Genomic DNA, 103,364 nt, shown 5'->3' with positions numbered 1-103,364 from the left:
CATCTGCTCTGCGAGCAATATGACCTGCCCATTGCCACTTCAACTTGCTAATCCGGTGGGCTATATCGGTGACTTTGGTTCGTCTACGGATCTCCTCGTTTCGGATTCGATCACGTAGAGAAACTCCGAGCATAGCCCTCTCCATAGCTCGTTGAGCGACTTTGAGCTTTGAGATGAGGCCGATAGTGAGAGACCACGTTTCGGTGCCGTAAGTCATCACTGGTAACACACATTGGTTGAAGACTTTCGTCTTGAGGCACTGAGGTATATCGGACGAAAAGACATTGCGTAGTTTCCCGAACGCTGCCCAGCCGAGTTGGATTCGGCGGTTGACCTCTTTCTCGAAGTTGGACCTACCTAATTGGACTACTTGTCCTAGGTAGATATATGAGTCAACAACTTCGAGTACCGAGCTTCCAACAGAGACTGGGGTGGGCTGAACATGGACATTTGACATAATTTTCGTCTTGTCCATGTTCATTTTCAGGCCCACCCGTTGTGAAACTCGGTCGAGGCCATCGAGCATCATACTGAGTTCCTCCATCGACTTTGCCATGACTACGATGTCGTCGGCAAACCGAAGGTGAGTGATGTATTCGCCGTTGATGTTGATGCCAAGTCCTTGCCATTCCAGGAGCTTGAAGGCGTCTTCCATTGCGGCGGTAAACAGTTTCGGGGAGATAACGTCCCCCTGTCTTACGCCTCTTCTCAATGGAATCGGCTTCGTGCTATGCTCCTGTACTCGGACCGACATGGTGGCATCGAAACTTTATATAGATTGTATTGCGAACACGTTGATCTAATTAGCGTTTATTAGTGATTTGTACAAAATAGGAGCATCATATTACGATGAAAATATCTTATACATACATCTGGTGGGAGGTACCTTGATTTCTTATTATTATTTTATTAAAGGTCTATTAATCTTGATCCAAAGGTATGGCCCGAAAAACTAAAATACGGGTCATATTATTTGACATTTCCGATGTCATTTGTCACCAAACATTATAAATCGAGTCCCTTCGCGCCTTCATGAGTATGTTAAGCAATCAGTCTCGGTCGTCAGACGATGGATGACAGTCGTTGCAGGCAATCAGAAGATTGACGTTATAAGCATTTTATGATTTGCAGTACTTGAGCAGTAGGTATTGTACGTACCTACTACTATCTGTAACTACCTAAGTGCAGATGATGAATGTCATGATAACGGTGCTTGTCTTTTCTGGGGTCAATTAGGTAATCCTAGAAATATACAGTCTGTTATAAAACTTTTATCTCATGAAAGCTGAAAGCCATACTTATGTAAATGTACATGCATTTTTTCATTGTATGCGAAAACTTAGGAGCGCTCAGTACTTTGCTCGTTTGGTCTGCTTATGAGGCTGAAATTTCCACAGTCATGAGCTGTGTATCTAGTGGTATCTTCCAAAGAAACATGAGCATGCTAACGTGTATTACAAACACTAGTCTAGGCTCAATAAGTAATTTAACTTTATGAAGATAAACTGTGAACTTTCTGTGGTAATCGACCGATCACATTAGCGATTACAATAGTGCACAAAAACTGACACATTGGTCGTTACCATCGGTAATGAAGCAACAAGTTTTTTTCTGAAGATGCCTCTCGCAACGCACCCGGTGAAGATTGATTGATACATTCAATCACACGATTGATATTGCTTATAGTTTGCATGACAGTATTTACTAAGAAACATATTGTGAACGGGACTGAGGTCCTAAAGAAAGCCTTTTACATTATACTACTTATGTGTGATAAGTAGATATTTTGCTTAAGCGGACGCTTAGCTTGTTGATAGGAATTAGACTGAGATGTTTTGATTTCAAGTATATTTAGTCTTAACTCACCTATGAATCTGTATAATGACTTACCTATCAGTAAACATCATTATGGCGGAGAAATTAACTTCTAGTAGATTGGTACTAAGGAAATACTTTAGTTTACAGCATCTTTGACTGTGTTTTGTGATCTAATTGAATTCATTGATCTGTGATTGTTACATGGACAGTCGCTCACGGAACCGATTCTTGTAATTGTAATATTATACTGCTAATTGAACCGACAATTGAGACGCACGAAAGCTTCAATAATGTATTAGGGGTTAAAGTATGAAATTGCCGTTTTATTCTAGTAGGTTTTTGAATTGCCATAGAGTCTTCATGGTTTGAGGTTTTCGAATGGAACTTTTTTCACGTGGTTTCTGTGATGTTCTTCTTTTAAAAAATGTGAAACATTTGATTATCGATGTTCAATTGTTTTTGTTATTCAACTTAAACAAGAAAGATGGATACTGCGAAAATTTGAGTAATTTTTGAATATGAGTTCCGACGCGGGATTGAACGGCAGAAACAGCCCGCAATATCAATGCTGAGTTTGAAGAGGTGTCTGCTAAAGAACGCGCCGTGCGATTTTGGATTAAACGCTTTCGTGGTGGAAACTTCGACTTGAAGAACGAGCCATGAGAAAGACCGCCTGACAGGTGATTAACGAGAAATTAAGAGAGACGGTGAACGCCGATCCTAGTCAAACTACCCAGATACCCAGCCGAACACCGAATAATGTTGAAAAAATTTGCAGTAAAACAGCCACGACTCATGAATCGACCTTCACCGCTATTGCTCCATGACAACGCGAGGCCTCATACAGCAAAATAAACCGTTTTAACTCTTCAGGAACTGCAGTTGGAAACTATTCGTCTTCCTCCATATTCGCCAGACCTTGCTCTAACGGACGACCATTTTTTTTTTTTGTGATTTGGACAATTATCTACGTCACAAGAAGTTTCTTCCCAGGAGGCAGAACAAAATTCTTTCACACTGTTTGTGCAGTCTAGATCCTCAGAGTTCTATCGTAAAGGCATAAATGACCTTCTTATTAGATGACCGCAATGTATAGATAATAATGGCAACTATTTTGATTAAATAAGTTTGTTAAAAATTAAAAAAAAATACAATTTAGGTTTTCAGTACAAATCGGCAATTTCATACTTTAACCCCTATTATAATGTTTGTCAAACCGTTAATAAGTCACAAGTGACGTTTTGTTATAGATCTAGGTACTCTAATTAATAGTACATGTCATAATAATTTATTTACTGTTACGTATTCAATTTCACTGCAGTATTTCAATGAATTAATAAAAAAAACATTCTTATGATAGATAGAAGGTTAATTATGCAACCGTTTTGGAGGATTATCAAAAAATAATGTAGGTATAATTGTAGACCCTTTCGCCCTTTAAACATTTCTTGTCATAAATGTTGAGGTAGGTGCTGTAGAACGTAAAATAGGTAACCAACACTTCGTTAATACTTCAAAATAATTGGAAAACTGTTTACATTATCATCATATATTTATTGGTCAAAGCTAAGCTATTTACAATGTTGCCCACACCGGTCAGAAAAACTACATAGTTACTTGCAGATTACATACAACTATGACAGGCCATTCATGAGATAGATTTAGCTCTACGTACGCTTAATATTATTTACACAAGATATTACACTCTTGATCTATCTACTTGATCGGAGTATTTTAATTAATAAATTTAATCAAGGAGACAGATTTATGACCAAGTTCCAGCAGTCCTATCGTCTTTGACACTACAAAACACAATGTTTCTCCATACATTCACATAGAAGTCGTTGTCATAGATAATGTTCTATTGCATATTACTAAATATCATTAATGAGAACAGATGGAAGGCTACACAATCGACTACAAGAACACATTAACACTAATATCACAGATTGGGTAAATATTGTTCTAATGGTGGTGGATCACGGGCGGTGAGTTGTGCACGACCGCGTTGAAACTGTAAAACAAACATTACGTTTATGATAATGGCGTTTATAGAGATGTTGAGTGTTAAGCATAAGATATCCTATTTACATGGTCTGTATCACGTGAGGAAATAGCTCAGGTGTAAACAATAGAAAATGGTTCAAGTTATTTTACTCCTTGTATCAAACAGCTAGTGTCATGCATTACAACCAAATTATATTATTTTCTTACCCATTGTGGTGGTCAGCGGTGTATGTGACCTTGCGGAAAGAGCCATCAGGCTGCAGCAGAGAGTATTCTCCCTTCACGACGTCACCATCACGAGTCTCATGCTGGGACTTGTGGTCACCAGTGTGGGGGTCCTCCACGGAGTACGAGTAACCGTATTTAGGATGAGCCTGCAGTTTGTAACATAATCCATTATATTGAGGTGATTGACTAGCACGCAAAAAACGGTAGCGATCAATCAATTTTATGATAAGTTGCAGGCTCGATATAATTTCTCATAGGTCAATTGAAAGGGGCATCGTTTTTTATTAGGATTTCCTCGTTTATATAGGAGACTTACGTATTCGTCGACGTAGTGGTCCTCGTGGGCGGGGGCGGCATGTACGGCGTGGATGGCAGGGGCGGCGTGCACGGCGTGGATGGCAGGAGCCGCGTGCACGATGGGGGCAGCGTGCACGATGGGCGCAGCATGAGCGATGGGCGCAGCGTGGACAACGGGAGCGGAGTAGTGGATGGGAGTCTCATGGTGCACGGTCTGGTCGTGACGAGTGATGCTCTGAGATGACACAGCTGGAGCGTGGTGCACGTAACCAGCCTGGCACACCGCCACCAGGGCGCACGCGAGCACGATCTGATAGAGAACAATCATTTTAATCAGTTTTTTTTCCAAACTTTTAGGATATATTGTTTGTTGGCTAGGCTTCGCGAAAGTTCGCTAACTTCTATTATTGCTTTTGTTTATAAATCAAAACCCTTATTCGGAGCAGTGTAATCATTGTAAGACCACAGAATTTTCAAAGTGCTGCTAAGCTCGAAACTGGCAAATGGACAATGTAATCATAAATTGCGTCGAGCGCAATTGTCCTAAATATTATATAAGTAGCACTTAGCCTTTGAATGAAATAAAGCTTACTTTGGAGAACATTTTGCTTTAGACACAAATGCCTTGACTGGTATCGGTATGATAGTGCACTCTTTTTATATAACAAACAAAACATAAGCGGTAGCATGGAGGGGGTCTATTCCCGACGATATTCGATCGGATCACAGTAATTGCCGCATTGCCAATCTGCTCGCTTTATCGAGTGTCGCAACGTTCGATATCGCTACAATATGTAGAGAAAATGGACGATAAGTGAGAGGCTCATTGTTATCATTTTTTGCGATTGTTTTAACTAATGGGACTAGGCTACACGATCAAATTTGTTTCAGATAATTACATGGCAAATGTAGAACATGTGTTTAGATGATCCAAAATAAATTAAGTGGCTCTAATCGAAGTTGTATAACATCGCATCCACTGTTTCAACTTCATATACATTCAATATTGTGTATGCAATATTTGACTTTATGTTCTAAGTTTGAGTCACATAACTAATCCTAGAAAAAAGGTTAAATCGGAAGTTACGGGCGATGATGAAACTCGTACTTCTAATTTCGTTCATGATTGCTTCCATCCCATTGTTTTCAAGGTATTACGTTCTAACGTCTCTCACTCTCATTATTTGGTCGCAAAAAGTCTCATTTTGATCATAGGATGTTCGGTTAAGTTGACGTAATTATCGATTGTTAGAAATACATTGTTTGCATAAAGTCTCAAGACTTATGATGTAGTGTACTGGGAATATATAGTTATTAGCTATAGAAAAACACGATTTGAATAGGATCGGATGCTTCCGCAGGTTTTACGGTGCGAAGCATTGTACGCTGCGTGTGGTAAAGAGATTTTTATCGATTTATCAGAAAATTGATTTCTATAATTTTCATTGAATCAGTTGTCATGGCATGAATTTGATATAGGTCGATGTTCAAAATATCATAATTTTTTTGAATGCAGCTTCAGCTGCTTTGTCTGCTGCGGTCGGCGTTTGTATTCGTTTGTGTCATACGATATGTAACTCTTTGCTGTCCATGCTTCTATTGGTTAAGTGTGATCAAGTATATGATGGTCATGATAGGGTAAATAATAGTTTTTTTGTACCTTTAGGTTTTCGAAAGTCCATTTTCTGAATCATATCATTGAAGAAACCTTTATAAACGGGCCTATTAACCGTTTCCTACATCATACATTTATGCCCGTTCATTTCTAGATCAAAGAGACTGTTAATAAGGAAGTAGCGATTCTATTAAGGGTTCAGTGAGCACCAATAGCGTTGCTTTGTAAATAACTGCCAACATTTATCAGCGAAGGCTTCAACAGCGAAAGTGCGGTTCCTTCGCTTGTTCTACTTTATACTAATTATTCCGAGATAAAGCTTGTTATACAAATATTTTACGAGCTTTGAGTTATAAGGCAGTTACATAAAGACTGAGGGCGTTTGAAAATTGGGAATAATTCTATCCAATCCAGTTGGTATCACTTCCTGACGTGGAAACTAGGGCTTCGATCGGTGACTATGAATAATGTGTAGGTACTCGGTTTTGTCAGCGGCTAACTGGTTCGACGCTGCAATTTACAGGCTGCACTTAAGAATTTCCTTAATAGACTATCAGTATTTAAAGTTGGAGAGTGTAAAGGAATGTACGTGTTCGTAACCGTAATTAGAAGTTGGCTGCTAATCCAGTTCTGCTAGATACACATTAAGATTTACATTGATACCATTTACAAGTGTTTGAAGTATCCTGTTTTAGCAAAATATGACGGATTGTAGATTGCCGTTTGCTGTTTTCTTTATATAAATTATCGCAAGCAGTCCAATTTAAGAGAATGTTTCATTATGCACCAAATGTACTATTTTAATATAATTAGAGTAATAAAACCACTGCCATTAAAGTAACATTATTATGAAGTTAAATCTTTTATCTTAGTACAATGAACGAAAACGGTGTTACGAAAATCCCCAACATAGTCCAAAAAGGAATGAAATAACAAGCCAAGCAGACAGATACAGTATCTCATAAATGTGAAGGGCATAAGACGATGACGATCTCGATCGATAGAAATTAAAATATCGTATTTAAGAAATACTCGATCCGTTTTAGATAACAAAGGTAGATGACCGAATAAAATTAAATATTAATGTTAGCTGATTTACTGACCATCATAATCATTTGTTTATAAATTAATCAGTTCCTACGACACCACTTATTGTATTCATCGTAGAACTTAAGCAACTATGTATATACTAAAATCTAACGAAATCTTCAATGATAAAGTAATTTGATGTTCCATTAGATCTAGCTACAACGTCGAATTCACTACCTAGGTATACTAAAGATGTCATAAAAATTGCTGTGTGAATAAAAAATACTATTGTCTTAATCAAAAAGAGCAAACAAAATGCTAATACTCTTTGCGAGTGCCTCAAATATTTACAAATAATTACTTTTGTGAAACAGTCATTATAACATGCAAAGCATTGTCAGCCTCATGCGTAAGTAGTCTGTGCAACGTCTTGCATAAACTCAAATCTGGGACTCCAAATTAAAAGAGAATTCATTTTAAGGTCTTATAAAGTAGGCAGAATCACATTCATACTGTGAGATAAATGATGCATCTCTTCATTCCTTGCGAGTCTCGTTTTTTAAAGATTCAATGGCTGTCCGAAAGATTTCGATGTCGCAATTTTAATTTATAGCTTCACTTCGACGGCTTTTTGTCAGAGTCGATGTGGTGGGAATTAAGTGTTTGGTTTTTTGAGTTCTGCATAATATCTACAATGTACAACTGTACATATGTATAAGAATGTACATAGGTGTACGAGGGATATCTTACATTCTAGTTAAGTAACAACTGCTGTAGCAGGGCTTCTTTATTTTTGAAGCATTAGATTGTTCACTAGTCTCAGAGTAAATTGGACTATATTTGTCACACCAGTAAAGTTTCTTTCTCTTCATATAGAAAAATATACAAAAGACATATTTATTAATTAATTATAACAAACAACATATTTTCCCTGGAGTTTGAATCAGGGTAAAAGTAGCGCAGGCCAATTAACCTTTGGGTCACCGTAGGTCTTTTATTTATTATTACTAAAATTAACATTAATATGAAACTATGCATTTATAAAATGTTCTTTAATATTCATATAACAAAATTGATTAAATATTGATTTCCTTGATAGAACGTAGAGCCATCTGTGGGAGGTGGTAAACAACTAATGTCACGTAGTTGGTGCTGCCATCTTATAGTATATCCAAGAAACTTTACGTATATCTCTTAGATAGAAAGTTCTTCGAAGAAAAAGGTGGTGTTGGTGTCGCAGAAATAAGACACATACATTTACATTAATAACATTTTATTAAAGTTTACTTCATGGGGTCAAACAGGAATAATAACATTAAATCAACAGTCTGTTGCTTATGACTTAAAAGCTTACTAAACTAATTAACAAGAAGAGTTACAATGTAGTGCATTAATTAGTAACTTACATAATATATTTTGGAATGGTAATAAGAGGATGCTACTTCAGAATCTAAGTGTTGGTCGTTTTTCTCCGCAGTTTGGTCGGCAGGCTTCGAAGGCAGTTCTTTTGACGGCTCGATATCTTTATTTTCATCAATTACTGGTAATGCGACCTCATTATTGACTTGTTCAGTGACCGATTTTTCTGGAACAACTGAAACTATGGCTGGAACTACTTGCACTGCTTCGACTGCTTCAGGTTTCGTCAATTCAACTATTTCTGCTTTTGGTTCTGGTTCCACCATAACAACTTTATCTCCTGAGTCAATTACAAGCATTTTTGGTTCTTCATTTGTTTTACCAGCTGTAGCGTCTTTCTCTTCATTAACCAGTTTGCTCTCGTCACTTTCATTTTGTTCGCTTTTTTGATAATGATAGTTATTGCCAGGGAAGTAATGATTGATTTTAATTCCGTGTCCAATAGGGTAGAAGAATCTGGTGTGATCAGTAATCGAAACGGCGTGATCACCATGCTTGTTCACAGTTTTGCTCACTACAGCGTTGAATCTGAAAAACATAAATAAATTAGATAGTATTCAGCATTATGAGCTTGTATTCTTTAGAAGTGATTTTAGATTGCGAGATGAACTTTCGTTAAAATTCCTCATCGAATTCGTTTAGTCGAACTTAATTTAATTACGTGAAACGACATTAAATATTCATATTTTTAGCAAAATCATTGCAAAAATTTTATAAATGAGATAAAAAACGTGTTGAACAATTATGCTCACGGTCGACACCAGGGTCATGGTAAGCAGGTAGATTGTTTAATTACCCGTTGTGATCATCGGCCTGGTACTGCACCTTCCGCAGCGAGCCGTCTGACTCCACAAGGCTGTACTCGCCACGAACTCGGTCCCCATCACGTGTCTCATGATGATGCTTGTGATCACCAGTCTTCTTGTCCGACACGGAATATTCAAACTCATATTTAGGGTACGTCTGCAAATTAACATAATTGTCAACAGTCACAATTTCATTAATTAATCAAGTGTTAACAACGTTGCTAAGCACTGTGCTGTCAATATGACATTCCGTTAAGTAACTCGAGATCGATATTGGTTGGGTAATTACAAATTCTAATGAGTACAAGTACATGCATGAGCAGAAATATGAAACCGTATCAATGTCCCTTTCTCTGCATATTTCAAGTAATTTGGTCCTTGAGAAAGAAGTTTTACTTACGTAAGGCTCGTATTTGTATCCGAATGCCTGGGAGTTAGGCGGGTAGTACACTTTTACTGTTTGCCATCCATGAGGAGTTTGTAAATTGTAGTCATTCTTGTGACCATCAGAATCGTGAATTAGCACTGCTTGGCTGAATCCCATGAAGCAAATCGATAATAAAACCTGAAAGTTTTATTTTAAACGTTATTAAGGAATTAAAATAATAGATTTTACATTTACTTATAGTTCATTAATTGTAGTTATACAATCAAAGAATTTTAATTTAAATTATATTGGCTAACGTCACAATTATCATATTTTAGAGCACACTGTTATATCGAGCGGTTTTGTTACTAATACATGTTATATTTTTAGGATCACGCATTAACACTCGCGTTAATTAGACATTTAACGAAAAACGCACAATTTAAAATTATAGAAAATTTTAGATTTTTTTTTACCTTCCCGAACATATTGTGGCACTTAATTGGAACTGCCGCTAACAAAATGTAATAGCCGACTGTTGATTAGAAAGAGAAATATAAACCATTTTATACTATTCCAATACTTATTACATAAATTCGGTAAAATTGTATTATTGACATACTATTGTTTGGGTACCTTAACGTTAGAATAGAGAGGAACTGTCTCTTGACAAACAAAGTTGATCATTTTCTCCGAGCTAAAATTATATTCGATTTTTAAACGGAATTATTGCCAGCCAACTATAATTCACATCTGAATACTGGTTGAATGTAACCTGAAGATCACATGATTGTCTTTCAATATGTTTGGTGAGTGTATTTTCTCAGCGTGTCCATGTTAGTCTAGCCCGAAACTTTGCAGCTGTTATCGTATCATCACAATCTGTGAGATCAATGGAGGCATTGAGTACATATTTCTCGGTAGGTATATTTTAGTGGAGGAGAGTCGGATCATTCGATATGAATGTACCAAGTTAATTTTATTCCTATCTATGGTTACAATTCCATTTATTTTATCTTACTGTCACATCGTCACAACTTTGCAATATTCTTAGTTTTATTTCGTCCCATTTCAAGTTTATCTAACTTTCCATGCCAAATATGGCTATGGTATAAAACAAGTCTTACATTCTTTCCATTCTTAATACTTGCTTGTTTTGAGTTCCATACTTATAATACGCTGAAGTGCGCAATCTGCAAGGGATGCTGGCATAGTTGAGAGAATCGGTAGGTATATAATTCATTTTGATAATCTTTAATGACTAAGGCGATTATCACACTGCCCCGCATGATGCAGCGTGGTGCGTGGATGCGTTTTTTCCGTTGTATGGAAATATCTCCGTTTGTATGGAAAACACGCATAGTCCAACACACTGAAAATGCATCCACGCGCGTTCATGCGGAGCACGCACATACATGCGGAGAAAAACGCACCCCCGCGCGTAGGTGCGGGGCGAGCCGCAAGGTATGGCACACTGAATCCCGCAGTGCCGCGCGTGATTTTGAATGGGCGTGACGTGTATATTTGAAAATGGAACTCGATGAGAGCCGCTGTGCGTGTATTTACAAAACGCACCTACGCGCGTGAGTGCGCGAAAAACCCGCACGATGATGCAGATCTGCACTCCCGCAAGAACGCGCGTAGGTGCGTCGACACGCAAGACGCAGCGTGATGCGGGGCAGTGTGAAGATCACGAAAGAAAGACCCCAGTTGAAGTGTTTATAGGATGCTAATTTTTTGTTGTCGGTGCAAATGGGGCTAAATAACTTAATATTTAACAATCCCCAATTACTAGGTACTTATCAGTGTTTCTACCATAAATTCTTTGCTTATTGACTGTTAATTTCTACTTAGCAGGAACTATAACATTTCAGTGTTAGGTATAATTATGTATCTATAAAGTTCATGTTAAAAGTCAGCCTGTTACCTGCGCTAGCCTAAAATTAGCTCGAACATATTGCGTAGTTGACTGGCCACATAAGATACAAAAGAGCCGGGGGGCAAATTCTTGGCTCTCTGCAATGACATGGCCTTAATATTTTCTCCTTGCACTTAAAGTTAATCCTTGACCCATACGGTTGCTGCAAGCTTCTGGCCTCTTTGAGGAGACAGTTTTAAGGCTGGCTGTTTTGTTATAATAACAATGTAAATGTTTGGCCTAATTAAGTATATCCTTAACACTTGGTTTCCGTGACTTTTATTTATTTAGTGGTCATTATTAGTAGTAAGGGTGTTCCAAAAAGCCTACGTTGACTCTAAAAACATATAAAATTTCACAAAAGAGAGAGGATTTCTACGCTAGTACTATCTCACGACATCTATAAAATTCAATAGACGCGAGTAATCTTTTGTTCGGTTAAACGTAGCGACATATTATATTTGCCAGCTGATTAATAAAAAGACTAAAACGAAATTTAATGAAGATTGTGTGATATAAATCAGTTAAAATGAGTTTTGCGAGTTTTTTTTTATGTGTATAGCATTTGTATTACTACGGTTTGTAATACTCTAGGTCACACCAACTTTACAGTTGATTCATGAAAAATAACAATACCAAATTATCAACGAACTTATTCGTATATTTCTTTAAATAAATAGTTCAACATTCATTTTGGTCAACATTGCTTAGTTGGTAAGTGATTACATCTTAGTGGTGGTAGTAGTGGGCGGGAGCAGCCTTGACTACGACGGGGGCGGCAGTGGGGGCGGTGTTGTGCACGACCGCGTTGAATCCATTGTGGTCATCAGCGGAGTACTCCACGGTCCTGATGGAACCGTCAGCTTCGTGGAAGGAGTAAGAGCCCTTCACAACATCACCGTCGCGGGACTCCTGCTGGGACTTGTTGTCACCGGAGTGGCCGTCAGCAACCGAGTATGTGTACTCATACTTGGGGTAGGCGATCTCTTCCTGGTGAGCGGCGACAACCTTGGCAACAGGGGCTGCGTGGTAGGCTACGGCGGGAGCGGCGTGGTAGGCGATGGGGGCAGGAGCAGCGTGGTAGGCGACGTGGGCGGGGGCGGCGTGGTAGGCTACGGGGGCGGCGTGTACGGCGGGCTGGTCGTGACGCACGATGTTCTGGGAGGACACAGCGGCGGCAGAGGAGTAATGGGCAGGGGCGGAGTGGTAGGCGACGGCGGGAGCAGCATGGTAGGCAACGGGAGCGGCGACGGCAAGTTTAGCCACGGGAGCGGCAATGGCTAGTTTAGCCACAGGAGCCGACTCATCGTGACGCACGATGCTCTGGGAGGACACCGCGGCAGCGGAGGAGTAGTGAGCGGGAGCCGCCAGAAGACCAGCCTGGGCCACAGCCACGAAGGCGCACAGAGCTACAATCTGAAAAGTAATAAAATAGATTAGCAAAATGATTGTTTTTAATCTGTTATTACTCGAATATGCCAACTCAGTGCTAAACTTACTTTGGAGAACATTTTGGTTTATTCACTGATGTGATCAGGTTGAATGATGCCTGTAGTGACACTGGTCTACTTTTTATACTGATAAATGCTAGTATGATCAGCTGATTGTAGTAAGTAGTGGAAGTTGTCAGTCGAGTTCACGGCGACCTTGCCTTGTATGACACACATAGTTTGGCGAATCAGTCCATTCACTAAAACGTCGCGTCGCAAAGTTTAATGCTCCATAGTAGTATGCAAATAGTATAATTAATGGGACCATTATTTAATGTAATTGCATGTATTGCATGTATTGAGCGATTAATATCGTTTTTCATAATTATATTTCAAAACCGCGAATCGACCGAATAATAAAAATAAAATTACGTAGCGAAACAAAATTCGATAAACATTACTTGATCTCCTATCTGTACGTAAATATACATATTTAACTGAACCTTGATTTAGCGACAAATCTTTGATATATAGTTTTTGTGCATATCGATATTTTTTTGAATATCAATAGACTGAAAAGCTTTAAAACAATATGTCTAGTTTATTGTTGAAGTTGATTGTTGTTTATTTCTCTTAGCCAGTTCTGAAATAGATCAGAGAACGTTGTGCGTCGCGTAACTCTTTGACCTGACATAAGGTCGCCTGTAAGACTGCTTTGCAACAAATATGTGTATGTGTGTGCGGCTACAAGCTAGTGACTAGTATATAATCTAGACCTGTCAGATGAAATCTATCATTCATTCTAAGATCTCGTTCGTGAAACAACCAATCATCAAAATGTTCGCTAAAGTAAGGACATCACATTGTATTGTCCTTAAATTAAATTCCCATGTCTCAAATATTGTAACAGATATTAATGGGGAAATATGATTTACAGGTGTTAGCTCTCTGCGGTTTGGTGGCGGTGTGCCAGGCAGGTCTGCTGCCCGCCCCCGTGCACTACTCCTCCGCCGCCGCTGTCTCCTCGCAGAATATCGTGCGTCACGACCAGCCTGCCCAGCACGTGGCCGTCGCCGCCCCCGTCGCCTACCATGGTGCTCCTGCCGTCGCCTACAATGCTGCTCCTGCTCGTTACTCTTCAGCTGCTGCTGTTTCATCTCAAAACATCGTGCGTCACGACCAACCTGCCCAACAAGTAGCCGTCGCTGCCCCCGTCGCGTACCAGGCTGCTCCTGCTGTAGCTTACCATGCTGCCCCCGCTGCTGTTGCCTACCACGCCGCTCCTGTCGCCCGCGTCGAAGAGTTCAACGTAAGATAATTGGTTTTTCGGTAATGTTTATCTAATTTCTTACTTACAAACAAACTAACTTTTTGATTGTTTTCTCCAGGCTCACCCTCAGTACGAGTACAACTACTCAGTAGCTGACGGGCACACCGGCGACAACAAGTCCCAGCAGGAGTCCCGCGACGGCGACGTCGTGCGCGGCTCGTACTCCTTCCACGAGGCCGACGGCTCCGTCAGGACCGTGCAGTACTCCGCGGACGACCACAGCGGCTTCAACGCGGTGGTGCACAACTCGGCGCCCACAGCCGCGCCTGCGCACTCCGCGCCCGCTCACTACTACCACCACTGAAGCATCTCACTAGTCATGTATCGCGCTCACCAAAACCATGTTCATTAACTATTATTTATTGCAATATACGAATAAGTTCGAAATATAATATTGGTTATCTTATTTTTCTGAGTCTAATATTTTGGTAAAGACAATACTTGATTCAGTAAAATTATTTCCGACTTGCAAGCTCAAGGGGCATCCTGAGAAAATAAAAACCATTTAATCTTATCCCATCAATAAATAAAATATTATAATGAACTTAGAGCCAAGTTATAAATAGATTCAAAATTTAAACAGATGGCAGGTTTTGTATAAAAAATAAAAGTGTGTCAGATATCATACCAAACGAAATAGGTCTCAAACAAATAATTATAAATTATAGGATTGTTGTTGTGTTTATAGCGATAAGTTCTTTTGTCCATAAAAATAATTGTGAGATGCATAAGTTGGTACCTATCTACTTGGCATTAATTTGCACATGTTCAAGATAAAAAGCACCTACTTTTTTGTCCTTTTAGAAGTGTACAAGTGTGACACTAGAGTTCACTAAACGCGCTCACCATACTCAGGTCAGCTTGAAACCTTATATTGTTTTGAATTGTTTTCAGATATATACGTGTTACATTTTTACCATGCATGTCTACAACTTTCAAAAGCTGTCCCCAATTTTTCAGGGTTTCCATCAGATCACCAGATTACCACCAGATCGTGACCAGACAGATATGGGATTACCAGAGAAGTATGTTCTGTCAAATAAAATAGAATTTTGCTACTTGGTCCAAGCGAATTTCAGTAATCTGTGAACGTAGGTAGGTATATAAAAAAGATTCTAATGAATTGAGAACCTTCTCCTTTTGAGAAGTCGGTTTATTACGGCTTGAATATCAATATATTAAAAAAATAAGAGATCGATATTGTTATTTCTGTGGTGTTAAGGCAAAAGGGGATGAGTCAAAAAACACAACTTTTCACCAGGGGCTAATCAAAAAAACGCGTGTTTGTTTTGTAGTGAAAATGCAGTTTAATCAAAAGTGTATAGAAATAATTAACACAACTCTGTTTTAATTTTCATTTATTAATTTAGTCGTCTTTTATATGTACCCGAAAAATATTTTTATTTCTTAATTATTAAAATAACTGACATATCCCCTTTTTCCATAACACGGTACAAATTAAAAAAAAATCCTAGAACGACTCGTCTCTTTATTTGCTATTATTATTTACGTATATACCTCTTTTTTTGGCAGGGGGGAAATCCTCATGGACTTCCCTCCACCTGGGGTCGGTGGAGGGGGTGTGCCGAACTCTTACCGGCTAAAAACCCACCCAGTGTTGCCTTCAATTACCTATTGTCGAGGGCACGGGTATCGCCAAAGCATTCTTCCGCACCCCCGACAGGTATTGGCCCCCCAGATGTTCAAAGGCGGGCCCCGTCATCCGCTGTGGCCGTCACCCAGCGGCCACAGCAAGCTCCACTAAAAGAGGCGCTCGCAGCACAACGCCACCGTTTCGAGGCCTGTTTCTGATCGGACGACAGACGCCCCTAGTCTGTCGACCGCAGGCCGCGCCCTATGGTGGCCGGAGATCAGTCAGCCTGCGACGTCCTCCACGTCTGCTGCGGGCGGGGAGAGAGGAAGCAGCTTCTCTCTCCCTTTCCGCCGCCTCCTTTAAAACCATCACATCCTCACAAAAGGAGGCGACGGCGTTCCATCCATCTTCGCTGGTGACCATGCAGGACACGACAGCCGGCAGCGAAAGACTTCCCGCAGCGTCTACTGCTGCCGCTAGGTCACGGCACTGCGTTGCCCCAGATGCCACAGTAGTGGCATTCGGGCGTGGGCTTCCGACCGATGCGAGACAGGAACTTTCCGAAACACCCATGTCCGGTAAGGACCTGTGTCAGCCGGAAGCTGAGGGCGCCGTGGCGTCCCTCCAGCCACTCCTTCAGTATGGGCCTTACCTATTTTTTTCTTTGAACTTTACCTGCACAGCATTTCTACACTTCTAGTCATCGTTGTGGTGTACCGTCTGTTCGTAGCATAGTAATTTCGAATAAATTGTAAATTTAAAAAAACCCCCGACCCAAAAAAAGTACGCAATAATTATGACAAACGGTTAAAAACGCTAAACCCTATAAAAAGCAAAAAATAACTTTTAACACTACGTAAACTAAATTTTGTCGTGTCGGGGGACCGCTCTAATTCATTACTTTAGATACGTGTTTTTTTTTTTGACGAATGTTGTAATTAGGTAGGTATCATTTGATTTAAATGTAAGTATTTATTATGAAGGTAAAAAGCGGTCCCCCGACACGTCAAAATTTAGTTTACGTAGTGTTAAAAGTTATTTTTTGCTTTTTATAGGGTTTAGCGTTTTTAACCGTTTGTCATAATTATTGCGTACTTTTTTTGGGTCGGGGGTTTTTTTAAATTTACAATTTAATTTTATTTCATGCTTTTTAAAGGAGCTCCTTAATTTTTCCTTCTTTCATTTAATTTATTTTATCTTAAGAAGGGGTCGCTATATGCGATCTCGGCCAAAGAAAGCTGTTTAACAATCCTCATGACAAACTGGCTCTGGGAGAATTGCACAGATTGAGAAACAATAAAGATTAACCTTTGGACATTCTAGATTTTCAGCAAAAATATAAATCGGTTTATCCGTTTCATTCCGGCATTCCAGGGTTTCATCCCCCACATCCCATTTCCAGCATCAGGTTCTCGTCAATCAGAAACTTGAAGAGAACTCGTCAAGACAAATTCAACGAGCCCAAACTCGATGGGTTTACTAAAAGGCAGTTCAGGGTTACGTCTCCTACCTTCGTGCCCTAACAGCAGACCAGCTCAGTGGTTCCAAAAGACATTAGTGTTTCAAATTTTAGATCCCACATATACTTGCAAGTAAACTGAGCGTGTAACATTCCTATCACATCTAGCAAACGAGCTGATGACCTTGAAGACCTGAACCGATTTCCACCAAACATAGCTAAGAACACTCCCGACTGACATACCTTTTAAACAAAAAAAACCGCATTACAATCGGATCATCCGTTTGGGAGCTACGATGCCACATACACACACACACACACACACACACACACACAGACACGTCAAACTTATAACACCCCGTCGTTTTTGCGTCGGGGGTTAAAAATTAACTCAAGGCCAGTGCTAAGTGTCTTGGTGGTGTACTTACTTACTTAGGTATCTAAGAAAACACGCTTTTGATTGTTTTGTCTTTTTCACAAGACTAGAAGTAATACTCATACTTGGAATATTCATTAAGTAATTTTTTATCACACTCATAATCTTAACATTTCATTTTTTATCTAATAAATATTTACTGACGAATTTATTTCAAAAAAGAGTATTTTATCAATTTCTTAGTCATTTATTTTTAAGAACTCTAAAGAACGTTTCCGGATATCGCTTGTCAATCCCTCCTGATACGTGATAGCCTTCACCATCTCAAAGTTGACTAATACACTCGTAGCTATAGGTACCTCTAATGGGCCCTTTCCTTTTTACTGTCTACCTACCTCCCTTCCATGGAGGTCGTTACGTGTCTTCAAATTATTCGAATTGTAAGGGAGAAAAAATTAAAATTTTAAATATTTATCGAACTTATTCGTATATTGCATTAATAAATAATAGTTAATGAACATGGTTTTGGTGAGCGCGATACATGACTAGTGAGATGCTTCAGTGGTGGTAGTAGTGAGCGGGCGCGGAGTGCGCAGGCGCGGCTGTGGGCGCCGAGTTGTGCACCACCGCGTTGAAGCCGCTGTGGTCGTCCGCGGAGTACTGCACGGTCCTGACGGAGCCGTCGGCCTCGTGGAAGGAGTACGAGCCGCGCACGACGTCGCCGTCGCGGGACTCCTGCTGGGACTTGTTGTCGCCGGTGTGCCCGTCAGCTACTGAGTAGTTGTACTCGTACTGAGGGTGAGCCTGCAGTCAACAATCAAAAATTTAGTTTGTTTTATAAGTAAGAAATTAGATAAACATTACTGAAAGCCCAATTATCTTACGTTGAAGTCTTCAACACGGGCGACGGGAGCGGCGTGGTAGGCAATAGGAGCAGGGGCAGCATGGTAAGCGACCGCGGCGGGGGCAGCGTGGTATGCCACGTGCTGAGCAGGCTGGTCGTGACGCACGATGTTCTGCGAGGAGACAGCGGCGGCGGAGGAGTAGTGCACGGGGGCGGGCAGCAGGCCTGCCTGGCACACCGCCACCAAACCGCAGACAGCTAACACCTGTAAAACAACATTTTTTAATTTACCTGTTCTTCTTCTTATGGGATTACTCCCTTTTCTACGTTATATTAATTAAATGCACCAAATATTGCTTGTACTAATTATTAAAATAACTTTATTTATTCTTAAGTAAATAATTATTGTTTTACCTTAGCGAACATTTTGTAAAATTGTTTGTTACACTACTGTGATCAGACAATGAATGATAGAATTTATGTGTTAGATTTCGATTTTATACTATTCGCCAATTCGCATATGCATTACTCGTAGAACAGGCTTCACCGTCGGCGACCTTACGTGATAACATATAGCTACGTAAAGCTAAACATTCACCAAATATTTCATAACGTATCTTGGGTAAAGCCTAACACTGATCAAGTTACATATGACCTATGTGACAATTTGTATTAGTACCTGAGTTTCTGCGATCCCCGGTGCAGTCAATTTTTCACAATTAATTAAAAGTTAGAATATCTGTAATTTACCGTCAATAGCTGATGTGTGCATTTAATTAAATAATAATATTCTTAGTAATAGTATGTTAGAACTTAATAGAAAGAAAGAAAGAAAGAAAAGAAAAGAAAATAATTTTTATTGCGCAACAATAGACGCATACACACACTTAAAATTAGGCACATTATACAGAAATAATGATAGAAGGGGAAAATATGTATCTTAAAGCGCGTCTTAATATTATACATGTTAAATAACACTAATCGGATATTCCCTAATTTTGGACTACGTATGGTTGTCAAAGGATGATGAGCCTTGAGTAAAGGATCCCACAAAGTTCGTCGAACAATATCGACCCTCAACGAGCAATTCAAACAGTTGGAAGCAGTTTCCATATATTTATTTTCGGAGACGTTTTATACTGATATCTCAAAATAATTAATTATAGGTTTCAATTTCAATTATATGAGAGTGATATGCACTTCATTTTATTAAGGGCTACAGTACAATCATTTATATGGAAAAATGCTCATCAAACACAATTACCACCCATCGATTATTGTTCATTTGGTTACGAAAAGCTCAACGGTGCCTTACGTCCACGACAAATGACGAAGCCGTTTTTACCCGAGTCATTAATTTTAAAATTTGGCGGCGTGCAAAAATGTATCAGGACTGTTGTAAAATATTATTACCAGCTCATTTGTATACCTACATTCGGAAAATAAATAATTCTTATTCTTAATTCCAACATCTAAATGTACCGCAAATTGTCACACAATGTCTTGTAATTGCAAAAAATCTGATTTGTTTTGTTTTCATTATGTAAATGCATCAATAAAAAATGTCAAGATAAAAATGTGTAATTGTTTACCTTAAACAAGTACATTTATGCTTCAATAAGCTGATTTTCAAGTACTAACTTCCATTTTTTTTTTCATAAAAAATATTACTGTATTTTTTTATTATTATTATTTAAAAATTAAATTCCTACTGTTACCATTACAAAAAACTATCAAGTTATTACGAAAACAATCATTCAAGTGATTTTTTATCATGTACTAAATACATTCCCGCTACGAATATAAGAAGTGGGGTAAAAATTTGACCAAAAATTGACCGGCAAGATCCACATTATTATTCATTGACCTTTTCTTCAGTTCCTTCACTCACTTCAAATCCGTCGGCGAAATTCGGTGCTCACATTTTGCATACTCAAATACCTCTATCGCCTGGAAATATTTGGCAAACAATTGAATGAAAGAATACCTATTTGAATCGAAACAAAACACACGTCAATGACGTCATGCACGAAATGAAAGACATAGACGATACGTAAGAAAGAGTAAACAAATGTTAATCGAAACAAAAGACACGTCAATGACGTCACGCACGAAATGAAAGAGATAGATGATAGGTACGAAAGAGTAAACAAATCAAATGTTTAATAAAACAAAAGACACGCCAGTGACGTCACGTACGAAATGAAAGGGATAGATATGTAAATAAGACAGAGATAAATAGATATCTAAAGCAATTTTCAGGAATGACATACGTCCAATTTCTTTTTATAAGAAACTGATTCTAAGTTTGAAAACAATAAGTTTGATATTTTCCAGAAAGGCCCTTAAAGGCAGCAGTAGTTTGGATAGTCAAAGCTGCATACGTGTGTGAAGAGAGCTTTTGAATTTATTATTCTGCGTTTTTTTAATGAATAAAATTGACATAATTAAAAATAAAAATACGTGTGGCACTCGGGGACTGCCGCGGTAAAGCTATTGCATAGCATTCTGTATCAACTTATGCAATTATAATTATTTATTATTATTTTTTATTTTATTCATACAGTATTTCTTTTTCTTTGATATTAATTCAAGTTACACTTTTTGAGCGTGGTGACCGATAGGAAAACAAATTTTTCTTTTATTAAATAAATAAAAAGTTAATATTGTTTAAAATATTTTTTATTATTATACAATAAACTACAACTAAATAAACAAAAGTGTACATAAAGAAGAAAAGTTACATCGGTACTCAAGAATCGAACGCACACCCGTAGATATTTTAGAGGCTAGCGAATTTCATTAATTCTTTGCGTTTACTAGCGCATTCCAAGTAGCTATCTACCTAATACTAGTAGTGTCGGAATAGCTAATAGGGCGGAAAAAATGAAAATCCAAAATATTTATCGAACTTATTCGTATATTGCAATAAATAATAGTTAATGAACATGGTTTTGGTGAGCGCGATACATGACTAGTGAGATGCTTCAGTGGTGGTAGTAGTGAGCGGGCGCGGAGTGCGCAGGCGCGGCTGTGGGCGCCGAGTTGTGCACCACCGCGTTGAAGCCGCTGTGGTCGTCCGCGGAGTACTGCACGGTCCTGACGGAGCCGTCGGCCTCGTGGAAGGAGTACGAGCCGCGCACGACGTCGCCGTCGCGGGACTCCTGCTGGGACTTGTTGTCGCCGGTGTGCCCGTCAGCTACTGAGTAGTTGTACTCGTACTGAGGGTGAGCCTAGAGTCAACAATCAAAAAGTTAGTTTGTTTTATAAGTAAGAAATTAGATAAACATTACTGAAAGCCCAATTATCTTACGTTGAACTCTTCAACACGGGCGACGGGAGCGGCGTGGTAGGCAATAGGAGCAGGGGCAGCATGGTAAGCGACCGCGGCGGGGGCAGCGTGGTATGCCACGTGCTGAGCAGGCTGGTCGTGACGCACGATGTTCTGCGAGGAGACAGCGGCGGCGGAGGAGTAGTGCACTGGGGCGGGCAGCAGACCTGCCTGGCACAACGCCACCAAACCACAGAGAGCCAATACCTGCAAAACAACATTTTTTAATTTACCTTCTTCATTTTATGGGATAGCTCCCTTTTCTGTTTTATATTAATTAAATTCAACAAATATTGCTTGTACTAATTAATAAAATAACTTCATTTGAATTAATTAATTAATTTTATACCTTAGCGAACATTTTGTAAAATTGGTTGTTTCACTACTGTGATCAAACAATGAATGATAGAATTTATGTGTTAGATTTAGATTTTATACTATTCGCCAATTCGCATATGCATTACTCGTAGAACAGGCTTACCCGCCGGCGACCTTACGTGATAACATATAGCTACGTAAAGCTAAACATTCACCAAATATTTCATAACGTATCTTAGGTAAAACCTAACACTGATCAAGTTACATATGACCTATGTGACAATTTGTATTAGTACCTGAGTTTCTGCGATCCCCGGTGCAGTCAATTTTTCACAATTAATTAAAAGTCAGAATATCTGTAATTTACCGTCAATAGCTGATGTGTGCAATACAATTTAATTACGTAATAATCTTAATAATGGTAGCATGAATAGGTAGTATGATAGAACTGCATCCTCCGAGCCTTTTCCCAACTATGTTGGGGTCGGCTTCCAGTCTAACCGGATTCAGCTGAGTACCAGTGCTTTACAAGAAGCGACTGCCTATCTGACCTCCTCAACCCAGTTAAACCTGGGCAACCCGATACCTCTTGGTTAGACTGGTGTCAGACTTACTGGCTTCTGACTACCCGTAACGACTGCCCAGGATGTTCAATGACAGCCTGGACCTACAGTTTAACGTGCCATCCGAAACACACTCATTGGTGTCTAAGATATACTTAGAAAGTACATACAAACTTAGAAACGTTGCATTGGTAGTTGCCTGACATGGAATCGAACCCGCGCCCTCATACTCGAGAGGTTGGTTCTTTACCCACTAGGCCACCACGACTTTTTTCTTTATTTTTTTATACTAGTAAGTTCTCAGTATGATAGAACTTACTAGTATAAAAAAATGTATGATTAAGTGTAAAAGTATGAATTGTCAAAGGATTATGAGCCTTGAGTAAAGGATCCCACAATTTAAAAGTTCGTCGAACGATATCAACCCTCAACGAGCGATTCAAACAATTTAAGAATTAATCCTCACTGTTACCATTACAAAAAAATATTTGTTACGAAAATGATCGTTAAAGTGATTTTATGTCACTAAACACATTCCCTTTACAAAAAAATGCGGGAAAAATGGATAAAAAAAAACGGCAAGATCCACATTATTATTCTTTGACCTTTTCTTCACTTAAATCCGTTGGCGAAATTCGGTGCTCACATTTTACATACTCAACTACCTCTCGCGTCTGGAAATATTTGGAAAACAATTCAATGAAAGAATACCTATTTGAATCGAAACAAAAGACACGTCAGTGACGGCATGCAAGAAATGAAAGAGATAGATGATACGTAAGAAAGAGTAAACAAATGTTTTATGAAACAAAAGACACGTCAGTGACGTCATGCACGAAATGAAAGAGATAGATGATATGTACGAAAGAGTAAATAAATGTTCAATGAAACAAAAGACACGTCAGTGACGTCACGCACGAAATGAAAGGGATAGATATGTAAATAAGACAGAGATAAATAGATATCTAAAGCCATTTTCAGGAATGACATAAGTCCAGTTTCTTTTTACACGAAACTGATTCTAATTTTGAAGTTCTTAAAGTTGATATTTTCTAGAAAGGCTCTTAAAGGCAGCAGTAGTTTGGATAGTCCAAGCTGCATACGTGTGTGAAGAGAGCTTTTGAGTTTATTATCGTTCGTCTTTTTGTAATTAATAAAATTGACATAATTAAAAAAAAAAAAAACATATACCGTAGAGTATGCTTACAATAATGTTCACAAAAATAATTGCATTGATTGATTGGTGGGGATCGAACTCGCAACCTCTCGATTGCCAAACCTTACCTATTATTATCATTCGCAGCCTTTTCACTATCCAACATGCGTGCTGCAGCCTCTTCTCATACACAGAAGGAATAAGCTTTAATCACCGGGTTCTATGTGGATTTCAGAGTTTAAAGTCCAGGTTTCTTCAAGATGTTTTCCTGTACCTTTACTTAGTCAAAAGTGTATATACAAGAAGAAAAATTTCATCGGTATTTATCTGACTAAGAATTGAACGCACACCCGTAGGTATTTTAGAGGCTAGCGAATTTCATTAATTCATACATTCTTCAAGAGGACAGTAATCCGAAGTAATTTTGTAAAGGGATGAATAAATGTCAATAATTTTCAGGAGCAAAAAATTAAATTGTTATCATCTCTATCAATTAGGTAAGCCTGATACGACTATTCAACACTAGGTATGTGTGAAGTTAATCAAAATTGCGGAGGCTTTTACTAGCGTATTCCAAGTAGCTATCTACCTAATACTAGTAGTGTCGGAATACCTAATAGGGCGGAAAAAATGAAAATCTAAAATATTTATCGAACTTATTCGTATATTGCATTAATAAATAATATTTCATGAACATGGTTTTGGTGAGCGCGATACATGACTAGTGAGATGCTTCAGTGGTGGTAGTAGTGAGCGGGCGCGGAGTGCGCAGGCGCGGCTGTGGGCGCCGAGTTGTGCACCACCGCGTTGAAGCCGCTGTGGTCGTCCGCGGAGTACTGCACGGTCCTGACGGAGCCGTCGGCCTCGTGGAAGGAGTACGAGCCGCGCACGACGTCGCCGTCGCGGGACTCCTGCTGGGACTTGTTGTCACCGGTATGCCCGTCAGCTACTGAGTAGTTGTACTCGTACTGAGGGTGAGCCTGGAGGCAACAATCAAAAAGTTAGTTGATTAACCAGTAATTAACCAAACATTTTCTTAAAGCGAATTTCACTCACATTGACTTCTTCAGTCCGAACGATTACAGGGGCTGCATGGTATGCGACGGGAGCAGCGACGTTTATTTGTTGGGCAGGCAGACGGACGACATTTTGTGTTGACACAGTAGGGGCAGAAGAGTAACTAGCGGGAGCAGCATTGTAGGTCACAGCGGTGGGAGCTGCTTGGTAGGCTACGGGGGCAGCAACGGCTATTTGCTGAGAAGGTCGTTCATGACGGACGATGCTTTGAGATGAAATAGCAGCAGAAGCAGAAGAGTAACGGGCAGGAGCAGCGTTGTAGGTAGTACTGGTGGGGTAGGCAACAGGGGCTGCAATTGTAATTTGTTGGGCAGGCTGGTCTTGACGCACGATATTTTGGGAGGACACAGCTCCAGCAGATGAGTAACCGACAGGAGCAGCGTTATAGGTGGCAGAGGTAGGAATCGCGGCGTAGGCGATGGGAGTAGCAACAGTTATTTGTTGAATAGGCTGATCTTGACGCACAATATTCTGAGAGGAGACAGCTGCTGCAGAAGAATAACGAGTAGGAGCAGCTTGGAAGGTAATGGGAGCGGACTGGTAGGCCAAGGGAGCGGCGACGGCTACGTGTTGCGTAGACTGGTCCTGTCGTACGATGTTCTGTGAGGAAACCGCGGCACTCGAAGCGTAGTGCAGAGGAACGCGCTGCAAACCGGCTTGGCACGCTGCTACAATCCCGCAAAAGGCAAAAATCTGCAAAAATAAATTTTCGGTTGTAATATTCACCACTATTCCTATTGATTTACAAAATATCTAAAAATACAAGTATTTTTACTTTTGTGAACATGTTGATTAGATAGTTCTAGTAATGTTGCTAAGAACTGAATGATGCATGTGTCGTCTAGAAATTGGTTTATATACTTATTTGTTGACTGTAAAGTGATATCTAGGAATGTGTAAGAACTTGCAGAACGACCTCTCCGTAACATTATACTCTGTGACTTAGTTTTACACATAACACCATTCACTCTGGATTTGTTGATATCCCATCAAATGCCTACAATATGCGTTGAATAAACGACGGCCATTTTTTTGTATACTTCCTTTTATTACTTTACAAGGCCCAACCGTTAGCCTTCATAATTTTGTACGTTCCTGTTAATGGAAATCGATTATGGTATCGATAAACAGAACACTTATCTTCATCACTTCAGCAACTCATCAGTTTTGTATGCAGGTTTAATTATAGATCTTGGAAAGGGCTTTCCCACCCATGAATATTGGTATGAGAAAAGTTGTGCATTGTTTAAATTAGCATAATGAAGTTATGGGGTACGCAAAATGACAAAACTTTTGATTGGAATTCGTGTATTGCTATTACATAGTAAGTTATTATCACAGTTCTTAATGACTGTCATAGATGACTAGTGAGATTTTTTAATCGTGGTAGTAGTGGGCGGGCGCGACGTAGGCGGGAGCGGCCTTCACGAGCACAGGGGCGGCGGTAGGGGCGGTGTTGTGCACCACAGCGTTGAAACCGTGGTGGTCGTCAGCGGAGTACTCCACGGTCCTGATGGAGCCGTCAGCTTCGTGGAAGGAGTAAGAGCCCTTCACAACATCTCCATCGCGGACCTCCTGCTGGGACTTGTTGTCACCGGTGTGACCGTCAGCAACAGAGTAGTTGTACTCGTATTTGGGGTGAGCCTGTGACGAAAAGAAAGTAGTGTAAGATAAAGAATAATTTGTAAGTGCAGCTCAGTAATTCAAAATTTATGGGTGTATCGACTTACGTCAAACTCTTCATGAGCAACGACCGGAGCGGCGTGGTAGGAGACGGTAGGGGCGGCGTGGTAAGCGACAGCGGGGGCTGCGTGGTAGGCGACGTGGGCGGGGGCGGCGTGGTAGGCTACGGGGGCGGCGTGTACGGCGGGCTGGTCGTGACGCACGATGTTCTGGGAGGACACAGCGGAGCAGCATGGTAGGCGACGGGGGCGGCGACGGCCACGTGCTGGGCAGGCTGGTCGTGACGCACGATGTTCTGCGAGGAGACAGCGGCGGCGGAGGAGTAGTGCACGGGGGCGGGCAGCAGACCTGCCTGGCACACCGCCACCAAACCACAGAGAGCTACGATCTGAAATAAAAATAAAAGCTTAATAACACTGAACTTTAAAAAGTCATTCTATTTTCATTTTTTTCCGGCGAAATATATTTTGATTATTAGAACTTACTTTGGAGAACATATTGTTTTTCTTGTACGATCAAACAATGAGTGATAGATTTCGACTAAATTATTAGGCTTATATACTAGTCGACAGTTGATCAAGTTCATGTAATACTAGTTGTAGAGCGAGTTTACGGTGACCTTACTCTGGGTCACATAGTAACCATTCACTAAATTGGCGAAAGATTTTGCGTAGTAAAAGTTTTTTTCTATTATCATAGGCTCAGTCACTCAGAAGGTAAGGTAATGTGGTATGTGTAAGTTATATTGTATTTAGAACTTACAATGTAATTTAAACTGTAAACCAATATAATTTTATCTTTTATGATAGGAATAAGAATGGAATCCATTGGACGTGCATTTTTTGTTAAATACTTCTACCATACATCTCTGGAAGTCGTGGTGGCCGAGTGGGCAAAGAACCAACCTCTTGAGTATGAGAGCGCGGGTTCGATTCCAGGTCAGGCAAGTACCAATGCAACTTTTCTAAGTTTGTATGTACTTTCTAAGTATGTATATCTTAGACACCAATGACTGTGTTTCGGATGGCACGTGAAACTGTAGGTCCCGGCTGTCATATAACATCCATGACAGTCGTTACGGGTAGTCAGGAGCCAGTAAGTCTGACACCAGTCTAACCAAGGGGTATCGGGTTGTCAGATAGGCAGTCGCTTCTTGTAAAGCACTGGTACTCAGATGAATCCGGTTAGACTGGAAGCCGACCCCAACATAGTTGGGAAAAAGGCTCGGAGGATGACTTCTACCATACATGGACTTATTGAAAATAAATTCAGAATAATTAGGTTTTATGCTACTTATATTATAAATGCGAAAGTTTGTGAGAATATATTTTTATAATGTGTATATATCTTTTCCACACATAAACTAGAAGATGGGTTTTGATGAAGCTTGGAAGTGGTATAGCTTCTATCAGACCAAAAACATATATGATACTTGGTTACCTCAGAAATTGGAGAAAACCACGCATGGTACCTAATGTAACATACACCGAATTTCTAACTTTTAGATTTGATTGAACATTTAATCCGGGTTAATAGGAAAATTCATTATCACCTGCAGTGGACGGAAAATTTATTTTAAATATTTTCTGCTTTGGAAAACCTTTATCATTATCTCAATAGACTTTTCGGGTAAAAAAGCTTCAAAGTCTGTTGCAGAAGATATGGTAAAACTTAAAGTTATTAAGTTACATTCCATTAGATTGTAAACATGAGCAGAAATTAAGATTCATTTTTTTATCCCACGATATGTAGTCAGTACGACGACAGATTTTAGTAAAAAATCGGTTTCACAATCTTGTTTTTTTTTTTTTTTTAACACTGAAGAGTCCAAGTAGTGTAGGTTGTAAATACCGATATTGTTTCCATACTGCACCTGAGCGGAAAAAAGTAAAATTGGTGTTATATGTAAAGATTGGGATGTAATATAATACTTTTTTTTCTGTGAGATATTTTTTTAATGATGGCAGAAATCGCGTTGAGGGAGTGACAGACTTTTACTGACTACGTAATAAAGAAGAAAGTTGCAATGAAAATTGATGAAGCAACCTTGTGCAATAAATTGAAATTACATGAGAAACATTACTGTGTTGTTGTTTATGTTTGCTGATAACACTTAAAACTTAATTTCCAAATAGTGCAGTTAATAGTTGGGTCTTTGCTTTCGGTTCTGGTAAGGGTGGATCCAACCCTTAATGATGGTTGTTGATACATCCTTAAAATACGGTCGAAAACTCACATACATATACATTCCATTAAATTCATGTATTTGAGGGAGTATATAATAAAGTACATGGAGCTGTCTATAAGTTTTATAAGTGGGTAACATAAGTAGGGAAAGTACCTAAAGAAGTACATAGAAGTAGTAAAAAAATAATGTGGTCGTTACAGTAAAGTGGGATGTCACAATAAAGTGGGTTGTGGGATTGTCTACAATATCTATACGGTAGATCAACTTACCTACTGCTGGGTTCTGGATGCACATGCTTAGTTTGTCTTCCACGCTAATTAATGTTCGAGATTATGTAAAATGTATCTCATGTCTATGATCTTCCAAGCGTAGTGGGATATAATTATCAGCCTACAGCCATGGTGTTAAAAATACTTTGAAACTATTTAGAAATAACTTAATATTTATTTCTTCTGTGTTTTGTATTACCGTCATAAATGCTTTGATACAAGTGTGTGACAAACGCAATAGTAATTTGTTAGATGAAAGGACAGTAAAAGGCAAACATTTTGAGGATTTTCATATTTTTAAATAAATAAATATTTATTTAGTTCTAGTGGTGGTAGTAGTGGGCGGGCGCGACGTAGGCGGGAGCGGCCTTCACGAGCACAGGGGCGGCGGTAGGGGCGGTGTTGTGCACCACAGCGTTGAAACCGTGGTGGTCGTCAGCGGAGTACTCCACGGTCCTGATGGAGCCGTCAGCTTCGTGGAAGGAGTAAGAGCCCTTCACAACATCTCCGTCGCGGACCTCCTGCTGGGACTTGTTGTCACCGGTGTGACCGTCAGCAACAGAGTAGTTGTACTCGTATTTGGGGTGAGCCTGTGATGAAAAGAAAGTAGATTTAAATAAAGAATCATTTTTAAGTGAAGTAATTCAACATTTATGGATGTGTCGACTTACGTTGAACTCTTCATGGGCAACGACGGGAGCGGCGTGGTAGGAGACGGTAGGGGCGGCGTGGTAAGCGACAGCGGGGGCTGCGTGGTAGGCGACGTGGGCGGGGGCGGCGTGGTAGGCTACGGGGGCGGCGTGTACGGCGGGCTGGTCGTGACGCACGATGTTCTGGGAGGACACAGCGGCGGCAGAGGAGTAATGGGCAGGGGCGGCGTGGTAGGCGACGGCGGGAGCAGCATGGTAGGCGACGGGGGCGGCGACGGCCACGTGCTGGGCAGGCTGGTCGTGACGCACGATGTTCTGCGAGGAGACAGCGGCGGCGGAGGAGTAGTGCACGGGGGCGGGCAGCAGACCTGCCTGGCACGCCGCCACCAAACCACAGAGAGCTACGATCTGAAACAAATATAAAAACTTAATTAAAACACTGAACGTCTTGGACGCAAATGACTTTTCCGGCAAAAAAAATCTTTGACTATTCATAAGAATGTTATTGTTATAAAAACGAATATTATATATGTCGAAAATATATAAACTTACTTTGGAGAACATATTGTTTTTCTTGTACGATCAAACAATGAGTGATAGATTTCGACTAAATTATTAGGCTTATATACTAGTCAACAGTTGATCAAGTTCATGTAATACTAGTTGTAGAGCGAGTTTACGGTGACCTTACTCTGGGTCACATAGTTTGGCGAGTTTAAACCATTCACTGAATATGCGAAAGATTTTAATTAGTAAAAGTTTTTTATAGGCTCAGCCAACCGGAAGCTAAATGTACAAGTTATGCGGTGTTTAAAGTGGATAACAAAAATAATTTTCTTCTTTAAATTACGATAGGAATTTTGGATTGATGTCATCGGTAGTGAAATATAAAATAGTTATACAAAGGTACATAAAGTCATCCAAATTAAGAAGTAGTACACTTACTACCTATTTAACGCTCAATCCTTCTCCGTGTGAGAGGAGGTCTGTGCGCAGTAGTGGGACGACAAAAAGGCTGTAACTAACATTTACTATCCTACAACTTATTATAAATGCGAAAAATTGTAAGGATGCGTCTAGTTTGTGCTTAAGTGTGTTGGCTACTTTTGGACACAAAAACTACTGGACGGATTTTGTACCCGCAGCGTTGTCCTACATGCAATATTTTATCCCATGCTCCTCAAAACACAAGCACGACAAGAAGCATCGTGCACTAAACTAATAAAGAATATACAGTCTTTGACTAAACCGCACCTTTGACCAGCGAGACACAGTATTATTTAGATATTGGTTTTGAGATAAATTGAAGCAAAAAACATGAAATTCAAAAAAAATCAATGATGGTGTTCCGGTGAGCGATGCGTTTTGCAGTACAGTGCACCGTGGCAGTGTAATTGTGTATATCATGATAGCACTCAGGTGCCCAACATTTGTGATTAGCGAGGCTGGACCAGTGCAGTTGCTACAGAGATGTACTGCCGTATATTGTTACTATAATTTGATAAAGAAGAATGATGGCTTAATGTTGTGCACATTGTGAGCAAATCCATCAGATACAGTTAAAAATTCCCATACATTCACATTCATTAAATTCTGGTAGGTACTGAGGGTAGGTACTGATAATCAAGTACATTAAGTAAGTTTGTAAGGGGATAACAGAACTGCCGGGGCTGCGGGTTGTTCGAAAGAGTTACCGCGGCCGTGGCACATGAAAGGCCTACGACAGAACACGACGGTTTTTAGTCAGTAAGAGTCTGACACTCCCTCGCCGCTGCTAACCCTCAGAGGGAGGGGTCATTTGATGATTTTTGACGTCGTTGAAAAAAAGGGGGATAACATAAGAAGGTAAATAAGGGAGTTTAAAAAGGAGTACTTAGATGTAGTACATAAGTGGGACGTCACATGCAAATTGAAGTAGTAGGTACGCACATAACCACACAAAGCTGCGAATTCGCATCTCATCGCAAACGTCCAATCTAATTCATATTGCACATTTACTGCTATATTACGTCATACTTGGTGACGCCGCTTTTAAAACAAAAAAAAAACACGTTTGTTGGGTATGGGAGCCCCCTAAAATATTTATTTTATTCTAGTAGTAGAAATACTGAAATATTTGTTGTTATAGCGGCAACAGAACTACATCATCTGTGAAAATTTTGACTCTCTATCACGGTTCATAAAATACGGCCGGTGACAGACGGACGGCTTAAAATACTTTTAGTGATAAAAAACTCAAAAGCTCTTCAAATGAAGATCTCTTCATGCTCAATCAAATTAATCAAAAAATTTATCTTTTGCAGTTCTTGACCAAAATTTGAGAAGTGTACTTTCGAGTAAAATAGTTCCCACGAAAATTCATAATAGCAACAAATGGGTGAACCCAGAATCTAACAGCAGTGTAATAATGTTTTTGCGATACATGCAACACGTCAAATACGGCTGACTACGCCTGAAGGTATATTGAAGGTTGCATTATAAGATTGTATGGGATACCAAACGGTTTGCCGTTCAAAATCTTATCGCAGAAATTCGCATCCTGTGGGAGCCCTAAATTCATGATTTTCTAAAATATACATTTCCAAATAGCGGGTCAACTGTCGACTGACTGTTTAGACTGCAGTGTGCAGGTTTTCTAAAGCAATGGCTTTGTGAAAAATAAATAAGTTGAAACTATATAGGAACTTCAATTTAAAATATTCATTTTTGTTATCATCATGAACGACATATAAGTTTGTTACAAACACAACAGTAACTTTTTAGATGAGAGCGATTTTTTAATTTTTTAGATGAGTAAAAGGCAAACATTTTGAGAAATTTTATATTTTTAAATAAATAAATATTTATTTAGTTCTAGTGGTGGTAGTAGTGGGCGGGTGCGACGTAGGCGGGAGCGGCCTTCACGAGCACAGGGGCGGCGGTAGGGGCGGTGTTGTGCACCACAGCGTTGAAACCGTGGTGGTCGTCAGCGGAGTACTCCACGGTCCTGATGGAGCCGTCAGCTTCGTGGAAGGAGTAAGAGCCCTTCACAACATCTCCGTCGCGGACCTCCTGCTGGGACTTGTTGTCACCGGTGTGACCGTCAGCAACAGAGTAGTTGTACTCGTATTTGGGGTGAGCCTGTGATGAAAAGAAAGTAGATTTAAATAAAGAATCATTTTTAAGTGAAGTAGTTCAACATTTATGGATGTATCGACTTACGTTGAACTCTTCATGGGCAACGACGGGAGCGGCGTGGTAGGAGACGGTAGGAGCGGCGTGGTAAGCGACAGCGGGGGCTGCGTGGTAGGCGACGTGGGCGGGAGCGGCGTGGTAGGCTACGGGGGCGGCGTGTACGGCGGGCTGGTCGTGACGCACGATGTTCTGGGAGGACACAGCGGAGCAGCATGGTAGGCGACGGGGGCGGCGACGGCCACGTGCTGGGCAGGCTGGTCGTGACGCACGATGTTCTGCGAGGAGACAGCGGCGGCGGAGGAGTAGTGCACGGGGGCGGGCAGCAGACCTGCCTGGCACACCGCCACCAAACCACAGAGAGCTACGATCTGAAACAAAAATAAAAACTTAATTAAAACACTGAACGTCTTGAACAATATGACGCAAATGACATTTCCGGCAAAAAAAAATCTTTGATTATTCATAATAATGTTATTGTTATAAAAACGAATAGGTATTATATATGTCGAATACATATAAACTTACTTTGGAGAACATATTGTTTTTCTTGTACGATCAAACAATGAGTGATAGATTTCGACTAAATTATTAGGCTTATATACTAGTCAACAGTTGATCAAGTTCATGTAACACTAGTTGTAGAGCAAGTTTACGGTGACCTTACTCTGGGTCACATAGTTTGGCGAGTTTAAACCATTCACTAAATTGGCGAAAGATTTTAATTAGTAAAAGTGTTTTATAGGCTCAGCAAGTTTTTTATAGGAAGCTAAATGTAAGAGTTATGCGGTGTTTATAGTGTATAACAAAAATAATTTTCTTCTTTAAATTACGTTAGGAATTTGGGATTGATTCCATCGGAAGTGTATTATATTGAATAGTTATACGTAGGTATAGGTACATAACGTAATACAAATAAAAAATTTGTACATTTACTATGTATTTATCGCTCTATACTACTCCGTGTGAGAGGAAGCCTGTGCCCAGCAGTGGGATCACAAAAAGGCTGTAACTAACATTTACTATTCTACAATTTATTATAAATGCAAAAATTTGTAAGGATGCGTCTAGTTTGTGCTTTTAAGTGTGTTGGCTGCTTTTGCATACAAAAACTACTGGACGGATTTTGCGCCCGCAGCGTTATCCTACATGCAATATTTTATAACATGCTCCTCATAACGTTGGGCCTGTGAGGCCGTCCCAAGGCGACAAGCAACGTGGTGCACTAAATCAATAAAGAATATACAGTCTTTGACTGAATCGTACATTTTCCTAGCGAGAGACAGCATTATTTAGATGTTGTTTTGGAGATAAATTGATGGCAAAAAACATGGAATTCTAAAAACATAAATAATGGTGTTTCGGTGAGGCCACACGATGCATTTTGCAGTAAAGTGCACCGTGGCAGTGTAATTGTGTATATCATGATAGCACTCAGGTGCCCAACATTTGTGATTAGCGAGGCTGGACCAGTGCAGTTGCTACAGAGATGTACTACCGTATATTGATACTAATTTGAAAAGGAAGAATGATGAAATTAAAATTTATGAAGCTGTATAAGGCTTAATATTGTGTACATTGTGGACAAATCCATTAGATACAGTTAAAAATTCCCATACATTCACATTCATTAAATTCAGGTAGGTACTGAGTGTAGGTACTGAGTGTAGGTACTGATAATCAAGTACGTTAAGTAAGTTTGTAAGGGGATAACAGAATTGCCGGGGCTGCGGGTTGTTCGAAAGAGATACCGCGGCCCTGGCACATGAAAGGCCTACGACGGAACACGACGGTTTTTAGTCAGTAAGAGTCTGACACTCCCTCGCCGCTGCTAACCCACAGAGGGAGGGGTCATTTGATGATTTTTGACGTCGTTAAAAAAAAGGGGGATAACATAAGAAGGTAAATAAGGGAGTTTAAAGGAGTACTTCGATGTAGTACATAAGTGGGACGTCACATGCAAATTGAAGTAGTAGGTACGCACATAACCACACAAAGCTGCGAATTCGCATCGCATCGCAAACGTCCAATCTAATTCATATTGCACATTTACTGCTATATTACGTCATACTTGGTGACGTCGCTTTTAAAACCAAAAAAAAACACGTTTGTTAGGTATGGGAGCCCCCCAAAATATTTATTTTATTGTAGTAGTAGAAATACTGAAATATTTGTTGTTATAGCGGCAACAGAAATACATCATCTGTGAAAATTTTGACTCTCTATCACGGTTCATAAGATACGGCCGGTGACAGACGGACGGCTTAAAATACTTTTAGTGATAAAAAACTCAAAAGCTCTTCAAATGAAGACATGCTCAATCAAATTAATCAAAAAGTTATCTTTTGCAGTTCTTGACCTAAAATTTGAGAAGTGTACTTTCGAGTAAAATAGTTCCCACGAAAATTCATAATAGCAACAAATGGGTGAACCCAGAATTTAACAGCAGTGCAATAATCTTTTTGCGATACATGCAACACGTCAAATACGGCTGACTACACCTGAAGGTATATTGAAGGTTGCATTACAAGATTGCATGGGATACCAAACGGTTTGCCGTTCAAAATCTTATCGCAGAAATTCGCGTCCTGTGGGAGCCCTAAATTCATGATTTTCTAAAATATACATTTCCAAATAGCGGGTCAACTGTCGGCTGACTGTTTAGACTGCAGTGTGCAGGTTTTCTAAAGCAATGGCTTTGTGAAAAATAAATATGTTGAAACTGTATAGGAACTTCAGTTTAAAATATTCATTTTTGTTATCATCATGAACGGAATATAAGTTTGTTACAAACACAACAGTAATTTTTTAGATGAGAGCGATTTTATAATTTTTTAGATGAGTAAAATGCAAACATTTTGAGATTTTTTTTATTTTTAAATAAATAAATATTTATTTAGTTCTAGTGGTGGTAGTAGTGGGCGGGCGCGACGTAGGCGGGAGCGGCCTTCACGAGCACAGGGGCGGCGGTAGGGGCGGTGTTGTGCACCACAGCGTTGAAACCGTGGTGGTCGTCAGCGGAGTACTCCACGGTCCTGATGGAGCCGTCAGCTTCGTGGAAGGAGTAAGAGCCCTTCACAACATCTCCGTCGCGGACCTCCTGCTGGGACTTGTTGTCACCGGTGTGACCGTCAGCAACAGAGTAGTTGTACTCGTATTTGGGGTGAGCCTGTGATGAAAAGAAAGTAGATTTAAATAACGAATAATTTTTAAGTGCAGCTCAGTAATTCAAAATTTATGGATGTATCGACTTACGTTGAACTCTTCATGGGCAACGACGGGAGCAGCGTGGTAGGAGACGGTAGGAGCGGTGTGGTAAGCTACAGCGGGGGCTGCGTGGTAGGCGACGTGGGCGGGGGCGGCGTGGTAGGCTACGGGGGCAGCGTGTACGGCGGGCTGGTCGTGACGCACGATGTTCTGGGAGGACACAGCGGCGGCAGAGGAGTAATGGGCAGGGGCGGAGTGGTAGGCGACGGCGGGAGCAGCATGGTAGGCGACGGGGGCGGCGACGGCCACGTGCTGGGCAGGCTGGTCGTGACGCACGATGTTCTGCGAGGAGACAGCGGCGGCGGAGGAGTAGTGCACGGGGGCGGGCAGCAGACCTGCCTGGCACACCGCCACCAAACCACAGAGAGCTACGATCTGGAAAAACAAAAGAATACTTTTTGTAGTAATGCCAATTTAAGATTAATTGCAACTAAAATATTAATAATAAAATAATATATTTAATTATGAATGAAGTTAATATCAACTTACTTTAGAGAACATATTGTTTCACTTGTGTGATCAGACAATGAGTGATAAATTTGAACTAATAGATTTAGTTTATATACTAGTCGACAGTTGATCAAGTTCATGTAATACAAGTCGTAGAACGAGCTTTACGCTGACCTTACTCTGGGTCAAAAATTTCGCGACTCGGACCATTCACTAATTGGCAAACTATTCTTGTTAGAAGTAAAAGCTATTCTCATAAGTAAAATATTAACAATTGTTTATGACCCAAAGGCTAGCAGTGTGGAGGTCTCTATGTAGGAAATAATATTTTAAGCTTGGCTAAATATCATCATAATTATGATGTCCAGGGAGTTATGGCTGGATCACAATACATATTACATTTGAGTTTATGTTTTTGGAGTTTGGACTAATCGGAGCAGGCTTTCTAACCTAGGGATTCTAATTAACACATTAAATTAATAGGAACTTTGTGTTGTAGGAGATAAAGGTGTGATTAGTTATTTTGGTTCTCCGTTCAATCTCAAAGACGAGTTTTTGAGGAAGAAATTACACTCATTATTATAGTTTAACTAGTAATATTATGTTATACAACATTTTTGTAAGGTTATTCTAATCTAACCTATAGACAGACATGTGTTGTTGGGGACTTTATTGCGCCACTTGTTTTTTAATTTATGTTCATAATGTGCTGTTCTGCAGCCAAGTTTCAATAAATAATTATAAGTGGACTTTAAGTGAGTTGAGTTCAAGTCTGCCTAAAGGAATGAACTCAAAATGGTTTAAAAAAGTGTTTAATTTTAGAAAAGACGTACTTGGTATCCCGCGGTATTAGAGCGGAGCCAACCTCCGTCACCCTCAATTTGTTTTAGCGATTGTGGTGGTGATGCAATGGTGGTATTTGTATAGCAGTTATTTCCCGACCTCTCCTATCTACTGATCGTTGTACTAAGTTCAGTAGTTATGCGTAAAACAGTCAGAAACATCCATCTACATGTCTATCAACACATACATCCAATTTATTTATCATAAGTGTGATGTGATTGTGTAACTCATTTCTTTTTTTTTTAAGAATAACTGCATATCTCTATATTAAGTTTGACATTATTTTTATGGAATTATGGTACGTATCTCAAGGAGCCGAGCAAAGAGACATACGTTTTCCTATGTTCTGCGGTGTGAAACACAATATTCATTTTACCTGGAAACGTAGATTGAAAGTAAACATAACACTTTTAATACAAATAAGTTTTAACCATTTGTCACCAATGATTATTAACGAATTATTGAAAATAAGAATTAATTAATTGACTAAGATTATTATCTAATCTCTATGTATACTAGACGTTTTCCCGCGGTTTCACCCGCGTCCCGTGGTAACTACTGCCCGTACCGGGATAAAATATAGCCTATGTTACTCGTGGATAATGTAGCTTTCGAATGGTGAAAGATTTTTTAAAACTGTCCAGTAGTTTTTGAGCCTATTCATTACAACCAAACAAAGAAACAAACAAAGTTTTCCTCTTTATAATATTAGTATAGAAAAATGAAACCCGCTTTCCGTTGTCACGACATAACATGAAAACGGCTTGACCGATTTGGCTGAAAATTAGAGGGTAGGTAACATAGACCCGCGAGAAGGTTTTAGGATATTATGAAGGTTTTATATTTTTATCACCATCCGGCTACGGGACGCGGGTGAAACCGCGGGCGAAAGCTAGTAATTTATAAAGTTGCTGTTATAACTGTACCTATATACAATAACTTTTAGACGCTTTTTATCTCTGGGTTTTTAGAGAAAAGTCTCAACAACCTTCTCAACAGTAGTAACAGTTCATTCTTCTTATTCGGTGCATTCTTCATTTGTCTTGTTTGTTATCGAAATCTGTCAGAAAAAAACCTTTTTTTTTTCATGAGATTCTTCTGGCAATTAGGGTTATAATTGAAATGTTCTACTATAATCGTTGTATGTACACCAGGTTTTTATAAAAAAAAGATGCAAATAAGAACTATAGTTTAATTTGCTAAGGAAAATTTTTGGTCTCGTTTAGTGTTGGTAGTAGTGGACGGGTGCGACGTAGGCGGGAGCGGCCTTCACGAGCACAGGGGCGGCGGAAGGGGCGGTGTTGTGCACCACAGCGTTGAAACCGTGGTGGTCGTCAGCGGAGTACTCCACGGTCCTGATGGAGCCGTCAGCTTCGTGGAAGGAGTAAGAGCCCTTCACAACATCTCCGTCGCGGACCTCCTGCTGGGACTTGTTGTCACCGGTGTGACCGTCAGCAACAGAGTAGTTGTACTCGTATTTGGGGTGAGCCTGTGATGAAAAACAATTGAGATATAAGTTCATGACAAAATGTGGAGGATTAAATTGTGTTATGTTCCTTGAGTACTTTTAACTTACGTCGAACTCCTCAGCATGGGCTACGACGGGGGCAGCATGGTAGGCAACTGGGGCAGGAGCGCCATGGTAGGCAACGGCAGGGGCGGCGTGGTAGGCGACGGCGGGAGCAGCATGGTAGGCGACGGGAGCGGCGACGGCCACGCGCTGGGCAGGCTGGTCGTGACGCACGATGTTCTGGGAGGACACAGCGGCGGCGGAGGAGTAGTGCACGGGGGCGGGCAGCAGACCTGCCTGGCACACCGCCACCAAACCACAGAGAGCTACGATCTAGAAAAATAATCATGTTATGATAATTCCTGTCTTTAATCCTTATACCATGCGTGTTTGCTAGGTGTAGTACTTACTTTGGAGAACATTTTGAGATATCTACTTGAGTGATCAAATGCTTAATGATAGATTTCGATTTGTGCATTTGGTTTTTATACTAGTTGACACTTGATTCAGTGTAGGCCGTAGAGGTCGTCAAACTAGATTTTTGCAACCTTACGCAGCGTTGGTTTTGCGAGTCACCCTTTCACTTCAAGGTTCCATCCAAAAAATTAGGGTGAATTACAGTGAATTACAATTAAAGTTGAAAAAGAAAAAAAAGTGTTTCATGTCCGTGGTCCGGTAAGCCCTGATGCTAAGCATTGTTAGAAGATCAAGATCTATTGTGAATGAAAAGTAAATGTTTACTTTCGTGAAGGCATTTCATTCTTATTAACTTGACACGGATGCAGCTTAAATCATCTTTTATCGATTTAAAAGGCCGATGACAGTTCTGATGTTAGTTATGTATATAAATCAATATTTATTTCGTTAAAACAATTTATTGTACTTTAACAGCCTTACTTATAAAAATCAGCTAATCATCTTCTAATCATTGTTTTAACAAATTACTACTTAAAGCTTTAAGTAGTGATTAAATTATTTTGACCTATAAACGTTGCTTAAGCATGTCTTAAGTAATGAACAGATAATGTCATAAAAACATACTAATTTCTCAACACTACCGGAATGTTGGTAGCTTAAAAAAATATTTGTCGTGAAAACGTTGTGTAATGGCAACAATGGCATCCGTAAAATATAAAATTAAAAAGTTGAGCTGTCAATAAACCGGAAATGAAAAATCAGCTGGTAAGAATCCAGCCATTTTGCTAATTAGTGGGTTAAACAAGGGTGTGAGGCTACTTAATTTGACAGCTAATTTAAGACATTGCTAAGAAAATGATTTAGTTCAGCCACGTTTATAAGTAAGATTTTTTCTTAAACACCCCTTAAGTATAACTTATTAGTTTATAAGTAAGACTGTATATAATTTAAATATGGAGATATCTATAGTTTTTTTAATCAATCTGATTGTTCCTCTTGTTATATCGGGTGTGTCGTTCACAATCACATTAAATCATATCACATATACTTTATGATATTCTATGGCGAATTGTAAAAAAAATAACCTAATCCATTCAGTGGTTTAACCACAGGAGTCATTTTTCGTTTTTATAATTTACAACATCATGTGTAAAGCAGAGATAAAGTTAGGAGTATCGTATATTTTGATCAGTTGACAGCTGTCAGTTTTCAAGGGAGAATTTCAGTTGTTTGTAATGACTGACTTTTATATGGTGTTCTAATTTTTGCACATTTTTATTCCATTTACTTTGCTTGAAAAAAACATTTTTTTATTTTTACGTATTTTTCTTTTAACTTTGTGTAAATCGACATATATTAACCAGTATATTAACGCATTTCATTTAATGTGAATATGAACGACACACCCGATATAAAACAAATAAAAAACGCAATAATTTAAAACAAAACTTTGTAGTGTGATATAAAACTGATATCAGACGCTTCATTTTCACTTCATTTTACAGCTTTCGCTTTAATTGAAATTCATATATCTAAGCATACAATAAAACACCAATGCGGAATTAATTAATTTAAGAAAACGATTATGGATATTAGCGTCCTATATTTCGACATGAGTGAATGCCACGTGAAAAAAAAAATTAACGGTCTGAATACAAAAATCACTGTTCAGACACATTTAGCCATTAAACTAGTCTATTTTTAAGACATTACACAGGAAAAGCCGGTTAAGCAGTTGATAACCTCCTTGGTCTTATACACAACGTCAGAGATTTGTGAACCTATGCATTTTACTGTTTAATTGGAGTTTATTCTGTTTAATGGATAAACAGGTAGGTCAGGCGCCTTCTTGTTAGCTAAATAACGTATGACAGGTGATTCTAGGCTAGCGATTCCTTTTGAAAAAAAAAATCTTAATTTTGCAGAAAGACCAAGAACGAAAAGTCCATAAATAAATACATCATCATAAAATTCTATTTATCTGGCTACCCATTTTGCTACATAAAGTTATCATATAAGCTTTTACAAACAATTGGAAGGAAATTGAGAAGTAATCAGTGAGAATAATCGTAAAGGTTTAAAAATATGCATAACTGACTTTTTTATACTTACTTTATCTTGATTATAAGTAATTGTATGAGTTGATGATATAAAAGGTGTGTGTCATAGTTCAATCAAAGTTCAGGTGGGTATCACGTAAATAGTCTAAGATCCAATTGGAAACAACTTTGACCCATATGTTATTGGATGAAAAGTATTTTATGTCTGTAATATATTAAATAAATTATATATCGCTGGTGGGTTGGCTAAAAATCTGGCCAACTATTTTAGTAAAAAAATATATAATGTACTCATAAGGTCATTTCTAATCATATCGACAAGTAAATTATGCAATTTCTAAACTAATCTTTCCTATTAAAGCCATGTTGTATATCACCTTGAGTGGAATGCCTAAACATTGAACGGAATATTAATAAGGCAATTAAGACATTGACATAAAATTATAAATTAATTCTTATATGACATCTTTTTCGTCAACTGTTACAATAGCTCAAATATAAATATCGGATCGGATTCTCAAAGGGTAAATTAAATGCTGTAGTTTAAGTATCGAATTTCTTCTGTATTTAGCACATAGTTAACAACAATATTATACACCTAGAACAACTTTGGCTTTTTAATGATGGTAGTACTGGATGGCGGGAGCAGCCTTCAGGAGAAGGGGGGCAGCTTTGACATGTACCGGGGCGGCAGTGGGAGCGCTGTTGTGCACCACCGCGTTGAATCCGTTGTGGTCATCAGCAGTGTACTCGACAGTCCTGACGGAGCCATCAGCTTCGAGGAAGGAGTAAGAGCCCTTCACAACATCTCCGTCGCGGGACTCCTGCTGGGACTTGTTGTCACCGGTGTGGCTGTCAGCAACCGAGTATGTGTACTCATACTTGGGGTGAGCGATTTCCTCTGGTTGGGCGGCGAGAACCTTGGCGACGGGGGCTGCGTGGTAGGCGATGTGGGCGGGGGCGGCTTGGTAGGCAACGGGGGCCGGGGCGGAATGGTAGGCGATGGAGGCAGGAGCGGCGTGGTAGGCGACAGGGGCAGGGGCAGCGTGGTAGGCGACGGGGGCAGGGGCAGCGTGGTAGGCGACGGGAGCAGCCAGGATCTTAGCCACGGGAGCAGCTACGGCGATCTTAGCCAGGGGAGCGGCCTGGGCATGAGCCTCATCGTGACGCACGATGCTCTGGGAGGACACCGCGGCGGCGGAGGAGTAGTGGGCGGGAGCCGCGAGGAGACCAGCCTGGGCCACGGCCACGAAGGCGCACAGAGCTACGATCTGAAAATTAAAAAAACACCGATTATAAAATATCACTTTAACACTTTTAAATGCGTCAAATATATTTTCAATAATACAATTTTCAACTTACTTTGGAGAACATGTTGATACTTTTGTGATCAAAAGGTGAAGTGATAATCTATATTTTGGAGCTTATCTATTTATAACGGCATGTTGCGTATTAACTTATTCTAGTATAAGTAGTGGAAGTTGTCAAACAAGCTTTAGGCGACCTTGCTTCAGGTTATATGGTCACACTATCAATACGTTCACTGAAGGTACATCGTTGATTGCAAGAAGTTTCATAAGTGGAATGTCATTTAACTATAACATAGAATTAATATTAGACAGATTTCGATTAATATGTAGGATAAGAAGTCCAGGTTCGTTAATTTGAAACCAGAATAAGACCAATATTTTTATACTTTACGATTTATTTAAAACTAGTCCTGATGGGAACAACAAGGAGGTTACAATTATTTATTTGTTTTTTCTAAGGGATATTAACTCCGCTTCGCTTCGCCTGCACACTAACCTATCCAAATCGCAATGCTCTCAATAGGGGTGTTTTCTTAATGTTTTTTTACATAATTTTTTCCGTTGAAGTCTTCATTGGATTTGATTTGGTTAAACGATCTTATTTCACCATCTTAGTTATAATTTTGTACAAGTAAAATGGTATATTTTTTGTGAGCTATTTATTTCACGCATATCTCAGCCATTTTAGGCATTGCATTGCATACCTACTTAGGATTAATAGACATAGACGAATTTCATAGATTGCCGTTACTCTGCAGATAACTATACTGATGTAACTGGGACGAAATATTTTTTATTTGTCAGTACACTAAAGGTTCCATTTTACTCTGGTAGATATGTACACTATCCTCGAATAACATATACTTCAGGGCCGGGAAGAAATTGCCCTGGGACGCTAATGAAACTGCGGACACCAAGTGCCGCAAAATATACAAATAATATTGGCTGGGATCGGCATGAGCATTTAAAAATTAACGAAGCCTCTTTCAATTGCCGGGTAAAATATTGGACGTCACGAAATCTTCTCCAACAATGAATATCTACGACTAAACATACATAAATGTGAACAGTTTCTGTAGCCTACAAAGATTTTACAAATCAAACGAGCAATCCATATTTGCAGAGTATATTAAATTCATAAAGTGGTTCAGAACATCAACATCAACAATTTTCTATTGTATAAGATTTTCCTATTTGGTGCAGTCTTTTAGAACATTACTTACATTATGTGCCTACAAGTTTCATTGCGAAAAATGGCTTTATCATTTAACGGTTGCTGATATTGAATTGATAACGCCTGTAGTCGAATTCAACCAATCTATCAACGGACCAAAAAATGGACATCAAAATAGAACGTATTATACTTTACGATATTATTAATATTTAACGAGTATTTTCTAACTTTTGAGGCGTATAACTAAAAAAACCCTGAAAAGCAAAAAAAAACTTTTCTTAGTTAGTAAGTCAGTGTCTAATAGATGTTCCTGAGTTTATACGCCACCGACTTCTAGGCCGATGCACTTAAGAAAAGTTTTTTTTTGCTTATCAGGGTTTTTAGGAGTCGGTTTTATGTTTTTGTAAAAAGTTTTTTATTTTTGGCTTTTCAGTGACAAACATGGTTGTCACTACGCGCATTTGTGGAAAGTTCTCGTCAAAGCGAATAATATAAGCCCAAACACGAGGTAGTTTACATATTCAGTTGTCGAGTTCCCTCGTCCTTCTCCGGTCTCCATCATCAGGTCAGCTCCAAACCTTCACAGTTGCAAAGGTCTCGTCAATACAAATAATATAAGCCCAAACACAAGGTAGTTTACATATTCAGTTGCCGAGTTTCCTCGACCTTCTCTCGTCTCCATCATCAGGTCAGCTCCAAACCTTCACTGTTGCATAGTGTTATCAGAAGTACACCTCATTGTCAAGTTTTTAACCTATGCACGCCTACAATTTTCGAAAGCTTCCCTCGATTTCTCAGGGTTTCCATCATCAGATCCTGACCTGGCGATTATGGGACCACCGGGAAGATATACCCTATCAAACAAAAAAGCAAATCGGTCCAGGCGACTTCGAGTAATCGGTGAATATACATAAAAAAAGATCCCGACGAATTGAGAACCTCCTCCTTTTTGGGAAGTCGGTTAAAAATAAGTAAGAATCTGCATCATGCGATCATGAAGTTTCTTTTTCCCTTAACTGTCGGTATGAAATTAAGTCCGCTGGTTCAATTATAGGGAAATTAGTTCCCTAGAAATTAGGACTGGGTTGATTCAATATTTTTATTGTTTTGTTCTGTTTCAACAATGAATTGTGGCAATAAACTGACCCATTTCTCTTCTAAGATTATTCAAAGACTATATTACTTTCTTTAATTCGTCGTGCCTAAGTTCAAATTCCTTTAGACGCAGGTATCTGTTTGCAATAGCAGCCAAGAAGGCTCTTGCCCTACCTTCTTTATGACATCTTCGCACATTTTCCTTCCTCCATGAAAGTTACCTACCAATTTGGGATATTAGGTTATGATGAATTGATATAACAACATGTTTATGGAACTTATTCGTATATTGCAATAAATAGTAACTTATTTACACTATCAACATAGTTTTGTAGAAAACAATATTAATGCGTATTTTCAGTCAGGTATCTTAATGGTGGTAGTAGGGGGCGGGCGCGACGTAGGCGGGAGCGGCCTTCACGAGCACAGGGGCGGCGGTAGGGGCGGTGTTGTGCACCACAGCGTTGAAACCGTGGTGGTCGTCAGCGGAGTACTCCACGGTCCTGATGGAGCCGTCAGCTTCGTGGAAGGAGTAAGAGCCCTTCACAACATCTCCGTCGCGGACCTCCTGCTGGGACTTGTTGTCACCGGTGTGACCGTCAGAAACAGAGTAGTTGTACTCGTATTTGGGGTGAGCCTGTAATAAAAACGATATTTTATTTTACAATGTATCTTTAAATAACAAAAAAATATGTAATAGAAATAAGCAGTAATGCAAACTTACGTTGAACTCTTCAGCACGGGCTACGACGGGGGCAGCATGGTAGGAAACGGCAGGGGCGGCGTGGTAGGCGACGGCGGGAGAAGCATGGTAGGCGACGGCGGGAGCAGCTTGATAGGCGACGGGGGCGGCGACGGCCACGTGCTGGGCAGGCTGGTCGTGACGCACGATGTTCTGCGAGGAGACAGCGGCGGCGGAGGAGTAGTGCACAGGGGCGGGCAGCAGACCTGCCTGGCACACCGCCACCAAACCACAGAGAGCTACGATCTGGAAAAATAATCATGTTATTATTATTCCTGTTTTTATCCCAACTTATACCATGCACCGCTTCCAGCTGTAGTACTTACTTTAGAAAACATTTTGTTGATTTGTCTTCTGTGTACAATCAGTGACTGATACTCAGGACACACGTCCAATATTTTTATATCATTTTGCCGTCCAACTAGAGCAACTAAACGACCTTGTCTAGGTCATAATATTTAGATAGGTTTGACATAACAGACATTCGCTATTACTTTCATGAGTTAGAATAAGTATGAACAAATGTAAATATCATACACAAATAGAAATTAATATCGTGATGATAATAAATAAATAAATACGTAAAAATCGAAAATACAGCCGCCATGACTAGTAACTAAACTGACTAAGGAGAACAGAAAAGACAGAAACCTATTGAGCAATCGCGGTATGAGGACCTCCTACATAGGTACACTAACGAGACATAGAATATCATGACGAGACATGAATCGCAGCCGGCTTTTTTATAAAAAGTATGTTTTATCTATTAAAAATAAAATATAGACTAAAGAGGCATTTTTAACTTGATTACCTATTCCTAAAAAACATTATAATATCTTCTAAATAAAAACACGCTCAGCAAATATTTCTGGTGGTCAATTTTCACGTGGATTAACGATTGGACATGATGAATAACATCGGTGTGAAGTCGGTCTCAATACATATTTTTGTTCATGTTGTTTATTATGATTTCTATTGTCTCACGGAAGGGCATTGTAATTTTATCTGTGCAGCTATTGTTCTTACTCTTGTTTAGATATTTTTGTTTTGATACTCAATTGTTTAGCAGCAACAAGCGCTGTGTCTCAGTGAGACAGCCTCATCGTACTTCATGACTTTTGAGAAATATTTAAGAAAAGCGAAACGTACCTTTAAAGAAATTTAATTATACCGATTACAATGTAAAACAACATGTATTCTTTTTGGTTGGTTATTATTTTGGTACTCGTAAAACATAACAAAACTTTAACCCAATCCTTAAAAAGCAACAACGCAATTCAATTATTAAAGCATGAATCAGAAAACACAGTAACTTAGTACGTGTGTTTTGAGTCAATGTGCATAAAAAATATATTTGGAAATTTCTTAAAAAAACTATTTCAGGTGACTTATTTACAAACCCATAAATTATTATCTTAAAATATCTGAAACCTTATATACTAAAAGTAATTAAGTACATTATTATTGTCTAGCCAAGTTCATAAAATATTCACTAGAAAACTCCGCTGCCTAACAGAAAATATTAAACTGACATCAGAATAGTGTTCTGTATAATATTTTCATATTTCAATTATAAACTATACACCCTCCCAATCCACTTTAATTATTTACATACCCATTTCTGTGCAGAATAGAAATATTATTACCCTATTTACAAACAAGGAGTAATGGGGAACGCACATCTATCGTAGCCGAACGCGCCTAAGATTTTATTTTTATATTTCAACATAATAATGGCGTCCACGGTCGATTTCGACCACGGCGGCAGTTCTCATATAACGAGATCAGCCAGCTGCGCAGGACAAATTATAGTGCACGAGCATTTGCGCAAACACAAGTGCACTCACTATTCCTTTATTCTCATAGCCCGATGGGATCGGAGAGAGATCAGGCGCAGGACCGACATTAACGTGCTCTCCGATGCACGGGTGAATCAATCACCAACTTCCAACTACGGGCTTCTTTGTGAATGTTTTAGAAACCCCACAAAGCGATTTCGACCCGACCCGGGATTTCAACATACACTACATCTAAATACATAAATCGGCAACTGTAGGTAAGCCAACGTTGAATCTGACATCATTCGAATTACGAGTGTACCCAATATTCTATCTGTCGATTTGATGTCTGAGATTGAGATTTGGCATTAAGTTATTTCAAATTTCAATCTCCAATCGCAATACAACGGAGAGATTGATGTGAGGTTGTGAGGTTTTACCAGTTTGCGAGATTTCCCAAGATTTCACTGTTCATTTGGCGCGCACGATTCCAATAGATGTTTGTTCATCACAAGTATCAACATCAATCACATTAGTTGATAATAATCAAACTCCAGCCAACAATACAGGTTTGCATCATCAAATGACGTCGGTCATCAGTCGATGATAGAAACCGAATCTAAAGCCGAATCTAAACTGATATAATTAGTCATCACAAAAAATATGTAAAATGAAATACAAAAGTTCCTTTAAATAGAAAGTAATATTAAAAAAATATCTACTTATTAAACTTTGTACAAACGATGTATAAAAATATTAAATCACAACTTTGTTGTAGTGTCTGTCGTTGTAATGCAAATAAATAAATCGTACGATACACTAGACTATTTTTTTAGGCTGGAAATGTGGCCTGGCAGGCTAAATTAAAATATCGATTCCGCAATTCTAATGATCACCAAACATATCTCAGCTTTCATCAGCAATGATGATCGATATAATTATATAAATAACAGTAACTCATAATATATAAGTAACAGATACTCGTATTATACATAATACATATTTACAATCTTGTCTATGGAATGTTTTCTGCCATTCGGACATGAAAGATTTTTTGGTTGTTCTTGATTGGAAATAGCAAAGTTTTCTGAACTGGTAAAGCTTGAAAAACTGGTGGGATGTATGCTTGTGAATGGACCGGTAGTCTGCCAAAGTTAAGTGAGTAAGTGTCAGCAAATGCTGGAGACTTGGGAGGTGTTTGTCCAGGACTGTACACTCTGGCAATGTTAAGGTGTAATCTGTGAAGCTTTGCGAACGGTGAATATTGACGCTTTATTTTTTCTACTTCTGACCCTGTATCCAATCTGTAATAATAATAAAAAAACATGTTCAAGCTTTTCGGAGTTATGGAAAAATTAAAAATAAAACATTGGTGATAAAAATAAGTATGAATAACTTACATATTTGGATTTAGAACGTAATGCTGGCTGGGTATACTGAAGGGCTTGGCCACAGTCTCAGGGAGATCAAAAGGCATCATTGTCGTAGTCAAAGGATAAGCATTTGGGTATCCGAAAGGTTTGGGTATCAGATAGTCCTCCTGAAATAATTCATAGTTCTGTAAGTATTTCTTATCGCTGTATTTACTGAAAGAGCATACGCAACCACGTTATTTGATTCAACTTATATTAAAATAGTTATATTGTACCCACTCAAATTATATTGCTTACCTTGAATTTGTCGCTCGGAATTATTCCTGTCAAGTCTCTATATACAGCATTGTGGCCTGGACTTCGGCTGACAGAAGAAAATATATCCATATTATATCCTGGATTGTAGCATTTCATTGTATCCGAAAGTTGACCTGATACAATACGTGGCTCCAAATGGGCCTTAGCATACGAACTTCTGACGTTTGATTGAAATGGTTCAGTTGGTCCCAAGGGTGCGGCACTCAGAGTAGGCGTAACTTTTGTATATTCCGCGGCTGCATTTTTATTTCTATGATTGAGTCGTCCATGAAGAGGTGCGTACTGCAGATTCTGGTAAGGGCTCGCTACAAGTTCTGCCGGTTCTATCGGACTAACAGTACTGGGATAATTATGGCCTCGTTTAAAGTTCATAGGAATATCGTGTCTAATAAATCTTGGTTCACCTCGTTCCTGTTTAGGCTTTAGCATTTTCTTATTCGTTGCACATACCGTAAGTAATGAAAATGTGATTATTGTTAAAACCTGAAAATGTATACTTCATTAAGTCCAAACTAAAGTCATGATTAGGATTTCTAATTAGTTTTAAGTAAATGTTACCTTGTAAGTCTTCATGTTAGGATCAGCCTGTATTGATATCCAGAACAAACACTTATTGAATTCTTCTGTTGAACACTTGGATCAAATTAAACTGTTTGCAAGTAATTATTTGTTGTTAAAAAACAAGTTTTCTTTCACTTTTATTAAACACTATTTGAAGACAAACGGTATTGTCTCGGTTCAGCGCGCGCGCAGTGTGTCTGCTGACTGGTTCGGAAATACAACTGGCCACATACATTTAGAACAATGTTTTCATTCACATCCAATGATGTCAAAGAATACGCTATTATTCTATTTCCACCTATTGTTTGCATACGCTCAAAGGGATGTCATTACGTCACTAAAGCATAGCTTCATCTGAAGAATTTCAAATGAAAACAGTTTTATGGATAAACGATTGAAATACTCGTATGTTATTGCGATCAAATGTTATTATAATACTGCGTATTTTTACGATTAACATGTTACGGACTTCAGAATTGACAAAATATTCAAGGGATTGGTATACCTATGTTTATCTTTACAAAGTAAGTTTTATAAAGTTGTGAAATATAAAAGCATACTTCATGTTTGCAATATGTGAAGTTCTCATATTTTTTTTTAGTATTATGTAACGGTTGTCTTAAGTGTGTTTGTTTGGAGTTTTAGTTGTGTGGACACATAATAGTGTGTAATAATTTATCATGAGTCATTACTATGCAGATGACAATGAGTATAAACATTACAAAGATCAGGTACTTAGCCCGTATCAGACCGACTGAAGTATTTACTAAATAATAAAATATTTACATGTTGTGCCTTTGTTATTTGGCCGGAAAATATGCTTACGTCAATCTTATGCTAAACAATTATGATAGTTACGCCAATTGTCTTATATTACACTGCATTGTTTACATATGGAGTAATTTTACGTTTTGTTTTGTAATGATATGTTTACTCTATTTGAGACATGGAACTAAAAATCGTAGTTATTTGATGTCCAATGATTTCAATTCCGAAGGAGCTACTTGTTATGACTGTGGTCGTGTTTTAAAAATATATTTTGTATGTACTGGTAATAAAGTAAGAATATACAATTTCATAAGAAGGTTTTAGCAACTTACTGCATTAAAAATATAGTTCTAGTGTCGGCTCAACCTCCTACATTAAAATATAAATCATAATTTAATTAAATAAATTGTGTTTGTTGCGAAAACGAATTAGCTTACAGACTTACTACCATAAATATTAGAAGATAAGTTGTTGACACGGCTGCGTGGGTTGAGTGCTCGAGGCAAAAATAATGGATTCAAGACATGAAGGCAAGCGATATATTTTTTTTATAATTATAATTTTTCATTTCATAAATTTTAAATTTTCGTTTCATGACAAGTTATTATTATTTACATATTAATAAAATCTTTTCTAGTAAAAACTAAAAAATCCGATGTTTTTTTTATTATATACATAGGTAATCTTCGAGTAAAATCAACTTTTTTCAATCAAAATAACAGAACAACTGAACCGAAATTAAAACGTAATAAGTATTAATTTTGTGAATTTAGTTTCTTACCGCTTTCTGTAACAACTTTTATTGTTAATATTCTACGGTTTCTATTGCATATATAAAAAAAAACTCTATTTCAAAGTAAAGATTTGCAGGATCAATGTACCGAATAATGTAAAATCGCTATCTCCTCTTGCTTGACCCATACAAACAAGTCCATTCGCCCGAATGCATTGTAACATATTCAAAATGAGTACTATAATATAATCAGTGACGTGGGACCCTGACCTTAAAAGTAGGTCACAAAACCTTTCAATATTAATATAGTTATTGATAAGCTCTAAAGTTCTTTTGTATGTAAAACAATATGGGACGTATGTTATCTTATAGAGTTTTTACACACATAGGCCCTTCTTTTTTATGTGAAATCATGAAGTTGCAGCCCTTTTTGTGGGCAGTACCCTCAAAAAGAGATGTTAGTAATCATGATCCATGCAATTAGAAGGAAATAAAGAGTCAATTCAAGTTATTAAAAGTAAGTTTGTAAGATTCAAAGGGTGAAAATCGTTACAAGTTGAGTAATAGAAAGGATTCATATTTACCTGTTCTAAAAATAATTGATTTTTAAACGGTTTTATTTAGCTCACCCCGTTTGTTTTATTATTTATTCATTCTTTCTTGGGTCAAATTTAGTAATTCAAATTTCACCCTCTTCCTGTCAACCGATTAATCTGAAATTTTGTATACACCTTTAATTCCGATGACAATACAATATAGTAATATCAATAACATTGTAGATCCAATATGGCCGCCGGCACAAAATGGCGGATAACGTAGATTTTATCAATCCCATCAATATGGGTATCAAATGAAAGGGCTCAACAAGCAGAATACAATATACTATAAAAAATTGAAATCCAAGATGGCGGCCGCTACAAAATGGCGGACGACGTAGGTTTTATCAATCCCATCAATATGGGTATCAAATGAAAGTTCTCAACCAGTAGAATACAATGTACTATATAAAATTAAAATCCAAGATGGCGGCCTCTACAAAATGGCGGATAACTTAGGTTTTATAAATCATCGTATCAAATGAAAGGGCTTCACAAGTAGAAAACTGTCAGTAACTCCAGCGGGGCCCAACAGGGCCAAGGCCTGCCTGGGCTGCGAGATTGTTCGAAAGAGTTACCGCGGCCCTGGTACATAAAAGGCCTACGACGGAACAAAACGGTTTTTAGTCAACAGTCTGGCACTCCCTCACCGATGCTGACCCACAGCAGGAGAGGTCATGTGATGATTTTTGGGGTTGTTACAAAAAAAAGTATCTGGAAGGGCTATATATTGAGGAATTAGATTGTAATAAATTGTCAGGTAAGAGACCGTGTAATAATGATGCACTAAATGAATTAGATAGAATGAGGAATATTCGGTAGGCATTTTCATTAAATACTAAAAACTAGAAAATAAAAAATCGGTAAAAAAACTTTTAAGTTAAACGGTTTTATCTTATGTGTACTGAAAACTAGAAAATAAAAAAAATAGTTACTTACCTGTCAACCTACGTAGGTGGTCCCGGTCATATTAAACTAAAATAAAAACGTGGGGCCCCTGTGAAATCCTACCTATGGCAAAGCATATCGTTATACTTTGGTAAATCATGAGCTCGGCGTTCGCTGGTGAAGCCGCTACGGCTGATTATTTATTGTCAAAATCTCCAGTTACGATTATAGTAAGTCGATCCAATCGAAAGTACTACAGCAATAGTTAATAGGCCCCACGTTTTTATTTTAGTCTAATATGACCGGGACCACCTACGTAGGTTGACAGGTAAGTAACTATTTTTTTTATTTTCTAGTTTTCAGTACACATAAGATAAAACCGTTTAACTTAAAAGTTTTTTTACCGATTTTTTTTAAATCAAATATTGACCCAGACAACATAACAGGTGTAACTTCTATATATACATTTAATATGTACGGTTTATGAATGAATGACTCATCCTCATTGATATTGCAATGAAGACGAGTTAAGTTCATAGACCGTATTTTGAGGTCAAGATGAGATCCATGACATTAAACCGCGCATAAATGTGCACGGAAGATTATATCAACAACACGATAGTATTAATATTGCGATTTTAAAGGATTTTCAAAATAAATACATTATGAAAAAGGTTCAAAAAATCATTCTTGAAAAACAGGACAAATGCAAGACAAAAACCCATTGTGTGTTTAGTCCGCGTGGCCAAAATCACACAAAAAAAATTGTCTATGCAATAAAATATAATAATATGGGATTCTTCTAATAATTAGATTAATCAAGGGAAAACATCGATAGTGCAACTCTGGCATCATTTTTAGGGTTCCTATTGTTCTCGCTCCTCTGTCCGTCCCTCCGTCTGTCACCAGGCTGTATTTCATGAGCCGTGATGGTTAGAGAGCTGAAATTTTCACAGATGATGTATTTTTGTTGCCGCTATATACTGAAAACTAGAATTAAATACATATTTTGGGGGGCTCCCATACAACAAACGTGATTTTTCCCCGTTTTATAAATAATGGTCAGGCTCGCGCACGAAGGGTTCCTTCTTCGTGCGCGAGCCTGACTCACACTTGGCCGTTTTTTCTTTGATGCGGTAAAAGCGCTTAGTCTCCACTTATAACAATATTCAGCTTAGCTGCTCACAATAACGAATACATTATTTGATTGCTTAGTTATTATAGAAAGCGTTTAAAATAAAATCTTTGCAGTCGCTCCGTGACCCGTCGACCTTGTCTCGCCCAAATGCAAACTCAAGGTATATAAACCGATCCTAACGTATGCAACGTATCAGTTGTTCATTTGATAATCTAAACAACATGTTCTCCAAAGTGAGTCTTTAATTACACTAAGTTTAAATACAGATATATCTAATCATTTATTGGTTCGGTACTAAGCAAGATTTTTGTTCTATTATAGATTGTTGCCTTGAGCGCGGTGTTCGCGGTGTCAGCGGCTGGTCTGCTGCCCGCAGCCCACTACTCCCCCGCCGGCGCCGTCTCCTCCCAGAGCATCGTGCGCCACGATGAGGCTCAGCCCTCCGCCCACCTGGCTCACCTGGCTGCCCCCATCGCCCACGTCGCTCACGTCGCCGCCCCCGTCGCCTACGCCGCTCCCGCTCACTACGCCACCCCCGTCCACTACGCCGCTCCCGTCGCCAAGGTGATCGCGCCCGCCCAGAAGGTGCTCGTCTCCGCTCACGCCGAAGAATACGTAAGTATTAGTACATCAGATGGTCAGCTATCGTGCCTATACAGATGTGCATATCTAACCTGTGATGTATTGTTTAGGCTCACCCCAAATACGACTTCTCGTACTCCGTGGCTGACGGACACACCGGCGACAACAAGTCCCAGCAGGAGTCCCGCGACGGCGACGCCGTGCACGGCGAGTACTCGCTGGTGGAGGCTGACGGCTCCGTGCGCCGCGTGCAGTACACCGCTGACGACCACAACGGCTTCAACGCGGTGGTGTCCAACTCCGCGCCTGCGCACCACGCGCCCGCCCCCGTCGCGCACGCCGTGCATGCCCCAGTCCTCCTCGCTCACCATCATTGAGTTAATTATCTAGTCATAGCGAAATAGTGCTGTAAATAGTTTAGTATTTATTCATACTGAAATAAAACAAGCAAAACATAAATACCTTTTTATTTTCTGAAAGACGATTGTTATTATGAGATAAAGATTGTTATGATCAAGTATAGCGCAGTTCTGTGTTTGCCTTCCATCAATCATCAAGCATACTAATTTTTTAACTCATCTAGCATGCCAGGTACAAGACAAATGGTGTTCTTATACGATTGCAAGCTTTTATGCATTTACCTTGCTAATAAATCAAATCATCATCAATAAAATGATTGCCAAAGTTTGTTAAAGACATTATGAAATTTTTGTCATATCATCATATGCGATGTTTCTGATAATATAATCACCCGAGCCTTCACCAACTATGTTGGGGTCGGCTTCCAGTCTAATCGGATGCAGATGAGTACCAGTGTTTGACAAGGAGCGACTGCCCTATCTGACCTCCTCAACCCAGTTTCCCAGGCAACCTAATACTCCTTGGTTAGACTGGTGTCAGACTTACTGGCTTGACTACCCGTAACGACGACCAAGGATGTTCAATGACAGCCGGGACCTACAATTTCACGTGCCATCCGAAACACAGCTGCGATGTTCCTAGTGTTACTTATATTTCCGATGACCTCGACGTTCCTGATGCACCCCAAACTTTCCCCATAATCCAAATAAGCCCCACGTCCCCTGGTACTTATCTATTCTTGCTCAACTACAGTTCCTTTTTTGGATTTTTGTTTGGCTAATGGCTGGTCTAACTAAATGACTACGCTCTTTTTTTAATAAAATAATTTATCGTGTATAGTGAATTTATTTATACATTCTTAAACTATAAAAAGAGGAACGGGAAAAACACTCCATGATGATTCACACGAATATGCAAAGTTCGTGTAAAATACAGAGTTAAAAACAAAGTTTGGTAAAAACTGCTGGTACCTAGGTATTCATTCAAATTTACAAGTGATGAAACAGTGAAAAGAAACAAATAAGTTTTTAAGGCAAATATCGTTTTTTTCACGTCTTTAACCTTTAAAATAGGCTATTTGATAATCTCATGATTGTCAGCATTCATAGATGGGAGGATTCATAGAAGAGCATGATCAGATTTCTTATTTTGAAAGTAGTCATCATAAATGTAAATAAATTACAACTCTGTCTAACCTATGTCATGATGAAAGATTTTACAGAGCACTTTATTCCATTATAATGCAAAATTATAAATGGCAGTCAAGTTCTATTGAACAACGAATTTGGAAACTCTAGATTAAATTATTCGTCAAAAATGGCGCAACGTGCAACTTACAATTACAGTGCTAACACCTAAGTAAACTAAATTAAAGCTCTTGAAGAGTATGTACTAAGTTACTACACAAATTACATAATATATTCGATTCCAACATATTTGCCCTGGAACTAAAAATTACTTTTGAGGTCAGCACGTCAAATAAAAGTAAATAGAAGACCATTTTATAGCAAGTTATGTCAGTTCATGGAAAGAATAATGCGAAAAAGTATTTGTTACGTTCCTCTCGTGTATACTCGGCCATCATACTGTGTACATATATTTTGTTCTTACAAATAAATTATTCAACTCCAATACAATTATTGCTATTATTCAACTTTAAATGCACGTGCTCATCATTGGGTTCAGTGATCTCATGAAGCACATAATAACTTCGTTACTGGCAGACAGCGTGTCGCAATATGACGCTGCCATCTTCACGTTTATGTATCGCAAACTTATGAATGAGTGACTCATCTCCGTTATGTAAAGATGAGTTCGAAGACCGCATCTTGCGGTCACGGTGATGCATCTATAAATACTAAGCTAGACAGATAACAAACCAGATTCCTAGCATTACAGAACCAAAACCAGTTTTGTTTTCATTATTTTGATCATATTTTATTAAGATAAGGTATATTCCTAAGATCTTGATCTTTACTATGCAAATTACTAATTTAGCAAGGCAAAAATTACGAAATGCGAACAAGCAATATCTGTCACAATTCATCACTACAACAACTAGACTAAAATAAATTGTGCAACAAATTACCTAATGGTTTCCTACGGTTAATGTTTCTTATTAATACAACATGTTTGGTAGGTACGTACCGAGAAAGCTTCCAAATGATCTATGAAGTCACATCGTGACCCGTCGACCTTGTCGCGCCCAAAATATTGAGCGCAACATATATAAGCTGATCTTAACACATGTTGTGCATCAGTTGTGTGTCAGATAATCATAACAACATGTTCTCTAAAGTGAGTTACAAACAGAATTAATAAAAAAAATAAGGAATATGTTACTGCTAGTTCAAGCCAGTGCTAAACATTATGTGAATTGCAGATCGTTGCCTTGAGCGCGGTGTTCGCGGTGTCAGCGGCTGGTCTGCTGCCCGCAGCCCACTACTCCTCCGCCGGCGCTGTGTCCTCCCAGAGCATCGTGCGCCACGATGAGGCTCAGCCCTCCGCGCACCTGGCTCACCTGGCTGCCCCCGTCGCTCACGTCGCCCACGTCGCCGCCCCCGTCGCCTACGCCGCTCCCGCTCACTACGCCACCCCCGTCCACTACGCCGCCCCCGTCGCCAAGGTGATCGCGCCCGCCCAGAAGGTGCTCGTCTCCGCTCACGCCGAAGAATACGTAAGTATTAGTACATCAGATGGTCAGCTATCGTGCCTATACAGTTGTGCATATCTAACCTGTGATGTATTGTTCAGGCTCACCCCAAATACGACTTCTCATACTCCGTGGCTGACGGACACACCGGCGACAACAAGTCCCAGCAGGAGTCCCGCGACGGCGACGCCGTGCACGGCGAGTACTCGCTGGTGGAGGCTGACGGCTCCGTGCGCCGCGTGCAGTACACCGCTGACGACCACAACGGCTTCAACGCGGTGGTGTCCAACTCCGCGCCTGCGCACCACGCGCCCGCCCCCGTCGCGCACGCCGTGCATGCCCCAGTCCTCCTCGCACACCATCATTAAGTTCATCACTAGTCCTACGATACCTGAGAGTTCGATATGAACATGAATCGTTGTAAATAGTCTTTATTTATTTATATTAAAACTAGCAAATGAAAGTTATGCCGTTTTTGATTTCCTTCAGTCTACCCTTAAAATTATCATGCAGACTGTGACAGCCCTGAATTTAGATTCAAATCGTTGCGTAAATATGCATACTAAATTATTGCCTGCAAGAAATATTTGGCAATTCATCATATCCTATCAGACTTGTATTAGAGCAACTCATATTTTCGACATAAGGCTATGCTTTTGATAAGTTTTTTGTAATCGCGTCTCTTATTTATTTATTTGATGCACAATTTTGTATAATGGCGGACTTTTGTAAAACGCCTTAGGCGTTTTCTTCCAGTCTACCTTTGGGTATTGGAGAAATAGCAGTGGTAGGTGCAATTTTTTTAGAAACACAAAAAAATCTCTCTTCTGGTGAATTCATTTCACTCAACTAGTTTAAAGAAAATCAACTTATTGATACCTTTACGGTTGGGAGAACCAAAACTGTGATATGTATGAACCTAGACTATTTTTACACTATCGTAGTACTCCATCGGACGTTGCACTCCGTCTGTGGTCGTATAGACGTGGGTAGGTACTAAAATCTTATTTAGCTGCTTTTTTATTGTTCTACTTTTACCTTGAACGGTCCCCTCTTCCTAACTGTGCGGCCCTACCTTTAGCTGAAAGCTATCCGTAACGACGGAGAATCTGATCTTTAGTTTAGTTTTTAAAGCACGAATATGATCCCAATATTTAAATGATTTCCCATTCAAAGATTATAAATAGGAGTAATGTAGAACAGTAGTAAGCTAGTTGATCCCTTATTTCTCGCACTGTTTTTGTGCCATATATATTTATTAATGTTTGTAGTACGTTCTACACAATATTGTTATTATAACTTTTGATTGAAAATTGTCATGCAAAATTGTGTAAACCATCTATTAAGCACATATTTATTAAGTCTCATTACCAAGACGCGAATACGAAGCGTTAGAAAACTGTCGCCTGTATCTATCTTCTCATCTTGAGTCCGATTCTTCTGAAAATAATACTGCAATTAGGTTATTATATTTACATGCATACTATAAAAAACTACATATTATTTTTTCTGTAAGTAAATAATTTTATATTTTTTTACAATAAAAGTCGTGTATCCTCATCAAAAGGAATAAAATAATCGGAAATAAAAAATGCGAACGTTTGAATTGGGAACCTCCTCCTATTTGGGGAAGACGGTCAACAATAATAATTCAACCCTATGCTTTCAAGTCAGATACTGTTTCAGTTTTCAGCTATTAAGATACCCAAGAGTTAGAGTTACGGGTAGTCAGAAGCCAGTAAATCTGACACCAGTCTAACTAAGGGGTATCGGGTTGCCCGCGCGTAACTGGGTTGAGGAAGTCAGATAGGCAGTCGCTTCTTGTAAAGCACTGGTACTCAGCCGAATCCGGTTAGACTGGAAGCCGACCAAAACATAGTTTGGGAAAAAGGATCGGAGGATGATGATCTTGATTCCCATCAAAGTTTTCAATCGGTCTGATACAGGCCAGATCTTTATACTGATTAATGAGCCCAAACAAACTATTGGACGACTAAAAGTTAGCGGCTTTCTTAACTTTTAACACGCTCATTTTGAAAAATAAAGTTTAAATTGATCAGTGATCAGTTACAACTTTGTACGACATATTAAGATGATAAATAGTTCAAAGTGTATAATTACACAAACAGTACATTGAGGACATCATAAAAAAGGTTAAGTGAACAAAAAACGGTTACTATTTTTAATTAATCTTTATTTTAGGTAATAAATAATGAAATAAAACTGTAGTTTTCAGTACTAATTCTCAGGTATCATTTTGATAGGACAAAGACATAAGTTAATGATGGTGAGCGAGGAGGACTGGGGCATGCACGGCATGCGCGACGGGGGCGGGCGCGTGGTGCGCAGGCGCGGAGTTGGACACCACCGCGTTGAAGCCGTTGTGGTCGTCAGCGGTGTACTGCACGCGGCGCACGGAGCCGTCAGCCTCCACCAGCGAGTACTCGCCGTGCACGGCGTCGCCGTCGCGGGACTCCTGCTGGGACTTGTTGTCGCCGGTGTGTCCGTCAGCCACGGAGTACGAGAAGTCGTATTTGGGGTGAGCCTGAACAATACATCTCAGGTTAGATATGCACAACTGTATAGGCACGATAGCTGACCAAATGTACATATACTTACGTATTCTTCGGCGTGAGCGGAGACGAGCACCTTCTGGGCGGGCGCGATCACCTTGGCGACGGGGGCGGCGTAGTGGACGGGGGTGGCGTAGTGAGCGGGAGCGGCGTAGGCGACGGGGGCGGCGACGTGGGCGACGTGAGCGACGGGGGCAGCCAGGTGAGCCAGGTGCGCGGAGGGCTGAGCCTCATCGTGGCGCACGATGCTCTGGGAGGAGACAGCGCCGGCGGGGGAGTAGTGGGCTGCGGGCAGCAGACCAGCCGCTGACACCGCGAACACCGCGCTCAAGGCAACGATCTACAACACAAGTTTAATATACGTATAACCAACATAGCCACTTCACTTTGATTTGCACATGTTCAGCAACAGGTTTTTAGGGTTCCGTAGCCAAAATGGCAAAAACGGAACCCTTATAGTTTCGTCATGTCCGTCTGTCCGTCTGTCCGTCTGTCCGTCTGTCCGTCTGTCACAGCCGATTTACTCGGAAACTATAAGTACTACAGTGATGAAATTTGATGGGAATATGTGTTGTATGAACCGCTACAAAAATATGACACTAAATAGTAAAAAAAAGAATTGGGGGTGGGGCCCCCCATACATGTAACTGAGGGATGAAATTTTTTTTTTCGATGTACATACCCGTGTGGGGTATCAATGGAAAGGTCTTTTAAAATGATATAAAGTTTTCTAAAAAACATTTTTCTTAAAGTGAACGGTTTTTGAGATATCAGCTCTCAAAGTCGTAAAAAGTATGTCCCCCCCCCTCTATTTTTATAACTACGGGGTATAAAATTCTAAAAAAAATAGAGGTGATGCATGCTAATTAACTCTTTCAACGATTTTTGGTTTGATCAAAGTATCTCTTATAGTTTTTGAGATAGGTTGATTTAACTGTAATTTACGGAACCCTTCGTGCACGAGTCCGACTCGCACTTGGCCGGTTTTTTGTTATTAATTTGACGTTTTTCGAACACTTACTTTAGAGAACATATTGATGTGATTATGTGAGGTGCACAACTGATGCATTATATGAGTTAAAATCGGCTTATATACTAGTGGCAGATTGGGCGTAACAAGGTCGACAGGCCAAAGTTGTTTTAAAGTTTAAAGCTCCTCGACGTTCATGAGTCGTGATGTCTAATCGATTCAATGATTGTTTCTAATTCATACAACATGATTATTTGTTCTTTGAAGCAGTTATATACATCTTTTAAATATTTGTAAAATATATGAGAATCTTTTAAGTATATATAAATAATGTTAAGATAATTGAGAGATTTCATAAAAAAATATTGGTCCAATAAACTGCAAAGTTTATCACGGGTTCTATAACGGGTCGCTAAGGGTCATGTCATTTCAGTTTATTTATCGTGCAAGAAAATTCACCAGCAAATATATTACTTTCCTAAAGAGACAATGTTATGGCTAAAATTGTCAAATAGGTATATGTAAAGTTAACAGAATCAGTTAATTATATTGTGTCTTAATTGCCAACAATGCAAGCCGATTCTTTCATCTACTACTACCTACTGAAAAATTCTTTCTAGATTGAAAAGGTTAAAAAATAAACGCAACAGGTTCATTGAGAATAAATAGTACTTTATTTAAGTTATGAGCATTTTGTCAACAAGTCCCTAACAATGGCAATATAGGAATGTAAATAAATAGTTCTTTAACGTCTTCTATGGGAAATTAATGGTGATGTTTGTGCTCTTCCACGTGTTTGGTCGTTTGCTTCACGGCCGCAGAGAATCTGAAAGAATAGTTTAGTATAATAAAATAAATGTTATTTTAAAACTTTTCAATAACAGATACATAATTGTGCTGTAATAAGCTTGAACTTAGTTCTATCTTTTTTACGTCTTGAACTTGGTATTTACAATGTAGATCTTGAGTCAAAGGAACCTTAGCTCAAAGCAAGTAATATGTATTTAAATCAAAAGCACCGCGAAGTGTGTCCTACTTCTTCTTAAACTTTAAAGCACATTAATTACCCTGCTTCGCTTTACATGAATAACTGAAAAACTATTGGCTGTTATTTTTCAGTATTTAATTGATTGAATGCGCATTCTCAGCTTATAGCACATTTCATTTAATTGTTTATATTATTTCTCATTATAAAATGGTTTCTTACCCAACATGTTTATCAGCAGCGTATTCAACAGTGCGGACGGAGCCATCAGCCTCGTGAAGACTGTACACGCCCTTCACCTTGTGACCGTCACGGGCTTCATGCTGGTACTTGTGGTCACCGGTGTGAGGGTCCTTCACTTGGTACTGGAACTCGTATTTGGCGGGGCCCTGGAGATACAAATAGTTAAACGTTAACGAAATGTTCATCATAGTTTTGAAACAAAGTTCTTGCTACTGTCCTAAATGGGAATAGTTTTTTCAACATGTTATCAAAACTAGGTATTTTGGTAGTTGACAACGAGTCAATTTCAATACTTTTAACGAACTGTCATAAAATGGTTAGCCTCAATGCAATTTGTACGAAAATGTGAAATATGACGTCACAGATTTTTCACATCAGTCTGTGTACTTATTTTCCTTAAGACAACGATAAAAATTAATATACATGTTTTCCATCAAAACGATAAATGTAAGTGTTATTATTTTAAGACGCTTTGTCAAATGAATATGATAATGATTTTTATTTGGACCTAGTCGAATACCCAATTGGTTAAGTAAGTTATACTTGCAGATTGGCTATCGAAATCCTTGGGGGGGTGAGCAGGTACGTCGTGGCGGGCAATGTGCTGTGAAGAGATGGCGTGCTTATGATCGTCGTGGTGAGATTCCTCTTTATGGGCGCTCTGCACGTATTGCACAATGGGCACAACTTTCACTGGCGCTATAACTTTAGTAACAACGGGAACTTCCTCGTGTTTCTCAACCACCGGGATGATTCTGACATGGTGTTCGTGGGTCTGTTCGACTTTCTTTGGCTCGTATTTGTATTCCTTTTTGGGCTCAACTTTGTGTTCAACCTTATGTTCCACTTTATGTTCTACTTTGTGCTCAACTTTGGGCTCGGATTTGTGCTCAGCTTTGTGCTCAACTTTGTGTTCGCTCTCTTTGTGGTCGTGATGCTCTTCTTTTCCGTGGTGTGCTTCATATCCGTGGTGAACTTGATGTTCATGGTGCACTTGGTGCTCGTGGTGTACCTCGTGTCCGTGATGTTCTTCTTGTCCTTTGTGTTCCTCGTGGCCATGGTAATCACTTAATCCATGATGTTCTTCATGTTCCTTATGTTCCTCGTGTCCATGGTAGTCTCCTAGCCCGTGGTGCTCATCATGTCCTTTGTGATCGTGGTGGTCGTCGTGATGGTTGTCGAAACGAACGATGCTTTGAGAAGAGTAAGCATGTTCTACGGCCTGGCAGGCGCCTATGAAGGCGATCAGAGCAACGAACTGTAAATAAAACAATAGAAAACGTTAGACTGTTGTTAGTTGCTGATATAAAACTTGGTAAGTAATAACTTCGGTTGTCTCATTTAAATTGTATGTTTTAATTTGGAAAAATATGATATTATAGCAATTGAATATGATTATTATCTTACTTTAAGAAACATTTTTGCAATTAATGTTCGAAATGTCTCTGAAATCCCTTGGTTGACTGATGTTGAAGTAAAATTGATTGTCCAATTTATACTGTTTAATGTGCAACCTGATCGTATCAAAGGCTTTGCGAATCCGGTTTTCTTTATAATTTGCTCCAAAAAATGACATTTCGGTGAATGAAGGACAGTAACTTTCGTGTTGTAGATAATTTTGGAAATTCGAGACTTACGTGTCACGTAGGTCGTCGGAATCGGCATCGAGTTATTCAATAAATTACGTTGAATCGTGGTTGACCGCATAAGTAACCGGTTCCAATTTTCGGTCAGTGTGTACAATGTCAGCGCCGATTATACGTCAGGCGCTTTGAGTCACGATCATGAATATTAATGAACTATACTTGTTCGGCATTAAATGAAATGCAGACAAATTGAACTGGAAATGTTAATTGTTAGATAATACTTTGAGTAAATTTAAATCCAATCAAATAATTGTTGTAAGAAGTTGTACAACCAAGTAAACAGTAGCGGTAGCTATATCTTAGTGCTTTAGTACCTACATTAAAAAAAATATCCTGGCCTATTTTTACTTATTCTGCTGCGAAAAATGGACTGTAACTCTCTGTAACTATAGGTTGTATAAAGAAATCACCCGGAACACGGTAAGACCGCCTATTACTATCATTGCAATTGGATCTTGTATGTATCTAAGACTTCTGTTTCATCAGGCAAGGATAGAAAACACAATTTGCAATGTAATGATGGTTTTTTTTTCTTTTAGCACCATTGTTTATGTTTGAGATAGTTTTTTCCCCTGAATATCACCTCAGTGAAACATGCTGTACCTATGATAACTATAACGGGCAAACTATAGCACTGTCACTTTGCTTACTACTTAGAGTTAGGCGCAAAGTTGGTACCTTAGACAAGAGACAGGAGCATTGTTTTGTGTTATCATTGTTTCTACAAGACTGTAGTACAATCATAGGCTATTATGATATACAGGATTGTTAGAAGCACCTATAACTTTTGATGTATCAACCCATTCTTTAAAGTCGAATTTTGCAACAACTTTCACCACATATAATTGCTACTGTATAATTTTGATATTTACCTGTCATAATGCGCCTTACGTGCATTTTTTCTTGGAAGCAAGTTCATAACCTTGCGAAAACTGTATCAAGCTCTTTTTTGTATAAAAGGTATATTCATTTGGGAATTAAACATACTTCTCGTACGCATTCCACATTAAGCATACGTCTACATTAAACTTTAAAAAATGATATTTAAGGTAAATGTTTGTTTTTCGTTGACTTTGATTCTTATATTTTCTATCTTAAGTATTCTCTATCCACTGATTTCTAAAGAAACTACTAATTTCTTTAATACATTTTAGGTGTTCTGCATTGCTATTGCCCTCGCTGCAGTGAGCGCGCGGCCGCAACACGGCCACGACTACCACCACGGTCACGGTCACGCTGTGTCATCGCAGAGCATCGTACTGCACCAAACTCACGAGAGCAAGCACGAGCCCGTACACCACGAGGAACATCATGAGGAGCAGCACGAGCAGCACCAGGAGGAGCATCACCACGGACACCACGAGGAACACCACGGCCACGCCTCCTCCTCACAGAGCATCAAGCAGCACCACGGCAAAGCCACTGAGAAACACGTCGAGTACTATGTATGAGAACTGTTAATTTGCATTACATCCACTCATCATATTTTCAGAAACTAACTGATACCTTTTTTAATAGTCTCACCCTAAGTACGAGTTCACGTACAAAGTGGAGGACCCTCACACCGGCGACAAGAAGTCGCAGCACGAGGCGCGCGACGGCGACGTCGTGAAGGGCGTGTACAGTCTGCACGAGCCTGACGGTACCATCAGGATTGTCGAGTACTACGCTGACAAGAAGACCGGGTGAGTGCAAATGTCTATTAAACTTCCCCTTTCGTACTATTTTCCCTTAACATGTTTACTTCAAATATTAAGCATTTAGTATTTCAATTCTTTTCATATTTTAGGACTAAACTTCTTGAGTGATTTATCAGACATGACAGCGCCCATAGTAGGTATCCAATTTATTCGAATATCTTGTGCTTTTGCTTTAATCATACTACTCATTATTTAACAGATTTCAAGCCAATGTGAAACGTGTGGGTCACGCCAAGCACGTTGTACCTGAACATCATCAGCATCATTGATCAATCTTATCGGTTACTTCTACCTCTATTTGAATATTGTTTAATCAACTGTTATTTAATTGTTATGCATGAGTCATGTGATATTTTGTTTACTTATTAAGCCGTTGTAATAATTTTGTTACAATTATTATTTTTAATATGCCATTAAATTACTTTCATTGAATTTCTTCTTTACTCTTAATTTCCTTTTATACCTAAAAAGACGCTAGAATAATTTTGCAGAAAAGAATCGTTATAAAAACGTCACTTTGATTACTATAAATAGTAAAGCTAACTTCTTGCAATATCCTTATAGAGAAGCTGTTTTTTTCTTCATATTCCCATTAATAAGTCTTGTGATGAACTGCTGATTTTATGAAGGTAGTTTGTCAAAAAAACCTTTTGACTGGAAGAGGATTTGTTTGGAATAATGGATAATGTGTTCTATTAACTTTTTATTTTTCAAACATTATAAAAGGTACTATGAAGTTATCTCATCAGTTATCAAAGTATCTGTTTCAGTCTACGGAATTAGAGAAAGATCCTTCAGTAATGATGATGAGGCACGATGTGGTGTGTGCTGTACTTCACGTCCGCGTGGAATCTGCAAATAATACCATTTCATCAATATGTAATTCTACGAGTTTGTGAAATTGCGCTTAATTAGTAAAAGTGAATAAAAATCTCACCCGGTGTGGTGGTCGCCGTGGTAGTGGACGTCTCTGACGGAGCCGTCGGGCTGATGCAGCGAGTAGTGTCCCTTGACGACGTCACCGTCGCGGTGCTCGTGCTGCGACTTGTGGTCGCCCGTGTGAGAGTCCTCCACCTTGTACTCGAACTCGTACTTGGGGTGAGTCTGCACAAACAGACCAATCAGTATTGCGAACTAGTTGCGTGTGTGAGTGAGCTGCTAGTGTTACTCACGTAGTAGTCGTGGTGATCATGTCCGTGATGCACTGGCTCGTGGTGACCGTCGTACTTGTGGACGTATTGAGATGAGTATCCGTGCGCGGATACCACCGCGACGGCGATAGACAGCACACAAAGTACCTGAAGACGATCCAAAAAATATTACAAACAGGATAAACTTAATGCTATGATTGAGGCGGGTTCTATTCTTCAACACTTTTAGCAATTTTTCTTATACGAGTACACACCTTGAAAAACATTTTCTTGGTGATTTTGGTTGACAATGTTTTGAAGCTAAGTCTTAGCTTGAACTGATGCAGAACTTCTAAGCATCACGTCTTTTATATGAATTTAAATTACGCCGTCAAGGTAGCATTGTTTTCTCTCGATTTTACGATATGGGTGTTACGCTTTGATAATTATTTCGTAAAGCTATTAGAGTGTAAAAATAGTTCTAACTACTTGCATAAACGGCTTTTGGAATGTGTTATGAATATTTTTCGTGATAATTTCGATCTTTATCGCGCATGAAGAGGTAAGTCTTATGACATAATTGTTATTATTGCTTAGGTACTTATGCTTAAAAATATCTTAAAATTCTACCAGTAAGGGGAAGTAAAATAGTGACTAGGAAGAATTTTTAATGATTTGTTGCTTTGTACACGGAACCGTCATCATAAATCTATTTATTGATTGATTGATTCGAGTAATTTTATATCTGTGACAAAAGCTCAGGTAGAAATAATAATATTATTAATTGTAATAAAAGAATTGCTAAAGAAGGAGGCACTTACATATCTACACATATATATTTACCAAAGAGTACGTAGAATCAATTATTACGTCAACTTTGCATCTGCATGCTTTTTAGTTTGATAGAAATTTATAAAACCCTAGACATTTCCTAGAAAATGTGTGTAATTATCATCCATTTAAATTTTTTGTCATTCCTCAAATGGGTCAGAAAATTGTATAAGGCACATTTCTAACGAAATCCAAAAGTAGCTACATTAACAATTAATATCCTAATAGAAAGCAAACGGAAGTATAAAAATTTAAGAGTACATACGGCAATGCTCACATCGTAATTAAAAACTCCTCAATACAAAGCATTATTACTCGGGTTTATTCGGTTGGAAGGTTTAGGTTTTGGTAAAGACAACGAGATTATTACTTGCGACTATTATTGTTTTGACTATCCTCGTGTACGGGTTATTATCTGAGGGCACGGCAGTGCCCCAGCCAAGACTCGAGCAAAGCGGGCACGGCCGTACCATCTTTTCTCGAAGCGTTTCACGGCTATTTCAGCCCCCTGTATCTTCCATGTGAACAAAGCTAGGAGTTTAGGTTTTCGATGACCAAGAGTAAGTATTAGAACAAGCTCAGTCCCAAAATTACAAGAAATTTGAATAAATAGTTTACGAGTTATGAGCGATCAAAGTTACACCATTTTGTCACTGACTCACTCACTGACCGATCATCAAAAGTCTAAAGTACTTCTAGCAAACTTAGAACCTTCAAATTTGGCACCAAGATAGGTTATTGGCTACATATAAAGGAAAAATTATAAAAACCTTAAAACTTAATAAAAAAATAGGAAACAAATTTATATTTGCGGTTTTTCAAGAACATTGTGTATGAATTTTGACTGCATTGATAACTTTGTTATTTATTTATGTACAAAATGTTATTATTTGTTTTATTGTTACGTAGTGTGGTATATTGTTATTATGTATTAAATATACATACATATGAATAAAAAAGCTAGGTTAAAATAAAATGAATAATGATAAAATCTTTCATATTAATGCAGTGCGATAAATACTGCATGCTCGCTCGATAGATGGCGTTGTCCTGGTCTAAATCGCGCTACGGTTTTTAGTAAATAAAAAAAAAACAAATATTTTCATGTGATAGCGCCATCTACCTCTGAAATAAATCTCTTTTATTCTAAAAGATATTCGATTAAAAAATTCGACAATTTCGAAATTGTTTAATTTATTTTAAAAAAATGTTGTTTACGTGCTAGTTTAGGTCTACATATTTAGTTTGTTATATATTTAGTTAGTTGCATGTAAGTTAATTTAATTTGTTATATACTTAGAGAAGAAGGAGACCTGCAAAAAATAAATTAGATCCCACCAAAAACATTAAATGTAAAAAAAGCCAATCCTCTACGCAATTCCTCCACCGTAAAAAGTTTTGAGATCGCATAGAAGCCAAGTCCTGTTCAACTTTATTTGTAATAATAAATCAATATTTTGTGACTATATCAATAGTTTCGTTCACTTTACAATTATATTGACTTGGCCATGAGCACAATAAACTACAAATATAATACAGCATATCTTGGACAGGTGAAAGTCAATCATGAAGTTTAATATCACAGAATTAAATACTTTTAGTTTATTAAAGTGTGATGTTAAAATTGTATTAATTTTCTACTTGCAATGTTATGTAGAAGGCACTTGCATGAAACGTCTAATTGATAGTATAAACTTGAAAGTTATCGAAGTTTACATATTGAAAATCATTACTTTCTTCAAAATTATGCTTGTGGGATATAACTGTAGTCCGTTAGGTACATTAACGACACTAAAGTTTGATTATAATTATTTTTATTTCAGAGTCATAACAATCGTATTTACTATTTAACAATTAGTAGGCTATTAATAACAATTGATATCACAGAATCAGTGGTGGTGATGGTGTTCAGGAACAATGTGCACGGCATGACCCTCGATCTTAACGTTGGCGTTGAATCTGTAAAGGCAGAAGAGATATTGAGCAAAGCAATCCTAAAAAAAATACGGTTTTAGATTTATCTACGCTTTATATTGTCACTTACCCAGTCTTCTTGTCAGCATGGTACTCGACGATCCTGACGGTGCCGTCGGGTTGATGCAGACTGTACACGCCCTTCACGACGTGACCGTCACGAGACTCGTGCTGAGATTTCTTGTCGCCGGTGTGAGGGTCCACCACTTTGTACGCGAACTCATACTTAGGGTGAGACTGCAACACACGGTACAGTTAGCTATAATTCTAAAGTACTGGCAAAAAGCAGAATAACATAATATTGCAAATTTACAGTTTTCATACATAGTACTCGACGTGTTTCTCAGTGGCTTTGCCGTGGTGCTGCTTGATGCTCTGTGAGGAAGAGGCGTGGCCGTGGTGTTCCTCGTGGTGTCCGTGGTGATGCTCCTCCTGGTGCTGCTCGTGCTGCTCCTCATGATGTTCCTCGTGGTGTACGGGCTCGAGCTTGCTCTCGTGAGTTTGGTGCAGTACGATGCTCTGCGATGACACAGCGTGACCGTGACCGTGCTGGTAGTCGTGACCGTGTTGTGGCCGCGCGCTCACTGCGGCTACGAGAGCGATGACTAGACAAACCTGTAGGAAATTGTAAATTAAATACTGTAGATTCTTCAAAATATTATATTTAACCTTTTTAATAATTTTACTTTTTATTCATAGTAAAAGAAAGTAAGTATATGTGATATACCTTGTACAACATAATTAGGCTTTAGTACAAATGTACTGCTTTCAATGGCTTAACAGTAAATGTTGATTGTAGGGACCAAGTAAAACGCTTTTATATGAAACGTATTGAGACACTGTAATCACATTTTTATTAAAAACTTGATTTACAGAGATAAATAAACCTGTTTTGTGTACAAACGTACTTTAATTGATATGTGTAACCTTCAAAACCCTTATTTCACAGGACACCTTTCACCGAAATATCCAAGAAAGTAATAAAAGACTAAGAAACTACACTCAAAAGTCGTTCATTGACATTAGATAATACGTTTTATTTTGTATGGCTGATAATAAGTTGTGTTTTCGGTAGAAATCCTGTTAAACCGTATTTTTTCATAAAATAACTGTGTTGCTTACAATGCTCAAGTTGATATTTAAGTCACTTGTTACAATGACCATTTCTCACAGCGTTCTCTTTCTCTCAAAAAATCATAGTTCCTTTGCTACTAATCTATCTAACCTTTTCCGAAACTTTAACACAATTACAGTCAAAATCTCTTGTAGCGACATCGAAGGGACTACTCATATTTAGTCGTAAAAACCGATAGTTGTAACAACCAGTGACAGGAATAGTATATAGCATTCAGCCACCTTTGATTTTGGTAATTTTAACCGGTTTGTTGTTCTAAACGCTGTCATCATAAACGGTTTTGACCCCCTATCCGCAGGGGGTTTTAGAAGTTTTTTTTTGTAATTTATCTTCGGAAACATTTCTTTAATGGAATTTCTCCTAGTCTTATGAATTATGTTGATAATACATATATGTATATGTAGTTGGTTCTTATTTTAAATGAAACAAATGAGTATGGGAGATATTCTTTTTATTTATGTATTTAACGATATCAGTTCTTTCAGCTAAAATACAACATTATGGCTGACTACACGACGCTTCAGTAATGATGATGATGATGAGGGACCTCGTGGTGAGTGCTGAACTTTACGTCGGCATGGAAGCTGAAAGAAAAACAAAGCAATTAAGTAAGGTAAGCAAATCCCAGGAGTTTCATTCGCCGAACTGCTCTCTTATCAAAAATGTATTTTAGGAAAGTAATCTCACCCGGTGTGGTGGTCGCCGTGGTAGTGGACGTCCCTGACGGAGCCGTCGGGCTGATGCAGCGAGTAGTGTCCCTTGACGACGTCACCGTCGCGGTGCTCGTGCTGCGACTTGTGGTCGCCCGTGTGAGAGTCCTCCACCTTGTACTCGAACTCGTACTTGGGGTGAGTCTGCACAAACAGACCAATCAGTATTGCGAACTAGTTGCGTGTGTGAGTGAGCTGCTAGTGTTACTCACGTAGTAGTCGTGGTGATCATGTCCGTGGTGCACTGGCTCGTGGTGACCGTCGTACTTGTGCACGTACTGGGAGGAGTAGCCGTGAGCGGAGACCACCGCGACGGCGATAGATAGCACGCAAAGTACCTGAAAGTCAAAGATTAAGATAATAAGTAGATCTTTCGATTAAAGAAATGAGAAAAGTGGAATCCTCTTTTACCTTGAAAAACATGTTGTTCTGTTACGATTTTGCTATTGATATTGCTAGGTATTGCTGCAAACAAAGTTCAGTAGCCAACTGATAAAAAAATTTAAGTTCCATGTTCTTTTATATGAAATTAAATAGTATTGTCAAGGTATCTATTGTTTTCTGTTTTTAACACGAACTATTACGTCCACATTAATTGCGTACAACTTACTAAACAATTGTTAAGCGTATATGATTTAACTGCCAACATAATTGGGAGAAATCAATAGATACCTTGAAGATATTATTTCAATTAGTATATAAGAACATGATGTTAAAACTTTTATTATCAGTTCACAATTGGATTTAGATCTGAACAGCATCGGAAATTAAATTAGAACAACATGTTTTTAAAGGTAGGTAAAAGAAGATACCTATCAATGTTAACATAACGTAAATCCTTTTTTTTTTCTCAATAATATACCTACTTATCTTATAATAACAACATTATCATCCGCAGGTAATCTGTGTGCTGTCTGTGGGTATGGCAATGGTTGCCGGCCACGGCTACTCCTCCCAGTACGTGCACAAGTACGACGGCCACCACGAGCCAGTGCACCACGGACATGATCACCACGACTACTACGTGAGTAACACTAGCAGCTCACTCACACACGCAACTAGTTCGCAATACTGATTGGTCTGTTTGTGCAGACTCACCCCAAGTACGAGTTCGAGTACAAGGTGGAGGACTCTCACACGGGCGACCACAAGTCGCAGCACGAGCACCGCGACGGTGACGTCGTCAAGGGACACTACTCGCTGCATCAGCCCGACGGCTCCGTCAGGGACGTCCACTACCACGGCGACCATCACACCGGGTGAGTCTACTTCTTATGGCTTATTTGAAAAATAGATTTTGGATAAGATACCAATTTCGGCGAGGAGAACAGAATCCTTCTGGGATCTACTTGTTTGACTATATTGTTCTTTGTTTTGCTTTCAGCTTCCATGCCGACGTAAAGTTCAGCACTCACCACGAGATCCCTCACCATCATCATCATTACTGAAGCATCGTGTAATCAGTCATAACGTTGTTTCCTAACTGAGAGAACTGATATTGTTACCATTCTCTATTAGATTTTAAACTAAATAATAAAAGTGCCTGCCATAAACTTTCTTTTCTTTAAATTCCTTTCAAATATGAAGCAGCTTTGAAACCATGTTTAATCAGAAATCCCAGGTATCATAATTTATAGATCACGTTCGTGCGAAATAATATTCCATTACATAGCTAACAAAAATGTTGCCAAAAACGTATGAATGTACATATGTGCATATACTTTGGGAAGATACAAACGCATATTTCAAGCCACGTACGAACTTATACAATGAATTACGACTTATATAATTTTATGGATGATCACAGTAAAATTCGTCATTCTCTGCATACAACCATTTCGAAAACTTCCTTAAAACTTGATAAAGTTCCTAATGAATGGAACAGGTGTGTCGATGACATTTTATTTAGAAAGAGCCTCACACAAACTGAGTTTCCTACGTTTAGTAGCAGCCGTACATGGTAATTGATGTAATACTGTAAGTACATAGGTATATAGTAAACAAAAATAAATTACTTCCATTTCGAAGCTTGTTTCATGTAGAGTTTAAGGGAGATTAATTTTGTATATAATTTGGAGAAAGGGCCATTGTCCTGAATATAAAATTTTACTCAAGGTTGCAATTATTTCTTCAAAATTCAGCTTAAACTTGACGGCGAAAACCAGTTATCAACATTTGTTATAATTCGTGTATTTATCAGAAACTGGATTACAATGATTTCGTATACATTAATTGTATATAAAGACATTTCTTTCTCATATTCCACATCATTTACGATTGGATTATCGTAGGAGTAACACAAGAAACTAACATGTCCCTTAAGGTAACAAAGGAAATCATTTAATATAAAACAGACATACATAAATATTGCTGTTTAAAAACCCATTATTTTAACAAGATCGTTGTAGTGCCAGTCATTCCCAGCTCGGCCATATTTTTCATTCAGGTTATCCTAGTCGCTGCTGTCATCGCTGTGGTGAGCGCGCGGCCGCAGCACGGTCACGACTACCACCACGGTCACGGTCACGCTGTGTCATCGCAGAGCATCGTACTGCACCAAACTCACGAGAGCAAGCACGAGCCCGTACACCACGAGGAACATCATGAGGAGCAGCACGAGCAGCACCAGGAGGAGCATCACCACGGACACCACGAGGAACACCACGGCCACGCCTCCTCCTCACAGAGCATCAAGCAGCACCACGGCAAAGCCACTGAGAAACACGTCGAGTACTATGTATGAGAACTGTTCATTTGCAATACCTACTCTTCGTATTCATAGTAACATAACTAACTAAGACATTTCCTACAGTCTCACCCTAAGTACGAGTTCGCGTACAAAGTGGTGGACCCTCACACCGGCGACAAGAAATCTCAGCACGAGTCTCGTGACGATCACGTCGTGAAGGGCGTGTACAGTCTGCATCAACCCGACGGCACCGTCAGGATCGTCGAGTACCATGCTGACAAGAAGACTGGGTGAGTGACAATATACATGTAGATGAATCTTTTCTCTATCAAAGTCTTTTCATTATTTTAACGAATTGCTCAATATTTTCTTCTGTTTCTACAGATTCAACGCCAACGTTAAGATCGAGGGTCATGCCGTGCACATTGTTCCTGAACACCACCACCACCACTGATTCTAATTCACCATTGATTCTGTGATATTATTAATAACTTGTTATACTTGTAAATATACTGTTACTATTCTGAAATAAATTTGTGTAAAAGTAATGCAATATTTCCATTATTTCCCTTTACACCTTCTGCTTAATTTAAAATGCCGGACTCGCAAACAATCGCAATAGTCCTAAAATATTTTAGAAAAATAATAACATAGACAGACTTTGTTCAACCTCTTTTTCAAAAGAAGATGAAGTTTGAAAGTTATTGTAACAAGTTTTTTTTAACCGTGTTTATGGAGTTTCTTGCCGGTTATTCTTCATAAGAACTACTCTTTGGAACCATGTAACTAGCTTCACATTTGGAAGAAAGAAGCTGTTATAGGCCCATTTAAAAAGAAAGATAAATTAATTGGGGAACTGCAACTTTCGTCCTCCTCGTATATATACTTTGTGAGCGAAAATATATTTTAGTATGAGGTGAAAAAGATGGGTGGGTTCATGTTGTCCGGAAGTGGGACTTCGAAGGAAATAATGAAACAAATAAATATTGAAGACATTTTGTAATTTGGATGGAAAAAAATAATTTATTTTAAGACGACATAGTTACGATTTCAGTTCTTTCAGCTGAGGTATGAAATTAGATAACGACTATTCAGTAATGATGATGATGATGAGGGATCTCGTGGTGAGTGCTGAACTTTACATCGGCATGGAAGCTGAGAAATAGAAAAACAATTAATTAAGATAAGACTCAATAAAATAATCACAAGATACATGGTAGGTAACAATGTTTATCTTTTTGTAAACATTTGTGGAAATAATCACTACATGATTAGAATTTTCTTTCTTCAAAAATAAACAATGGTCAAAGAAAAGGGAAGTTAACTCACCCGGTGTGATGGTCGCCGTGGTAGTGGACGTCCCTGACGGAGCCGTCGGGCTGATGCAGCGAGTAGTGTCCCTTGACGACGTCACCGTCGCGGTGCTCGTGCTGCGACTTGTGGTCGCCCGTGTGAGAGTCCTCCACCTTGTACTCGAACTCGTACTTGGGGTGAGTCTGCACAAACAGACCAATCAGTATTGCGAACTAGTTGCGTGTGTGAGTGAGCTGCTAGTGTTACTCACGTAGTAGTCGTGGTGATCATGTCCGTGGTGCACTGGCTCGTGGTGACCGTCGTACTTGTGGACGTACTGGGAGGAGTAGCCGTGAGCGGAGACCACCGCGACGGCAACTGATAGCGCGCAAAGTACCTGTAGGATCATTTTTATAAATAAAATTAAACCATAACAAAAAAAAAGATTATCAATTGAGGAAGTAAGAAAATTAATATCCTCTCTTACCTTGAAAAACATGTTGTTCTATTACGATTTTTGCTATTACAGCAAACTAAGTTCAGTGGTCAACTGATAGAAAACATTAAGCTCCGTGCTGTTTTATAAGAATTTAAATGACATTGTCAAGGTATCTATTGATTTCTCCCAATTATGTTGGCAGTTAAATCATATACGCAAAACGATATTGTTTCGTAAGTTGTACGCAATTAGTGTGGACGTAATAAAATAAGATAAAAAAATATTCGTGAGTACAAGCTAACAGTAAACTGCGAGGTGTTAGACCCTAAAAGCCTATATAACAAGAAGAAAAGTTATTTTGTATCGGTCCACTAATTTCACGTTGCTTCTTCAATAGTTCAATGTTAATTTCAAGCGCAGCTTGGCAATCTGTTTATTTACCAAAAATGAAATAAGTAGAAATTGAAAGTGATTGCACTGAATTTTTTATCCCACAGATGGACCCAAAACAGTGTAAATTATACTGCTGTGTAAGACATTATATTGTAATACAAATAAATTATTTTTATCTACTTTCTAAGACAACTCCAATCTGACGACCGTATTGCATTTATGAAAACCAAAAAAATGCATAATCATTTGAATATTTTATTGCTGATAAAAATCCAGTAACGTGTAAATCTACGAACGTTAGACAGTTTCTGTTGTCCATAATTAAAACGAACATTGCGCATTACTTACGAAACAATTGTCAAAGCGTGTATGATTTTACTGTCAACGTAGTTGAGAGAAATCTATAGATACCTTGACAATGTTATTTAAATTCGTATAAAAGTATATGGAGTTAAAAGTTGTGTATCAGTTCACTACTGGACTTTGCTTAGGCCTCTAACAATTATAGAACCCAACATGTTCTTCAAGGTATATTAATATAAAATCATTTGACAACCTGTTTATTACTGTATATTGCTGAAAATTATAATTTATAGGTAGACATACTTTAAAGCTAAATCCTCAGGGCCTTTGCACGTAATCTGATCGTTCAACTGGATAGCCGTTCTTGAAGCAGAAAATCGTTATTTGATGAGTTCTTTTAAAAACAATTAAATTCGTTTTAGGTACTCTGTGTGCTATCTATCGCCGTCGCGGTGGTCTCCGCTCACGGCTACTCCTCCCAGTACGTGCACAAGTACGACGGTCACCACGAGCCAGTGCACCACGGACATGATCACCACGACTACTACGTGAGTAACACTAGCAGCTCACTCACACACGCAACTAGTTCGCAATACTGATTGGTCTGTTTGTGCAGACTCACCCCAAGTACGAGTTCGAGTACAAGGTGGAGGACTCTCACACGGGCGACCACAAGTCGCAGCACGAGCACCGCGACGGTGACGTCGTCAAGGGACACTACTCGCTGCATCAGCCCGACGGCTCCGTCAGGGACGTCCACTACCACGGCGACCACCACACCGGGTGAGATATCTTATACATTTATACTTTCTAAGCAAAAAATACGGACTTAAAATATTCTTGTAGAATTGCATATTAATGAAATCGTATTTTTTCAGCTTCCACGCCGATGTGAAATACAGCACACACCACATCGTGCCTCACCATCATTACTAAAGGAACTTTTTGTAGTCGCTAGACAGAACTGAATTATGAAAAATAAAAGAAAGTTAAACTTAACCTGTCTCCAATTATTTCCACCGAATAAATCTTCTTGTCCATACTAGATATCCCCAAGAAAGTATACTCTCAAAGAATCGAAATTGCAAGGGGTATCAAAGAGTAATTTAGCTCGTCGGAATTCTGTAGCTATGGAACATATTCCTCTAGAGCAGTAAATAACGGTATCAAAATTGACTTTATGTATTAAAGTGGAGCTCGTACACTAAATAATTTTGGCCGCTTTATTGATTTATAAACCATTATCTATAGTTTGCTCGAGATTTGAACTCACACTTAAGGGCTTATTATACTTGACTAAATTCAGTAGCCTAATTAGTTTTGTCTAATTAGGCTTCTATATGATTTAATGAAATTCTTTCCTTGCTAAATGCGATAACATTTGTTTGAATTTAGTAACTGAATCATTTAGACGACTGGATTAAGTCAAGTGTAATAAGCCCTTCCGTCAGATTTATTTCATTTCAACGTAATTCAAATTCAAAATCAATAGATCAAAAATGTTTTGTTTGGAATCAGCGGCGGCCCTAGCCATTGCGAGGCTACGTGCGGCAGGTCTATGCGAGGCCCTTTGTCCTACGTGAAAAGTCTGTTGTGAGCTAGGAGTTATTTTCTTGTTAATAAAAGGACTTACAAGCGGCGCTACCTTCTAGGTTCGGCTAAAAAAGGATGAAAAAAATAAAAGAAGTGGAAAATAAAGCACCCGCGAGCGTAGCGAGCGCAAAAATTTTTGAGCTTTGGGTCACTAAAGCACCTAAACTTGTATATTAAAGAACGGTGAAAGGTGAAGCAGCGAGCGCGAAAATTGTTGAGTTTTGGGACATAAAAGTACTCTAATCATGTTAGAATGAACGGTACTGCCAAGCGAACAGCCGCGAGCGTAGCGAGCGCGAAAATTGTTGAGTTTTGGGACATAAAAGTACTCTAATCATGTTAGAATGAACGGTACTGACAAGCGAACAGCCGCGAGCGTAGCGAGCGCGAAAATTTTTGAGTTTTGGCACATAAAAGTACTCTAATCATGTTAGAAAGAACGGTACTGACAAGCGAACAGCCGCGAGCGTAGCGAGCGCGAAAATTTTAGAGTTTTGGGACATAAAAGTACTCTAATCATGTTAGAATGAACTGTACTGACAAGTGAACAGCCGCGAGCGTAGCGAGCGCGAATTTTTTAAAATTGATTGTTTAAGGACTCTCAAATTAAACTCGGAATTAAGCACAAATAAAAAGAATCCGTGACTGGATCGAGAGCCATCGAGTTGTTTTTGTTACGTTGGTGTTCCAATTTTTTTGTTAAATTGAGAACTCAAAAAGTAAACGCAGAATGAATAAGAAATAAATAAAGAAAAATGTTTTTTTTCTTGGACCAGATATATATGTATTTTTAGTTATATTTTTTTTATATTAGTGTGGGTTGTAGCGCGAGGCCCTGTGCGAAGGCACAGTTCGCACACCCCTAGGGCCGCCACTGTTTGGAATAAAAATAGATCCTGGGAGCACCAACTGTTGGGTTAGATATTTTTTTTTGTATATCGGTGCTGATGAATATTGTTGTAATAGATCGTTCCTCTTTTGAACTCAGTTTAAAAAAAAAATCTATGAAGTTAATTAAACTTTCCTTTTTTTGGAGAAAGGGCTAAGTACTGACAACATATTTTACTCAAGGTTGCAATCATTCATTCAACATTCGACAAAAAACTTGTTGGTGAGAACAAGTTTTAAGGTTTTGTTTTAATTTATATTATTTGTAAGAAACTGGATCACTCAGATTTCGTGCGTATGTGTATTTTTTTGTATAAAAAGTCAATTGTTTTACTTATTCCACATCATTTACGATTGGACTTTGAAAGCAGCAACATAAACAAAAGACTAAAATGTCCCTTAAGGTAACAAATGGAATCAATGTTAATTAATAGTTTTTTATACAATAAAAAAATCATTATATTAGTGATAACTATTTTACACGCTTTTTTTTAAACCATATTTTTCATTCAGGTTATCCTAGTCGCAACCCTCCTCGCTGCGGTGAGCGCGCGGCCGCAGCACGGTCACGACTACCAGCACGGTCACGGTCACGCTGTGTCATCGCAGAGCATCGTACTGCACCAAACTCACGAGAGCAAGCACGAGCCCGTACACCACGAGGAACATCATGAGGAGCAGCACGAGCAGCACCAGGAGGAGCATCACCACGGACACCACGAGGAACACCACGGCCACGCCTCCTCCTCACAGAGCATCAAGCAGCACCACGGCAAAGCCACTGAGAAACACGTCGAGTACTATGTATGAAAACTGTTAATGTGCATTACATCTACTCATCATTAATTTTACCGTTCGGTACTATGAATTTCATTTTTGTAGCAATATAGGTACCTACTTTTGTAATAACTGATACTTTTCCCACAGTCTCACCCTAAGTACGAGTTCGCGTACAAAGTGGTGGACCCTCACACCGGCGACAAGAAATCTCAGCACGAGTCTCGTGACGGTCACGTCGTGAAGGGCGTGTACAGTCTGCATCAACCCGACGGCACCGTCAGGATCGTCGAGTACCACGCTGACAAGAAGACTGGGTGAGTAGTGGAAAAAGTACAAATAAAAAGTAAGAAGTTGAAGTCATTATTTACTGTTGTTTGTTTCTATATTATTTTCTTCTCTCCAGATTCAACGCCAACGTTAAGATCGAGGGTCATGCCGTGCACATTGTTCCTGAACACCACCACCACCACTGATTCTGTGATATTATTTGTTAAAGGACTTGTTGAATTGTAAATATATTGTTATGCTACTCAAATATAAAATGCAAAAATATTTATCTCTTTATTTTATTTTAAATACCTATATCAAATCTAAAAATTGATTATCCTCCCGTCTAGAACAGTGTCATAATGCTATAATGTGCTTGTTAACATGGCATCACAAATATGACACTCTACGTTCACGATCAATGATTCAGAGTAACTCGGTAGGTAAAAAAGATAAAACAAAAGATACTGAACGTTATTAAATATTTTTATTTTGTTGACTGAGAATAAATATTGAGTTTATTTATAACATAACATAGTAACAATATCAGTTCTTTCAGTTGAGGTAAGACATTACATAACGACTCTTCAGTGGTGGTGATGATGGTGAGGGATCTCGTGGTGGGTGCTGTACTTCACGTCAGCATGGAAGCTGGAAAAAAAAATATAATTAATACAGCACAGTATTCTCATAATTAAGGAATTATTTTTTCACATCAATTCGTTCGATGATAGTTTGTGGTTCTTTGAATTTACCTCTGAATAAGACTTGATATTCAGAACCGACTGGCTTAATATGAAGTAGACTCACCCTGTGTGATCGTCGCTGCTGTAGTGGACGTCCCTGACGGAGCCGTCGGGCTGATGCAGCGAGTAGTGTCCCTTGACGACGTCACCGTCGCGGTGCTCGTGCTGCGACTTGTGGTCGCCCGTGTGAGAGTCCTCCACCTTGTACTCGAACTCGTACTTGGGGTGAGTCTGCACAAACAGACCAATCAGTATTGCGAACTAGTTGCGTGTGTGAGTGAGCTGCTAGTGTTACTCACGTAGTAGTCGTGGTGATCATGTCCGTGGTGCACTGGCTCGTGGTGGCCGTCGTGTTTGTTGACATATTGAGATGAGTAGCCATGAGCGGAGACCACCGCTATGGCAACAGATAGCGCACAAAGTACCTGAGAACAAGTCACAATTGTTTTAGAATTTGAAAAGTAATAAAACTTACAATCACTGGGCTTTGCCCAACAGTGGTACAGTAGAGGCATTGAAATTAAGGCCCATAGCACACGGCGTTTTTTAAACGCGCTGACGACGCGCAGAGAACGCGCGTATACACGATTCAAACGAGATTGGATCGCAACCTTGTAACTTAAGCACACGGGGCGATTATAAAACCTGCCTCTTCTGCGCGTATACGCGCAGGTACAGCGGTAAGACGCGCTGTAGTCGCTCGTACCTTTTGCGTTTTGATCAGAGACTCCTCTTCTTCAGTTGTACAATGGCGTCGGTTGAGACAACACTGCTTACTTTGGCTTTAGTACTTCTTTTAAAAAGTAAAAAACGTAAAAAAAAGCGAATTTATTGGATAGATCCATTTACGAGTGAAAAAAGATTGAGTGGTCATTATCATACAACTTTTAAAAAATTGGTAATACATAGAAGATGGAAGAAATTTTATAATTGTTATCGAATGTCATATTCGTCATTCCAAGAACTTCTTTTGATTCTAAAACCTGAGTTAACTCGTCAAAATACAGCAATGAGATCATGTATATCGGCAGAAGAACGTTTGCTCATCACATTGAGGTAAGAAAACAACTAGTATTTATTTATTTATTTATTGTTCTGTTACATTTTTAAATCAATCGTAAAATGTTATAAGTGCACTTAGATTATGAATAAGAGAAAAAGATTTATTCAATATCATCATACATGTCAGATATGATATCGGAGTCATTTGTAACCGATTCATTGCTATCTAAATTTTGAAGTGAACTGACAGATTCGTTTCTTGGCGCTGATTGATTACTTGGATATTGTGGTTGAAATTCAGACTGATATCCAGATTCAGACTGATATCCAGACTGGTATCCATACTGATGTTCATATTGAAATGCACCTTGGTATCTATTTTCATTCAATATTCTCGATGAGTGTCCCATATTTTTATATTTACGAATTAAATTTATCATATCAGCTTTGGCCTCTAACTTAAATTCCTCTTTGATAGCAGAAAAATCTTTAGCTAACGAAATTAAGAACAGTATGTCGGGATTTTCAGATAAAATTGTATTATTCGCTTCCTTAGACTGTTTGAGATTTGCTGTCAGTGCTTCATACAATTTGTCTTGTGGGTCTTCATGTTTTGGAGTCTTTTTAGACTTCTTTGGTGAATGTGGTTTTTGAAAATCACAGTCTTGGTTATTCCCCAGTGCTGCATCATCATTTTGACTTGGAGATCTTATTTCGTAAAGCGGGTCTAAAAAAGTTAGCAAATTGGAATATATGTAGGGTCTTCTAGGTTTAGCTCCAGATCCACTGGAACAGTTATTGTTCTTCGCCTTGTCTCTTTTATAAGCGTCCTTAATGCTCTTCCATTTTCTTTGAAGTTCAATGACTGAAAACAATAATAATGTAAATAGTTTAGTTATTTATTAGGTTAATTTTAATTCATTTGAAATAAGTAGTTGTAGGTTAATTTTAATTAAATATGTAAAATTTACGATAACAAGAGAAGCTTTAAAAATGTTATTCTTTTCAGGTATTTAGCTACGGGTTGCTATTTCTCAGATATTCACTATGACTTTAAGTGTGGACAAACGACGGCAGGCATCATAGTCCGTGAAACAGTGAAAATAATATGGGATAAATTAAAAAACATCTGTATGCCAGAACCAACCGAGGAATCACATCTAAAAACTGCTGAAGGATTTATGAAATACGCAAATTTTCCCAATCTACTTGGGGCTATCGATGGGAAACATATCAGAGTTATAAAACCTCAACATAGTGGATCAGAGTATTTTAATTATAAAAAATATTTTTCCATCGTATTGCTTGCAATATGTGACGCAAATTACAGATTTATCGATATAGATGTCGGATGCTATGGAAAGGCTGCAGACTCAACAATAAATGAATGTAGTGAATGGACCAAAAAGATAAGGCAAGGAAATTATAATATACCAAATGCGAGACCAATATCTAATAATGGAGTGCCAATACCATTTACGTTTGTTGGAGATGAAGGCTTTGCATTATCTCAACATTTACAGAGACCTTACGCTGGAAAAATCTTGCCACGAGAGAAAAGAATATATAATTACCGCTTGACACGTGCCAGACGATACATTGAATGTACATTTGGTATATTAAGCAACAAATTTAAAATCTTTAATCGGCCACTGAACGTTAGCGTGGACTTCAGTGTGGCTATTGTGAAAGCCTGTTGTGTACTGCATAATTTCATACGTGAACGTGACGGTTATAATTTTCATAATTCTTTGAGTATAGTTGGTTTAGAAGATCCTCCTGAAGATGCAAGTTTGATTTCGATTGGTGCAAGACGGTCACAGGGACAATTAAGCGGAACTATGATACGAAATATGTACGCTGATTATTTTATTAGTGATGAAGGTGCAGTACCATGGCAAGATTCTAAAATTTAGGGTACCTACCAGTAGCGTAGGGTGAAAAAAAAGAAAAGTAAAGCCAGCACAAAAAAAAGTTTACCGCGTCAATAAACAAGACGTCATTAAATTACTTACATAAAAGTTCTCATCAAGACGAATCAAACGAGCCCAAACTTGATGGAATTACTTTGTTTTATTCGTGCGTCGAAGGGTTCCATTTTAAACGAGATACACGCGCAGCACACAATAAACCATTATTGCAACTGAGGCGCGGGCGCAGTGGTGGACCCCCACCCCCTCTGCCCTACTCCGCTCCTTTGTACGCGCGTTTGTACCGCTTCAAATGCGCGTATACGCGCTTCATGCGCGCGTTTCTATTATCAATGCAAACGCAACAATTAGCGTTTACAGCGCCGAAGAAGCGCGTTCCTGAAACGCGCGTTATCAGCGCATTTAAAAAACGCCGTGTGCTATGGGCCTAAGGGTTGTTGTTGGTTAATTCATTAAGTGAGATGTAAACGGGTTAAAACTTAAAAAATCACATATTTTCACTTTTCCCTTCCCACAATAGGACGCACTTTATAATGTTTCACTATTCACAAATTATCACTTTTTAAAGATACCTTGAAGAACATGTTGGTCCGAGTTTGTTCCTGAGTTGTTGTTATGAGATTTGTCCAAAAGAGAACTGATACCAAAATCCTAAACCTCACGTCTTTTATATGATTTTAATATCAACCAGCCAAGGTAGTTCTGATTTCACTCGAAATCATATCAGCTGTTATTATTTATGGCCGTTGCGTTTTGATAATTACGAATCAATTTCGCAAAATTAAGTTATTTGAAATCGATTTTGCTCGCATAACAGGAAGGTCGTTAATTTAAGTGTTTATTGTCCGGAAGATTATTTAGATAACCACAACAATAAACAATACCTAATCTAATGGTTATTCCGCTGTGTAAAGTTTTTTGTAGTAGTTTTAGTACTGCCAAGACCTAGTCCTAGTAGACTGCTAGCATGTATGGGCTTATAAATTAGTTTAAGTTAAATTATAATTGTGAACACTGATTGATTTATTTAGGTACATTACCACATATTCTTTTAATATTTTTGTCTTACTTAATTATGATTAATTATTGTATTACTTAATTATGTTGATAGTTCCCCTACCCATAGGCAGTAGGAACGGCTTGGCGATGATCTTTCCTTCAGTCTGGTGTGACAAACTGTGATTGATTACTTTAAATACAGGAAAAATAAGATCCAATGAGAAAAAAAAACCGTAGTTTCTGTTAAATATTTTATTCTTATAATTAGATTAACAATTAGTCAACGAGGCATTTCTAACAAGTAATATCACAGATTTAATGGTGGTGGTGGTGTTCAGGAACAATGTGCTTGGCGTGACCCTCACGCCTCACGTTAGCGTTGAATCTGTGGGACAAATAGAGGAATTAGTAAATCTTTACAAAATAGCAAGCTATTTTGGTTTCTATTCGAGATATTGTTTGAGTGTCCTCTCTTACCCGGTCTTCTTGTCAGCGTGGTACTCTACGATCCTGATAGTACCGTCAGGCTCATGCAGACTGTACACGCCCTTCACGACGTCGCCGTCGCGCGCCTCGTGCTGCGACTTCTTGTCGCCGGTGTGAGGGTCCTCCACTTTGTACGCGAACTCGTACTTAGGGTGAGCCTGCAGCACAAGACACAGTTAGCTACCGGACTCATTATACGCACAAAATCTGAGGTAAATGAGACATTTTCATACATAGTACTCGACGTGTTTCTCAGTGGCGTGTCCGTGGTGCTGCTTGATGCTCTGTGAGGAGGAGGCGTGGCCGTGGTGATGATGCTCGTGTTGTGCCGAAACGCTTATGGCGCAGAAAACGGCGGCGGCTAGGCAGATCTGTACAAATTGGGAGTAGTTATTAGTAGGTATTTAGAAATCTAAAATTTGTCGTTAGCAAAGTGAAACTTACCTTTGTAAACATTTTGGATTTATAATTTTTGCTGTTGATCGTATTAACTACTGAAGGGATCTGATAATCTGAACAGTTGTATTCGGGCTTTTATACAATCACTTAAAGGATCGTTGACAATTTTTGATTAAAAAGAACCAGTTGTACCAGATTTATCGAGCTACAATGCTTAAGCCATATTAGACCTTGGTTAATTACGGTATAGGTACTTTTCTGATTTCGTAAATGGAAACAATTGTTGGTATTAATAGAATGAAGAAAGTAAAAATAAATACATGCTTCAATGTTAAAAAAATTTAGAATAAAATAAACAGGAATTTCTTCCCGTTCAAAAAACTGAAAGCACATCAATGAGGTAGATATAACACTATGTACAACATACTTGTATTAATTCGAGACGGTTTTGTGTCATGACGTAAGCATATCAATTTCATTCATTTATTACCATAACTTATTGTAACAACGCGTGTCACTTGACTCGCTAGCTTGTTTCAAACTTCAAGCGTAAGCGGAAAATATATTCTAAATTCACTATCAATAAAATAATGGAGCATTTGTTGCAAATAAACTAACTTAAAGGAAAACAACGTCGACTTGCACAGTAGTGAGTTAACCGCTGTCATAACACTATATTGACATAATTATATGGCTACAAGATGTCTAACCGTTCCCAAGAAAACAGTTCATTCTCCGACTTCAGTCAAATTGGAGAAAACGAAAGCCCATATATTACATACTCATGGATCACTGGGATTGCCATATCAATACTATGTTTAATACTACAATGTGTGCTCTTCAAAATGAAGCCGGAGATCAGAAAATTGGACCAGAAGATACTCACACAGCTGACTATAGCAAGATTGACGAACACGGTGTTCGAATACGCAATAGTACATTTCTTTATAAGTTCGTTTGGTAGCAGTGTTACGTTCGCTTTGTATCAACAGACTGATGCTGTTCTTGTGTGCTGGATGTTCGTGTATGCCAGGAATATTTACAACAAAATCGTATGTGTGTTTGTGGTGACGGCGAATTTCGTAACCTTATCAGTGCTCATTTGGCTGTTGACGATTCCCATAGGAGTTTTGTGCCCAGTTTTCCTCGCGTTAGGACAGTACTCAGAGTTCTACAAGTCTTATGTATGGTTAAAATTAATAATTCTATCAATTAACTTGTCTTTTTTCTGTAGAATATTCTTCGTAGTTATTAATAAAAACTATAATTCAAATAGAAACTTTGTTGACATATTGAAATCTTGTGTCATTTCATTTATTTTGGTTTGTATCACCAGTTTGCAAGCTTTAGTGCAAGTTGTGATGACTGATATGGTGCAATTCTTTACACATGGGTATGTTTTCTTTATTCTTAATTCATTTCAAGTAGTTGCTGATACTATAATATTTCTTATTCTCTCTAAAAACTGCTGTTGACAACTGTATGTTATTATCTAGCTCTAGCGTAGTTTTCCTTGTAACTGGAAGTATCGTTTATTACTTTTAGGTCATAAAAATATTTTAGCTGTTAATAAAATGTATAGGTAATTAAGTGATCGTAATTCTTAAGATTTATTTATTTGTATACATAAGAAATAAAGCCAACTTGGTAACGGGTGTATATGTTTTATTAAACACTTTCAATAGGCATATTATACAATGTGTCCCGGGGATAAGTGACCGCCCGAAAATTTTTGAATATTTGTACAAAATTAAGGATAATTTCCTTTATATTTGGGACTTACCGTCTTTGTTTTTTTTTTAATGATTTTTAGAAAATACTGTGACGTGCTGCAGTTTTTTTAAGATATTTCCTAAGTTTTTACATATTTTTAAATTCTTTTTTCTTTATTGACTAGCCGACATCATAGTTTATCAATTAAAATTATCAAACATAACAAAAATGTAATAAAACATTTATTAGAAAAAAAAGAAAATAAAAATTCAAAGAAAATAACGCCTTTTTTTCAGTTTTTCCAAAATAAGTCCAATAAATGCCCCCTTAATATCACTTTCTTTTAATTTATTAATAAACTACATGATATTTCCTACAATAGCTCAGAACAATGTTTGCTGCTATTTCAAACAAATGCAAAAATACAGTCAGTTGAAATTGACTCCTACTCGGTAAAAAAAGAGCAAAGCCTGTTATTAACAGGCCTGACAATAATTTTTTTTTAATGATTTTTTTCAAAAATATAAAAGAAATTATCCTTAATTTTGTACAAATATTCAAAAAATTTCGGGCGGTCACTTATGCCCGGGACACATTGTATACATACAACACAAACAATAACGTCATCTATGTTTATTACTTACACTATAAAACAACAATTAACAAATAAAACAATAATGAAATAAACAAACAGGACATTTTATCCATGATGGTGATGATGAAGAAGGTGCACGTGAGGAACGTGATGATGATGATGACGTTGGTGACGAGTACTACTGTGCTTCATGTCCGCGTGGAATCTATAAATACATAAACAAAGCATGAAATTATTTACATTACATACACCAGTTGTGGTGTCTAGACTAACCTATAGTCTCTTATTTCTCAAAAAAGATTATGAAGAAACCGCTCATTAATATTAGTTTCGAAATCAAAATTCGTTTATTCAAACTTGGCTGCAAAACAGAACTTTTCAAACGTCAGAAATTTACAAAAGACAGCCCCCAAAACGCCCACCCTTCACCACTTCCTGTGTGTTTTTGCTGGGAAGAAAAAGTGGCGCAACAAAATCCTCTTTCAGCTTCCAGTTTTATTGGAGTCAACTGAATACCAGTACTTATCTTAGGTACATAGAGCAAATTATTGTCTGACCTTCATAGTACAGTTATAACATATTTAACGACAAGGAGGTATTACTAAATTTTGAAGACACCTCTAATAATGAACAGTCAAATCATGGGCAGACAAATACGCTACAATTACAACATAGTCTTTCTTTCTTCATCTTTTGGATATAGTCCTCTCCTAGTTTATAATAATACCCGTTATAATGATCATTGATTTATACAAAACTTATCGCAAGCATCTCACCCATTGTTTTTATCCGCGAGGTATTGCACATGTCTCACTGTGCCATCAGGTTCATGCAAGAACAGGTGTCCCTTCACAGTGTCACCGTCTCGATGCTCGTGAAGCTCCTTATGGTCTCCAATGTAAGGATCCTTTACATCGTATTCGAACTCGTGTTTGGGATGTGTCTATAGAAAAATATCAGTCAGATCAACGATTAAGACTACAAAAAAAAAACTCATAATAGTTCCATTGCCAAATGTAGGTGAAATGAGAGAAGGTGAAAAGATACTTCTTAATTTGGTTTGCCTATCTGCAGAATCTAATAATCACTAAGCTTTCTTAAAAAAAATATTGAACGTTACTGTTTATGGTCTCTCAAGCGTCAAGCCTCCTTGTTGCTTTACTTGTTGAATAGTTGAAACGAAGCCCAGAACACAAAATATGTTACCTGGATTTACATATAAATCTGAGAGCAAAGTAAGAATTATAAAAGTTGATAACTAACGTAGTAGTCGATATGCTGATGATCGTGATGGCTGTGGTGGTGGTGATCATCATTAATGTGGATCAGATGATGATGACCTTCGTGCTTGAGGAGGTATTGTGATGAATGACTGGGCGCCGCTGACACAGTCCCTGATGTGACCGCTACCACGCAAAATATCTGTGATAACAATTAAATTATGAAAATTATACAGATAAACTAAAAAAGTGTGCACGCACTTAATTAATTATGAGTGTTCACGCATCGTAATGTTAATGACTGGGAAATCTGATTCAAAATTTTAATTGCTTCCCTTGCAGTTTATATATTTATTTATGTTGGTATTTTTATGATTTTAATTCCTCTAGCTAGTTAAACGTTACACTTGAATAAACACTTAGAATCTTAAGCATCACTTTATCACTATATATTTTTAGAAATATCAAATAGATATGTACCTTCAATAACATATTGTAGCACTGTATTAATCTCAATAACAAACTGATCCGTGTCAGTAAGACACAAGACTTTTATATTGAAAACAATAGCAATCGTGATATAAGTTTCGTTGTAATTGACTGTTCGGCACATATCAAAACTATTTACGACATTTTCATTCGCAACTGTAAGAACATACATAAGAACTATTTCCATGTTTACTAGTTACTTCATGATTTGTCTTATCGTTTTATATATTACAGTGTTTTTTGGTAAGTTCAATTTACCAATCTTTCACAAGATAGTATTAGCAAGTCTGTCAAAGATGACGTCAATTATTCCAAAGCATTTGTTAACAACTGTCTTTATAAATGTTCATACAAAATTGCTCCTGTCCTCCTAGTCCTGATTATGAACAATCATCAGGATATTGACCCCGATCGTTATACGAATTACCTTAAAGTACCTAACAATTTAATAGAAGAATTAAAACTCAATGTTTCAATTAAAACAATTTAATAACTACATGACTAATCAACAATTTTCAGTATCCATAGCAACAGCAGTTGTGTGAGATTAGTGGTGATGATGATGTTCAGGGATAATGTGTTTGGCATGGCCCTCCCGCTTCACGTTGGCGTTAAATCTGCGGATAAAGCAAAATACATCTTATTACTGTTGGGTGAAGACTTTAAAGCTTTTATTTAACTATAACTACGTGACCGTTTGCATGTGGTTCGATAGAATTATAGGAGTAATGACGCAGAGGGAATACGTTAATGTAATATTATTACAACTATTACGTACTAATGTTTATCATTGTTTAGCCACATTTATGATGGCGCATGATACATTCATTTACATATTATTTGGATAATACGAGAAAATTTTGATGTAAGGAGCTTTTGTTACTCACCCGGACTTCTTGTCAGCATAGTACTCCACGATCCTGATGGTACCGTCAGGCTCGTGCAGACTGTACACGCCCTTCACGACGTGACCGTCGCGCGCCTCGTGCTGAGACTTCTTGTCGCCGGTGTGAGGGTCCACCACTTTGTACGCGAACTCATACTTAGGGTGAGACTGTAACAAATGCACCAATTAGTTACGTTACTACAAAACAATAAATCATAGTAAGTGTAGAAGTAATGAAGTTTTCATACATAGTACTCAACGTGTTTCTCTGTGGCTTTGCCGTGGTGCTGCTTGATGCTCTGTGAGGAGGAGGCGTGGCCGTGGTGTTCCTCGTGGTGTCCGTGGTGATGCTCCTCCTGGTGCTGCTCGTGCTGCTCCTCATGATGTTCCTCGTGGTGTACGGGCTCGTGCTTGCTCTCGTGAGTTTGGTGCAGTACGATGCTCTGCGATGACACAGCGTGACCGTGACCGTGCTGGTAGTCGTGACCGTGTTGCGGCCGCGCGCTCACTGCAGCGAGCAGAGTTGCGACTAGGATAATCTAGAAATCAATTTTGATTATTAATTTCAAATGGAGAAAATTTTGCTTTGGCATTTAATCTAATATCCGATTAGAATCAGTCTCAATATCTACAATGTATTTTTTTAAATTTATTTGTGCTCCTGAACTTACTTTTGGAAACATTTTTTTCTTCAACGCTGTTGATACTGAAGTAACTGAACCAAATCTGTGAATATGATAACTTATCTCTGTCCTTTTATATGGAAACTTCAAGTATGTGAACTGATTTTACGCAATATTTCAGTCGATCAAAGTTCAACCACTTTTTTACCGAAGTTGATGAAGTACCGTGAAAGTCGTCACAAGGACTCGGTATGTGAAAGCCCTAAAAATATATATTACCGCTTTAAGCCTTCTCTTTAAAAATTATACGATTCCTAATTTCTATCAGTCAGTTTTTATATTATTTTCTAAAGGATGTTCTGTTGGTAGAGGTTAGTTACGTTTCTTGTTGTTGCATTTATTTGTCTACTAGCTGTTGCCCGCGACTTCGTCTGCGTGAGCAATATAGAATTTCCAATTTCGTTTATTTAATCGTTCATTGCTCAACCTCCGTAGGTGATAGCGTGATAATATATAGCCTATGTGTTGAACCGGCCCCCACTTAATAGTCATGCAAAATTTGATTTACATCCAAGCAGTACTTTTTGAGTTTATCCGGGACAAACATACAGACAAACAGATAAACAGACATACAGACAAAAATTCTAAAAACTACATATTTGGGTTCAGAATTGATTATGGATCACCCCCCAAGTATTCTTTTTAAAAAATATTCAATGTACAGTTTCGACTTTCCTATCATTTTATTATATGTATAGATGTATAGATATAGATAAGCAGTTGTATCAAAACTGACTGATACTACCTCCTTCACCTACTGAAAACCCGCTTCTTGAGGAAACTTCTCTACTCCTGCACATAGACCAAAATAAGCTTATTATATAGACAAACTAGTAGATGACTTAACATAGGTTAGTCATCCTATATTTATATCCTAGTAGTTTTTGCGTGAAAGAGGAACAAACATTCGTATTTATAGTAGTAGTAGGTATATTTCAGTTACTAGCTTCTGCCCGCGACTTCGTACGCGGATCCTGTCCCTTATGCCAGCGACTACGGGGTCGGCAAAATCGAAGATCTGAATCGTCTGATATTGAATTTTAAGGGCCCGTTGACTGGAAAACAACGGAATACGCATAGCCATTAGAAATGTTCCATATATTTAATTTTTGTACTTCAACGGCCAAAGGCACAGCAGACTAAACAAAACGCTAAGAACTGAACCGCAATAGACGTGACCATAGGCATAAACATAGTAATTCTAATTAGTCCGCATTTAAGTTGTGTGTGGCAAAAATATTACACGTAATAATTACGTTAAAAACATTAAATGCTACTGAGATGACAAAGTCGTGCTGACTTAGTGGAAGTCGTGGTGGTTTAGTGGGTAGAGAACCAATCTCTCAAGTCATGAGTGTACGTCTTTGATTCCAGATCTGGCAAGTACCTGCCAATACAACTTTTATAAGTTCGTATGTACTTTCTACGTATATTTTGGATACCAATGACCGTTATTTGGAGGGGATGTTAAACTGTAGGTTCCGGCTGTCATTGAACATTCTTGGCAGTCGTTATGGGTAGTCATAAGCCAGTAAGTCTGACCAGTTTTACCAAGGGGTGTTGAATTGAGCGGGTAACCGGGTTGTGGAGGTCAGATAGGCAGTCGCTCCTTGTAAAACACTGGTACTCAGTTCCATCGTGACTGGAAGTCGACTCTAACATAATTGGGAAAAAGGCTCTTGAGATAATAACGACAATAATATATAATAAATAAGCACCGCAGGACATCTGAGGCTGATGACGGGGAGTAGCGACCCCGCGGAGCTATACTAAGTTCTCCAGGGAGAGTATACTGTCCCCCATCTCCGGCCGGTCGGAGTGAACCGTGACTGGGGTAGGTCTCACGCCTCTGGCTTGGCTTGGCCGTCCAGAGTGGAGTCGCTAGAGCAGGGTTAGTAGCCCTGCTCGGAGGATAGGTGCCTCGTGGTAAGTGACCCACAGGGAGCGCGTAATCTGCGTTTAAAATCCACCGAGGTATCCTCACACTTCAGCCGCTCATGTCCCTGTTGCCCTCTTGTTGCTATTCAGTGACTGATTCCCGGGGGCCCAGTAAGTGAGTGTTATATCTTTTGTTTGTGAGAAGGAGAAAAGGAAAATACGTGTCCATTATTTAGGGTTATCTAAAAGACGGACTTATTACTTTTTTTGATTCGCCATACCTATTTCATAACATTCATTTCTATACATTTCAAGTGTAGTATTGCTCTTGAAGTTCCACATCAGGTGTTCCAGATCTTCGATGTATGTCAATAGAGAGTACTTATCAGATTGAACCACTTTTGCTAAAACGTCATATCTTTATATGCGATAGTCTAGCTGGCTCCTGGGGTTCCACATCAGGTGTTTTACATCTTCAATTTTTATAAGTCAACAGAGAGTGCTTATCAGATTGAACCACTTTTGCTAAAACGTCACACCTCTATATGCTATAGTCTAGCTGGGCCCCTGGAGTTCCACATCAGGTGTTTTAGATCCTCAATTTGTATAAGTCAATAGAAAGTGCTTATCAAATTGAACAACTTTTGCTAAAACGTCATACCTGTATATGGTACAGAGAAGCTGGGCTCTTGGGGTTCCACATCAGGTGTTCCAGATCCTAAAATTTATTATCTCAGCTGAAAATGCTCATCACATGAAACAATTTTTGCCATGGCACCATTTTTGTATCTCTTATAGTTTTGTTGGTCTGTTGGTGTTCTGCATCAGGTCTTCAAGTTCCGAAGATAAATTATAGCCTATATGTTGACCAGGCTTAATATTGATACAACAAAGAAAAAATCATTGAAATCCGTTCAGTAGTTCGGAAGATTAGCGTGTACAAACAAACAGACATACAGACATACAGACATACAGACATACAGACAAACAGACAATTTTTTTTTTTTGGATTTGTGCTCCATTACTGTTTCTAAACCCCACCCAATAATTTTTTTTTTAATATATTCAATGTACAGACACAGTTTTTTTACAGATTTATTATATGTATAGATTTAATCTGACTATTTATTCTGGGTATTTGCCTAAACATGTGTAACTGATTAACATTCATAAACATCCTAACAGTCTAGATTTTGAGGTTTATCTTAATATTATACTTTAAAATTGACAAATAATATTAAGCAAACCTACCCCGCTAGTTTTTAACAGCCAACTTATAATTTTGACCCAGAAGAGTTCTCATTTGTATGAAATTTTCTTTCTTATATTATTAAGCTGATGATAAAGAAAAGCTATTCATTAGCCAATTGATTAAGGAAAGCTGTAGCTTACTATCTATCCAACTCTGTAAATTACTATCGATCTATATTGCATACGAAGCCACAAAACATGATTTATGATATTTCTATAATGTACAGTACAATTTCTATACTTTCAATAAAATGATAAAATGGTAGTCCATATATCCCCTAGTTTTTCAATATATACTCAAGGTGAGTTGTACCATTTAACTACAACGATAACCAAATCGTACATAACCAGACGTCAACTGATCGCCCATAGGGCGATTTGATGACATTGTTATAGCTAAATAGAGCAACCCACCCTTAATATTTGATAGGTCGCTAAAAAGTTTGTTTATTTGTTTGAAAGCGCCAGTCTTGAGAACTATGTATTTATCTGATTTGAAAAAATATTTCAGTATTAGATTTATGAGGAGCACATTGATGGAGGATATTCACTTCATATTAGGTATCTAGGTGCGTGAAATAATTAACATGGCGCGCTGGTAAGATCGGTGGCAAAAACTAATAAGTCATAAATCAAGGCTAGTGATATTTTCTTTTCTATAATTCTCCAATTGGATACCTACTTACAAATGCCAAAAGATCAGAAAAAAAAATTTTTCCTTTATTCGGAAAATAATTGTCAATACCTACTTATATTATTGTCAATAATTCACATAATGTTGTGTTTCACCACTCGAGTTTCGAGTGTATTTTTTCTTTCATCTCGGTGACTACTACACCATCCTTCCTTAACTACATTCTTGCTAATATAACAAAGTCAAAACATTACTTCTATTATTTTTGTAGTTGGGTATCTTATTTTTACGACAGTCGTTTGTTTTGCATAAGTGAATTCTTAAGAATATTGAATTCGTACCAAATTACCGTTTGAACTTACATAGTACTTGATGAGAACATAGTAGGAGCGTGATATTCGAAACATAGGGGATGGTATTAAAACGAGGATGTTACTGAAATTGCCTTTATTTCAACAAAATAATACAATAATTAGGCAGTATACAATATCTATGTTGTGCATGTTTTAATTGGTAGTAATAACATAAGTTAAAATTAGAGTCAAATAGTATTTAAATCTTTTTCCTGCCCACTAACACTATTGTGTTGCATATTAACCAGCCATATAAATATTTTTAGGCCTATTTTGTAAGAATAACTCATGAATTTGTTTTAAATCTTATCAAGCAGTCGTTACGGGTAGTCAGAAGACAGTAAGTCTGACACCAGTCTAACCAAGGGGTATTGGGTTGCCCGGGTAACTGGGTCAAGGAGGTCAGATAGGCAGTCGCTTCTTGTAAAGCACTGGTACTCAGCTGAATCCGGATAGACTGGAAGCCGACCCCAACATAGTTGGGAAAAGGCTCGGAGGATGATGATGACATATTAAGCAAAAGAAAAGGTTAAAACAAAGATAAAATTTAATTTCAAAACAACTTTATTAAAAAATATACAAAAATACAACAATCTTATGATACAAGTCTAACAAAAATAATGTTAATGATGAGATTAGTGATGATGATGATGTTCTGGGACGATGTGTTGGGCGTGACCTTTCCTTTGCACGTTGGCGTTGAATCTAAAACAGAAGATTTAGCTATAGACAGTTTTAGTATAACTGTTGCTACTAGGAAGAGTCGCCGCTATGAATAGCCGACGCAATATTTTTTTGCCATAATGGCTGTTCTCTCTAAAGTGCTTAGCTCAGCTAGGACCCGCAATCTAATGAAATGCTCAAGCTTGCATTTACACGGACATACTATAGGTGCACTCTCTGCTCCCTGCCCCTCACAGTCTGAAGGAATGGCAATCCGACATTATTGCAGAGAGATTGGGCGACTGATAGTCATTTGTTTATAACAGTACAAATTATAAAATCCTTGTTTCTGTTCAATGTTTCATCTAGAGTATGATACATACCCGGTTTTCTTATCGGCATGGTACTCAACAACACGGACTGTGCCATCAGCTTCGTGTAAGCTGTACACTCCCTTCACGACGTCACCGTCCCTTGATTCATGCTGTGATTTCTTGTCGCCGGTATGAGGGTCCACCACTTTATACGCGAACTCGTACTTAGGGTGAGACTGTTGAAAAACGATGCACATTAGATGGAAAAACAAAAAGCTATCGTACCATTTCTTTTGTTTTCTATTTAAGAAATAACATACATAGTACTCGACGTGTTTCTCTGTGGCTTTGCCGTGATACTGCTTGATGCTCTGTGAGGAGGAGGCGTGGCCGTGGTGTTCGTGGTGATGGTGATCCTGTGCAGCGACCGCCGCTACAGCTACCGTGATGAGGACGATCTAAAAATGAATAGATTATTATTGAATTGCTTTAATTGTTTGTCATCAAAACAATTTCGAAACATGTTCATTGGAATGGGTTGATGGTGGTCGTGCTCTTCACTTGGCCTCTTCTAGTGAGTATTCTAAACTAATAGGCTGTGATAGATTCTACAAGTAAAATAATGCGAGCACGTTTTAAAATACTTATTTAAAAATATCGCAATTATTATACCTTAGTGAACATGATTGCTGCTTATGTTAATTCCCTTTCTCTTGAAAGTACTGAGTAAACTGATAATTTTGAGGGCAGAATTCGACTTTTTATATCTGCAGTGTGTAAGTTTGATCACATTTTCGTAATTGTAAAGTGAACCAGTTTTTATTTGCAAACTTGAATTGTATGTGATTTACCTACTTACCTAAGTACCAAATTGAGCTTCCAATTAATTAATTACATGTTTTTAACCCCCGACGCAAAAACGACGGGGTGTTATAAGTTTGACGTGTCTGTGTGTGTGTGTGTGTGTGTGTGTGTGTGTGTGTGTGTGTATGTGGCATCGTAGCTCCCAAACGGATGATCCGATTGTAATGCGGTTTTTTTTGTTTAAAAGGTATGTCAGTCGGGAGTGTTCTTAGCTATGTTTGGTGGAAATCGGTTCAGGTCTTCAAGGTCATCAGCTCGTTTGCTAGATGTGATAGGAATGTTACACGGTCAGTTTACTTGCAAGTATATGTGGGATCTGAAATTTGAAACACTAATGTCTTTTGGAACCACTGAGCTGGTCTGCTGTTAGGGCACGAAGGTAGGAGACGTAACCCTGAACTGCCTTTTAGTAAACCCATCGAGTTTGGGCTCGTTGAATTTGTCTTGACGAGTTCTCTTTATGTTTCTGATTGACGAGAACCTGATGCTGGAAATGGGATGTGGCGGATGAAACCCTGGAATGCCGGAATGAAACGGATAAACCGATTTATATTTTTGCTGAAAATCTAGAATGTCCAAAGGTTAATCTTTATTGTTTCTCAATCTGTGCAATTCTCCCAGAGCCAGTTTGTCATGGGGATTGTTAAACAGCTTCCTTTGGCCGAGATCGCATATAGCGACCCCATCTTAAGATAAAATAAATTAAATGAAAGAAGGAAAAATTAAGGAGCTCCTTTAAAAAGCATGAAATAAAATTAAATTATAAATTTAAAAAAACCCCCGACCCAAAAAAGTACGCAATAATTATGACAAAAGGTTAAAAACGCTAAACCCTATAAAAGCAAAAAATAACTTTTAACACTACGTAAACTAAATTTTGACGTGTCGGGGGACCGCTTTTTACCTTCATAAATACTTACATAAATCAAATGATACCTACCTCTAATTACAACCTTCGTTTAAAAAAAAACACTTATCTAAAGTAATGAATTAGAGCGGTCCCCCGACACGACAAAATTTAGTTTACGTAGTGTTAAAAGTTATTTTTTGCTTTTTATAGGGTTTAGCGTTTTTAACCTTTTGTCATAATTATTGCGTACTTTTTTTTGGGTCGGGGGTTTTTTATAAAGTGTGTGTGAACCAAAACTCAGAAGAGTTGATGAAAATATTTCCTTAGAATAGAAGCAAAGTTAGAAACGTTGTTAGATTGTTGACAGTAAAACAAGTCTTTATGAAAACAATATAATTTTATTTAAAAAAAGCAAATACTGATCTATAAAACAATGTTTAACATGATAAAAAATAAAAACATAGTAATTATTTAATTTATTCTAATGACATTAATGATGGTGTTTATCTGGTACTAAATGGTGGACGCTGTGCTTCACATCAGCATGGAAACTGAAAAGTAAAACATAAATATGATTTGATAAGTAACAAAAATAATATCTTAATCCTAGTCTAATCGCAAGGCGATCTAGGGAAGACAGACTTTTGTTTTGTTGTTCAGAAATTACAAATTATTAAAACCGAAAAGCTTTGAAGATTTGGTTATGAAAAGTCGGAAAATCTACTCATATTTATTTACAACGCTTTGTTGTCATTCTCTACGGGGAGCTTAAAAATTTCCTTTAAGTTTAGTAGAATAAAATAATTGTCTATCTCATTAGTCGAAGCAGAGTAAAAGCAAAAGGAAATATGGATGACTTTCCGAATGATATCTGTTTATAATTTAATATTTGTTTTAAAAATACTTATACCTATACTGCACTGCCAAGTAATGTGTTTACTACTTACCCAGTATGCTTATCAGCATGGTAGTGAATATGTCTGGTAGAACCATCAGGTTCATGCAGGGAGTACTCTCCTTTGACGCTGTCACCATCGCGGTGCTCATGATGAGACTTGTCATCACCAGTGTGGTGACTCTTCACTTCATACTCGAACTTGTATTTGGGATGCGTCTGAAAATGATATGGATGAATATTCAGGTTAGTTGCTGTATTGTGGTTTATGTGCACGTATGAATAGAAAAACCATTTAAGGTTTTTTGTGTGAAAATATTACTGTTGCGAATGATATTTTATACGTTACAGTTAGTTATCAGTAAAAGTGTTAGCTCCTGGTTCTTGAGGTTTGAATCCCTATCACGGTAGGGCCAACTATTTATAATAATTATCTCATGAACTACTGGATCGATTTGAAGTTAGATTAGATAGCACATTAAGAAAAATATAAAAAAAACTTTTTTCTATCTAGTTGGGCTACGCAGATTTTACTGGATGCGGGTAAAACCGCTGGCGGAACCTTGTACAAGATATACCTAATATTAATGATATTTTCATCAGCAGCTAATAAACTTACATAGTAGTCCACGTGGTGATGTCCATGTTTGTCCTTTATTTCCACGGGCTGGTGGTGACCTTCGTGCTTGGAGATGTGGATGTGTGAGTGACCGTCGTCAGCGGCAACCATAGCTGCTATAGCCATCAGAGCTAATAAGCACACCTAGAAAATAGGATTAATATAAATTTAATTTTCAAGTTTTTCTTTGTTGTCATTATCTTTAAGATTTTAATTTTATTATTGAAAATATATATTTGATTGAAATTATCTTGTAATTCTAATTAATTTCCCTCAGACTTTTCCGATAATTTACTTTTTTTTAGTCCTTCGTCTCAGTGTTGACAGTCTAACACTCACCTTTGAAGCCATGTTTTAGTTTGTTAGACTTTGTATTGTCCTGTGCACACCTGGTAGTGAACTGATAAATTTTCCCAAATGCCCAACGTTTATATTCAAAATAAAAGCTATTAATATTGCAATAATTTCACTCTAGATTTTAAACGGCGATAGTAATGTAACATTTGAATGTGCAAACTTTTTCAACATTTCGTAAAAGTACATTCACACGCTTACATACGCGTTCAAAACCATTACGAATTTGCGATCGTTGTAGGGAAATGTTATTATTCAATTAATTTAAAAATAACTGAGAACTGCATTCCTTGCGTAAGGCATAAATACGTAAGGTGTCGTACCCTGGGAAAAGGCACGACATTACAATATGCTGTTTTTAATCATGTTGATAATGAATACCATCAAAACATGTAGTAATAAGTATTATTTATAATTAATATAATTATGGTAAGATTAAAAGTATTCATGTGTTCTTTAAGTATGCCTCTATAATCATAAAATAACACTCAATTTTTTTACGTAAAAAAGCAGTATTGCCTTAATTTGGAACTCAAAGCTTTCGTTTACCATGATGTTAATAAGTGATGATATTATGATAATAAATAAAAAAAATACTTTTGGATTTATTTACACTAACTACTGATAAAATATACCGGTTAAGTTTGTAAGCGTCCCTACGAAACTTCTCCTAAATATGTACCTACATACATAGCCTAAAACGAAACACAATAATACATATCCCACTCAATTGGTTTCTCTCTTGTGAGTGTAACAAGTCAGTGGAATGTACAGTCAACTTCAGGTCAGTGGTAACAGTTTTATAGGAAAATCGTACCTATTACTATTATGTTAAGGTGCATGACAGTTACCACTGATGTGCGGTCTACCGTACTAATAACCAAACAAAAAAATTACCGACTTCAAAAAAGGTAGTTCTCAGTTGAACCTATAATATGTACCTATGTATATTTGTGCACGATTGTCTCACGGTTGTTTAAACTGATTTTGATGCGGTTTTTCGCATAGCTTTTGTCAGACTTAGGAAAAGGTTTTAGGTACCACCACCTAAATTTTATTCAAGCCGGTTTATTTTTTTTGTAAAACGTTGTTCATTAGGTTTTACTACATTAGTGCTTATTATAGCTAAAAGTAAAGTCAAAACTACCAAATATATTTTCATGCTGCTTTTGGTAATAGATGGGATTAGAGATTCAAGGAAAACGTTGAGATGTGTTTGTAAATATACTTATTTATTTATTGTAGGTAGCAAAACCAGGACTTACCAGCATGACATAATAAATAAAGATTTTGTAAAATGTGAATGAATTTCAAATTATTTTTTTACCTACTTTCAATATTTGGTTACTCGGATACCTTTTCGCTCAATCTATCATTTCGTACTTCATTCTGAAGCTTAACACCTGAACGATGCCAATGAAACTTAATAAAATCTTACTGTCCGTCTTTCCGAAAGGGATCAAAACTTTTTTGGTAAAAAAAAAATTATAAATATATAAATGTTTTATTAGGATAACACGCACACAAACACACACTATGTCAAATCTACGATTCACTATGATTCACTTTCACGTTACCTATCTGTGGAAATTAATAACGAGACTACTGGTATCCATACCACAAGTTAAATCTTACTTTGGGTAGCAGTGTTCAACAAATTGTTATAACTGATGTGTGTTTTCCTTGTAGGTATGTATCTTTTTGAGACAATAAACTATTTATTTAGAGGTATATTTATAAAAATAAGGTAAAATTATTTGGTTTGTAACTTGGGAACACCAATTTTGTAGAGCACTGAATAATAGTAATAGAAATAGTAGTATTTGCATTCTACTATTTAAAACTGTATTTAAAACTGTCTGAAAAACTGTAATCAAATTATAAGAAAGTTACTTGCATATTATTTATTGTGTCCATCAATCGGTGCTTTTAGTATTATAATTGTTAATTTCGACTTTCTAACTGATAGGTATGAAAGATGCAAGTGTATAGCATTTTCATCTGTTTTTTTTTCTGAATGCGAATATCTTTCTGTAATCTTCTTTCAACAAATAGTAAAGAAAACCAGTTTATAAAAAATATAATATTTATTCAAAGCCTCCCATTTTCACAATAACTCTTTACATACTAAATCAACAACGGCTGAATGTTATCACAATGTTAGCAGTTCAATCCTTTAGTGATGATGATGATGATGAGGGATGATATGGTCCACATGTACTTTGTAGTCGCTCTTGGTGTCGTGACCGTCACGGTGCTCGTGCTGCTCCTTGTGGTCGCCAGTGTGTTTGTCGTCTACTTTGTATTCGAACTCGTACTTGGGGTAGGCCTGGAAGAAAATACAAGGAATTATTTAAGGAATTACGAGTGCTCTGTCTTACCCGACTGCCAAGTAGTGGTATGTTTTCAATATAAGAAAACTAAAGTTCGATGGAATGGTTTTAGGTAGTACTATGGTCGAGCACATCAATTAATCAAATTGGATCCTCTAAACAGAAAAAGTATTTCTCTAAATATCACCACCCGAACTAGAGTAGGTAGGAAACCGTTAGCAAAAACGAATCAATGTTCAAGTTTAAGAGTATTTTTGGTAAATTGAATCTGACACGCAATATTGAACACGCAACTCGGTGCAAGATGTGTTACACCTTACACATTGCACGTAATTTTGTCCTAAAGCTAATATTTATAGGTATACTAACATAGTAGTCCACGTGATGATGTCCATGCTCATCCTTAACTTCCACTTCATGGTGGTGACCATCGTGTCTGTGGAAATGTTGGGAGGAGTACGCGTGTTCGGAACACACGGCTGAAACTGCCACCACGGCTAAGATGCAGATCACCTGTTAGAACAATGAGATTTGATTATAGAACATCAATCGGTGAGGAAAATGATGATGTATGAGAATCTACGAAAGGTTTAAGATGACTTTAGTTTTAGGATGCTACGTTGCCAAAGTTCACTTTAAAGGAACGATGTTAGAAAGCATTTAGAGTTAGACAAGGAATAATTAGAACTTATAATGAAAAAGTCTTTTTATGCAAGTATTTTTTTTTACCTTGAAGTACATTTTGGTGTTGTTCGTTAGATAAAGTAAAGCTGTACTAATTGTGCTAAGCTCACTAATGAACTGATACATTGTGAGAAAAAATGGCCCCTTTTATATGAAAATCATAACAATCAAGGTAAAACGGATTTCACTTCATAATGGTTGGCACTAAAAATTATTTACGATATTTTAATGTAGAATGTTTCGTAAAAGTGTATTTTTACGTACACCTACACTAATTGCTCAAGTGACAACGGAAATACAAAATAAGATTATTGTGTCAAATCGTTACTGATTAAGCATTGTCAATAATTATTGAAATAAACTGGGCAACGTTGTTATGTGATCGCTCTGAATTTTCAAACTTTTACTTGCAATGAATGCAG

General features: G+C 38.2%; 23 protein-coding genes and 1 pseudogene across 25 annotated transcripts; 6 read left to right on the top strand and 18 right to left on the bottom strand.

The window, feature by feature from the left end:
• Positions 1–3,351: 3,351 nt before the first annotated feature.
• LOC126056016 (cuticle protein 8-like) lies at positions 3,352–5,009 on the bottom strand. Its single transcript, XM_049847364.2, has 4 exons — positions 4,943–5,009; positions 4,370–4,660; positions 4,033–4,199; positions 3,352–3,832 (listed from the first exon to the last, which is right to left on the bottom strand). Exons 1-4 carry the CDS (start codon positions 4,952–4,954, stop codon positions 3,784–3,786), a joined length of 519 nt encoding a protein of 172 aa, XP_049703321.2. The 5' UTR covers positions 4,955–5,009; the 3' UTR covers positions 3,352–3,783.
• A 3,379-nt stretch (positions 5,010–8,388) lies between these two features.
• LOC110375277 (uncharacterized) lies at positions 8,389–10,112 on the bottom strand. Its single transcript, XM_021333331.3, has 4 exons — positions 10,063–10,112; positions 9,620–9,784; positions 9,210–9,376; positions 8,389–8,941 (listed from the first exon to the last, which is right to left on the bottom strand). Exons 1-4 carry the CDS (start codon positions 10,072–10,074, stop codon positions 8,389–8,391), a joined length of 897 nt encoding a protein of 298 aa, XP_021189006.3. The 5' UTR covers positions 10,075–10,112.
• A 2,056-nt stretch (positions 10,113–12,168) lies between these two features.
• LOC110375235 (cuticle protein 8) lies at positions 12,169–13,048 on the bottom strand. Its single transcript, XM_021333284.3, has 2 exons — positions 13,004–13,048; positions 12,169–12,920 (listed from the first exon to the last, which is right to left on the bottom strand). The coding sequence occupies exons 1-2, from the start codon at positions 13,013–13,015 to the stop codon at positions 12,234–12,236; spliced, it is 699 nt and encodes a 232-aa protein (XP_021188959.3). The 5' UTR covers positions 13,016–13,048; the 3' UTR covers positions 12,169–12,233.
• A 648-nt stretch (positions 13,049–13,696) lies between these two features.
• On the top strand, positions 13,697–14,622 carry LOC110375276 (cuticle protein 8). The gene is made up of 3 exons (XM_049847356.2): positions 13,697–13,783; positions 13,872–14,243; positions 14,323–14,622. Exons 1-3 carry the CDS (start codon positions 13,718–13,720, stop codon positions 14,566–14,568), a joined length of 684 nt encoding a protein of 227 aa, XP_049703313.2. The 5' UTR covers positions 13,697–13,717; the 3' UTR covers positions 14,569–14,622.
• Positions 14,623–18,171: 3,549 nt separating this feature from the next.
• On the bottom strand, positions 18,172–22,265 carry LOC110375250 (cuticle protein 7). Of its 2 annotated transcripts, XM_064034404.1 has the most exons (4): positions 22,218–22,265; positions 21,875–22,075; positions 18,578–18,766; positions 18,172–18,497 (listed from the first exon to the last, which is right to left on the bottom strand). In XM_064034404.1, the coding sequence occupies exons 1-4, from the start codon at positions 22,227–22,229 to the stop codon at positions 18,252–18,254; spliced, it is 648 nt and encodes a 215-aa protein (XP_063890474.1). In that variant the 5' UTR covers positions 22,230–22,265; the 3' UTR covers positions 18,172–18,251. The 2 variants fall into 2 exon arrangements, with proteins under 2 accessions (XP_063890474.1, XP_063890473.1); XM_064034403.1 differs by lacking the exons at positions 18,172–18,497; positions 18,578–18,766 and adding an exon at positions 21,471–21,770 and having other exon boundaries at positions 21,851–22,075.
• A 2,374-nt stretch (positions 22,266–24,639) lies between these two features.
• On the bottom strand, positions 24,640–25,769 carry LOC110375231 (uncharacterized). Its single transcript, XM_021333280.3, has 3 exons — positions 25,758–25,769; positions 24,962–25,675; positions 24,640–24,885 (listed from the first exon to the last, which is right to left on the bottom strand). The coding sequence occupies exons 1-3, from the start codon at positions 25,767–25,769 to the stop codon at positions 24,640–24,642; spliced, it is 972 nt and encodes a 323-aa protein (XP_021188955.3).
• A 515-nt stretch (positions 25,770–26,284) lies between these two features.
• On the bottom strand, positions 26,285–30,370 carry LOC110375237 (histidine-rich protein PFHRP-II). Its single transcript, XM_064034383.1, is given in 7 exon segments — positions 26,285–26,626; positions 26,713–26,888; positions 26,891–27,053; positions 27,151–27,171; positions 29,449–29,712; positions 29,794–30,180; positions 30,325–30,370. Coding segments are annotated over 7 exon segments (1,290 nt in total). The 5' UTR covers positions 30,337–30,370; the 3' UTR covers positions 26,285–26,359.
• Positions 30,371–32,587: 2,217 nt separating this feature from the next.
• LOC135116810 (cuticle protein-like) lies at positions 32,588–36,735 on the bottom strand (annotated as a pseudogene).
• Positions 36,736–38,725: 1,990 nt separating this feature from the next.
• On the bottom strand, positions 38,726–42,911 carry LOC135116809 (cuticle protein-like). The gene is made up of 5 exons (XM_064034382.1): positions 42,853–42,911; positions 42,110–42,761; positions 39,424–39,464; positions 39,080–39,346; positions 38,726–38,992 (listed from the first exon to the last, which is right to left on the bottom strand). The coding sequence occupies exons 1-5, from the start codon at positions 42,862–42,864 to the stop codon at positions 38,726–38,728; spliced, it is 1,239 nt and encodes a 412-aa protein (XP_063890452.1). The 5' UTR covers positions 42,865–42,911.
• A 2,435-nt stretch (positions 42,912–45,346) lies between these two features.
• On the bottom strand, positions 45,347–46,066 carry LOC135116620 (cuticle protein 8-like; the record flags this gene model as incomplete). Its single annotated transcript, XM_064034381.1, has 2 exons — positions 45,347–45,706; positions 45,794–46,066. Coding segments are annotated over 2 exons (540 nt in total), but the record flags the coding sequence as incomplete, so codon positions are not given.
• A 941-nt stretch (positions 46,067–47,007) lies between these two features.
• On the bottom strand, positions 47,008–50,419 carry LOC110375233 (uncharacterized). Its single transcript, XM_049847355.2, has 3 exons — positions 49,260–50,419; positions 48,990–49,129; positions 47,008–48,893 (listed from the first exon to the last, which is right to left on the bottom strand). Exons 1-3 carry the CDS (start codon positions 49,707–49,709, stop codon positions 48,605–48,607), a joined length of 879 nt encoding a protein of 292 aa, XP_049703312.2. The 5' UTR covers positions 49,710–50,419; the 3' UTR covers positions 47,008–48,604.
• A 3,756-nt stretch (positions 50,420–54,175) lies between these two features.
• Positions 54,176–54,994, top strand: LOC135116821 (cuticle protein 8-like). Its single transcript, XM_064034399.1, has 3 exons — positions 54,176–54,197; positions 54,286–54,579; positions 54,657–54,994. The coding sequence occupies exons 1-3, from the start codon at positions 54,186–54,188 to the stop codon at positions 54,921–54,923; spliced, it is 573 nt and encodes a 190-aa protein (XP_063890469.1). The 5' UTR covers positions 54,176–54,185; the 3' UTR covers positions 54,924–54,994.
• A 2,176-nt stretch (positions 54,995–57,170) lies between these two features.
• Positions 57,171–58,026, top strand: LOC135116822 (cuticle protein 8-like). Its single transcript, XM_064034400.1, has 3 exons — positions 57,171–57,204; positions 57,290–57,583; positions 57,661–58,026. Exons 1-3 carry the CDS (start codon positions 57,193–57,195, stop codon positions 57,925–57,927), a joined length of 573 nt encoding a protein of 190 aa, XP_063890470.1. The 5' UTR covers positions 57,171–57,192; the 3' UTR covers positions 57,928–58,026.
• A 1,783-nt stretch (positions 58,027–59,809) lies between these two features.
• LOC135116820 (cuticle protein 8-like) lies at positions 59,810–61,249 on the bottom strand. Its single transcript, XM_064034398.1, has 3 exons — positions 61,154–61,249; positions 60,179–60,472; positions 59,810–60,104 (listed from the first exon to the last, which is right to left on the bottom strand). Exons 1-3 carry the CDS (start codon positions 61,199–61,201, stop codon positions 59,838–59,840), a joined length of 609 nt encoding a protein of 202 aa, XP_063890468.1. The 5' UTR covers positions 61,202–61,249; the 3' UTR covers positions 59,810–59,837.
• Positions 61,250–62,838: 1,589 nt separating this feature from the next.
• Positions 62,839–63,797, bottom strand: LOC135116808 (histidine-rich glycoprotein-like). Its single transcript, XM_064034380.1, has 2 exons — positions 63,738–63,797; positions 62,839–63,588 (listed from the first exon to the last, which is right to left on the bottom strand). The coding sequence occupies exons 1-2, from the start codon at positions 63,747–63,749 to the stop codon at positions 62,839–62,841; spliced, it is 762 nt and encodes a 253-aa protein (XP_063890450.1). The 5' UTR covers positions 63,750–63,797.
• Positions 63,798–65,013: 1,216 nt separating this feature from the next.
• On the top strand, positions 65,014–66,003 carry LOC135116807 (histidine-rich glycoprotein-like). The gene is made up of 4 exons (XM_064034379.1): positions 65,014–65,025; positions 65,131–65,421; positions 65,495–65,661; positions 65,876–66,003. Exons 1-4 carry the CDS (start codon positions 65,014–65,016, stop codon positions 65,943–65,945), a joined length of 540 nt encoding a protein of 179 aa, XP_063890449.1. The 3' UTR covers positions 65,946–66,003.
• Positions 66,004–66,409: 406 nt separating this feature from the next.
• LOC126055937 (histidine-rich glycoprotein) lies at positions 66,410–71,939 on the bottom strand. The gene is made up of 10 exons (XM_064034378.1): positions 71,868–71,939; positions 71,669–71,794; positions 71,434–71,600; positions 71,279–71,330; positions 69,936–70,226; positions 69,682–69,848; positions 69,523–69,631; positions 66,849–66,974; positions 66,614–66,780; positions 66,410–66,528 (listed from the first exon to the last, which is right to left on the bottom strand). The coding sequence occupies exons 1-10, from the start codon at positions 71,877–71,879 to the stop codon at positions 66,471–66,473; spliced, it is 1,275 nt and encodes a 424-aa protein (XP_063890448.1). The 5' UTR covers positions 71,880–71,939; the 3' UTR covers positions 66,410–66,470.
• Positions 71,940–72,354: 415 nt separating this feature from the next.
• On the top strand, positions 72,355–77,524 carry LOC110375254 (histidine-rich glycoprotein-like). Its single transcript, XM_049847375.2, has 10 exons — positions 72,355–72,480; positions 72,549–72,715; positions 72,841–72,895; positions 73,903–74,193; positions 74,269–74,435; positions 74,530–74,555; positions 76,740–76,798; positions 76,996–77,121; positions 77,190–77,356; positions 77,452–77,524. Exons 1-10 carry the CDS (start codon positions 72,379–72,381, stop codon positions 77,507–77,509), a joined length of 1,218 nt encoding a protein of 405 aa, XP_049703332.2. The 5' UTR covers positions 72,355–72,378; the 3' UTR covers positions 77,510–77,524.
• On the bottom strand, positions 75,221–75,981 carry LOC135116828 (cuticle protein 7-like). 2 transcript variants are annotated; one of them, XM_064034409.1, is made up of 4 exons: positions 75,926–75,981; positions 75,710–75,835; positions 75,475–75,641; positions 75,221–75,300 (listed from the first exon to the last, which is right to left on the bottom strand). In XM_064034409.1, the coding sequence occupies exons 1-4, from the start codon at positions 75,935–75,937 to the stop codon at positions 75,237–75,239; spliced, it is 369 nt and encodes a 122-aa protein (XP_063890479.1). In that variant the 5' UTR covers positions 75,938–75,981; the 3' UTR covers positions 75,221–75,236. The 2 variants fall into 2 exon arrangements, with proteins under 2 accessions (XP_063890479.1, XP_063890480.1); XM_064034410.1 differs by lacking the exon at positions 75,926–75,981 and having other exon boundaries at positions 75,710–75,911.
• Positions 77,525–79,446: 1,922 nt separating the features above from the next.
• Positions 79,447–80,345, top strand: LOC135116806 (histidine-rich glycoprotein-like). The gene is made up of 4 exons (XM_064034377.1): positions 79,447–79,458; positions 79,568–79,858; positions 79,982–80,148; positions 80,238–80,345. Exons 1-4 carry the CDS (start codon positions 79,447–79,449, stop codon positions 80,305–80,307), a joined length of 540 nt encoding a protein of 179 aa, XP_063890447.1. The 3' UTR covers positions 80,308–80,345.
• A 261-nt stretch (positions 80,346–80,606) lies between these two features.
• On the bottom strand, positions 80,607–85,721 carry LOC135116805 (pupal cuticle protein Edg-84A-like). The gene is made up of 7 exons (XM_064034376.1): positions 85,710–85,721; positions 85,499–85,636; positions 85,257–85,423; positions 85,098–85,164; positions 81,147–81,272; positions 80,912–81,078; positions 80,607–80,752 (listed from the first exon to the last, which is right to left on the bottom strand). The coding sequence occupies exons 1-7, from the start codon at positions 85,719–85,721 to the stop codon at positions 80,689–80,691; spliced, it is 741 nt and encodes a 246-aa protein (XP_063890446.1). The 3' UTR covers positions 80,607–80,688.
• Positions 85,722–90,228: 4,507 nt separating this feature from the next.
• Positions 90,229–91,250, bottom strand: LOC135116804 (uncharacterized histidine-rich protein DDB_G0274557-like). Its single transcript, XM_064034375.1, has 4 exons — positions 91,239–91,250; positions 90,816–91,106; positions 90,569–90,735; positions 90,229–90,298 (listed from the first exon to the last, which is right to left on the bottom strand). The coding sequence occupies exons 1-4, from the start codon at positions 91,248–91,250 to the stop codon at positions 90,229–90,231; spliced, it is 540 nt and encodes a 179-aa protein (XP_063890445.1).
• A 4,702-nt stretch (positions 91,251–95,952) lies between these two features.
• On the bottom strand, positions 95,953–103,068 carry LOC135116803 (adult-specific cuticular protein ACP-22-like). Its single transcript, XM_064034374.1, has 4 exons — positions 102,988–103,068; positions 102,628–102,771; positions 96,413–96,579; positions 95,953–96,071 (listed from the first exon to the last, which is right to left on the bottom strand). The coding sequence occupies exons 1-4, from the start codon at positions 103,066–103,068 to the stop codon at positions 96,002–96,004; spliced, it is 462 nt and encodes a 153-aa protein (XP_063890444.1). The 3' UTR covers positions 95,953–96,001.
• Positions 98,548–99,711, bottom strand: LOC135116829 (cuticle protein 19-like). Its single transcript, XM_064034411.1, has 3 exons — positions 99,572–99,711; positions 99,005–99,171; positions 98,548–98,608 (listed from the first exon to the last, which is right to left on the bottom strand). Exons 1-3 carry the CDS (start codon positions 99,695–99,697, stop codon positions 98,548–98,550), a joined length of 354 nt encoding a protein of 117 aa, XP_063890481.1. The 5' UTR covers positions 99,698–99,711.
• Positions 103,069–103,364: the final 296 nt, after the last annotated feature.

Source organism: Helicoverpa armigera, chromosome 4, assembly GCF_030705265.1.
Source record: "Helicoverpa armigera isolate CAAS_96S chromosome 4, ASM3070526v1, whole genome shotgun sequence".
Taxonomy (NCBI): Eukaryota; Metazoa; Arthropoda; class Insecta; order Lepidoptera; family Noctuidae; genus Helicoverpa; species Helicoverpa armigera.
The sequence above is the reverse complement of the archived record's forward strand: the minus strand, read 5'-3'. Positions and strand labels throughout refer to the sequence as shown.

Bases quoted from the DNA above. Each gene is read 5' to 3' on its own strand.
- LOC126056016 (XM_049847364.2), bottom strand. The intron at 4,200-4,369 runs GTAAGTCTCCTA...TACAAACTGCAG, and splicing joins ACCACTACGTCGACGAATAC to GCTCATCCTAAATACGGTTA. The intron at 3,833-4,032 runs GTAAGAAAATAA...TTTGTTTTACAG, and splicing joins ACCGCTGACCACCACAATGG to TTTCAACGCGGTCGTGCACA.
- LOC110375277 (XM_021333331.3), bottom strand. The intron at 9,377-9,619 runs GTAAGTAAAACT...GTTAATTTGCAG, and splicing joins GATACAAATACGAGCCTTAC to ACGTACCCTAAATATGAGTT. The intron at 8,942-9,209 runs GTAATTAAACAA...TATGTTTTTCAG, and splicing joins CAGGCCGATGATCACAACGG to ATTCAACGCTGTAGTGAGCA.
- LOC110375276 (XM_049847356.2), top strand. From the start codon at position 13,718: ATGAAATCTATCATTCATTCTAAGATCTCGTTCGTGAAACAACCAATC. The intron at 13,784-13,871 runs GTAAGGACATCA...TATGATTTACAG, and splicing joins TCATCAAAATGTTCGCTAAA to GTGTTAGCTCTCTGCGGTTT. The intron at 14,244-14,322 runs GTAAGATAATTG...TGTTTTCTCCAG, and splicing joins CCCGCGTCGAAGAGTTCAAC to GCTCACCCTCAGTACGAGTA.
- LOC110375250 (XM_064034404.1), bottom strand. The intron at 18,767-21,874 runs GTCGCCCGTGTT...GCGGTGTGCCAG, and splicing joins TTGCCTACCACGCCGCTCCC to GCAGGCCTGCTGCCCGCCCC. The intron at 18,498-18,577 runs GTAAGATAATTG...TGTTGACTGCAG, and splicing joins CCCGTGTTGAAGACTTCAAC to GCTCACCCTCAGTACGAGTA.
- LOC110375231 (XM_021333280.3), bottom strand. The intron at 24,886-24,961 runs GTGAGTGAAATT...TGTTGCCTCCAG, and splicing joins TTCGGACTGAAGAAGTCAAT to GCTCACCCTCAGTACGAGTA.
- LOC135116809 (XM_064034382.1), bottom strand. The intron at 39,465-42,109 runs AAAAAGCCAAAG...TCTATCATTAAG, and splicing joins CATCCAGTACTACCATCATT to CATTTGATCACTCAAGTAGA. The intron at 39,347-39,423 runs GTAAGTACTACA...TTATTTTTCTAG, and splicing joins ATCTCAAAATGTTCTCCAAA to ATCGTAGCTCTCTGTGGTTT.
- LOC110375233 (XM_049847355.2), bottom strand. From the start codon at position 49,709: ATGCTAAAGCCTAAACAGGAACGAGGTGAACCAAGATTTATTAGACAC. The intron at 49,130-49,259 runs GTAAGCAATATA...GAATTATTTCAG, and splicing joins TTCCGAGCGACAAATTCAAG to GAGGACTATCTGATACCCAA. The intron at 48,894-48,989 runs GTAAGTTATTCA...TTATTATTACAG, and splicing joins TACGTTCTAAATCCAAATAT to ATTGGATACAGGGTCAGAAG.
- LOC135116821 (XM_064034399.1), top strand. The intron at 54,580-54,656 runs GTAAGTATTAGT...TGTATTGTTTAG, and splicing joins CCGCTCACGCCGAAGAATAC to GCTCACCCCAAATACGACTT.
- LOC135116822 (XM_064034400.1), top strand. The intron at 57,584-57,660 runs GTAAGTATTAGT...TGTATTGTTCAG, and splicing joins CCGCTCACGCCGAAGAATAC to GCTCACCCCAAATACGACTT.
- LOC135116820 (XM_064034398.1), bottom strand. From the start codon at position 61,201: ATGCATCAGTTGTGCACCTCACATAATCACATCAATATGTTCTCTAAA. The intron at 60,473-61,153 runs GTAAGTGTTCGA...CTTGTGTTGTAG, and splicing joins ACATCAATATGTTCTCTAAA to ATCGTTGCCTTGAGCGCGGT. The intron at 60,105-60,178 runs GTAAGTATATGT...TGTATTGTTCAG, and splicing joins CCGCTCACGCCGAAGAATAC to GCTCACCCCAAATACGACTT.
- LOC135116807 (XM_064034379.1), top strand. The intron at 65,422-65,494 runs GTATGAGAACTG...CTTTTTTAATAG, and splicing joins AGAAACACGTCGAGTACTAT to TCTCACCCTAAGTACGAGTT. The intron at 65,662-65,875 runs GTGAGTGCAAAT...ATTATTTAACAG, and splicing joins TACGCTGACAAGAAGACCGG to ATTTCAAGCCAATGTGAAAC.
- LOC126055937 (XM_064034378.1), bottom strand. The intron at 71,601-71,668 runs GTGAGTAACACT...CTGTTTGTGCAG, and splicing joins ATGATCACCACGACTACTAC to ACTCACCCCAAGTACGAGTT. The intron at 66,529-66,613 runs GTGAGATTTTTA...TATTATTTGCAG, and splicing joins CACGGCGACCACCACACCGG to ATTCCACGCGGACGTGAAGT.
- LOC110375254 (XM_049847375.2), top strand. From the start codon at position 72,379: ATGGCAATGGTTGCCGGCCACGGCTACTCCTCCCAGTACGTGCACAAG. The intron at 72,896-73,902 runs CATTACTGAAGC...TTTTTCATTCAG, and splicing joins AGATCCCTCACCATCATCAT to GTTATCCTAGTCGCTGCTGT. The intron at 76,799-76,995 runs GTATATTAATAT...AATTCGTTTTAG, and splicing joins AACCCAACATGTTCTTCAAG to GTACTCTGTGTGCTATCTAT.
- LOC135116828 (XM_064034409.1), bottom strand. The intron at 75,642-75,709 runs GTGAGTAACACT...CTGTTTGTGCAG, and splicing joins ATGATCACCACGACTACTAC to ACTCACCCCAAGTACGAGTT. The intron at 75,301-75,474 runs GTGAGTTAACTT...TCTATTTCTCAG, and splicing joins CACGGCGACCATCACACCGG to CTTCCATGCCGATGTAAAGT.
- LOC135116806 (XM_064034377.1), top strand. The intron at 79,859-79,981 runs GTATGAAAACTG...CTTTTCCCACAG, and splicing joins AGAAACACGTCGAGTACTAT to TCTCACCCTAAGTACGAGTT. The intron at 80,149-80,237 runs GTGAGTAGTGGA...TCTTCTCTCCAG, and splicing joins CACGCTGACAAGAAGACTGG to ATTCAACGCCAACGTTAAGA.
- LOC135116805 (XM_064034376.1), bottom strand. The intron at 85,424-85,498 runs GTATGAAAATGT...CTTGTGCTGCAG, and splicing joins AGAAACACGTCGAGTACTAT to GCTCACCCTAAGTACGAGTT. The intron at 80,753-80,911 runs GTGAGTCTACTT...TTTTTTTTCCAG, and splicing joins AGCAGCGACGATCACACAGG to CTTCCATGCTGACGTGAAGT.
- LOC135116804 (XM_064034375.1), bottom strand. The intron at 90,736-90,815 runs GTATGAAAACTT...CATTTGTTACAG, and splicing joins AGAAACACGTTGAGTACTAT to TCTCACCCTAAGTATGAGTT. The intron at 90,299-90,568 runs GTGAGTAACAAA...CTTTATCCGCAG, and splicing joins TATGCTGACAAGAAGTCCGG to ATTTAACGCCAACGTGAAGC.
- LOC135116829 (XM_064034411.1), bottom strand. From the start codon at position 99,697: ATGGCTATAGCAGCTATGGTTGCCGCTGACGACGGTCACTCACACATC. The intron at 99,172-99,571 runs GTAAGTTTATTA...TATCATTTTCAG, and splicing joins ATCACCACGTGGACTACTAT to ACGCATCCCAAATACAAGTT. The intron at 98,609-99,004 runs GTAAGTAGTAAA...TTTACTTTTCAG, and splicing joins CATGCTGATAAGCATACTGG to TTTCCATGCTGATGTGAAGC.
- LOC135116803 (XM_064034374.1), bottom strand. From the start codon at position 103,068: ATGTATCAGTTCATTAGTGAGCTTAGCACAATTAGTACAGCTTTACTT. The intron at 96,580-102,627 runs GTTAGTATACCT...GTTTTTCAACAG, and splicing joins ATCATCACGTGGACTACTAT to TCTCACCCTAAGTACGAGTT. The intron at 96,072-96,412 runs GTATGTATCATA...CTTCTGTTTTAG, and splicing joins CATGCCGATAAGAAAACCGG to ATTCAACGCCAACGTGCAAA.